Source organism: Mugil cephalus, chromosome 1, assembly GCF_022458985.1.
Source record: "Mugil cephalus isolate CIBA_MC_2020 chromosome 1, CIBA_Mcephalus_1.1, whole genome shotgun sequence".
Lineage (NCBI taxonomy): Eukaryota > Metazoa > Chordata > Actinopteri > Mugiliformes > Mugilidae > Mugil > Mugil cephalus.
The window spans coordinates 4237564-4381742 of NC_061770.1; the positions used below are offsets into that span (position 1 = coordinate 4237564).

The following is a 144179-nucleotide window of genomic DNA, read 5'->3' on the forward strand; positions in this document are numbered from 1 at the left end:
ACTCAAAATATTTTTATTTTTGTGACTTTTGATGTTAAGTCTTTGTCTCTGTCATAGAATAACCCTAAAGCTAAGCCCACAGGACCAAATGATCTGAACAAATATCAGAACAAACACGGTGACTTAACATATTTGATGATCTGTCTTATCTTTGGATTTCTTCATTCTCAGTGAACATATACACCCATCGGCAGGAGAAGTAAATAACATTGACCATCTTATGACAATTCAGCTGGGAAACTTTTTGTCCTGGCATTCATGAGGATGTTACTTAGACATGTATCATCCACCTAGACCAGACCAGACACCTTCACCCCATAGCAATGACACTCCTTGATGGCAGCAGCCATCCCCAGCAGGATGCAGTCTGACACAGACACACACAAAGGGTTTAAGAACAACCTGGACCTGGCCTTCAAATTCACTAGATCTCAAACTGATCATGTATCTGTGGGATGATCCACAGAGGCCCCTCCACTGAAGTTTTGTGCAATTTATGAACACATGATATAATATAAAACTATAAAAGCAATAACAATACATTTCTATTAACAGAGTAAAGCCTGGTATTTACTTCTATGTCACATTATTTGCAGCCAACACTATTGTCAAAAAGTGCTGTCAACACATCTGTTCAAATACAAGTTGTCCTTGTGGCCTGAAATATTTTATTCAGTAAAACTCCTGTGATTATTGTTTTAGATTTAGTTAATCCACTGATATAAAAAAAAAACCCTAACTTTTATAATCATTTTTAATTCACATTTTAATCTTTAACTGACACATGCTAAAAAGTTATTGAGTAATTTGCAGTGTGGAACAAAAAGCAAACAGGTATTTACATTTAATGAGCTAAAAAGATGGAAAAAAAAGACTTGAATTAAGATGAATAAAGGTGTAAATTATGAAAAAACAACTCTGAATTCTTACATGTTAAGTTCCTATAATAGTACCACATTGCCTGTAACTCCCAGTCAATGGTCTGTAAAAGGCCTCCAGGTAGAAAAATATTCACTTTTCTAACAAAACAAGAGGAGGTCTGGAGATAGTTTCAGCAAAAACACACCAAACACATGGCCAGTGACAGAGGTAGAGGCAGTAGTCATGTCCGTTTACTGTCATTGCATACACTTTGACATTAACAGGGAAATGAAAACACAAAACAGAAGATGAACAGAAAAAAAAAGAACCCTAGCAAATCGGTCTTTACTTCACCCGAGTTATAATACAGGCGGAGAGCTTCTGAATCACGTAAGCAGCTGCACATTATTTTAACATTAGATACAGTTATTAGCCTTATAAACCCAACTTCACTCCACAGTTGGCACATGAAGATACATACAGCAACACAATATTAATAAAAAATAAAAGTGAAACCTGAACAAGTTCCTGCTTCTAATTTGTCCTCAAATCCAAATCACAAGCCCTAAATCATGTCCTACTGTTTAGGTGTCTGATTTAAACAAATCCAACAAATCCCAACAGAAAGAAAAAGTCCCCATCAGATGCATAATTTCCTTTTGAACCTCTTTCAAATAAACTATATTTGAAAATTGATTATTTTTGTACTTAAAAATGAGACATTAGATGAAAAAACACCACCATCACATACGATGTGAAGAGACCTTTTTTACAAATCCATGAATAACCAGTAATGATTACAGTAGTACCCAGATCCTGGTTTCTTTCTGGTTATTATTTTTCACACACTGGCCCCGTTTACATGGATATTAGTATTCAACTTGTAATCAGAATCAAAACGCTTCAATCTGAACAGAAGGGATTTCTAATCAGACTGAGAGGGTTGGTGAAAACCTATTAGAATCCATTCAAAATCAGCTCCTAATAACCATGTTCTGATCATTTCTCTCTGGTTGGAGTAAATACATTCATTAGGAAGGACAGAAATATGGAGGTAGCAAAACAACCAGTTCAAACAAGTGTTTGAAAATATGAAGGAAGATGGAATCAGCAACGATGAAAACATGGCCCTATCTTAGTCATCCTCTCCTACTGAATCAATACAGAGTTGTCAATTATGTCTTTTTATATTTATGTAGCATCCAGATAGAGACTTCCATCGGGTTGAAGAAATATTGTCCATGTAAACGTAGCCAGTGTGACTTACAGCAACTCAAAATGCTGTTGATTATTTGACCAAATCCAAATCATACTCGTACATAATTACAGCCACTTGAAGTTGACTTTGGTACCTCAGTTTGCTTTCACCTGAGAAATTTGACTTTTTATAAATAATTGGGCAATGCATGACACATTCCTTTCGTTTTGTGAAAGCGCAGGTTTGCTGTTCGTGTTAGTGGAATCGACCATTCAAGTCTAAACTCTAGAGGCTGAACCTCGTGTCTAGATTCCGTCAGAGTGATCCATTCAGCCTGATCACGTCTCCGCAACTAAACAAGACGACAAACAAGCCTAAATATCTTTCATAAAAAAATACGACGACAGAAATGAAAACAAGCAGAAACGTGGAGCATTCTCAGATTGATCTAATCATCAGTGCTACGGCGTGGAGCGAGGGGAGGAGTTTTTTATTAAGGTGGCACTTCATATTGGCCTTGTTCCAGTGTAGAAACTTCTGTTGGACTGACGCAGGAATCACTGAATCGATACTTTTACTGATTTCTTAGACATTGCTGCATTATTGGCAGAAACACTGGCTGAAAACCAGCTGAAGTGTTCCCCTACTCTGCTTTTTTTTACGCCCCTCCACAGCATGATGTTCTCTACAACAAACAACCTCTGGCTTTACCGTTGCTTTGTTTCTGAAAGGCAGCAGCTCCGTCAAACACACACTGATGTTGTTGTCAGGTATTACTGCTGTGCAGAAGTGGGAAATATCTACGAGTAAAAAGCTGGGATGCTGCTGGGTTTTCCTACATGTACTGTAAGAACAGTGAGGTCCTTTTCATCTAGAGCTAAAGGTTGTTTTCTGGACAAGACCAAGTTTATGAAATTCCTCCTTCTCCTCCTCCTCCTCTTCTTCTTCTTCCCTGGTTTGGTTTGTGGCGGCAGTCGCACAGCTGCAGTCACAGCCTCCCTGAGAGGATCCTGGAGGGCGTCACACGCCGGCGCAGCATCTGTTCTGGAAGAGCTGGTCGACAACTGAGGAGTCAGCAAGTGTGGAGATGTCGCCCAGGTCTTTGTCGCCACAGGCGATTTTACGAAGCACCCGACGCATGATCTTACCTGCATGGAAAAAAAAGGGAGAGATAGAATTCGCTCTGAATTCATTTCAAATGCCGACGTCCAGGACTGAAACATGAAGGGAACAGCTGTAGTCCCCAGCCTCCAAATGTTAATGTTGAAATACTCCATCTGAACAGCCTGTGTTGCATGAATGATTCATCTTGTTTTTTTTTGGTGACATGTTACCAGATCTGGTCTTGGGTAGTCCCGGTGCATTCTGGATGTGGTCGGGTGTAGCGATGGCCCCGATCTTCTCCCTCACTGTGAACACCAAACATTAACCATGTCAGAGTAATACTGTCACTGACAATGAGGTTCTTTCAGGAGGTCATGAGCGATGTTCATATGTGACAAGGACACGACCTCTGGTGAGACTAAACTCATTTTCTTTAACTGCTTTTTCATCTCTGCTAAGTTCGTCCTAGCCAACAAGGATCGAGTGAATTGAAACTGTGATCACCAACCTTGTTTTTTCAGTTCTCCCTCCAGCTCTCTGTTGTACGACACTCCATCAATCAGAGTTACGAAGCAGTAGAGGCTTTCTCCTTTGACGGGATGAGGTCGGCTCACCACTGCAGCCTCCGACACGGCCTCGTGCTCCACTAGAGCGGACTCTACCTCTGCTGTACTTAACAAGTGACCTGGAGGGGAAAAGTGACGGAGTAAAGTACGAGAGGAGAGCGTTTCCTCTCATTAGGAATTCAGAGTGAGCACTTAATAACCACTCCTTGTGCTGCTTTCAAATTTGAAAAAATATTTAAAATCATTAGATGGTTAATTGTTAAAAAATTGAGTTAAACAGTTAAACATTTAAAACACTTAGTTCATGGGGTTAATTCATAAATGCTGCCATCTACTGGCTGGAAATAATTACTACCATCAGACGCATGGCAGATTTACGCTACAGTCAAGTGCACTCAGGAAAGGAAGTCTGTGGAGTTTGTATCACTGCTGGGTTTGTTACACTTCGGCCTTGGAGACTATTTGTCTGTAAGTAACACTGCTTAATTGTGGTACACTTAATTTAATGAGGAAATGTCATTTTATCTGTTTAAGTAACAATGTGCTCTGCTAGCATTTGAAGCAGTAGCTGCTGTTCATTCACAGTCCACTCACAGCTAATTCTAATTCTGTGGTGCGGATGGTTCCTGTGGTAGAATGTCTGAATTGTATTGCAGATTTATGTATATGCTGTTTACTATCTCTATATATTCTGCAATGTTTCAGTTTTACAAACAAGGAAATGAAGATGCGTTGTAATGGCAGTAAACTCCTTAAAGCACTTCTGACCCCTATTGGTCTTGAAGTGGCAGTGCAAGTGTCTATGGGTGATTGGTGAGCTTGAATCAGCAGTTGATTTGTCTCAAGTCGTACCTGAGACATTCAGCATGTCGTCTATCCTCCCTGTAATCCAGTAGTAGCCATCCTTGTCTCTACGGCAACCTGGAAAAAAAGATTGTTACAAACTCAGCAAAAAGTATGCTTCTCAAGTGATGTCGTTTTGTTCTGGCAGCCCTCGTTTGGGAGTTCTTGCAGCTTGTTCGCGTTACAGCACAAATGCCAGGGGCTAGTCTGTGAGCTTCCAGATGTTAATACACGCAGTGTGACATAGGCTGCAGTGGGAGGACACTTCTCACCGTCTCCTGTCACATAGTATCCGGGGAACTTCTTGAAGTAGGTGGTCTCGAACCTCTGATGGTTCCTGTACACCGTCCTCATCACGCCGGGCCACGGCTGTTTGAACACCTGCGTGGAGGGGGAAGCAGAGAGAGGTCAGAATGCAAGACAGGCAGCGACGGTTGATTTCATTTCCTGCAAATGATCTTCAGGTTCCTGACCAGATATCCTTCATTCGGCCCCTCCAGCTCCTCGCCGGACTCATTCAGAATGGCCGGCACCACTCCAAAGAACGGGAAGGTCTGGAGGACAGAAGAGGACAGAGGTTTGTGGATTCTTCTAGATTTTCAACAGGACTGTCTTTCTTACAATCAAAAAACTATGAAGCACAACCATTTGAATAATAACTGCAACAAGATCAAATGGGCTGAAACAATAAGGAAATCCCTAAATCTGCCTGGAACACATTGATGCTTTCCTTGATCCACAACCATGGCAACTGGAAATGACTGGAGAAACCCTGAAGGTTAGTCATTTTGAAAAAGATGCACGCTTTGGAAAAATGAGCCGATGACTGCAGCACAAATAATATTCTCAACAGAGAATATCCACCGTGTTTCCAACCTCAACATGCAGCTTGGTCACAGGTCAAGTAAAAGAAGAAGCACTTTTTCCTCAAAGTTAATATTATAATTAATATATATTATTTATTGGTTCGTGAACCAAAAGATTTAATGTGGACTAAGAAAATAACTGATAGATTAATTGATAAATCAAATCGAAAATAACAACATTTTGTAGACTCTTACTTGATTCACTAGCTCTGATAATCACCTTGCAGCTCACTTTTCACGGTTTTCAAAATATTCTGTGATTCTCTGCAGCTTTGGTGTCTTTTCAGTTTTATATCACACATATTTTAGCTTTTCCCATTTCAGTTCACTTGTTGAAGTAACACCATTTACCACTGAACTGTCTCTCGTGTGTCTCCTGTGTGAGTCGTGCCGTGTAAGTGAATTTGTCTCCTCATGTTGATGCACTGTGGATTAAAAAGCCCTTTATACACAATGTCGGTTTTGTTTTTCTCTTGCTTACTTACAGCAGATCCAGGTTTCATGGGTGTAGCAGCAGGAAGAGGAGTCAACACATGTCCTCCCTGAAAGACAAGAAAAGACAAGAGTGAGCTTAATTACACATCTCCACCAGGGGGCAGTATAAATGTTATTTTGCAGTATTGGGAATACTTCATTAAATTACATTAGTTATAAAAGACATATTTAACATTTATAAATATGAATGAATCTCAGTGAACATCTGAGACTGTGAGAGCTATCACTAACAGTTTCTGTCTGCCAGAAAGTGTCCACGATAGGACATCTCTGCTCTCCCACAACGTTGTAGTACCACAGCCAGGCCTCGGGGTTGATGGGTTCACCCACGGTCCCCAAAATCTTCAGAGATTCTCGTTTGTACCTGCAGACAAAGACAGAACAGCACAGGGGGATTCGTTCTGGACTAATAACACGATGGTGGGAGAAAGCACATTTATACACATTTGAAAATGAGTGTTTAACATGGTTTTGGTGAATGGACAAATTAAATATAAATATAAACTAAAGCATTTCATCAATAAAAGTTCCCCATATAATATCATAAAACATGAATTATTAGGCATAAACTAAATAAACAACTAACTCATTACAACCCAGTTCATTCCATTTACGATAATGTGCAGAATTAAATACGCAGACATCGACTCACTTGTGCACCGGCTCGTTGCCGTGCTTCATCAGCATTCTGATGGCGGTCGGAGCCGTGTAGAACTTGGTGACATGATATTTGTCCACAATCTCCCACATCCGGCTCACGTCTGGGTAAGTGGGCAGGCCCTCAAACTGAGACACAGAGGATTAAAGAGGGATGGAGAACTGGGGTCGTATCATTTAAAACAGATTAATTATCATTAGAATATTGAGATTTAAAAATAAAAAGGCTGAAATTCAAATCAGTTTATAATTTGGCAGTAAAATATGAAAACTGTTTGTCACATTTGTCCTAAAATTTTCTGATATGGTCTATGACATGACATGAAAAACCGGTTCTTTTTACCTGAGTTTATTATTTATTTACTAATCAAAGGCTTGGTTCTGTTTGTGGTGCTAAAAACATTTCATGTTTAGTGGCAGAAACATTTGAACTATTGTAACTAGAATTAACGCCGATCATTCAACTTGCAGTTCACACAAGCAGTGTATGAATTCTTGAGTTGTGGCCAAAGAAGGGTTTTGTTCTTTAAAAACACCAGAACTGTGCTTGTCATCTTGACATTGCTGGTTTTTGGATGTTCCATGCTAGGTACTATAAATATAGGTGACATAATGGATGGCCTGAAATTTCCATACTGGTTACAGGTCTCTGGGGGGGAGACTCCACCTGCAGGCAGCTACAATAGACTATTCATCAGGCTAGTTGGCGGAAGCTTGTAAAAACAGGAAGTTTAATCGCTCCCTCAGGCTCGAACTGCACTCACCAGGACGCTGGTGGCCCCGTTAGCCAGCGGGCCGTAGGTGATGTAGGAGTGTCCCGTGATCCAGCCGATGTCTGCCGTGCACCAATACACGTCATCAGGCTGGTGGTCAAACACCAGCTTGAAGGTGGTGGCGGTGTAGAGCATGTAGCCGCTGACTGTGTGAAGAACGCCCTGCACACGAGGCGAGAAGCATTATATGATGCATTATATATGTGGTGAAGGCTTTAAAAGAATTGAATGAAAGGACAAAAGCTTGAAGAAAACCCCTGAAAGTGTTAGTGGGATGTCCCGTGTGAAAATGAAATGAAACACAAGAAATTAACATTCAACAGTCTTCAAAGTTCAAGTTATTTTTAAACCACTCTGAAAAAGATGATGAGAATCGTGTAAATGCTCTATGTGGTGTCCATCTCAGCCTTGTACAGTTGTGTACAGAGGATTGGACATGTTATGAAGCCACAACTAAAATGAATACGGCAAAATATTAACTTCCAAAATTTTATTTGAATGACATTTCAGAGAGTGAAAACTGTTAGCTTAAGTCTTTATATCTTTCCTGCTCCACTATCAGCTTTCAGTTCTATTCTTGTGTCTGCGTCAAAGAGGATGTTGAGTGTTCAGGTTTGCAGAGTTGGGATCTCATTAAGCTCAAGGTCTAAAATAATCAATTTGAGGCCTAAGAAAGTTCTGAGACGGGTGCCCAAACATTTGCACATGCTAATATTAAGTTCATCAATAAGATTTATGCACATTTGATGCAGATCTCTTCACTTAAATTATTTAACATGTATTTGCACTGGCCAACTCTTCGCAAACAAATGGAAGAACTGCTGCTGATAAAAGCTGGTCTGGAAACCGCACCTTGAGGATTTGTGTCATAACATTAACCCTAAACTTGCTTATGTGCAAAAACATACACAGCTCATCTGATGATTGAACCATAATAAAAGACTCTTCATTAGAAATTACATAACTGCTTTACAATGTATTTTTTTCATTCTGTCACAAATATAAAAAGAAAATTATGACAAACAAAGCTGCTGTGAGGCACTGCTCATTATCACAAGAAGAAAATTTCCCAGTTCAACACCACATACATGAACAACTTCTGATGACACACTGCTACAAAGCTACACTGTTACTGATAGAAGAAGTTGTTAGTGACACATATTTTTATTTTACGTTATCAGAAGATCATTTCTTTTGACCGACCTAATAACAGCCTGAGCTCTCACCTTCTCTCTGAGTATCTCAGTTTGTCAACGTTTTTTCTATACCTTTGGTTTTCCAGTTGAGCCGCTGGTGTAGAGGATGAAGAGCGGATCTTCAGAGCCGCACCACTCTGGTTCGCACTCGTCCGAGGCTCCACTGATCAGAGTGTGCCAACACAAATCCACGTCCGGGTTCCACGGAACCTGGCGTGAAATTAAAACAGAACCGTACGTACAAAAACATGCAAAGAAATGATCACAAGGTCCAAAAGTTATCAAAAAAATCTTCGCCGGTCAGTCAGAATAACAAATGTATCTAAGATCTAAAACACAAAACAAAAGGAGTTAGTTTGACAAACATGGCAAATCTGAGTGAATTAAGCAATAAAGAGTTGTTAGCTGAGTTCCAAACATGAGTGCTTTGTTGTAACTGTCTAATGTAAAGCAAGACTTATGATGAATGTAGCATGAAGTCAAATGTATTTACAGTTTAAGGGAAACGGTAAAATTATCCTTGAACCAAAGATAAGGTTAAGATAAGCAGAATGATTGATGTTGAGAAAGAGAAAGATGTGGTCATAAAATAAGTCATTACTCAGGAAAAAGGTATCCAATTACTTAAAGCGGTCCAGATTGCTCAACAATGATGAATGACTCTTTTAGATCCATTTCATTTGCCTTTATGTGCCACAGATAATCAATCAGAGGCTCCTGTGAGACAGTAAATCCACCGTGGTCTTAAGAAATACATAACGCTGTTCTCCTGGTTAGACAGGATGGTGGGGATTTGCGTTCAGTTCAGATACAGTTACAGTTCAGATTTTTTCAGTAACCTAAAATAATCATTTTAATTAACCACAATGAAAAATAAACAGCTGACTGGTACGTTGCTTGTCTGAAGCTGAAGTGTATGTGCAGCAGGAGGGAAAAAGCTGAATGGCGTAGCATGAGCCAGATAAGATGTTGATAAGAAGACACACAGAGCTCTACCTCTGCTCCCTGAGATAAAGTCAATTTGAACGTAAGACAGAATTGTGGGGGTGGGGAGGGGGTTGTATCTGAAACTGGAATCAATCTGATTCTAGGTCAAACTGATCTGGAGTCACTATGTTTACATGGACATTATGTCTTCAGCCTCCCTCAATTAATAATACTAAAAAATATCTGGTCAAAGATGCCTGAAAGAAACGAGGCCCTCAGAACAGGTGACGTTGTTAAAAGCAAAGAGAACCACACAAACAGATCCCCAACTCTTCCTGACTAGGTAACGGAGAGAAGTGTTACAGCTGTTACATTAGTGAGAAAACACGACACCGACAGTGAAGACAAGTGATTTTAGTCCAAAATCTAAACATGCTCAACTCCATCAGGAGGAAAGATAAACAACTAAACATGACGAGTGGTACAAAGAGAAAACAGTGTTAATTTGAATTCCACATTCAGGGAGAATTTACATTTTATTCCAATGAATTTAAACAGCAAAGAAAAACCTTTCTTGAATTTATGGAGCTCTGCTAATTTTACACATCAGGCAATTTTAAAATGAGGTTCAACATATAACCTCTTCCACACGTGTAAATGTAAATATTTGTTTCTGTTTCAGATTTTAAATACAGCAAAAAATGAAAGGTTTTCATTGTCAAAGTCGTAACTGAACTGTCAAAACTCACTGGAATAAAAAACTGCTGCCGTTGGGCAAAAAAATAAATCAGGAAAATCAAATGGATACATTGATTACAATCAGAGATATCAATTGGAAATGTTAAATGAAAGGAAACAGAAAAGATGCATCTAAAAATGAACTTTAAGATTTGGATATTTATTTTTATTTTTTTCTCCTCAGCAGAGATATGTAAATTCTGCTTTCAAGTGAAATTCCCCTTCAAAATAAAGCCAAAATGAAGATGTTATGGGGGTTTTAGTGGAGGGAGGTGGGGATGAAAATACCTGCGGGACATGACGGATTTTCTTTACTCTCTCTGTCTGTTTCTCCTGCTGGACGGGAGGGAAGAAAGGCGCAAGACGAGGAGGACGAGGAGGAGGAGGAAGGAGACGTTAATGATGGAAAGTGGTTATTTTAAAAACCAAAGAACACAAAGTTAAAAAAAAACAGGGTCCCAAGAATGAAACCAATATATAAATGACAGTGACAGAAATTTCAGGAGAATGTTTAGGACTGATTATGTAAAAAAGAAGGAAAAACCTATGAGAAAGAACAGATTCCCCCTTAGACCATTGTTCTTATTACTGCTCTGGCCTCTTACAGATTAATACATAAATGGGAAAACTTTCAACCAATTTTCAGGACAATGCTTTAACGACAATGTGCGTTTTATAATAAAAAGACATGTATTTCTTTGTGTGGACTGGTAGATTTCATGTTTGTATTTTTATTATCGGAGCCATGTGATTCAGCTGAACACCAGTGTTTTATTGCTTTCAATGACCCGATTCATAAAAGGCTCCAAAACGTATTCCACAGCTGTGTCTGTGTTTGGACAATGTAACAGTGAGACAACACTGACACCTTCACATCCAACTGAAAACAAACCATTTCCATTTAAATGTTGTTACACGGAAGGAAGGATGATCTAATGCAAATGAACTCAATGGGACACACCATGAGGGGACTGCATGACAACATGACAGCAAATCAAACTGCTTCCCTCTGCTCTCATCTGTGACAGTCATGTTTTCAGTTTGTATCACTTACCTGCAGATCGGGACATGATCGTTTGGCAGGAGGAGACTGAGAGCCCAGAATCTCCTCCGGTTCTTTGGACAAGTGCTTCAGCATGATGCACTTCTCCACAGGGAATCCTCTGCACACACACGGAGATATAGACTCAGTGCTATCGGATTCATTTCAGTGTAACAGAAATGTGGTGAATCAGTGGAGTAATACGAAACTGTCTGCACTGTGGTTTTCAGTGAGACCCTCCATCACCTCTACACAGCTGGGCAATCACCCCGAGGTACAGGAGCGAATGTCGGACCAACAAATTGAGAAATGTACATGTTTGTAACCGACTCCTCTAATCCACCATCAGAGTGCTTTAGCTGATTGGAACAATCTAAATATTTCTGAACTCTCTGAGTTTGTGGCATCACTTTTCTTTCTCTGCAGCTGTTGCATTCATTTCAGAAACTTAAAACACTGTGATAACAGTAGAATTCTCCAGCGTTTGAAAAGTGTGTGAGTTTCTCAAACTATTCAACCTTTTAATAAGCAGTCGCACACTTGTTCTAAAATGTTTTAAAGTAGACACCAGGTATTTCCTATCAAATAATAAATTACACTATGATAAGTTACCATTTACAAAGTTTACTTAATAAAATAAATAATTGATGCTAAAGTTATGGTAGAGGTTGTTGTAAGACACGTTGCTACAAATATATTACTTCAATAAAATCTAAATGTGTGTGTTTGTCTAACTTACTGGACACTGCCTTACTGCTGCTTGTAAACCAGAGTGTGTGTGTGTGTGTGTGTGCTGTTGAACAGCTATCTTTCTGAGGACCAGTTCTTAGTTCTATACTATCAGAGTGAGGACATTAGTGCAAAGGGAGGACATTTTGGACAGTCCCCACTTCATTACAAGGCTGTCTGAGGGACTCGGTTTTAGGGTGAAGGTTACATTAGGTTATGGTTACGGTTCGGGTTAGGATAGGGCTTAGGGACTTAGTTAAAATGGTTAGGGCAAGGGGCTAGAGAGTGCATCATGTCAATGAATGTCCTCACAAAGATAGCTATGCAAAAATGTGTGCATGTGTTTAGGTGTTTGAGTGCCCAGACAGCTTACTTGTCTCTGCATTTCTGCAGTGCTTCATCAGCTAAGAGCTTCAGGTTGATCAGCTTATCTCCTCGATAGAAGCCATCTGAACCAATGAGAGATGAAAACAGATACACACAAACAAAGACATAAGATTCACACAGCAGTTGCACCAGTTTGGGGAAAAGAACACATGCTTGTTTGTTCAGGCCAACATCACGCAGACTGTAAATTTGTACAAGTGTAGTAGCTAGAAGGCTAACGTTAGCATATTCCAAGAACGTTCATTCACTATTAGTGTGTCAGTTGTGTCAATGGTTGTTTTAATCTTCAACTGCAGGACAGAGAGAACAGTGTGATGACTGTGGATTTTACTTCCATCTCTTCCCTCCCATTTATCATTTGTGGAAATGAAATCCGCCGATTCTCTAACCACCTGTCTCTGTTTTAGTGTCACATTCTCTCTCTACAGTTTGAATAGTGTTTCAAATGTGAGGCCTTCACACAGACAGATCGATGGTAGTATCTGGCCCCTAATTCATTTCTATTTCAACATGCCCTGATGCAGCTTGGAGGAAAACATTAATGCAGAAGTGAAAGATAATCAGTTTTTTATTGATAAACTCAGCATTTTATAATGAAACAGGGGACGGTTACACTTAAGACTATTTTGCTTGAATCTGTTGGAGTAAAAATATAACACAAAAGTTATTATTTAGTATTTGTATTTGTGCAGGTCGTGCCACTTGAGGGCAGTGAAAAGGGAGAAGTAACTTTTGAATTGACCTGGCAATACTTTTATTTGTCTCGTCACACACAGAACATTCACAGAGTGATATAATCATTCCTTTAGAGGCATTTTATGAGTGCAAGTCCAATTTTCACTCTGATGTAACTCCCGAGGCTCTTTAGCACCTAAATGCTTCAATGTGTTTGTCAAATAGTCTCTAACCGTGGTCCTCTCCCCACACTGTCATTTCATACATTATTACTGTAAAATATTGATTATAGTCTGTTTAAAGAAAACAATATTGACATTTGACACAACTTCCACCTACATCTCACTATAAATTTCTACAAAGCAGCCATTGTTCATTCATTTTAGAGCAAAGCGTCAACCCCTGCAACTTCCAAGTATTTAACAAAAAGCTCTATCTATGAAAGTAAAACCCTGCAGAGGTTTTAGCTGTTTTACATCTTTCTGAGTACTTTCTTTACAAGGGATTAAAACACTAATTACACAGTGAGTCAACATAAAAAGGCCACTGGGCTAAACACTCTATGATCCGCTTAGAAGACCTCTATGAAGCAGAAAAATGTGTGAAACACAGGTCATTAACCCCCTGGATTAACACGTTTATATCCCCAGACTCTAATCCAGCTAATAAGACTTTGATTACTGGCCCCGACTCAGCGCCTCATCTCAGCCAGCAGCAGCTTCATCTCCTTCTTTCAACCATTAGAGGCCAGAGTCGGGCTTGAGCGCCCTGCAACAACTAAGATCAACTCTGCTGACGTTTCTTTGAGCATGGCACAAACACATTGCTCATAGTGCACACTGCTGATGTGTGAGATTTGATGATTCACAGATAGAACTGAGTTCCATTGTGATTAATGTTTTAAGATACATAAATACACATAACTTATCATATGCATAGATTAGTATTAATATGTAAAGACTGGTCCGTTGGAGATGCATTCAGAAGCCTGGCAGATGTTTATGATGACTACACATGCTCTCAGAGTGGACTTCAATCAATATCATGCGCTTTTATATCTCAAAACCACAAACCTGTAGAGCTTTAAGACTACTTCTATTCTTAACTTTAAGTTCCAAGTAATAATAAATTCCCTTTGAACTCTTTCGTGTATTTAGAATGATTCCATTCTTCTGTAAACGTGTTTGAATGAGTTTTCTTGGACTGAGGCTGACCTGCAGTGATGAGCAGAGTACACTGGGAGTCCAGGATCCTCTCACACAGAGACTCCGCAGAGAACCCTGCAAACTGGAAGCAGCAGCAGCAAACAGCGTTAACACTGATCACTTTCCTTCAGACTGACCGTAATGCACCACATTTCTATCTCACCACTATGGAGTGAACAGCCCCGATGCGGATGCAGGCCAGCATGGCAACGACCAGTTCAACCACCATGGGCATGTAGATGGACACACGGTCGCCCTTCTTCACTCCTGCAGACGAGATATTTTTGATTTTATCCAGACATTCAACTTTAGCATCTTATTGGTGTTCAGTATTTCCTCTTAAATGTGCTCTATAACAGAAACACCGATAAATTAACTCATTTATCATCTACTTTGTATGTACATTTCCAGGTTCATGTGTAAATGAGGGATTTTGTAACGCACCCTGAGATTTGAGGACGTTGGCGAACTGGCAGACTTTCTGCAGCAGCTCTCTGTAGGTCACCGTCAGCTCATCACCGGGATCATTTCCTTCCCTGAAACAAACGTCAAACACACAGAAAAATGCATGAGCGACACCTTGTTTTCTACCAACATGTTTTCTGGGTGTCTTCAGAGGTAAAAGCAAACTAAACTACTGCACATGACCGGAAACCTCATGGATTATTATTTAAGTGTAATATCAGTCGAGAATTGAATATGTGCTTTAACGTACAGTAAAACAGTCGTTAGAATCCAACTCTTGCTTCAGACACCTTTTGATTGCTAGAACTTCAGTTCAATTGTGAAACTCCATCTCAACTTTCCCCTTTTTCACAACAAAGAATCACCCTGGGCGTTTCAGGAACTGTGCACTTGCAAAAGCGTCATTTAAGGTCACGTATCACCACACGCAGAGAGAGAAATAGAACAAGTTAAGACCTACGAAGTATTAACTCGGGAACGGAGGACAGAGGAGAATGAGCTGTGACTGCTCTGCCTCTTCAGATTATCAAATACAGCCGCGTTAATTTGTGAGCGTCGCCCAGCTCGTCTCTTGGCATCAACGTCTAATAACCCAAAAGCGTGAGTTGTAAACAGGGAGGAGAAAGATAGACTGATAAGGACGCTGGAGTCTGCCACTGTGTCCTAATTCTAAAGTCTAGAGTTGGCACCAACAATATATAGTAGTTATTAGATAAAAAAAGCCCATCGCATTTGGCCAAAGACATCATCCCCAAATCAATGAGGACATTTAAACACACAAGCAGAGTGTGTCTCCAGTGGGTTGGTCTTTGCTGTCCATCCAAACCGTGTATTATGATGCAACACGAGAAACTGAAGAGACTAAATGATGAACGAGCTGAAACCTGGAAGAATTTGACTTAAAAATGCTTAAAGGAAAACAAAAGGAGAAAAGCTCGTGTAAATTAGGGCTTCATCTGGAATGATGTAACAGAGAGATTTAAGTAGCAGGAATAATCAAGCTCAATAATCTAGTTCACTCGTTTTCCGTTCACTGACTTATTAGTTAAGAGCAGCTTGAGCAGATAACAAGTTTAGGGAAATTGTGACATTTATTCTCTGACATTTTATAGATCAAACAAATAAATAAATGAATAAAGACAAATTTTTTTAATAATCACAATATTTGATCACTAATTTAACTAATAATTAATCAACTTGCTGCTGATTAGTTGCAGACCTATAGTCAAGTACATTTAGTACATAGTTCATTTGAAAACATTATGCAATATGTGCTAACACTCATCACTTAAACAGCAGACCTGAGCTGTCATTGCTAACAAACTTAGCACTGACAGAATTTCCAAAGTATTCGACTTTTTTTGCAGGTGTGTGGAGCTTTACATTTCCCGTGTGGTAACATGACACAGGCAGGCGTTTTTCTGATTGAGTTTAACCTTCAGTGCTCAAACAGTGCATCTGATTAAACACAAAGAAAGTCTTCATGAGGGGAGGACGATCTGCACGTCAGTGTAACGAATAAAGTGGGAGAGCAGTGCGTAGCGAAGAACCGGGACACAACACAGGAACAAGTGCACCTGAGGGAAGGAGGACGCTTTCAGACAGGAGACCGATGACCCACGTCACATAAGAGACGTGAAGCCGATGACACAGCAAGTATGAGTGCGTGAAGACAGAGCTGTGACGGCGACAAACGTGGAGCAATTGAGAAAAAAACCAAAAGGAAGAGGGAGGGGAGGACAGAAAAGAAAAACGTTCATTGCACCATGAGGGGAAAACTGCAAGTAAAACTACTGCATGCAAAACTGAGTTACGTACGCAGTCACCAGAGACCAGCTCAGAGTGATAACAATGCTCTGTAAAGACAGGCCGACACACGTCCTCAATGCTCCCTGACTTTGACCTGAACGGAGGATGATTATGTTGCATTCGTTTTCAGAGCAAACAGTCAAACTGAAGGCACATTACAATAGTTACAGAAATACACAGAAATATTGGAAGACGACGTGAGGAGAATATCAGGAAACTGGATTTTGTCAGTTAACGAGAAGAGAAATGAGTCACAGTCACATGTGTAAGGAACAAATCAAATGTGTGGGTTTCAGCACTCTGTTTATTGTCTAACCTGTTGGGCAGAAAGAGAACAGCAACACAAGGAAGGACTTTAGATTCAAAGATTCAAGATTGCAAAATATCTGTTTCAGCAGCAGTGAGCATGGATTGCATTACAGCTGGAGCAGCAGCCAACGGTGCCGCCTCAGTGTGCGTCTATTCAAGCAGAGTTTCTCAACAGAGCGCGCTGTGTCTGTAAATGCGTGTTTTCCAGTATTGTGTGTGAGCTGCTGGCAGGAGGAGAGCCTGCATAGCTGTAAAGTCCCTGTGACCCATTTGGCACTGGCAGCAAATGGGAGTTGCATTCATGAAATAACTAACTCTATACAAGAGGCCTGACCTTGATGATCACCTCCAACACGATATCCGAGCTGTGCTGTCCCGCCAAGGCACAGATAGCAGGTTAATCTTTCCAGTTTATAGCTCCGAACTGGCTGCTGAAGTGACAGACAGTAAATAATTAAGGCAATTACTTTGATGTTTTATCAGTTTGGTTCAGGCTTCCACCAAGTCCAACCTATTGTAGTCTCCTGTTTTAAGTATGATAAATCCATGTGCCTGTAACGTCAAAGCTTCTTCTTGTTCTGTTTTAAGGCAGTTGGCTGGTGGCAAAGCTTCCAAAAATCAAAGGAGAGGAACCAAAATTATAAGTGCTATTTCTCGGCATCAGTATCAGCCGATACTAAACCTCAGATATCGGTATCAGAAGTGAATAAAGTGGATCGGTGCATCCCTTAAGAAAACTTGACCGGAGCTACAGAGACTCACCGACAGCCCGACACCATCCAGTGACTGACTGACGGTCCTCAGGTAAACAGACATCCAGATCTGTACACAGAATGGTAGCTGAGGCCAACGTTGTTTCCAACCACCAGATTTTCTGGTAGTGTTGTCATACAGGAGATGAGAACATAGAAAGATCTAAATGAACACATTGTAGAACTACCAGCTTTAGATGTTGGCTCATTGTTTGTTTATTTAGTTTTTAAATCCAGCACTGCAGACCACAGTTTAACGTTGTGTTGGAATAAACCAGTGACCTTCTGTGCTATGAGACCGAAGATGAGGTCACACCCATACAGTCTGCAAATTAATCAGCTCTGATAACAAACAAACACGCTCATTTGTCGCGATGGCAATTCTGAAGCAACTACCGTATTTGTCAGTAAATTCAGTACAGCCGCCAACGACTGACTTCACAACTGACCAAATACGTTTCATAAGTGATAGAGAGCAGTTACATAAATACCTGTCCTTTAAAGGAGATATTTATGAGCCTTTCAGAAGTTTTACTCTTTTGATGAATTCATGCATTTATTGTGCATCTTTGGCGCATGTCTACTGTCTGTCTTCTTACGTGTACTTTTCTTTGTCATATATGAAATGATTTTAAACTGTCAAACTTTTATGAACAGTTCTATCAAACTAGTTTTGTGTTTCGTCCTTGTTGCAGACTGTTAGTCATGCTGCTAAAACAAGCTGGAAGCAAACTTTCCAACAAAGGTCAGCTGACATGTTTCTCTGCCCTGCTATCCTAAGTGGAAACATTAACACCAATAATGGCTCAACCACACACACACACGCACACACAGCCAAGTATAAAGACACAACAATATATCTTTTTTCAAAACTGAGTTTAAATGTCAGTCTAACTGACACTCATGGATGCGTGACGAGATCGGATGAAAACAAACTTCACAGCACGGAGCGAGAGGGAGTTCCTTCAAAATAAAAGACTGGAGCAGATGTCACTTTTCCTCCGCTAAACGTATGAGCAGAGGGCAGAGCTGCCAGTATGTATTTACTCAGTCTCAGAGGAACAAGTTCCAACCCTGCCAACAGTACTGATGATGACAGCAATTTTACACAAAATAAATAAAGAAATTGTAACCCGTGATTTTCCCACAATGGGGTAAATTTGTTCCTGTTTGACCCATCCATGTGTGCACTGGGTGCAGTGGGCTGCTGTGCCTGGGGAGCGATTTGGAGGTTAGGTGCTTGCTCAGGGCACCGCGGTCATGGACAGGGGACGAACCTGGGACCCTTCAGCCCCTAAGCTGCACCTCTAACCACTAAAGGGAAACACATCTGAAACAGCTGGCTGTGTGACTGGCATGTCAGCAGAGGACTTTTTACATCATTAGAAAGCTTTTTGGAGTACCATCAAATCGGAAACATAACAACAGTTGCCGGTCATTCCAGATAATCCAGCCCCCACGTAACGGCTGACTAGACAAAGACAATTTGTTTAACCTGCAATGCCTGTTTTAGAGTAGAGCTGAAAGGATTAATGAATCAGGAAAATGTTTAGCGACTAGTTAAACATTAACAATAACTAAATAACTAAATTCATTGGCTTATGGCTCTGTCTGGTGCAATCACCCCTTGTGGACAATTAACTGTATATGTTTAGGCTTAAGAAGGCTGGCTAATGAACACACGCTCAAGGAAGCAGGGCTGTACATAAACCTGCAACTGAACTTTTCAAAGATTTTCCTGCAGGTAAAATTCACTTAAGCCACATCTACAATCAGAGCGACGGAGGGACATTCTGCTGTCGTTGTTACATTCAATCACGTTTCCATTTTGCCATGAATAACTCGTTTTAAAATTTCTGCGTCGTCTAACTGCATTCCTCTCTTCTATCGACTGCCTCCAGTCACTGATGTGTCCTCATATGAATGGCTTAGGAAGAAGAAAAGAAGACGATGAAGAGAAGTGATGCGGACTGAGAGGAGGGCACTTCAGGACAAAAGTGGAGTTTTAAAGGGATAGGGATGGGGTAGGGATAAAGAAAAGACGGCCAGGAAAATATGGAGCAGTAGCAATAACTGACTGGTGCATTCATTACACAATATCATGAATAACATTACAAATATATCTGTTGGAGCTACAGTCGACATCTACACTTGAATATTTTACATAAAAAAAAACTATGATTAAGATATCTCTTTGACAAGAAGATGTGTCAAACTAATACGTGCCAGCCACCTGGGTGTTATATTGAACTGATTGTGACAGTCATCAGGGTATGATGGCTGACAGCCAGCAACCTGTGAAAGCACCCACCTGTTTATCTGCATGCAACCAAAGCCTGCTTGATCTGACTTTCTGGTCCACTGCCTACAGATTCTGCACTTTCACATGCACGTATCTGCTCACAGAAATTAGTCTTATGAGGAAATAATAGTTTGTTCTATATCATTTAGTTGCTGTGACCTCTAGTGAGAAGATATCATTTCAACTGCTTCTCTGTTCATTTTAGCACACTCCACTTTCTGTTGTTGCTAAACTGAAGAATCACTGGCTTGTTGCAAATTAATTACAGTATGAGGGAAAAATTAAAAAACAAGGTGAGAAATGGAGACAGAGGGAAAAGAAGGAATGAGGGAAAGCATATGAGGAAGACGGAAAGACAAAGGAGAGAGGACGACTGCAGCTCCATTCATAGGAGCTGCTGGTATTCAGTCCTGTTATTGTTCACAGAGGCAACCCCCCTCACAAAGAGCCAACGCACACACACACACACACACACACACACACACACACACACTGGGGTTTCCATCACTTCAGAAAGCATTCCCTTTCTGAATACTCATCCCAACACTAATCACTGCTGGCCTAAAGCAGAGGTTTTTAACACCTCAGTGACCTCTTTAAAAACACGCTCTTTTGTTCTGCAGAACTCCCTCTGTCGTGTATAAAAGGACAGAAACATGCAAAAGAAACTCTTAAAATGTCCAAATAGACATCTAGTGTACATACATGTGAATAAACAGGACCTTTTATATCTGAAACACTGAACCAGGAACTACTTTATGTTTCCATTCAAAATGATAAACTATGAAAAGAATTGTTGATCATTTTTAGTCAACTGACTAAATGACTGTAGCACTAACTACTGCTACGGTTTGCCACAGGACTGAGGATGATTATTGTAGCACTCTGGAAACAGTTCATACACACACACACACACATACACACACATATACAGTATGTAAACACAAAAGGGACCTCATACTAACCAGAAGAAAGCAACTTTCTCTCCCAGTTTCTTCTCATGGATGTTGTGGTCGAGGAGGTTGTAGCAGATGTTAGTGGAAGCTCCCTCCATGCACTTGACAAAGATTTCTCCTTTAGTCACATCAAAGTTGTAGCTGAGGAACTGACCCGTGTGTTTGGTCTTCCAGAAGAAGTCTTTAGCGATGTCCCCCCAGAACTCTGCAGCACAGGGAGAAAGAAGTATAAGACATCATCTTATGAAATGATGAATTCATCAATGAGGCCAAAACTCTGCCATTTGGCTTGATCAATGGAATTTCTCAAAATCAACAGAGAAGTAAAATCTCTCTCTTGTACATGTTGCAGGCTGGGACTTGGAGAAAAGGGCCCCACATGAATTGACACAGTGTGACATAAAATGATTCATCTTTGGTAAAGACACACCCTTTTTTTCCCCAAACTTGATTCTTGTTGGAAGTTGGGTTGTATCTGGTGAAACTCTGGCTACAGTACATCCAACTGGCACAAAGCAGAAAGAAATATGAGGAGGATCCAAAGTCCAGCTACACTAAACCATTTTATTCTATTTTTGCCTGTATTAGAAAGCTAAAGTAAGACATGCCAAATGTCCTTAGCCTGTTTGTTTTGGTAAGTAATCTATGAATATTTAAACCTTTAAATCTCAAACAAGTTTTATTTAGTCATTACACCAATCTTAAAATGTTCCTTTTATATTTGAAACCAGCAAATATTTTAGGAATTATGCTTCAATAATGTAGTTATTGGTCATTTTATATTAATCAATTAATGTTTTAAGTTTGATTAACTGAGGAAATCTGTGTTTTATTTCAACCACCAAATATCCACAACCCGAACATATTTAAACAAAGGTGCTCACAGCTCAAATAGTTGCACATCCTGTGAAAGGACCAAACAGCTCTCCTTGAGAAAGAAAAAGACAGGAGAAGAAGAAGAAGCAGCCAACTGTCAACAATGGGACCAAAACAATTCAAGAAAGAGAAGCCCGGTGAAAGCGCCGCTAACGAACTGAGCAAACTTCAAATCAGTCCATCTAATCTCCCAGCTGTACCACTCACACACACACACGTCCTGACTTCAGTGAAAATGTGTCCAAGTACTGAGTCACAGATGAGGAAGTAAAGACAGAGCGAATATTAAACAACCTTTTTCAAGATCAAATTGCACTGCAGCTTAATTGAACCGTTAATGATGTGATTTCACTACAAGGTGCTTTGTTTTTCTCTCTTCTTAAAATCTAGCTTTCCTTTTGTGAGTTTTCATTTATGTCCTCTATCTATCTATCTATCTATCTATCTATCTATCTATCTATCTGAATGTAAATCAATAACCAGCTCTGGATGTGATAAAGGTTCTTAGCAAACTCCAGCCCAGAGCCAAATAAATCAGAGACAGAGACCGCTTCCATCTGCAGAAGACACTTGTTTGATAGTCTTTGATAGTCTTATTTTAGTCTTTAGTATCTTACACACCCTCCACGCTACACCGGGAAATAACACTCATTGCCAGACAGCAGTTCACTACCAGGTTTTATTACGGTTGTGTTTATTGTACCTTTTTGTGCGATTTTATTTTTTAAATTGTTATCCAAGCTATTTCATTCCAGCAATGACAGGACAACACGGTTGAGCGTGAAAAATCTGACCAACATATGACACATACGGATGGACGCTACATTATGTACTTACTACACGTCTGCAGAGTTGATTTTAAATCTAATGCCTTATATTTAATTTTCGTGAGGCAGGTGACTTACCATCTGGGTTCTCTATGGATTTCACGTAGAGCTCCTTGTATTTCTCAAAGCTGGAGATATGAGCCTCCTTCTTTAAGCCATCGGAGCTGTGGAAGACGTTTTCCTTCGGGGCTTTGTCGGGGATCATCATGAAACGCTTGTTTGACTCCGGTTAGTTGATAAGAACCACAGCAGCAGAGCGCCCCGTACTCACACGCTTCCTCCGTCAACTTAGTCGGTGATCGGGAAATCGAGGGTACGGCCAGATGTTTGCATAGATAACCGATATCGGCGCTACAGGACGGCCACAGGCGATGCACAGACCCCCTTCAGGTGCAGAAATAAGCAGTAAAATGAAACAATGTGAGCTAAGTGCTACCTAGGCTAGCAGCAAAGTTCATTCAGACTTCCTTGTTTTGCAGGATTATGTTGTTGTCGTTTTTTTGCTGAAATATTTCATGCAAAAGACGATTTTAGATCCAATTGATGCAGGTGCGTTTGTAGTCTAAAGCACGGATTAGTTCTGGTGCAGCTCCGGGTGAGTGTCTTCGCTCCGGGTGGAAAAAAACTCCTGCACGGACACGGTGAGGGGTTATCCAGCTAAGCTAGCAGGCTAAGCTAGCTGACTTGAGGAAAAGAGGAAAAGCAGCTCAGCAGAGGCCTTCTATTTAGGTTTTACCTCTATACTCTTAATTACTCTTTAATTTTCACATTAAACGCGTCCTTCCAGTCAGCAGGATGCCTCTCATGCTGTCCGTGAAGCTGGAGGTGTTTTTTTGTCCCAACGTTGACAGTTGGCTGTTTCTTCTCCTCCTGTCTTTCTTTCTCAAGGAGAGCGAGTGTGTGGCTCTGAACTCTGGTTGGTCCCGAGGACCAGCCAATCAGGTCTCGAGGTGCCTTCACTAACTGCTCAAAAGATCCGAAATCATGGTACTAACAGTGGTAAATTAGACGTTTGCTGCATTCAAGTGATCTCGTCAGAAACCCAGTTGACACCCGCCCACCCAACTCTCCGTTACCTGATCGAGCTACGGCCTATCACTCAAAGCGTGAACGCCCTTAATTATGCAGAATTTTAAACCTAAAAAAAAATAAATAAAATAAAAAAATAAGTTCGAAAAAAATCACCCACTGTACAGTTGTCGTGGACAATGAAATGAACTATTGAAACCAAAAGCGTTTTTGTACCAAACTGTAAACATGTTCAATATTGCTGTAAAATTGGGCTTTTTAACATGGGGGTCTATGTGCATTTGCTCCCCTTTGGAGCCAGCCTCAAGCGGCCATTCGACGAACTGCAGGGTTTTTTTTGCACTTCCGCACGGGCTTCATCGCTCAGACCATTGGCTCAGACCCTGACGTTGCCGCATGTTCACACCCTGAAGTTGCCGCCTGGTCAGAGTTTAAAAAAAAAAAAAAACTAGAAAAAAAGTATCTGGTGGAAAAGGAAACCTTTTTGTGACCCACAGGTGATAATAAAAATTCGTGTATAGGCCTACATATCATATTAAATTGAAAATGTATGTGAATAGTGAATGAATTAGAATTTGATTTACGTTTTCACCTTGTCAGCTACTGTTTGCAGCGTCGAAAGATATTGCTATCATGTGGTGACTTATAACAGGAACCAATTCAAATCACATCGAAAAGGACTGAAGCGGTGACGCTCGGTTTCCCAACACTGCCTCCGTGTGGGCAAAAGTAAGTATTACACGAATAGTAGAAATGAAAAGGCGAGATCCTAACAGACTCAGTATTCAAAGAGGTCAGAAAACAGTCTCTATTTCCTCAGGAGACTAAAGTTGTTTAGTGTCTGACTTCTGTCGCCGTGTTCTTTTCTACACTGTGGTGCGCTGGGAGGCAGCAGTAACAAGACGGGAACCTTGCAGTCGGATAAACGGATACAGAAGGTGGGCTCCGTGGTTGGGGCAGAGCTGGTGTCCCTGACATTGGTGGCAGAGGCAAAGACCTTGAACAAACTCCCTCCTTTGCTACTGTCTTATCTCTGCATAACAGCCCCTTATTGTTCTCCATTATGCCTCACAAGTTCACTGTATCTTTTCACTTTGCTCTGTCCTGGTCAGCTGCTTCTGTATCAGCCCTTTGCAAGTAATACTTATAGGGGGTCGATGCATTATGCTGTCTCATTATCTATGACTCTGTTTTCTATTCTGATTACATGGATGCTAGCAATGCTGATGCACACACGATCTAAAATATAGACTTCTAATCTTCTAATTATTGAGCTCCCTTGCATTTTTAAATTGGACTTTCAGACAGTGATGCAAAATCAAGCCAGATATCTCCGACAGCTGCACCATTTAGTTAGTTTGCAGCATTCTGATAATTCCCCTCTTCATATTGTGTTACTTGCACGTGACGTGGAAGCTTCCATCTTTTTGAATTTTCTTAAGATGAACTTGAAGTCTGGCATCACAGCTCTGGACTGCTGGGGGGGGTCAAATGTCAACCACGGGCCTGAATGGAGGGGCGTCATCATGTGACTCATAAGGCTGCTTTGTTCACTGTGATCAGGCCGCTCCCATATGCTCAGCTATTTCACATACTTGAAACATAGAACGGCAGATTCAGTGAAAACACTGTTCTTCCTTGGCCGTTTAAAAAAAAGCCAATTGTAAAGCCAGACTCCTTAAATCAGCAGCATTTCTGACAAACACTCAACCTGCTTCGTTCTCTGAAAACTCTTTTTAGTTGTGGTCAATTTCTTGTGCTTTAAAAAGAAAAAAGTCACACAAGCAGAGAGAAACAGGAAAACCGGGACGTGGAAATACTGTTTTATTGTCTGTAAGAAACTTGAAGAAAATCGAGTTCAGCAGAGTATAACAAACACATCAAATAGAGAGAGAGTGAGGCGGCGCTCGGCCCACAGTGTACACACCGATTGTTGAGAAAGGTCAGAGGTCAGACAAGCACCACCGTTTAAAGCCGTTCCTTCTCTTTGCTCAGACATTTTCTGCAAACACACACATCTGACGTCAGGCCAGAGACGTTGCGTTTGCGCCTTCTTAATTCATGTTTCCTTGGAGATGATTTAAAACGCTCGAGCAAGCGCAAACTAATTCCGGTGTGTGTGTGTGTGTGTGTGTGAGACTGGGAAGGAGAAACAAAAAGATCTTGTACCAGAGTTTAACATGAAACAGACGCACACAGTCCTTCTCACTAACACTTAACAACAACACACTTCACCACTACCATGAAACCAGACAGGAGTCGGCACACCGCTACAAACACTTTCAAACGCCGTCAAGACGACGGAGTAAAACTGCAAAAGAACCAGGCGATTGTCAAAAAAAAAAAAAAAGTCTCCAGCAGGAAGATAAACATTGAACAGATCAGGACCCGACGGCAGATTGGAGTCGGTCCGTACCGCGACTCGACCGCTACAGAGGGCGTCAGTGGAGGGAGGTGGTTCCGTTGGCACTGGGTTCAGCACAGAGGCCACTATGTAAAGAGAGAGAGAGAGAGCACCTGTTCCCTCTTTAACATTGCATAACAAAAAGCACTTCTTCACTAAGGCTCGTCAGAACCAAACTCAGGGAGTCGCTGGTCTGTCTACAGCTTCGTGTATTTGAGAAGGCTCACGGTAGAGAGGGAAAGAAAGACGGGGAGGCGGGGACTGACTGTCTGTTTGTTAGTCCTCATTTGGCATTATTGGCATCATTGCTACAGCTTCTCTCTCCCAGGACAGATTGGTCACTAGAAGAAATCTGAACTGGCTTATTTTACAGTAGGAGTGGCAGTGGAGTAAGAAACCATTTTAGCTTTAGGCTAAATGTTAAACACTTGGCGTCACCTTGTTTGTCACTTAAAACAACTATATGGACATAAACTGAGAGGTTCTAAGCATTTGTGTGGGTAGCTCCTCCTGAGGAAAGTTTAGTGTCAGTGGAATATTTTTTTTTATTCATTATTATTGTCAAATCTGTGGTTATAAATGTTAAATAGGTGAACTGAAATGTTTATTGTAAAACAGACCAAAGGTAATCCTGACAACTACGAGGCTTCAGTCTCAGTTGGGCTGCATGAAGCTTCAGCAAACTACGATATACCTCACAGCTCGAGTTTAATGTGAGCAATGAAATCAAATAAACTGATTTAATCTTTGTCTGCATTCACAGCCAGATTTACTTGTCTTATTCCAAGGGCTTTTCAACATCAGTACTCAACTTGTCTGTGTACTTTTGCTGCTACCGTGCGTAAAACGGTGAACACCCAAAACAGACGTGCAACACGTCAATTTACAGCTGACTCAGTCCAGTCATCAAATCAGTCAGTGCTTCAACCTCATCATCTGCGGAGCACAAACATGAAACAAAACATGAACTGGAACGTCACCGCGAGGCTCATAAAGACACTCAAAGCACTCGTAGGAGTGACATACATTCTGAAAGAAGAAACGATTCCTACGGGGGAAAATAAGAGGCGCGGTCTTACTGGAGGCAACTAAATACAAAAGGAACATGAGGACCAGGCACCCACTGGATTAGTGCAACATTCAGTCCCACGGCAGTGTTCGATAAAGGCTCGGGAGCTCCGTCCAACTGAGTCATGAAGCTACACTTAAATATTCAGCCATCGGAAGAGGAACATGCTCATGTTTAATTTAAGTCTGTTTTCCGTGCACATCGGTCACCATTCAGATTAGTTTGCTTCTGATGGAAGACGGGCGTCCTGCTGCACCCCGACACACCTGAGCTCCTGTCCACAATACCTCCAATGTTGTTTATTTCCAGAACACATTAAAATTATGACTGTAACAGTACAAACATTTGCCCCAAACAGCACATTAAAGTACAAAAAAAAAACTAAAGAATAAGGCCATCATGTTCTCCAATTACAGGGTCGGCGTGGAACACACACCAGTGTGTCGTTTCAAATTAGGGACAAATATGTGGAGATATTACGTTTGGACGTAATGCAGGGGAGCAACGGGTCTCAAATTAGATCCACAGATAATATTAAATGTTGGTCAGTCAGGGCGTGGATATAGAACGGGGAAGCATAAGACATTTGTCTTTCAGAGGAGTTTTCCTTCAGCGTGGCATTTTTGATCCATGTGACAGATCAGCTTTGGGTATTTAAAAAAAAAAATTTAAAAAATAATAGGACACTAGTATTGAAAGGGAGAGGTTTCACTGATCCGCAGCAGCTGAGAGATGTAGAAGGTGTCGACTGCAGCCGGCTACGTGAAGCCAACACAGCGATCAGCCGCAGTCGGAGCTCACAGTGTTTATCAAGCGGCTGGTCTGAAGCTGCTGAAAGTCCACTGGTATAAAAGCAGTGCTTAAGCCTTAAATCAGACGTCCAAAGAGACAAAAACCTTATCGGCTAGTTGGGATTTTTTTTGCACTTCTTCTTTTTTTTTTTTTTTTAACCAAACATCGGAAGAATGCTGCCACCCGCTTTAAACGCTTCATCTCATGTCGACCTGAAGATTAGGCCACTTCTCCTGGAATGAACAATTGCACGTTTAGGAAGCCTGAAATGTGAAGGTTTGGTGGGACAATGTGTGCGGAGGAGAAGAAAAGACGTCCGATCTGCTACAAGAACCGCAACCTTTCAAAAAAAAAAAATATATATATATATATATTCAAAACTCTATTGTGGCTGGAAAAACATGTTTCTGCACACAAGTAAAATCTTTCCGACAGAGTGATCGTTTAGTTTAAAGCGTGAGAAAAAACTAAATTATATAAAAAGGTGTGGGCATGAATGACAAGTGCCCAGGAACATGTCAAAATAAACGACAAGGTAAACAAGACAAATAAAAGGAAAAAAATGGAGTGAGGGGGAAAATGTGACAGAACAGTAGCATTAATTTACAAAAGCAGGACAAAGTCAAGATGGTGTCCCTGGTTGGACAGGAAGTCACAGGTGGAAAAAGGCCAAGGAGAGACCCGACCGCTGCCTCGTCCCAGACTAAACCCTGAGCCCTTCAGCGTCACAATGAACGACCCATTAATTGTTTTCTTCATTTGCATTAGTTTCAAAACTTGGCGACCAAATCCGACTACATCTTAAACACAATTTATTTAGCACGACTAAAACGAGCAAAAATAAGTCACCGATTTGTTTCAAAGTGATGAAAAAGTACGTGTTCTAGTTGGTAAGATGTGTTTTTCTTCTTCCTGCTGTTCCTCAGTTCTGTCTCTAAATGAATAAAATTCAGTGCGAGCATTAGAGGCACAGAGCGGCTACAGCGCCATTAAACTAAAATCCAACCTGGATTAGTTTGGGACAACGAACAGCCGGGTCTCCAGAGGAGGTTCTTCACGTTTGTTTCAAATCGATTTTTTTTACACTTACAACCACACACACACACACACACACACACACACACACACACACACGTATACACACCCACACACACCCACAGAGAACATGTTTTTCACACTAAAGTCCGTTACAGAAACCAGATATGTACTGCTCCATCTGGTTTAGAGGGAGGAGGACTGGGGATGCGCTGATTATTGATAAAAGATGGTTCGGTAAAGGAGGAGCTGCACGGTGGTTGAAGGTTACAGGAAGAAGGAGTCCAGCAGGGCGGGGGTTCGATTCGGGAGGGGACACAAGTCGAGAATAGGCTTGGCGTCGGATATAAAACCAAACTGTCTTGGCTTGAGGAAAGATTTGGAAGTGGGTTGGTAGACCAGGGCATCTAAGTGAAAAGTTGCTTGCAGTCTTGAATATTTAAAACTCCTCTGGCTCCTCTGCATCTGGTATCACAAAACCCTCCTGAAGAGATGGAGATATGAAACAGTGCATCAGCAGGTGTGTCTATGTGGAGGCAGTGTGGTTTGATTTAAAACACAGTGTAGGCACACAAAGGACCAGTTCTACATAGACAACTTAGCGGCATCTTACTTTACATATCATACTTCATGGTCTGGGCACCAGTTTAGTTTGATACCCAAGGACTCAGTTTATAGATACCTGGAGAGACTTTTAATATTCCCAAACAATAAATACAATTATACATTAGGTTTTAATCATTTTCAAAAACATGCCGCATTACAGCACTGTCATGTTTTTATTTCAAACTCTGTTTATTCACATATTTTGTCAAAAATACACTCATCTGCCAGTTCATTAGGTACACCAGTGAAAATGAACCAACTGATACAACAGTCCTGCACTAATTCAACTTCCTAACTGTTGTAATGTTCACTTTATGTTGAAATAACATCAGAAAGCTGTCAGTTCAACAAGGTGATCATGAACAAAGTGTTATTTATCAAGGCCACTGGCTAAAATAGGGTGGTCAAAATAATAGAAACATGAATGAACACCACAGCACCATTCTATTGCGCTACAACCCACAGCCTCCAAAATGAAAACACACTTGAATCAACAGCTCTCAGACATTTTAAACAAATGCTGAACATCATAACCTTCATGAAGCTAAGATTTAGTCCAGGACTGTTATGATAGAATGTATTCATTTTCACTATTATAGGCAATGAACTGGAAATTGAGGATATAAATTCACAAGAATCAGGACTTGAACAATCACACATGTTAACGGCCATGTCCGCATATTCCAGTGACGTGTCTGAGCCTCAGTTAGAGAGCTGCATGCCATTCCTCCGCAGGAATTCACAAAGACATCAGCAGCTGTTAACGGATGAACAAATGGGCTTTAATCTGCTATTGAACTGAGAGAATATCACGCAGTCTGTTCACTGGGGAGGCATTTATAGAACAAAGTTGCCCTTTAACTGTATTTTCCATTTGTTCCCACTGAGATTTAAAAAAAATAAATAAATAAAAGCCATATATTTTTTTAAAAAATAGGTCATTTTCTTCAGGAGACACCACAGAGAAGGACAGAGAAGAAGATGGATGGCGGAATAGTTTGAAACTACCACTCAGTTAACATCCACTTCTAATCTGACAATATCTGCCTTCTACTTGGGAACTCTGGATGAACACCAGCTCCTCTAAACTCCACTGAACACGGATAATGAAACTCACGTCTGTGGCGTAGAGGATGTCTATGATCCTCTGCAGTGTGGGGTCGCCCTCTCCTTCCTTCTCCTGGCAAATCAGCTCAATGTTTCGCAGCTTACCAAAGTAAAAGTCTCTCTCCTTCTCCATGTCCTGAATGGTAGACTTCAGGATCTCCACCTGCGCATGGAAAAAAATAAGGTTATTTTCTACGGACAAACCAAGATGTACTAATTTGTTCACTCTTCTAAATGCGATTGTAAAAATACTTTTCCACCGCGGTGTTCTGACCTCATTCAGGAGCTCGGCCCTCTCCTCATCACCTCCTCCCATCGGTTTCCTTGAGCTGACAGGAGCCAACTTGGGCGCTACCTTGGCAACGGGGGGCCTCTGGGGAGCTGAAGAAATTCATAAGACAAAACAACTCGTGAGTGAAAACCTCACCGTTCACAGCAACATAACCAGATTTTCAGACACCCAACGGAGATCCGTTGCAAGCAGAGCTCTGACTTTGACTGATGGCCTTCTTGGGTGGTTTGTTGAGGGCTGATGTAGCAGGTGGTGGCGGCATGGCGTCGTGGCCCTGCCTTGCCTCAACTGGATCATAATCCTTTCCATCGTAGTTGGCATCAAAGAACTTCTTAAACCACTGGACGAACTCAAAGTTGTCTTGAAACTTCCCCTTCACCAGTTTGTCTACTGGAATGATCTGGAAGCAAAAGAGAAGACTGTTAGTCCAGGTGAAGGTCTGGTAGCTTGTGGTTTCTAATAGTCGTCTACCATCTCCACTGAAGAAAACTCTGATCCTCAACTGCTAAACGTTACACTTTCGTCACCAGCTGATCTCTGGATGTGTCCGTCAGCAGTTTAACGTGGTTTAGTGGCCTTTAATGGAGATTTATTACAGCCTGCTGCAGCAGAAACCAACACGATTAGACCACTGAACCAAAACAATGAGGCTGTAGCTGGAAAACTAAACATGAAGCTGGAACACACTTCACTTGATAAGTCTCAGCTTTCACTCTGTCAGACTGTACATTTCCGTTAACACTGAATCCAATAAAAACAGCGTGGTGACAAACTAAGGTGACATCTGGGCAAGCCTTTTAGCTTGTTGTTTTGGTTTGACAGCCTGCTCTCATCAACTCTATCATCTTTCATGACGCTTTCCACCAAGAGAGCATTAGCATTAGCGGGACCCAATTTTAGCCACAAAATAACAGAATAAGTTGCGTTTCATTCAATACAGTATCACAGTAGCACCACAAGCACTACACTCTCCAAAACCAACCGTTCTTAAACTTTGTCAACATAAACTGAACATTAGTCATGAAGAGGGAAATAGTGCATGATAATAGTGTTACCAGGGTGTCAGATGAGTGTTAAGTGCTATGTCAGCGACCTGGCAGAATTATTTACTATAAAAGAAATGAAACGGTGTCAGACAGACGTCATGAAGGAAAGATTACATCTACCAATCTAAGACATTCAAATTAGTACTACACACAATAAAAAACCTCCATACCCGAGATGAATTTTCAGTTCATAATACATTTAATAGTAATATATATACTGATCAGCCATAACATCATGACCATGTACAGTTGAATTGTCATTGAATCTCTTCAACATCAACAGGGTCATGGGCGGCCAAGGGTCACTCAAGAATGCTGGGTAATGAAGTCTGGCCTGTGTAGTCAGATCCAACAGATGAGCGACTGTAGCTCCGATGTTGATGCTGGTTCTGATAGAAAGGTCAGACACAAATCGCAGTTTCTTGCATATGGTGCTGATGGAAATGGCATTCCCTGATGACAGTGACCTCTTTCAGCAGGACAATGTGTCCTACCACAAAGCAAAAATGGTACAGGAAATGTTTGAGGAGATGTTGTACCAGATACCACATCACATCTCCAGTTGTCTAGTGGACTCTGTGCTTCGATGGTGAAGGGCTGTTTTGGCAGCGAAAGGGGACCAACACAGTATTAGGTCATAATGTTACGCTTGATCGGCGTACACAGCTTTCCTATGGAAACTGTGATACTGACATACAATAGATGGCCGCTACTGAGGTACAAGGATAAAATTACAAACTAACAATGTACCGATTGTGTAGCTGGTCCAGCCGAGAAAAAGACGTATACATACAGTACAATACAAGACACAAGAAGAAACAGAACAGCAGAAAAAGACAAACGGGCTCAGCAGTGAATCAGTTACTCAGCAGTGGAAGAAAATGACATTGACACAAAGCATGAATGAGGCTAAAGTTCATGGTGCAGACACAGAGCTTGGGATTATAACCCTGAACAGCCATGAATACACTGATGTGTGCTCTAGGTGTACAATGGCATGGAGCATATGCAGTGCCAAAAAGGCACTACTTTATGCCTTCAAACAAATGGATGGCAGGAAGGAAGTTGACCCATGAATAAATGATGGCAGCTTCGTCAATAGTCATTCAAGCAGCGGCATGTCAAGTCAGGAAACACAAAGCTCTGCAGTATGTGTCCCGCCTTTTATGATCTTTGTTGGCTTTACATCAAGACGTTAAGGAAGAATTCAAACTAAAGCGTCATGAAGCATTCGGGGGAACACTGCTCTGCTACTTTTCACAAGACAGCTAAAAACAATGTTTTGAAACATATGGTCGTGTTACTTGATTCTGTTGCACAGCATTTTAAAATGAAGGTCTGCCCGTTCTCCAGTGTCTCATTACAGCTTAAAAGATTGTGCAGTTAAAAAGTGCAAAGAAAACATAATGACTCATAATCTACAGAGGCAACTCGGGCGGCTGGGAGGGGATGACATGCATTTCAGGCAGCATATCAAGCAGCAGTGAGGAGCAACTGCTAAAGTCACTCGTAAACCATTTTATGATTCACTGTTTTAAGGTCCAGCTGCTGCGCTTAAAGGTTAAATTGTTTTATTTCCTGTTCATGTTGCAGCAGGTTTGTTACATTGCAATTCTGCCTACACTGACTTGTAGTTGTTGTTTTTTTGGTGCAGTTTAGACTATTTTTCATGCAGTCATGAAGAGTCGGTCTCTTCAGGGTCAGAGCAAGAGGGGACAGTGTATCTGCAGTGTTTCCCCCACTACAGGAAGGAGTGGGCGCAAATCGCCAGTAATCAGACATGATTCATGTTTCCTATTTTGCAGTAAGTGAGTCGAGTTGTACAAACCTCAGCTGCTATTAATTTAACCCAAACACTTCCTGCACCTGCTCCATGTTAAAAGCTTTTCACTAGTCGACCAAAGGAAGGCTTTTATTGCGAAGTAACTTCAGGAAATGAGAGTTCAAGAAAACTAATGCAACATCTTATAGGACATGTGTGGACATAGCTGTATGCAGATTCCTTAGTTTCTACTTTACATCCTGAGTATATTGCGGTTTGTTTTATTTCATTGATAACTGCAGCTGAGTTATTCTTTGAAGGGTTTTCCTGCAGTAATTTTCATGCCAGGATATTCTTGCTAGCAAATAAATAAAATATACATTTCTTTTCATACAATTTGTTTTGCTCGAGTACAAATTACTTCCAAAATTTAAGTATGAAGAGGAAAAGTTGCAGACAGTTTGCATCATGGTGAATTTCAGACCTAACCCCATGTTGTCAAAGTGAACATCTCCTTTTAAAGAGCAGTTCCTGTTGTACTGAAAACCACAGTCTAATCTCTGTAACTCATGACATGACGAAAGTGCCATTGCTAGTTTAACATATTGCATATGAGGCTTGCATGTCACAATAAAACACTATTAAAAAACAGATATTTTGTCAGCTGAAGATTTGGTTTTAATGTTTCAAGTGAAACACCTTGTCCTCCAATATCAGAAACTCCTCCATACCTATATTCCCAGACTGCTTACACAGAGGCTGCACTGTGTAATTTGAAGCTGACATGTGTTAGGTAAGTACATATTCTTGCTTACTTTGTCGACTCCCATCTTTTTGAAGGCAACCTGCAGAAGCTTGAAGTTATGGATGTATTCGTGCTCCAGCTTGGCACCAAATTTAACTTTCTTCAGAGGCACAGAGTTGGGGAACAGCATATCCATGAACTGGCAGTAGGCAGCACCTGTACAAGAACAAATACTTGAAGCTTCCCCAAGTCTAATCAGCAGTACACATATGCACAGAGTATTCTCAAATTAAAAAAAAAAAAAAAAAAAAAAAAAAAACGAGGTAGGAGAACATCAAGTGCCGATTAATATCCAGCTGACTCAACAAGGGATTAGTGTAAATTGTGCCAGTTGTCTCAACACGCCTTTTAATCAGACACTAAAACTTACGGTTTAGATATAAACACAACAAACAATAAATCTACAGTCTCAAAACACATGCACGGACAGGCTGATGGTAGGAAACAAAGAAGAGTTTAGTGATAATATATGATAATATATATAACAAAAATTACTGGCAAAATCACTCATTATCCACAAAACCAGGACATGTTTCTACTTAAAGACTCAGACTTTCCACATTTGTGAAGAGTCAAATTATTAACTTTAATCAAAACATTATTTTGAATTATTGACCCATATACAAAATTATGGTTCAGTGTATCACTCTTTCATTGCCAATCTATTCTGCATCCTTGTTCCACAACGTCAGCAAAATCACACACTTGTGCAAAGTATCACACTGACACCAGTCTAATCTTTAAACATGCATGCCCACCACTTATAACTGAAATATGACAAGCATCCATTAATGAAATATCTGTCACTCACAAGGTGATTAAATAAAAGCTAAAACCCATTTCTTACCTGAACACAACATTTCTATCTTGGTGAGGTTCATCTGTAGAGATTCATTGATCCAGACCAGCATGTCATGACGACTTAAGTTGTCACTGGTCACTGAGGTGGAGTACACGTTCACAGCCATCGTTGATCAGCTGCTGTCAGGGATAAGATGGAGAGCTTACGTCTTTGTTAAGATGTCAACAGTGCAACGTGGAAAAAAACATTTACATGAAGACTGGTTCATCTGTCAAAAGGAAAACATAGAGCAGACAAAGCCAAAACCTATCAGACACAGAACTGGAGGCTTGTGAGGATTCATTTGCATCCTTGCAGCTCTGACATTAGTGCGAAGCATTTTTCACTTTGAACTGGTTTGTATCAATCCAGAAATGATTCGTATGGAGGAAAATTCTCACATAAAGAAAGACCATAAAAGGATTCATTACACTCCTGCTGTGACTATTGCTTTTCTATTTAAATTCACTTACCACATATTTAATTTAAGCACCTTAAATGACAGCATGACAAATACGTCAAGTCCTAGAATATTCACTTCAAAGGAACAGAAAATAAAGAGATAATATTCACTTCTGAAAAACCAATCACAATCAATCAATGACAGAAGTAAGGTTTTAATGCCTACACTGGGGTCATTATTTATGAAATGAACACTATCTTTAACAGAAAACCTCATCATCAGTCCCAGGTGTAGCTCTCCTCCAGGTCAAAGCAAGTCAGATATTTTTACTCCAGTTGAAAGTAATAAGTAGGAGAATAATAGTTCTCCTAGTATTGTCATCTACTTTATTTAGATGTGCAAAAAAACTTATTTGCCTGTTTTTGAACCCCTTCAATCGCATTTAACTGCTACTACTAAATTACAAGAGCCCAGATGTTGTCAGTTGGTCAACTGACATTTTTGCCATTGAACATTAACTGTTTCTCCAATGTGATCATTTTTACAGTCAATATCTTTAACGGATAAACATGTTCTATTATTTTATATATCTGAGTTTTATGATGTTGACTGAAAAAACATCTAAGTCAAATCAGTAAAAATCAGAAATAAGAATCCTTCATGGAAACTGTTTTGAAGTAATGACATCAGCTTTTACTCAGAAGGGGCGTTTATATTTTTTCTCAATTACATCAAGTGCAATATGATCAATAAATCAGTTTTACTATTAATATTAGTATAGATCTACTCATTTTTAACGTTCTCAGTTTCTCCCTTTATAGAACTAGTTCTCGCCGGACGGTAAAGCTAGGCTATGATGAATGATAACGGAGATAACGGGTTAGTTTTACAGTCATGTCGGGGTTGTGGATAAAGCTAGGTTGGGATTAATATGAATGGAAAGAGATGTCGACGCTGTAATATCGGATAGTATAACAATAACAGCTAAATGCCGGCAGTCAGGGCCCCGCTTAGAAACTTGGACGCTAACGTGTTAGCGTCAGTTAGCAGCTTAGCATTATACACGTTAGCTTAGCTAAGCCGTTATCCAGCTACCTACCGGAATACATCAAATAGAAAATAACCGTGAAATCACTTGTTTTTTTGTCAATTTAACCGTAGCAAATATTAGCTTCATTACTATGGTTGGCTATAGACTACTGGGAGCCGGTTATCTCACCGACTTGAGACCGTCTTCCCCGCCCTGAACTCACTAAGACCACCACGTTAGCTTAAGTTAGCTAGCTCTAGCCGCGACTCCATCCTTCAGAGCGAAAGCGCCCATATTTCAGCTCCACAACTGTACTAGTGAACTACAGTTAACGTGACGCCTAATATCGATGTTTAATTTGGGGGTGAAACCACAACATCCCGGCCGTCTTCCTGCTAGCCACCAGCTAACATCTTAGCTGAGGGAACTTGGCTGCCTCTTCGACCAGCCGGCAAATAAACCATACCGTCCACACGCGCCCTTAAACCCACCTTGAGTCGATTGGCTTTCACAGTTCTCGGGCACGGTGATTATGATAATTTTCTCGGCTGTAACCCTGTGTCATAAAATGCCAATCTGAGCTCGTTTCGACGTTATTGCCACTTCTGCTTTTCTTCTCTTCTTCTTGGCAGTTCACGCTCACTCTACCGGCAGCGGAAGGAACGGGTTGATGGCGTCACGACGCACCGGGTAACGCCTAAACGTGACGAGGGCGCGCGCATAGATATAACAAGACATTTAGTCCTACTATGGATCATACTATTATAGAGTACATACTACATGTTTTATATTACAAAACCACAGATGCTCAAAGACATTTAGCCCTACTATGGGTCATACTAAAAAATACTCCCTTTAACTCTTAAATAAAATGTATTTATTCATTTACGCTTTAAGAAATGGATTTATAAGTGATAATTACATAATTTATTAGTACGCAAATCCTGTGTAATCATTTAAATATGAAATGCTCATGGTAATGGCTGTTTTTATTATATTTTTAAGGTAGAAGTTTCCATTTTATTGTCAGACTCCTTCAACCGTCACCACACCGTAGTGGAGGAGTTTGAGTGCCCTAATGACACTAGGGGCTATGCTGTCCAGAGCATTTTGCCCCTGGTAGGGTCTCCAAAGGCAGATTGATCCTGGATGGAGAGTAAGACAAAAAACAGTTCTGAAGACCCTGAATGAAATACAAAAACAAGAGTCCATTTACCCACCCTGGAGCCAGGCCTGAGCTAGAGACATAGGCCCACGGCCCGCAGGATGAGCATGAAAGGTCCGATGCAATGTGGATCAGGTATATTAATGGAATGATAAATGTTAGAAAACTATCAATATCTAATTTGGATTTTCTATTAAACAAATTTCAGTTGGTCACCTTAAATCATAATTAATGAAATCCATTGGAGGGTACCACAAATTAAAAGATGTGTCATGTTGGAGGAGTTTCCACAACATGGCAATCCAGAAAATGAAAATATCAAAACTGAAATAATTAAGCATACAACGCTGTTTTTAAGTCCTGCTGTTGGACAAATGTGAATGAAAGAGGTCTTGTCTGGGCTCATTCTCAGATTTATTTTATTACTGTGAAATGATTTTCATTCAGACAGTTGATCAAAAATATACACTGTTTTGTGTTCAAACATTGATACAAGTAAAAGCTTAGTTTGACATGTTCTTGAGTCTGCTGTTATGCACAAAAATGTTACCCATTTAAAAACCTGTATTCATGATACACCATCAATATCAGTATTGGTATTCTACAAAAAAAAAAAAAAAAATCATTTGGACAAGAAGCATTAAAAAAAATCACTCTTAAAATTTTGATATGGTTACTGCTACATTCAATCATTTGTCAGTTCTGAGCAGTTACAGGTTAAAGTAATACATTGAGGCCATAATACCAACCATAATGGGAGCCAAAGTCTTGGGTTGGATCTTCTACAGCGTTACGATATGGAAAAATTAAACACGGTTAATAGGGAACTGACTGTGTTTTATGTATTGCCTCATCCTTAGAGATAAAGGACACATTTAGGAAAAGTAGTAAAAACACTGAAGACATTAACAATGTCTCTTTTCTCATCAAGTGTCCCTGCAAGTCCTGACAGTGAGCCAGCATGCACAATAACAAGACCTTATAACACAAGGAGATGAATTCATGTAGTCATCATGTGGACATTTATACATTTCTTTCAGCGAAATGTGAAAATGTCCCAAAAGGTATAAAAATACACACACTGCAATAGAAGATCTATCAAAGTCCACAGTTCAAAGTAAAACAAAAATGACTCAGCAGGTATCAGCATGGTTCAGTATGGCTTTGTCATTATAAGGACAAGAAAAATAACATCAACTGATCTTTGGGTCTATCATAGTTTTGCTGCTGTCAAAGTGGCAGTGCAAACACACCTGTACACACAGGCCACGCAGCACACACAATGCAGCAGTAATAATCCACATAATTCAAAGAGTTCTCCTGAAAACACATAATTGACCATAGAAATATACAATAGATGAAACAAGAATAAACAAGACATTTTCTTCTTCTGATATACATAGACTTATTAATGAAGTACACTGGAAAACACTGGAAAAGGAATGTAAAGTAAACCAAGCTGTTTTTCACAGTAAAGCAGCTAGACTCCTTATGCAATTTCATATGTTTTAAATAAAATGTAGCTGTGGTGTATGAGGTATTTAAGTGTTGCCAAGGCAAAATAGTCCTTCTGGGGAAGTTGTTATGACAGCAGCGAACACTAAGAAACAACTATTGTGAGGGTAACAGTGAATTACCATTTAGGACACTGCCACTATATTTTAATTGATGTTTAGTCTTCTAGGCCAACGTGTCACTAGCTAGTATCACAGTCATTTGGGGAAAAGGACAGTCTGAAAGTGTCTTAAAAACATCATGTATTAAGAAGGAAAAACAAAGGAAAATGTGGTGTTAAAACCCACAAATACTATATATGTATACACAAAACATGACCAGTGTCCCCTACCGCAACTGCTGCAGTTCTGGGGAAGCAGGGGGGGACGGGGAGGGGGAAGGATTGGATATAGATGTGTTGAATGTGGTCACAGGAGTCAGCTCCTCACAAGCAAAATAGTCCTTCAGAGGAGCAAAGAGGTGACGGATGACCGGCACACTCCACGCCTTCCCCAGCACCTTCTGCCTCTGCTGCCGGTTCATGTTCCTCACGTCGGTGTAATGTTTGGGGAAACCAAATATTCTGGGGAAGACAGACAAAACAAAACATTTAAAGACATCAAATGAAGCTCTAGGGCACTGCAGAACACAGATAAATAACTAAATCATGACAAAACTTAATAAAAATAAGTAGAAGAACTTTATCTCAATTTAAGAAGGGAGACTCATTTCAAAGGACATTTAGCATCTGCAATTTCAATGGAAAATACCGTCTGCATCCTGAAGCAGTCTATATATTTTTTGTTTTGTTCTGTCCAGCAGGTTTTTATTTTTTAATTTTTTATCATAAGAACACATTCACACAATCCAGTAAAACAGTACATTAATAGTGTAGAGTAACAGAGAATATGTTTTCCTGATCCAACCTCAAATATGCATTTTTTTATGACTTAGTGCTCTTGTTTCCGGTCTGGTTTGTCCACTTTTAAAATACTACAGTCATCATATAATTTTTAACCTGATATATTGCAGTGATTTTAATGTTTTTTCTCCATCGGTTCTTACCTGTCCAGGGACTGCGGGTGGAAATTAGCAAATGTTGCTATAACCTGGCTCAAGACAACTGTTCTTGTCTTACAAGATTAACATTTTTGTGCGTTGTCCCCGTTTTAAAAGAATAAATTCCTATTCCCATCCTACATGCAGACTATGGTACACACTAGGGGTTGCACCGACTACTTGACTTCACTGCTGTGCCACGATGCTTTAAGCAGGATGTCAACTAGTCACTGATCACATGACAAAAACAACATGGTCGCCTCCTTAAAGACAAGTGATGAGTCCAGTGTGGGAATAAAAAAAAAAAACAGCCCATTCTACTGTGACTGTCCTGAAATACAACAAATGTACTACTACAATGCACACTCATCTGAAAAGACATCCACTAATGTTAACAGAAGAATGGTCTAAAATCCTCTCAATGACGGTCAATTAATAAGTTCACCTGCTTTAATACAAAGAGAGGAGAGAAGGCGGCAACACGTTAACAGTTTGTTGGTGAATTTCATTGTCCGAAGTCATTAGACATTTAGCTGCAGCGCATGGAGAAGGATTTGGAGATATGCAGGTTAAGCATTACTTTCTATTGTGTTTTTATGTGCGACATCATCAACTAGTTGATGTCGACTCGACCCGACCCCTATTACACACATATTAACACACGCACTCTCCACATAAGTTTGTTGAAACCTACCTTTCTAGCTCAGTGATCCACAGAATGTCCTCTTTGCCGTTATGGAGGACAGGCAGCAGAGACACATTTTTGCCCTGCTTCAGGGAGTTTGGATTAGTGGTGATTGTCCTCACCTTCGTCATCTGGAGCAAAAAACAAACAATAAAAATACAGTGATTATTTGTACGTTAACGTGCGTATTTACCATCACATTAATTATGTGAATAGAGGGATCGTAGAGAAAATGAAATGCACGGACCCTGGCTTCTCTACCAATCTCTAAACAGTCCTGGAGGTTCAGCTTGTCGCTCTGGGAGGCTATGATGGGCCTGAGACGAGAACAGCAAACCAAGTATATTCAGAAAACAAAAAGCAACAATGTGCTTTCATTAATTATCAAATAACAAAGAGGGAAATAAGAGAGAAAACAGGCAAACAACAAAATAACGGTGTAGACTTAAGCAAAGGAAACACACACAAACCATTTTTTCATTCATCTTTCAAGGCAGACTTTAATCCTTTCTTTGGTAACTGCCACTAATGTATGAGAGCAGTGAAGAAAGTCTTACCTGCTCATCCCTGGGATGTTTCCCCAGAAGTACCGAGCTCTGTGCGCTGGGCTCACTTTGACTGCATCCACTAGCACAGGGTTACACTGTTCAAGGACCATGTATCAGCACAAGTTAGTGTTGAAAAATAATGGAATAAATGGGTGGCTAAACAAGTGACACGATAAGAGAAAGGAGAGCAACAAGGAAATAGAGGCTTAGAGCAAAGATGAGGGAAGACAAGAAAAAGAAGAAATGAACTGTGTGAACCTCGAGAAAGCGGCAGATGTTGACTCTGTCATGTGTGTTCATGAAGACCACGTTCTCAAACAGCCAGAAGAACGGCCGGGGGTCTTCCTCTTTGGGTTTCAGCAGATGAAGGATGCGGTAGAACTCAAAGAACAGCCGGCCAGTGCCCTCTATTACAGCAAATAATTACAGCATGTTTACACATGATTATTTCCACCATCGTCATTTAAAGGCATACATAAAAAGTCAAAACACAAAGATCAAACTGAATGGTTACTCCTGTCTCCTCTGACAAATGTTTCAGGGTTCTTGGGAAGACACTGAACCGTCAAACATATAATTGCTCCAGATGTTTAGGGACAGTGTCTTGCGTGGCTTTGTGTGCATGTGTCATGTGGTGATGAGTGAATAAAGGGCAAATAAAACACTTTGTATAAAATGGCTGCAATAAAAACACATTGGGCCAAAGAACTAAAGAACATTTAAAACATAAAGACACAGAGAACTGTTGAAGGTGTAACTTAGAATATTTGATGAACTTTGAAACAATAAAATCTAATTATTAAACAAGGTGACGATAAGTTAGCCAGAAGCTGCAACCAACACAGCTACGTACCATAGATGCCTTTCCTCAGCGGGTTGACAATGGAGAGGTCATTACAGGGGCTGCCCCCAATCAGCAAATCAAATGGACCCCACTCCAGAATCTGAATAATCAAATACAGACAATGAGCTGCTTTAATTCAGCTCTGCTACCACAGTCCTGAAGTAGACCGCTTTATTTTTTCAAAGTTTTAATGTGATGAAGGAAACTAATACTTGTTTATCTGTGATTGACCGGACGTCACCAACTTGGATGATCTTCGTTTCATGGTTGACCATCACCACAGCAAGCGAGTCCTCACAAACCTCAGAGGCAACATATTTCTCAACTTTGAAGCCAAGATCCTTCAGCACCAGGTAGCCTGTAGAAACACACACACGGACACAAAAGTCAGAGGAACATATTTTTAAATTGACAGACAACGTAATTCAAGAGCACAATTGCTGCGACTGTGTTTGCAAACTCACCTGTCGCTATGCCATCAAACAATGAGAGCACTCGAATTGGTCTGCGCAGGTTGGCAGGGATTGAAGGGTAGACGCGATGGGGCTCCTTCAATGAAATAAAACCATGTGGAAAGTGAATCAGTGTGGCTGTTAAGTCTATGAGATCAAAACGTGTTGAATGTGTTTATCCATATCTATTACACAATAAAAGCATCTAGACTTTCTGAGCACACAAGTCCTGGAGCCTTTGTTTCAGATACAGTATGAGCTGAACTGACGGTAACTTTTATATAGAGCAGATGTTCCTAATAATACAGGTTACAGTATTCTAGGTATTAAGAGTCTAGTCTCATTTGTTTTATACATCATTTCATATTATCAATATGTTTTCTTGTACTTTCTTAAATATAATGCCATAACCACAAATAAATGTAATACCAGTAATCCCAAAGGGCCTATCTGAAAAACCAAGGCTGTGTTTACATGTAGCTAAACATTCCTAATTTTTCTCCGGTTGTCCTTGGCATCGTTTCAAGAATTTCTCCATAAATATCGATCAATTGCAAAACCACATCTAGTTGTTGAAAGGCTGTAGTACATATCCAGGCCTATGTGTGGCGCTGTTTCTGCTACAGAACTCAGCCAAAATAAAGAGGAACCCTGCACGCTGCCTGCAAGGGTCAATATCTGATACAGCACCATCACAAGCCTGTAGTCCACCGTTAATGTTGTTGTTATGAGGCATCAGGGGCTGGAGGGGCGAGACGATGCCATCACTGTTCGTATCAGGCGTTCACACATTTGAAAAAAAGAATCCGCACAGGCTGCGGATTTTTCTTTTTCTCCCTGGGACCTGGATTCATCAAGGTGCGGTTCCAGTAATAGAAAGATCCAGATCTATCATGTTTATATTTTGGTGGATATACATTTTAAAGCAACTAAAAAAAAATAAAAAAACACTCTGGTCTGCCCCTCACTCACAAATTCCATGGCACTGTTGTTGGCGAACAACTCCTGAACGCGAGTGCTCCAGTCGTCCCTGGGAACTAAAGCCCCGTGAGCCTGATGAGGTTTACACAAGTAGCAGATCCACGGGTCAACCACGGTCAGTGCTTCAAACGTCCCTGGACCAACAAGGATGTTCAGACAGTCTGCACAGAACGATCTGCAGGTGGAGAGGAGCACAAGATTTAACTAGAAAATTCTTGATCTACACTTTTTACCTATTTAAGATTTCAAGATTGAAGTGTGGAGAAAGAAAAGAACAGACCAACCTGCAGCAGCTATCATTACCACACAGTATGACCTCCATCCCGTAGCAGCAGATTGTACAGTAGGACTGATAACCATCCTCGTCGTAACGATACAGGGTTTCTTTGAAGTTATCCTACAGTGACACAGACACCATCACAGGCATTGTTCAACGAAATGTTATCAGGACAATTACACTCAAAGGACCACAATAATGAATACCTCTACCAGTTACAAGGCAATGTTGGATTATACACTGTTTTTTTAAAAAATTTGTTTCTACAACTGTCATGATCCCACTGGACCGCTTTATGGCACAGTTGGCATGGCCCTCCTTGCTTTGGTTTCACTTTTGAGGAGCAGTTCCACGTCTGTCTTTATACAGTCTATGTATCAAACCATAGTTATATTATTTATCTTCCATGTAAAAAGTTAAAGGGGACATAGCGTAACCATTTCTACAAGTTGATATGTTTCTTTCAAGACTTAATGGAATCCACAAATCTACAAAAATTTGATTTTTTTTTATGGAACGTGTTAAACAGGCTCATATTCACTGTGCCAAAAGCCCTTTCCACAGCAGCCTGTATTGATGTCCCAAAAAAGTCGTCTCTGAATGTTTGGTGATCTTAATGCTACACCGAGCCACTGTTCGCTAACCTGCCAGGTGCGAACAGCAGCTAACTGGAAAATTATGTAAAATTAAACATATATAGAATGTTTTAAATGTTAAAACTCAGTTATGTTTGAAAGGATATTACAAATGTCCAAATAATTCTTAAATTGAGGTTTCATCTGGCTAGACCCGAGGAGAATTTACATAATTTTACATCATATCAGGTTTGTGTTTATTTATAGATATATCTATCGATTTTTGATATTTGGATTTTATTTGGATCTGATATTAGATGTCAAACTGTTATCTATGAGAATGCATATCCCCATTGTTGAAGGAATCTGTTAATTATGAAATAATTAAATTAGTTATGGTCGCCATAATTAAATCAAAACATTTTGAGACTTAACAGTGGGACCTGACTTGGAAAAGGTTGGGAATCACTGATCCGATGATCTACGTCACACAGGGTTCAAATTTACACTGAAGGAGATTTTCAATCTCAGCCTCCACTCATAGTACTCACACCACTCAAAACAAACAGACAAACTGAATTTTTATCACATTTTCTGAGTTGGCAGACATGCCACACAATAAATGTGGAAAAAGTGAGAACTGAATGCTACGTCCTCTTTAAGCTAGATTCTCTGATTAAAATGATTTCAGTCACGTTTAAGAATTGTTGTCCATGTAGTCACTTTTCTAAGAGTCAGAATCAGAATATGTTAGTTTATTTTTATATGTGTTCATAAGCATTTGTTATAACAATGAGAAGCTGGTAAGTCCTTACTTTACACTTCAAGCAGAGACGTCCTTTAAAGAGTGGGTGGAATATCTCAGTTTCTTCAGTTCCGCAACACAAACAGAAGCCTGCAGACGTAACAGCAAGACAGGAAGTCAGGAAAAACTAGGTACAAAATACTGCTTCAGTATGTTCTCCATGGTTTGTATTGTCATTAACATACTCAAACTTAAGAATCAATTAAAGAGATGAATTGGTTTATTAGAAATTCTTGAAATATTGCACACATTTAAACAGAGATGTTTATTACAAAAATATCTAAACATTCACCTTCAATGTCCAGATTCATGTCCATGATCCTACGAATGGTCATCTCTACAAGAAACAAAAGCCACATGGTTAAATAATAAATGGTCAAGTCTACACACAGATGGAATAAAACGTTGCTGCTGGAAGCCAACTACAACTACTATCAACACTATAGATATTTACATAGAGATCCTGTTTCATACCTCTCAGTTTCTGGTCAGGCTGTACGTACACACTGCCTGTTGGGTTGTCTTTACTGTAAGCTTTAGTGTAGCCCCTCTTCTTGCCTGGAACAACATTTGGCGACTCAGTCTCAGTGTTGATGCGTCGCTTTATGCTCACAGAGTGGGATGAGACACGAATAGATGAGGATTTCTTGAAGATGTTCTTCCTCACCTTCATCCCGTTTCGTTTTGTCACCACTGGGTAGAGGACAAATGTACACATGACAAACACATATTCACACAACAGTAAAGAACAGATTATAAAGCTGTAGAATCAGTACCATCTCCTGTAGTACATCCATCCTTATTACCGTATTTCCTCTAATAGTTGCCAGGGCCTTTATGTATTCAGCAGCCCAGCCATTACTGGAGGCAGGCTTTTGTTAGAGGGAGGCCATTATTTCAAATAAGTATGTACTGGTATATGTGCTCAAAGCTTTCCTACCATTTACTCTGCTATTTTTGTTTTTACTTTAGCAGGTACACCCCACATGCAACAGCAGCCAGGCAGGATTAACAAACGCTCAAGTGTGGTGGTGAGAATGGACGAGCGAATAAATGACACCATTGTGTCAGTTTGAACACACAAGAAACTTTCACGGCAAGTTAAACGGCCCTAGCGTGTCAATATTAAAGCATTTCGCAGCTTCCTCTATATTTCAAAACCTTCACCTTGAAATTCAAGTCAAATTCTGTTGCGTCATGCTGCTAAAGCTCTCAGTCTGTCATCTGTGGTACCTGTGGCTGAGACATAAACAAACACTAGCGCATCCTCAATGACTAAAATATATTTTCTTTGACTCAGCCTGTGTTTGAAGCCGGCCTTTATTTGTTTGTGTAAACCATGCCCTCCAGCCATTATAAAAAACCCAGGTATTAATTGAATAGTGGCAACTTTTAGAGGAATTACGGTAAGCCCTATTCATATTTGCAAAGTAAAAATGACACCACAAATGACCTACCCTATACCATGGAAATGGGCCACACGAAACAAAGACATATGAGTAATTTCTAAATCACATGATGTCCCCAGTAAAACTAAACCTGTGCGAATTTCACAGGTTCGCACTTAGTGTGGCTGTCTTTTGACATGGAAACACAATTATTATGCAGTGTCATGCTCTTACAGAAGGCACAGGAAGTTTCTTCTGTGGATGATGTGAGTGGAAGTAATTTACAGCGTGACTAATAGGACACGTGTCTTGCCTTTTGACTTGATCCGTCTGCGGTGCCGAGGTAGTTTGGGCTTTTGTTTAACCTCTACCACATCTAATGGGGACAAGACACAGTGTCGCATCGGTTATTATCATCAATAATATTTGGAACCACTGATGGAAACACTGTTGGTACTTGCTCAGTCTTACCAGAGGAGTTGTCTGTGTCGCCCGAGTCCTCCATAGTACTGGAGCATTTCACAGGAACATATACGCGTCTGGCAGCAATAGTGTCTTCCTCCTCAGAGGAGCTCTCTTGACGCTTCACTTGGACCTTCTTGTGACCATAAGCTGCCTGAACAGGCAGTTTCCTCCTGCGGTCTATTGAAGTTTTCTTTGTGTCACGAGTAATCTTTGAGCTGCTGACCATCTTGTGACAGGAGCACAAACGAAGATAACTTTAACCCCCTTTCACCTTCTAACATTTGCTAACGAACTAAAGTTAATAGGAATGCCATTAGTTATACAGTCAGTCAAGATAATCTATCCAGTAAGTTGCTGAGACATGTTTAGAATACACTGCAGATAAAATATTGAGCACTTTAAAAGTAATGGTGGCACTGACCAAATACCTGTTGCTGTACATGTCTGATAAGCCTGTAAAATTCTCATTAGTGTCCAACCTCATCACATGCATTGTCATGAAATCTGGATCTGATGATGTTGGTAAACTGGTGAGCTTTCTGAATAGCTTGAGGTTATAACACTCACCTTAGCAAACACATGTGTCCTGTGCAGAGACCTTGGCAGGGCCAGGATAGTCAGGAAGAGTCTATGCAGAGTAGTGTACTTCTTTGTTTTGTGCAGCAACTGGGGGAGGGAGGAGGGTGGTGCTTTCATTCCACTGGTAGGAAAACTCAATTGACAGCTCGAATGAGGTGAAATTTTAACTGTCAGTTTTTAATATCCAAAGTTAGCCAAGATGATTTCTGAAATGGTTATTGTTGCTTGATAACAATGTCAGCTGCTTTGTGTACTCTCATTGGTTATTGTGAAAATACTGATGTTATCGTCTAGATTTTAAATGCTAAATATCAAAATGACCCAAATGACTCTGCAGTGGATGAATCTGGGCCGAACCTCAATACAAAATGAGGCAGATGGCAAACTTGGTTACATCATTTTACCTTTGTCAAGCAATGAGTTTCTCCTTCCATTCTCCTAGGTTCGTCCTTTAAAGTCTGAATGAAAGTGACATAGTCACGTGCCAGCTGCTGTGATCGTGAAGAATTGCCAAAGCACAGGCCCAGCTGATACCCCAAATCTGACACGACATGCCTGGGCAACTTATTATCCTGAAGAAGCAACATGGAGATTGGTGTGAATTAACAATTTAATAATTCAACTATACTCAAATATTAAACTACAAACCAGATGAAATCTCACTTAAAATAACAGAAGCACTCTTACACTGATATTTTCAGGATGTTTCAGCAGTTTGCCAATATTCCTCAGTGCCACATCTCCAAACTGTCCAGGAATGCTCGTCACTAGACTCTGCAGCGCCGCTTTATAAAAAGACTGTGCATCCTTCTGGAAGTGAGCCCTGTCCGCTTCCCCCAGATCCACAACAGGGGTGGCCCACAGGAAGTTTTTTGCTTGTACACCCACATTGACCTCTGCCATGGGGAGTAGGTCCTTCTCACTGTAGAGCAGGTGCACATATCGCCACATGAGAAAGCGCTCAATGGTGGCTGGCTGGAAGATGCTGGCTGCATAGGAGCTAACCAGCATCGAGGTCAGCTGGAGCTCCACAGCCATGTCCGCAGTATCGCTCTGGTGTAATTCTTGGAGAGCTCTGAGGGGCTCCAACGTGTCTGAGAGGAACAGGAAATGCAGCTTGACTTTAGGATCCATCAGCTGGGTTCTGATCTGGTCGGCACCCACTGTTCGTTTAAAATAATCCACCAAATCCCTCCAGCAGCTGACCATCTTCTGCACAGTGCGGATAAATGCTAGGCACTGTGCTGAGATGGGATGGGATGGGTTGTAAGATTCTGCATCAGAAAATAGCTCTGACAAACTAATGGAAGGGCAGGCGGAGTAGTGATGATAGACGTCTCTAATCAGGTCGACCACGTGGCTAAAGGAAGCCAGGACTCCAGCCTGGCAGGTTCTCCCTGTCATCCCATGGAGCCCGCAGAGTGATATAAATCTAGGGTTGAAACTCTGGAGGGAGGACACGAACACCCGACTCACCTCTGGGTGTGGAGCGTTACAATAAAAGAGGGAAAGGTTGGACCAAGTAAGACCAGTCGCTTTGAGCGTTTCAATCAGAAGACGTGCATCAGAAATTGCTGGGTGCATTCTCCTGACAGTGTCCGTGTGTGAGATTTTTTCATCAGTGGTATCAAAACTCATCTTCAGAGTGCACAGCAGCCTCACTGCACTAATGCCTGAGCTCTGGTCAACATAGCCAATCAGAACAACACTTGTACTTTGTCCTCCGTCCAGTTCCACCCCAACATACAGATAGAGGCAGTAAGGTGTATCAGAACAGGCCTGGATGATTTCTTTTGGTTGGACTGCATCCACATAATCAGAGCAGTATTTCTGGATAAAGTGCACCAAATTATCATTGCTGTCAAACCTATTTCCTTGACTTCCCCTGTCTGCCTCTGCTTTCAGTGCATCAGACTTCACTACTTTTGACTGACCCTGATCACTCACATCTTTCAAAGTTGAATGCACTTCTTCTAAATTGTGCCCTATTATCACTTCCACCACATCGTCATCATCGTCATCTGATATCACCAATATCGCATCTGCATTCTTGTCCAAATTGTCCCTTGGTTTTTCGTCATCCGATGCCTTGCCATTCATGGTCCCAATAATCTCTTGTTTCTGTTCTGGGGGCTGGGAAGAGTCTGCAATGACAATGAGACATGGGAATGACTACATTTGGAAAACATTTTTTTCCTATCTTTTCAGTTGCCTTGCTTTGTGTTGATATAAAGCCAGTACAACTGAAAGTTCCTCAGAGTCAAAAACAAGTGGCTTAAACAAGGAACCTAACGCAGGAAACACGCCTGAAGATAGAGATTCTCAGTCAGGAAGGATACAGCTGCCACCAGATTGCCAGAAAGTGCAGATGCAGTCCTTCAGCAGTTGGATCCCCTCTACAGAAATACAGACAAACCAACAGCTTGGAAGACAAACCAAGACCTGGGCGTCCAAGGGTTTCTTCAGCAAGAAATGACCGCATCCTGATCCACATGTGCAGGGAAAACTGCTCAATGACATCACAGGAGCTCCAACAGCAGTGGTCAAATCAAACTGGTGTCCAGGGTTCCACCCACACTGTACGTGGTCAGCTTTTAGACCATGTCCTACACGTCCTACAAGGCTGTCAAGAAGCCCCTGATCAATGAGAGACCAGCACCGTTGGGCCCAAGCACATAAGAACTGGACAGTCAGGAATTGGAAGAAGATTCTGTGGTCAGATGAGTCCAGTTTCCAGCTTCATCTTCCTTCTGCTAATGTGAGAGTACGCAGAAGACCAGGGATTGGTGTTGGCAATTTCACTGTCTGATGACACATTGATCTCTGCCAAATATTGTGCCATTCTCCAAACCCACATGCAAATTTGTCTGCACCTGCACTGTTCCGTCAAGGTCGAAACTTGATGTTTCAAAAAGATAGTGCTCCTTCCCACACATCCAGGACCAATAGGACTTGGCTGCAGGAGCTCAGTATCCAGGTCTTAGTGTGGCCAGCTCAATCCCCAGACATGAGTCCCACTGAAAATCTGTGGTGGATTATCAAAAGGTCTGTTTCACAGCGCAAACCACAGAATTTAGAAGAATTAAAAGTAGTAATTCAAGAAGAATGGGACAAGATTACACCTCAACAGTGTGAAAGGCTCATGGAGAACATATCAGCCAGGATTAGAGCTCTACTGCTGCTAATGGCAGGAGAACTAAATATTTATTTAATGAGGCGATGGTTTGTTTTTTGTTCAGTTTTGAACATGTGTTTTGTTGACTTTGATAATGACAATGTTGAAAACTGACATTGAAACTGTCAAGAACTTAGTTTGTCTGTATATTGCTTGATTATTCTTGTCCCACAACTTTTCTTGCCAGTTTTGTAAATATTTTGATACCATTTCTAGTTATTCCAAGCAAAACAAGCTCGGCATGTTTACATAGTAGTAGCAAATCTCGAGACGAAGACCTACCTAAATAACGATATGAAAGCCCAGCCCGAACTCAACACAAGAACACACAAAATGTACATTGTACCCGTGTTGTCATTGGCCATCTGTTTAAATCACACGTACCTCTGCATACTTGGTCCACGTTGGTGAAATTTGTCTGTAAAGATTCATTGAGCAAACCCAGCACCTCATAGCGTTTTAATGAATCCGGTGCATTTGGGGGTACATTCACTGCCATCTCCTGAAAGGACGGATGTGCACAAGAACCACATACATATGCTTTATACTTTTTGTGTAAGCATGTGGAGCAGTCTTTTTACAAAATCTTAATTATGTTTAATTCATATTTACAATATAAAATAAGGTACAGCAAGCATTTAGTGCACAGAGAAACATGAGGGAAGTATTTAAATTACGTTGCACAAAGTTACTTGGACTTCTGTCTTGACGCCAAAAACAGTACTTCAGAACGTTTTTACTAATTATTATCATTAATATTATTATTACTTATTATTAACATTACCATTTCAATGAAAACATTAAAAAAAAACAATAGCTTAAGTGAAAACGTTTGAGCAACTGCGAAGTTATTTCCCTCGTGTTTGTGTGAGTGTTTCTCTGAATGTTTATTTTTCACTGTGTGCAAACAACTGCGAGTGCGTCCGAACCAGGAAGACGACACTTTCTCCAAACCAATCACATATTAGGATGGTGGACTTTCTGACCAATGGCATCAAGAAGCAGCACTAGCGGTCGTACCTGGCAACTGACACCAGGTCAGATCAAGAATTGGTGCCATTGAGGTGTGAACCACAGGGAATCTGAGTTCAGATCAGCTGGTTTTGAACTGTGATTTACAACTTTACTGATTAATAGAGGAGGGATTATGGAATTTTCAATTTAGGAAAGTCATATCAAGATAAGTTAATTTTAACAATGCGTCGACAGTAACGGCATACACAATAAATCGCCCAAACTATGCTTACGTTTGTTCAACAACTTTTAATCAATTCTAAAAACACGAAGCAAACGTCCCGATCCCATTCGCACTTAATATCTTATTAAAACAATACTAAAGTTTAACCAAATACAAACAAAAGCTGGCTAGCGTAGCCTAAATTTGTCCTACATAACTAAGTGACTATATTTCTGGAATGAATTCAGCAAAATGAGTAGTACATGATACAAGTGTTTGGCTAATACACTAACGTTAGCCAGTGCGGCTACATAATGGCTGAGCTAAAACGTGAGCAAGCGCAACTTCACAACAACACAATCGACTACTAACGCGACTACTAATTTAACTGGTGTCCGGTTGTGTTTTCGATTGTTAGACATGTCTTGAGTGACTCGGCTCCTGTATATGCAATGTGGGTTGAATATAAAGCCTCTACTCACCATCTGTTCCCTCCGTGTGGTATTTAAACTACCAGTGTTGCAAGTTCCGAGTTGGAATTTTCAACTGGAACGCACCAACAGTCAATGGTTTCATCCACCGACCCCCTAGACCCCCTGAACCAGATCCCACCCTCTTCCGCCTCGGACGGCGCCAAGTGCTCATTCCGGTGCATTAACATGGCCCATCATTGGCCATGTCATAGAAAACGGCAACACGTGTGAATAAGTTGTTCGTGTGTGTTCAAGAAACTAATTGAGATAAAATCTAACGTCGAATAAATGCTAAAGCGACATTTCTTTTGCCAACAATCAGTGACAATAAACAGCTACGGCGGCCATCGTTAGCAAGCGAGTTAGCTTCTGTTGCTAACTTTAGCCACGCTATTCTGTTTAGCGACTGATGGACATTGGTACCATTATGCTCGATTTAAACAATTAGTGCTTTTTTAAAGTTACACTTAAAGTACCATACAAAGACAAGACCTCGAATCAACAACCCAAAACGTCTCGCTTTTAGGCTACTTCACTTCATACATCACGTGCGACACGTTCAAAATTAACGCTAGTTAAAACTAATAAAAGAAGTGCAGACGACCGGGGTAGGTGATAATCACAACGAAGACTGTATTGAATTACAACAAACTAGGCTTGTGTTTTACAGGTGAGACATGTTTGAATTCAATACAATATTCAATCTGTAAAAGTCCCACGCAAAGTGCTTCTCTTGGCTCAGTGATTTCAGCTTTAACAAAGATATGAGGAAATTTCTCATACATGGGATAAATAAACAATGTCATATGTCTTATAACCAGACTAGCTTTAAATCAATAGATGTACTGAGTAACATAAGCCAATTTCCAATACTATTTTCTCCATTACTAAAGGGAGTACACTCTAAAAAAAAGAAATCACTTGGCTCAATAAAGAAAATCAACGCAACAATTTCCATTAGTCTTTTTGAGTTCCGACAACTTCTCATGAAATTACTTTTAACCAACTATTGAGTTACGGGAATCATCTTTTCTTCTGCAATCAGCAGTGTTTTTAATTATGATCTGCTAAATATTTGCTAACATAAACGATAATTTAAAAGTTCATACTCATAAAAATTAACTTGTTCCAAACAGTTTCTTTACATTATTTAAAGGAACTCTTTTGGTGTTATATTCTTAATTATCAAAATTATGAACATAGTTTTTTTAAGTTGACCTGCCTTTTAAAATTAAGTTGTTCCAGTTGTTCCAATTAGATGTTTTCACTACTAATGCATCCGTTTTATTGGGTACATTATTAATTCGCTCACTGGTGGTTAACTACCTCAGTAGTCACTTGGGGCAGCCTCCCTGTGGCCTCCCTGACCACCACCAAACATCACTTACTCACAGTCATACACCATTGCAGTACACACTGGGAGCAAGGTGGGTTAAGTGTCTTGCCAAAGGACACAGCGGACAGATTAGGAACAGGGCGGAATCAAACTGTCAACCTCTCTGATGCTGGACGACCGCTCTGAGCTACTGCTGTCCATTAGCTCAGCTAAGAGTTTTTGATCACTCACCAAAGATGAAGAAACATGTATCCTGAACAACACCGATGGAAAGCACATTTCAAAGTGAGTATAATTTCATTAATGAATAATTATACTGGTGTTTTTGGGAACATTCTCAGTTGTGTTATGACTGAGTGGACTAGGCTACGTTATCCATCTTGGCTGATTCATAATAAAAAAAACACTGGAGATTGTAGAAGACGAGATAATTCCCCTATCTCGATATAGTCTGTTGGTTAAAAGTAACTTTGTGAGAAATTGTCGGAACTAATGGAAATTGTTGCGCTGATTTTCTTTGCTGAGCTGAAAAGATTTCTTTTTTAGTGTGCACTGAGACGTAGGGGAATTAAAATACTGAGTCATCAGGTCAATTTTGTCAAGTTATCGAGTCCTATTAATAATTATACATCCTGTTAATATTCCTTAGGCAGAACAAATATTCTTTGCATATTTCCTGTTGAAAAAATTACATAACCTAGAAAATTCTGATTGGTTTACTGGCAACAGCACTGAAAGAATTCATTAATTTCCAAGCAATCTAAAGCCAAAGATAATTAATAAATATTAATACACTATTATTTTGTATCATGGCTATGAATACCAAACTGTTTCAGGTGAGTTCATGCATTTTTACACACGTAAATTTGAGTACATCAGAAATTAAGGCCTATTAAAATCTGGAGTGTCTTTTCCTGATAGTAATGTCCTGAACCATACAGTAAAGTTTACACTACCACTGAAAGAATGAATTGACTAGTGCCATGTAATTAGAGCTTTGACAGATGCTGAGACAAACAACTGATTACATGAGCTACGTAAATTTGCTTTTGTTTTCATACAGAACAATTTTGTTTGTTTAGTGGATTAACAAGAATGAAAACAATTTATTATTAGTTTTCAGCAGTATTAATTTTTACAAGCAAAAGTGGATGCACACAGACTCATCAGCCTTTCACACAAGAAACATGGCATGTCTTTATTTTAAAATTTTTTATTGAGTACAAATTATATAAGTAGGCTGCTATAGGAAGTATACAAACATAGAAAAATATCAATGTTTTCCTCTAACAATCAAATAAAATATAAAAATAGCACTGAATCTGTTCTTTTGAGACGCTTTTGCACGTGAGATTCTTAAAAAGCAAACAGGAAAAAAAATGAATGTGATTCTGATAAAGCACAAAAAGGTTATAGTAGAAAACAAAACTGAGAAATGATCATTCACACGAAAGCCTACAAATATATGCTCAAATGGTTCACATCTAAATAACACAGAATGTCAAAAACTATTGATTAGTACGGTCTATACTATACTTAAACATTACAAATTACAAGCAAGCTTTATACTGTGTTAATATATACTATATTATAAATCCAATATAAAATGTCTTAAAAGAGCAGTTACTAAAAGTTCTTTTTTTTTTCGTACTGTTTTCAAGCAAAACATTCAACAAGATCAGCAGTATGAATGAAGCATGTAAACAATTACTTTTTGATTTTTTAAATGACTTGAGAATCCAGCTTGAAAAGTACAAGAAAATGGTTCCTGATCGCACTTTCAGGGTCATTTTAAGCACCAAAGAGAAGTATCACATCCCTAAAAAAAACCCTAACTAACTGGACATTTAAACATGATAGTAAAAAATATATATTCATGAAGGCTTGTGCATTTGTGTGTTAAAAAAATAATGTAGTTCTTGGTCAGACACTTGTAAACCTTTCTATCAATACAGTACGCAAAACATCAAGTGGAAAAATAAAAAAAGGTTCCAGTGATAAAATACAAGCATATTTACAGGGCACATGGGAGTGGACAGCTGCAGTTTAGATTCACAAAACAGGTCCTTTGAGAGAAGTGATGTACAGTGGCCCCTTTATCTGAGGTAATGCCCATTTAGTCTGATTTGGTGACAGCCAACAGCATTTAAAAGTCTTCTTATTATCAAAGGTATTTAAAGGACTATGCTTTTGTAAAAGTTTGGTAAAGAGCAAAAATAAACTGTTCAGCATTTACGACACTGTCTGGTGAACTTGCCTAAGCATGCAGTGTTAAGAAATGGTACCGACCACTAGAAGATTGGCTGGTGAACATTTAGCACCGGAAGTCACACTGGAAAAACAGACACTGAACACCAACCACACACTTTAGAGTCGGTCAGTAGTAGGTAGGTCAAGTAGTCAGTGCTAGTTCACAAAAATAATGTGTTCACCAATGTTTTCCAACCATCATTTTCTTGCTCTTCTCGAACAGAAATAAAGGTTTCTTGCACTCCGTCCTGAATTTGAATCAGGACCAGTGACACATGAAGACACAGATTACAATAAACTGTGGCGGCTGTATTTCTGAGAAAGTATCTGAAACATGTACAGTTAGACGAATGTCATCTCTTTCATTTTTCAGCTGTCTGGAATGGCTGGTGAAGGTTTGCATTGGTTTGTTTCAAGTATTTGTACGTAGCTATTAGGGAGAAATTCAATAAAAGTTTTAAGACTAAATATACAAAAACACTTTAAGATCTTCTTTGATAAAAACTTTTTTCTCTTTTTTTAAACTAAGCTATGTTGCCCACATAAAAGCAACAACAGATGACAAGTAAAAAAAATATATATATTTTTTTACAAATGACAGTAAAAAAACAAAAACTACCGTATAAAGTCAAAATCCTGTCTCCTTTCCTGGTTAGCTTCTAGTCCGCTAGCTTCCACTGATCAGAGCATTTTCCAACAGAATGATCCTTACATTGGTCTTTTGGAAATCAAACCTGATCCTAAGGTTTTCAGATTAAAATCATAATAGGTAACAACTTAAGGGTGCTCTAATAAAATTTAACAGATTAGTTTTAACAGACAGAACTACTATGAGCTGTCAGACACTAGTGAATTAGTTAACACCAGGATAAGCTTGACTTTTAATGTGTGGTACAGTTTTAGATCTGTATGATCTTAAAACCTGGACAACTAAAGACCAACTTGAGACCAATGAAAGCAGCCCTTTTACGGAAAATACATTTCAGGCTATTGGATCATCTGTTAACAGAAAAGCGACCATCGTCTGACTTTGGTTCAAGTGAGCTTGTAAGTGTTTTTGATTCATATTAACAGCCTGTATCAGCCAAGTAATCGCTGTCTGAATGACTTGGCAATTTAAAGCCATTTAAAAAGTTGTTTCCTGCAACTACTAAGTGTTGTGTCACTTAAAAATCTTCTGAAGGCATTTTTAAAATAAACCAAAATCGTATTAAAACCCTTGTCCAGTTCTAGTGTTAAACAATAAAGCAAAACCACCTGAACCACCTGAAAGGCGACTTACCCTATTGGCCTCCATAAAGAATGATATAATCAGCGATCGTTCTCCTGACTTCTGACCTTCCCCTGTTTCTGACTCTTTCTAGGGTAGCGATAAAACACAGCCACGGTGCTCACTCCTGCTGCATCTGTCTATCCGTGTTAGTGTGTGTCGTGTGGCTACAAACTACTTTCTAGCTACTTTCACCGTTTCCCTTCTACACTGATTTTTCGTGAAACTGGCTATTTGTCTGTCGGAGCACCTGACAAGAGAGGATGTGTGAGTTTTTAAGTGTTAAGTTTAGCCAAGGGGTGGTGTCTATTCACAAGCGAAGTAGTCTTTGAGTGGTGCGAACAGATGCCTGATGACTGGGACGCTCCAGGACCGGCCCAGGAGTTTCTGTCTGGCACCGCGACCCATGTTGGACACATCTGTGTAGTGGACAGGAAAACCGAAAATCCTGCACAGGGCCAAAAGCAAAACAACATTAAAATCTAACATAAAACCTGAAGAGGCCTGATGTAAATCTGCGTGTGTTGGTTCCAGCTCACCTCTCCAGCTCAGTGCACCACAGTATGTCCTCCTTCCCGTTCATCAAAACAGGAAAGTGCTGGTCCTTTCCCTGTTTAATGGAATTGGAGCGAGTAGTGATGGTGCGCACTTTACCAAACTACAAGACAACAAACGCACAGTCAGACATATGCGAACAAACAGACATTCGGCAAATCTGCAAGTGAAAACCTTTAACCAGCAATTTATAACAGGGCATCCTTAAAACCGCGCGTGTGCGTTTCTGCTGAGTTTCCTGAGCTCATTTCTTTGCCACCAAATGAATTGTGTAGATAACCAACCTTTGCCACTCTGCCGTGCTCCAGACAGTCCTGCAGCTCCAGCTTGTCCATCCCTGAGGCACACAGAGGCCTGAAACAGCAAGGAGTCGTTACGTTTATATATCTCTCTATATATCTGCTAACAGGCTGATGAGAATTTGATCCTTTCTGTAGATTCCAGCAGATTTTAGGCTGCGATGCTACTGTTGTTCACTCTGAGCGGATCGTGATGTAAAGGTTGAAATGTTTGTTTTTTTCTTACCTGTTCATGCCCGGCAAGTTCCCCCAGAAATATCTGGCTCGATGAGCAGCAGAGACCTCGATAGCGTCAATCATCACAGGGTTACACTGTAAAAAAAAAAAAAAAAAAAAAAAACACAACGTTTACTCCCAGGTTCACAGTACTCTTACTAGTTAAACCTTTCTCACTCATTTCCCTGTATTTTTTAAATTCATTCTCACAGGTACATTTAAGAGATACACAGATACATTTAAGTTACCACCACCATTTTTTAAATAACTGTTTTAATCTATGAATATTTGCACACTCGCCTCCAGGAATCGGGAGATGTCCCTCTTGTCGTTGACACCCATGGCGACCACGTTCTCGAACATCCAGAAAAACGGCCGGTCCTCTCCCTCTTTGGGCCTGGCCTCGCTCAGCAGTCGGTAAAACTCGAAGAACAGCCTCCCGGTGCCTTCTATAGCAAAACCACAAGACAACAAGGAAAATGACATCAGCCTGGGTCTGTGCTCCAGTACTGGGTATCCCTATATTTGAAGGTGACTATTTTGTGTTACAAAAATAAAAGAGTGGGAAAGCCACCGAAAAGTCCTTCAGGTAACCAGAGTAACCACCTAGTTGTTTAATTCATCCCTTCCATTCACTCCCCAGACAGTTAGTTATCATAAGGTTATTAAATGAATGGAAATTCAACTTTTTCCACATGACAGGCGCTTACCATAGAGGCCTTTTCTCGCTGGATTCACAATTGAGAGATCATTGCAGGGACTTCCTCCGATCACCAGGTCAAAGGGACCCCACTCCAAAATCTGAGTGAGACAACAGCACCGCCATGCCATGTGTTAGACGGAGGGCTCTTACTTGAGAAACTGTTAGATTTTAGTATGGGGAGTCAAGCCTTGCTGTGCTAATCTACAATGACTGTTGAGTATATGCAAAATTTAAGGTTCTGGTTCCCTGTAATAATTGTTAGATATAAGAAAATATTAAAACATTATCCTATTTAAGAGGTTTGAAACAGTGACTGAAGGAAATATTCAATATACATTAGTTTCAACAGTAGATCTGATTGGTGATTGACTGGCTAATACTTGTTCCCGCTCTTAACACCATTCATTTAAACTGCAACATACACACGGCTATTAATTCAACACACCGTCCAACCTTTCCCATCTGCTCGCCCTTTGTCCCCCTTTCACCCTTTCAAATACAAACTCCTCCTCTGCCACACTAGAGTCCTTTCAGAGGCCGAAGACAATACAGGAGCGGGGGAATGAAAGCAATGAAGATAGAGAAAGAAAAAAAGAAAGAGGAAAGAGGGAGACAGAAAGAGTTGGAGGTGGTCTTATTAATCTCTTACATACGGGCTGATAGAGAAAAGTAGGATCAGACGCACACACACAGACACACACACACACCGTGACAAACCGGTAAAAGGGTTCCTGAGGGGATTTACAGAGGCTGAAGCTGCTTTGTCCTCCGGCCTGAACTACATCACTGCAGCTGGCGGCCTCTGTTTGGTGTGTTTGTGTGAGTGTGTCGGTGATAACCATGAATAGAAGCTATAATTGTGTAAATGCAGAGGTGTAATCGCCATTAAAAATCACTACCAGTTTCTGTCTGCAAACAGAACTAATGCAGTTAGTAACTCTGAGTGCTATGGTTTACCAACAGCAGCTAAGTGGATGCAAAACAGCAACCTCTTCAAGGGTCATTAATGCTGCGTGTTAACTAAGCAGATCGCCTGCAGGGGATAGAGAGATTCAGCTGTCTTTGGCGCAAGTAAGCAATTAAAAATACCTTGTTCACACCTGACATTTACAATCCTGCTTACAAGACCCAGTCTGTATCTGTGTGCAATTAAAACACCAACATCATTAAGGGTACCTTAAAATGTCATGACAGCGGTTGTCTTTAATGAATTCCTACTGCTGTATCTGTACCACAAATGTCTGTTGTATGTGCCTCATGATATGAAGACTGAAGTGACACAAAGTTTAGAACTAGCACACATGCAAACTTACCAGGCATAACATTATGACCACCTTACTGATATAGTTTATGGATCCTTTGTGCCTCCAGAAATGTGAACCTGTGAGTAAACACTGTTTTTCATCAGAGAATGGACATGCGCCTTCTCAGGGTGTCTTGTGGTGGCAACACAATGTTGTTAGTCCACACATGTTGAATTTGGAGGCCAGGTTAACACCTTGTGCCGCTCTTTGTGTTTTCCTGAGTTGGTCCTAAATGTTTTATGTGTGTGTGTGTGTGTGTCAGGCTGCATCCTGCTGGGGATGGCTGCTGCCATCAAGGAGAGTCACTGAGTGCGTTTACATGCACAGCTTAATTGAACTATGCTCAAAATTCCAGTTTACATGCAACGGAGAAAATCCAAAAACTGCCAAGAACATGTCCTCCCCCTCCACACTAGGTGGCAATATGTGTCTTTTCAGTGGGCTAATACAGCCCCCTTTCCAGTTGACCTATTACGTCATACAATAAACAAGAGTCGTTCATGCGGCAGACCGGCGATTCAAACAACAACTACATGGCTAATAGTCTAGCTTTTTAAATCTCGTACGTAATGTGCGCAGTAATTATGGTGCAGATAAGATGCGCACTATTCCTCAGGTCATTCTTCTACCGACTCTGTTTACCTTCTTCTTCTGCTTTCTTGGATGTTTTTGTTCCGGGGTCACGCGCCAATGCTGCGGTTGTGGAGCATGCACACATGCGTTGTCTAGTTTAACTCTGCACTTAACTTGTCCAGTTAGAGTTGGATTAAGGCAATAATGCATTTTTTTCACATTCATGTAAATATTCTGAGTGTGGTGGGGGTGCCTGGTCTGGTCTAGTTTTGGCGGGTGCTACTAAGTCATCCACAATGTATTTTGACACAATGGTCAATATTATTTACATCTCCTGTCAGTGGTTTTAATGTTGTGGTTGATCGATGTATATTATTATTTATTTATTTATTCATCTATAATAATGTCAGTTGTTAGCCACAACCCACAGAAGAGAATGTGTTCGCATGAATAATCCACATTAGACGAATGCGATACCCAAGACAAATGTCTTTCTTACATTTTTCTTGGTGATGTTCCGGACATCATGGACGTACTGGATCTTTCCTTCATGTCTGACTACACCCACTGAGATCGAGTCCTCGCACACCTCTGACGCCACGTACTGGTCCACCTTAAAGCCCAGGTCCCTCAGAACCAGGTAGCCTTTGAATAGAAACACACAGGAATCAACAACAGTGCTACCATTTCTTTTTAAAATCTTCCTATCACACACACACACACACACACACACACACACACACTGATCCTCACCGGTGGCAATGCCGTCAAACAGGGAGAGGACTCTGATTGGTCGTCTCTGCTCTGCAGGGACTGCTGGGTAAATCTTAGGCGTCTCCTGCAAGATGAGCAGAGGAAATAGTAACAAATCACATTCAGGCATGTTGAATGTTGAAGCCTACTCAACCTCAAAAACAAAGTTAGACTGCCATTAAAATTAAAATGTGTAGGTGCTTTTATTTAGTCAACATCCCGTAATGTGCCAATGGCAAAATCTTTTCTTTTTGGCCAATCAACACATTAAATTCATGCATTGCATTTTCCATTTGTGACACTAGCAGCAGTGCCCACTTGCAGCACATTGTCTCATAAGTTGCAGTTAAAGTTTAAGAAATATAACAAATTTATAATTTGTGCAGCATCTTCTTAAATGTAACATGACCCCAAAGATTTATCCTGTAGCGTAACGCCAGGCTGGGATCTTTCATATTAATTCATAAACGAGGAATCCCCAGTGATGTACGTTTCAAAGCCATTAAAGTGACTCACAAACTCCTGTCCGTTGTCACTGGCGAAGAACTCCTGCAGCTTGAGGCTCCAGTCGTGCCGCCGTTTAAGGACGCCGTACTGCAGCAGCGGCTGGCACATGTAGCATCGCCACGGGTCTAGATACCGAGCGTTGTTAGACGCCCCCGGGTCGACCAGGATGTCCAGACAGTCCACGCAAAAACACCTGGAGGGAAACAATGGAGCGGAGGTGAGTGGAGAGGTGCAGCAGAGAAAGAGGAGTTTGTGCATTGTGTGTAACGGTTCTTTATGCGTGCCTGACCTGCAGCAGTTGGCGTTGCCGCAGAGCAAAACCTCCCGGCCCCCGCAGCACACGGTGCAGTACGACTGGTAGCCGTCATCGTCGTACATGTAGGATATCTCCAGGTACACGTCCTAAACAAACAAACAACCAGAGCACTTCATAACACAACTCTACATGAGGGACTTCAGACAAATCATTAGATCTGCTCTCTGTCTTCCTTTCATCAACTTCCCATTCTATCACACACATTTTAGAAATTCCTGAGGCGTCTGCTTCTAAATCAACACTGGCCTGGCCTGGCCGAGACCCAACCTCTCACTGACTGATATAATGTTAAGTATTAAATATCTGGTACACTGAGAGCTACTGTCAAAGCAGACCTGATCTATTCCACTGTTCCAAGAAACTCAGCTCAGAGTTCAAGACTAAAGCCTCACACATCTCTCTGTTGACATGAACTATGGTCAAAGTCCCATTCTCCAGCCTTCACTAAGTGTCCTCTCAGGCTGCCCGCTCCTGCATCCTGCTCCGATCATAATGTTGTAAACTAATCACTCCTTTCCAGTTTATCACAGTTTCTTCATTTGTTGATCTTAGCAGGCAGCGTCTGTAATTTTTTTTTCCTGGGAAAATCCCCAGCTGCTCATGATGAACTGGTATCTGGAGAGCGGTTCCCAGCTTGTAAAGTTAGACAACAGAAATCTGAACTGATATAAAGTTCAGTTAAAAAGTGTTTATAAAGGTATTTTATCCCTTTTATCTTGTTTTAAATGTATCTCTAAACTCTATCCTGTTTAATATTTTTAATCCTATGTATCCTTTTTTTTAAATGTATAATTTTTACCTTTTTATCAAGGGTTTACAAAGTTATTTTATCCTTTTTATTCTGATCTAAGTGTGTATTTAATGGTATAATGTCATTTTTAATGCTGAAGTGCAAATATGATGGTTAAGATGGAAATGGCTACATTTAAGATTAACAGGTTTGGACATCTTGCAGCTGTTAAACCCTCTGAAGACAATAAAAAAACAAACATCACAGATGTCTAATCTGACAGAGGGCCTTCATCTCACTTCACCTCACATTCCTCCCACTCCTCCCACTCTTCCCAGGAATCTCAAACCGCTAAAAATGTGAACACACACAAGTCAATCTGTTTTATTCGGCTTTATGACTTTTATCAAATCCTGGCTTTATTCCAATCATATACTCAACGGCTCATCTGGTACAGGTCTATGTTAAGTGTGCGTTGGGTTATTTCAGTATTCTGGACTGAACAGGTTTATACATAAATATGAGTTACAGCTTCACTGGAACCTGTGAAGACGTCGGTTACAACATCTCGTTTTTGCTATGAGTGTGTGGCTTTGTTAGACATTTATTAAGTTATAAGTGCATGTCAGATGTCCCTTGGCTCTACCTTGCACGTTTGGCACAAGCCTCCTTCAAACAGCGGGTGGTAGGTTGCTGCTCTGCTTTTTCCGCAAGAGAGACAGAATTCTGCCAAAACACAGGAACAGTTCAAAAGGTAGAGGTTAACTCACGGGGTTAATACTTCAAAGATTAATCATTCACTCATCAGCACAACAACAGAGTCTTTACCTTCTATACTTCTTTTATTCTTCAGAACTTCATTCACCATTTGTTCTGAGGGAGGAAGGGTGACAGGGTTAAGAACAAGAGAAGGGCGTTGCAAAAAGTAAATATCAAAATCAATGTTAAGTTAATTTAAAACACAACGAACACTGTGTGCATATCCCTGCAAAATGAATGAATGAAAAAAAATATGAAAAAAAAGTTTTAACGCAAGTTTGAAGTAGCATTAGGCCGTACAAATGATAAAATGTATTCAGGGCAAAAACACTAAGAAAACATCTCATTCATTAATTGACCTCTACCTCTGCTGTAGGACTCCTCAGGTGCGGCTTTGCTCTTACACAGGCTGACTTTGGGTCGCTTTGCACTGGGAAAATACTCGGGCAGGGACACATCGAGGACCTGGTGGTCCAGAGGGTTGCTGTCTGCAGAGACAAACACACTCATACTCATGACTTCTTCCTTTCAGTGTCAGTAGAAAGCGTGGGGCGGCGCTTGTGATGAACAGCGCCGCTCGGGCTGCCTTGCTCACCGGCGCTCTGTCGAGGTTTCAGTCCCTCCTCTCCTTTGGGCTGGAAGCCACCGTTGGCCCAGTCCAGCATGGGTTTGACCTGGTCCTCTGGGTTGTCTGACTCGCAGGGAGGAAACGTCTTTTCTGCTCGGACGCTGGCCATCTGAGACAATGTTACACAATGTGGGAGAAAGGGCCAGTGATGGTGAGGAGGTGAAAGCAGATGAACAATTTGTCATACAAAGGGGGAAAAAAAAACACGTAACGGGTGATTTGATTCTGTTGCTCACTGAGGTACAGGTCATTTTAAACTTCAACAAATCTGTCATGTAGAAAATTATATCTATATCTGTCAAATAAATTGCTAAAAGGAAGTAGTGCAAAATGTAAATACTCAGGGTATCTTGGATATCTCAAAATTAAAGTGTTTCCCTCTGGCAACATGTGACATCTCGCATTTCTTTGTGAAAACTGAGATTAAAATGCTCCTTGTAATCTCTGAAAAGATGCTGGATGCTTTCACCAGATGCTTGAAGCCAGATTTATGGTTCAGCATCATATCAGAGCTTTAGCTTCGTAGCCTGATGCAGGCCCTGAATTACATGTCTCTGTCCCCGTGTCTCGGCGTCTCGACAAACAGAACGCTGACCCTACTTCAGCCCCAAAACACCATCTACTGAAAAAGCCTCTTTCTACACTGCAGTGATTTAACTGCTGGTCAACATTTTCTAGCTTAAACCTCTTAGTTCCAACCACCATTGTTTAGAGATCCCCAGTGAAACTAAACGCTAGCTGTCTACCAGCATTTTAGAGGTGTAATTACAGAACGATGCCGACACACCAGTGCAAAACCCTGAATTATGAACGCTGTGTGTCTCAAATATATCCCTGAATCAGGCAAGCAGTGAGACATACATGACAGGGTAAATCTAATTCATCTGTACTGCTGTAAGTCAGACAGACCACTGAGGTCATCCGCTCCACCCTGAATCCTACCTCCAGTGCTTGGAAGATGGCCCTGCGGTAGGAAGCCAGCTTAGTGTACGAAGCCTGGCTGAAGAACTTGGGGAAGGCAGTGATGGAGTCCAGCTTGTCTGCCGAAACCTGGAGAGAAACACGTGGAATCACACACAGTCTGAGATGCGATTTCCCCCTCCCTTGCTCAGTCCGCCCGTTTATTTTCCTTCCCCTCCTCACCTCAGAGAACTTGCCGTCTCCAAACCACTGCAGCCACCTCATGCCATGGCTGGCCTGCCGTTTGCCGGTGGCTCGCCACGTCACCACGATGCCCGGCCACCAGGAAAAGCCCTTGATTTTCCCCCAAACTAGGTCGCCGATTCCAAACCCCTTGTTGTCCTAGACAAAGACACAGGAGGAAAGAAAGAGTGATGACTAATAGCCCGTGGAAGACCTCAGCTATTAGTGATCCCGACATAAAAAGAAGAAGAAGTCTCAGCGAATAAAAGAGGAGGACACAGGGTCAGAAATCTGAACTGATATCTGTGTGTTGTCACAGTTGAACAAAAAACACTAGAAGAACAGATATGAGTGAGAAAAAGAAATGAAAACAAAAGTCTGGCTTTAATAGTTCACAGATGCCAAAAAAAAGAAGAGGTGTAAAATGCAGGAAACACGAACTCTGTGGATTAAAAAAAAAGCATTTAAATGTAAATGAAGAGAGGTGACGAGGGCAAACTGTACATACAGCATTCTCAAATTTAAAGATTTTGGTAAGTGTTTTGTAAAAGAAAGAAAAGAGAGAAGTGCACAGGCACTTCTAGTGGCAGTTTTAAAACAAATACTTAAAGTAGGCGTCATCCTGCATGGATCAAGCGTTTCCTTTACTTTTGCTGTTTACTTTGTACTTTTTTTCTGAGCACAATACATCAGCACTGATAATAGCATAACTCACGGCTTCTTTGTGTTTTTTTTGTTTTTTTTTCTCGAACGTTGATGTTTTATGAGCAGCTGGGATTTCTATGCTTGCAGACAAATCCCATCAGAGCCCAGGCTATGTGATCCTTAAGACAGAAAAAAACCCATCGGGCTTTGTAATGGAGGCACCAACGGATGCTACGCGCCACCGAGCTCAGCCAGGACCGGGTGAAAACGCACCGAGGCACTTCATCGCACACAAAAGCACAAGTCCCGTCAGACGTGCGCATGCAGAGGTAAACACAGCCGTGCAGGGACATGCAGAGGAGGACACGCGTTCCTGCAGATCTCTACCTCCAGACGCACATGCACACGCAGACACACACACACACACACACACGGAGGGGCTTCTGTGCACACTGGTGCTCTACATGAATTAAAAGTATTGATACAGAGCATACACAAACAGACTGTGTGTGTTTTTCTGTTTTTGTGCCCTGTGAGTGTCCACCTGCACCAACACAAGGCCAGGTGGAGGAGGTTCAGAGACGGGAGTTACCCTCTGCCTCTTTGTACTGCTGCCAAACACTTCCCCATTTTAAAATATTCTGTCTCTCCTACATCGAGCTGTCTGCCACTTTTTTTTTTTTCCTTATGAGGGTTCATTGAGAGTCTGCATGTTCAACACCAGACTTTTGCTTGAATTTGTCTTTGACGGAGCTCAAACCTACGAAAGCTGCACTGCTTCTCACAGTTCGGAGACATGCTTGTCGGGTCAGTATGTGGTCCTAAATTGGCCGGAGATGTGAGTGTAATCGTCTGTTTGCCAACCTGCTGTACCCTGCCGCTCTGCCTCTGCCTGCTGGGACTGCCTTCAGACCCTCAGCCCTCTACAGGATAAGTGGCAACAGATGATGGGCCGACAGGTAATGACGGGTCGTGTAAAAAGTGAAGGAGTCTGTGTCTGTAAGAATATATCAAACTACTACAAGTCAAACAAAAAGAAAAATATACTGAGTGTCAGGACGTGAACCCTTTGACCTTTTCTGTTGATCTTCCTGACGTTTCTGTTTGACTTTTCATCTACGTCTTTCCTGTTTTACTTTGAAAAGCTATTCATCCCCATCTTCCTGTTAGTCTTGCGTGTCTGCTCCGCACTCATTAGTTTCACATATGTCTCGCGTCACCCTCAGTTCCTTGGTTTACTTAGTCCTGCCTCTTGGCTCAAGTTCCTTAGTGCTTTGAATGGTTTGTTTTCAATCTTCTTCTGGATTCCTTGTTTCCTTCTGAGTGGATTTCACTCTTTTGTTGCATTATCCTTATTTGGATTCTACTGGATCATATCATGTTTTATTATTCACGGGACTGTCTTTTTGTTGTTCCACTCTCTCTTGTCACGTGTTTCCTGCGTCCTTCCCCTTTTCTGAACAGAATTGCAACATTAAGAACCATTGTTTTGGTGAAGATTAGATGGAATGCGGTAAAGATGACATTTGCTGTTGCACTGTTGCTTCTGTGAGGACCAGACACACAGAAAATAACTACTTTTTTATCGTTTCCTAATGCTACCGGTAGATGAGTGCCTCGTTTGATGGTTACCTTAGAGCCTTGAGTTCAGATAATAAAGTGTGTCTTTTCTCAGGTAGTCTGGTTCAGTGGAGTCAGTCAACACCTTCGAGTGCCATGTTTGTTTTCATTCACTTCTCTGAATGCCTTCCAAGTCGTCTACCTGCCCCTATGAGTGAATGAGCTCTCCCTTCCATACTTTCTGCTCTGTGAACTGACTTGTCTTAACACCGTCTTACGTTGTACTCTTGCTGGGTTTCGGAGCTGGACGAGGTGCTGGTGCTCTGAGCCGAGTCTTTGGAATCTTGCTCCATCAGCTCCAGACAGGGGGCCTCCGGGACCGCGGCAGGTGCGACCACAGCCACCCGAGGGCCACTGGCACACTGACAGGGGAGACGGAAGACTTGATTAGACTCAGAAAAGAGCAAAAGAGAGCGAAGTATATCTAACTTTAGCAGGAAACCCAACACCAACAATTATCCTGTAACACACACACACACACACACACACACACACACACACACACACACACACACACACACAGACGGATGAATCACCGTAGAGCTGTCATTTCACTTTTAACTTTGGGTTGAATGAGTTTCCCGCAGTTGGAAAGACGATGCTGTTTACATGAAGAAAAGACAGATATAAAACAAATGTGAGGCAGTGCAGCCTCACTGCCTCACACTTTATAATAAATGAAACATCTTCAGGTTTTGGGGTGACACTCAGATCTTCTGAAAACTTCCCCTACAGTACCAGGGACTTTCCTCTTAAATCCCAGGTGAAGTGTAAAACAAGAAAGACATACAGTTATGTCCTAGATTTTTCTGCAGAACAATTCCAAGCAATTCTTATTATATGTCTCAGAATGTTTTCTACAGAGTGGATACTGGCCAACGAGATGAAAACACACAATAAATGTGGAAGGAGAAGGTCGACATGAAGGATGACAAATTATGGGGGAAACTGTGAAAAGTGCTGAAACAAGAGGAACTTTTTTATCATAACTTTCAGCAGATTTAGTTGTTTTTAGAAACTTATAACTTGCAGGCGTCTTTAAAAAGACATCAGGAAGTGGGGAACTAAAAACAAACTTCAATTGACTGAACTGTCGGTTACATTTTTCCAGCGCATTGCAAATCCGTGAACCAAAGTTGGGTCAAAACAACACGCAGCTCTGTTTGTGTTTGTCTTGGCCGGAGGCATCTCCCTGACATGTGCTGAATGAGACTCAAACACGGAAGCACAAACGGGGAGCAAAACTGGCCGATTGAAAACGTGTGCTGCTGCATCCGAGCAGCCAAATGGAAAACGCTGCGCGGTTTCATGTTTTTGAAACTCAGGACGGGGCCAATTAAAAGCCGGTTTCAGGTGAATCACGTGCGTTTGTGTGGCGTTGAACTCTGCGTGTTTACCTGCAGCATGCTGTGCTCCTGTTTGCGGTTCTGTCTGCGAGGTTTGCTGTGCGTGTGCGGCGTGAGGCCGGCCTGGAAGATGGTTCTGGGTGGAGGTCTCTGCCTCAGGCACAACTGAGACGCCCCTGAAGACTTTTCCTGGAAGTACACACACACACGCACCCTTAGTTTCCACTTCTACAGAAAATGATTCATTAACAAACTTTCACGAGGGTGTCAGTGTGTCAGTATTTATACCTCGCTGTAGGAGTCCCAGGTACTTTCCTCCTCCTCTGACCTCTTCCTGTTCCTCTTCCTGCTCCCCCTTGGACCATCTGAGAAGAGAGAGAGAGAGAGAGAGAGAGAGAGAGAGAGAGAGAGATCGACAGAAGATTAGTCAGATGACGGAGGTATAATTTCAAGAGAGAATGTCAGTCTGTTGTTTTGTCTACATGTCTGTACTGCAGCGTTCTGGATGTGAAATGAAAGAGTGACTGGTTCCGTTTACATGGACCCGACACGTGTTTACATGTCCCAAAACATTCACAGAACTGTGTACAGGAAGAAACTTAATATTTTTTACAACAATTTCTTTTGCATGGAGCCACATGTCCAAAAGATTCCAACTTTGTTCATTTTGGTTTTCTTTTGTAGCCTCAATGTTTCTATTCCCCCTGGAAACTTGCCACTTTAAACCATGTCACCCCAAACATGTTCGGGCCAAACCAGCATATCAGATCAAATGTTTAACATGGTTATTCACAGGTTTCTTATTGAACAGATTATCAGAGATTCACACCACCCCATCACTCTGATTAGATGAAATGTGTTGTCATTGAAGCATTATTATTCAGATTATTAGTGGAAATAAAGTACAAAATTATATTAATCACTTTATTTCAAATCCACCAGTGCTAAGATGCTGATCAGAGACCCAGAACATAAGAGATGAGGAAATCAAAGATTTATTTCCCGTCTTGAACAAAAAAACTAAACCTCCACTCTTACTCCATGTACTGGGAAATAGGTTAACAATTAATTTAAAAATATATTAGTTTACTTAACTTAAAGTCAAATAATAAACTTGGATACAATCTTGTCTATGTGTGTGTAATTAAACACTGTGGACACTAAAGTCACTAAAAGCAATCATTTCCTGACGTCAGTGTCCTAGAGGGCAGCGTTACCACTGGAAATAACACTGAGCACTGTCTAAATGCTCCTGATGTCAGGTAGTGTATGTTGTTCCCGTGAGTAGGCACTTCTAATCCTCATTTTCAAATACAATATGTTTCGTTCTTGGGGCAAATAAAAATGTGCGACTGTCTACACCCTGGACCAGTGTGCACCGTGGACGTGTCGGTTACCTTGAGGCGAGGCGGCGTCTCCATTCTGTTTGGGGCTGAAGGGGGAGGGCGGTTCGGCCGCCGTCAAAGGGCTGTTCTCATTGGTCAGCTCCACGCCGCTGTCGTTCTCAGACAGACCCTCGGCTGGGGGCGTGCCTCCGTTCACCACCGCCTGAGAGCAGACACAGAACAGCTTCATAAAGATCACAACTTTGAAATTTTACCATGAGATGCAAGAGGAAGCTGTTTCAGATTCACACACTTGGAGGGGGGGGTTGTCATTTAACATTGGGAAACTTTGAATCAACTCTATCAGACAATTCCCACTAGTTCAACTGCTAGTCTCTTTCTGTGTGCGTGCCCCTTAAAGGTAAATATTGAGTTCCTAAGATCAACAACTGTCACAGAAGACATCACTGTCAAAGTACATGCAACTCCCAGGATGAATGTCCGTGCGAGACATGTAAGTGAGCTGATTTTACACTCAAAAATCTGCCCAACTGACTTCACTTTAATGATAAATCATTGTGGAACCGTGCAGGGCCTCTACTCCATAGTGACAGTCTCCAAGACTCGACTTCAAATACGTTCACATCTAGATGCATCCCCCAGCGTTCTGAGGCAACAACACGTCTCCACACCTTCACACAACTGGGAGCTACGGCTGTGCATTTGATGTGTCTCCGGCTGACAGAGAGCTGACACCAAAGCTCGACATTCCCTAAGCCTCAGATAACTTTCAGGATGCACTACGTCCGAAATGCTCCTGACAAGTAAACACCAGGCCCTGTGGCTGCACGCGTACCAGGCCTGCTATTAAACTGTCACATGAGTCTACACCGACAAACTATTAGCGACATACATAGCTCTGAACCAGCCACGGAGACAATGTGGTGCATTCGGGACTTGTTCCATCACAGAGTGCTGAGCATCATAAATCGTCTAATCCTCAAAGCGCAGCAGGGGATTACTGCCAGAATTATTTTGACACATTTCCAAGTGTGTCACTTTACAAAACCTTCTTGGATGACCTCCAGTATCGACACTTTTCCTTAATATGCACAGTTTAATGCATGCTGTGTATGGATCACCGCCATTATCATCACAGCAACACTCATATTTTAACTTGAGACATTCTAACAAAGCTGCGCCTCATGAACAGGTTTTAAAATGGTCTCAAAACAGAGCGCGATTAGCGGCACAAGCACTTTGAAGCTACTGCCTTAACAAACGGAACTGAAACAACACGTGAACAAGACAAATCACTTTAAACCTAAAGCTACCGAACGCTAATATCTTTCACAACAATGAGCCAAACCCCTTCTTCCCTCTGGCTGTTGTTTTTACGGGGTTCACACATTCTTACGCTGATCACTGCCACGATTACAAAATCAAACACTAACCCGAAAAACCAATCGACCCATCGTACTGAGACAGAATTATAACGGCACAGGCTTTCAGATGCATGCATGCCTGCATCTCCCACCGTGTGACTCAACAAAAACATCTTGTGCTGAAACCGTACAAGAACAACAGATGACGGATCTGTGAGGCATTACCTGCCGGCGGTAGCGAGTCATTAGAGCAAGCCGTTTGTTTGCCAGTGGGATCAGTGAGGTAAGGAGGGATCAGTCCACGGCCTGGAGGAGGACGCGGTAGTTTTCATTGCTCTTTTTCTTTGCATCATTTCATCTGTCACGTCGCAGCCAGTTAGAGGAGTTTCAGTAGAAACGTCACTCGACTGAGCCCTGTTTGGACTTGACTTTGAAGGATCTCACTTAAAGAACGGATTCCACCTAATCCTCGCTGTGCATGCTCAGATTGCAGGAACACAAAGGGTGCACAGATACAAATGTATTTAGACAACACCTAGAGAGATTTACGCATGTGGACAAGAGTAAAAGTGTATTTGTATGTTACAGCAGGAAAATCTAGAGGCTTGCAATTAGCTGGTTTGTAGTATTCAATGCAGCTCCTTGGCTGCAGAGCTATGAAACGTCAGAATAAGGACACGACCAGAGTAAAAGGCCTCAGGTAACCACCTCAATCAGAAGGGGTTAGCCCGATAACACTGAGAGGAGTGGTGAAAACCTTTGAACATCCTAGTATCTGTAAACATCATGTAATGTGGTGAGTTTGAAAAGATGAACAAAGTCCTAAGCACTGAACATGTTGCTCCATCTGGACGGTCTCCCTCTACAGAACGTTGTCATTAAAGTGGAGAAAATGAAATGTACATTCTGATCGTACATACCGTATCTTATCAGTTCACTTTGTTTGGCGTCCGTGTAAATGAGGTTGAAGGAATACTCTACATAGAATCGTAACGGGTGCGTGATAAGACACCTGCTAAAAGTTGTTTCTGTGAAATTCAGGAAAGCACAAATACGAGTAGTCTTGTCAGTTTACTGTCCATCTTTCAAATTTAGATCTCAAACAAATTAAAATTTCCTGGTATATTTGGCACTTTAAGGGCAAATAACACTCAGAAACTATTTGTTACAGATGTTTTCAACCTTCCATAACCTCACATAATTAATAGAATCTGTGAATAAATAAGGTACACTGTGCAATCAATAACCTTGTGGATCATTCAAGTCTGTCCAAGTCTAACTTTTAATGGCACTTTGTGCTAAGCTCAGCTAAGTTACAGTAAGTGGACACAGACAGGAAATTAACAGAAATCCAAACGCAACAAATATACGAATATTAGATATGTCCACTCCAACATAAAGAGAAAGCAGGATTTCACATTGTTGCATGTGGAGGCTTTACAAATAATGCTTGAGTGCAAGACAGTCAGTGTTTATAGCTAACATTACCACCTGGCACTGGAACCATTTGGCATTTATCTTCTCATTACCCAACACATAAATTTGCCAGCAGTGTGAACTTCATGTAATCTGACAGAGAAAGTGTGGGGGGAGACAGAAAAGCAGCAGAGTGAGGCAGCAGCTGGGAGACAGATGGAAAACCTTTTTTTTTTTCAAGGCAAATCACAGCGACGCATATCCGAGGCTGTTTGTGATTGTTAAATGTCGTAAAACGGGGAACGCATGTGGCGTCTGTTTGCGATGCCAAATTTCCCCTGTAACAGATGAACTCTGTGAACTTGTGTGCTCAAGATCGTTGCGAGTGAGAGCTCTGATAATGTAAGGAGCGCTAAAGAGAGCGAGGCGCGTTACGAACGTTCAAGAGATTAAACTGTAAGTTGAGGTGGACGTTTTGAGGCGTGCATTTTTTCAATTTTATTGTATTTTTACTGTTATTGACACTTAAGAGACTAGAAAACACTATTTAAGGTCCCTTACATTTTTGTTGCAAAGAAAAAAAGTGTATTTACAACAGATCTCTGCCTCCGCCTCCACTGACAGAGCAGGCATGCCTCTACTGAAATCCCTTGTTGATTTTGGCCACAAAAGTAAATCAATCTGCTCTAAGAATGTCAGAAACTTGTAAAAAAAAACTGTCCCTTATATTTAAACAGAAACAAATGTGAGGACTTCCAATGAATTTTTGTGTAACTGACTCAGTAAAATACACAGAAATTACATTTTTTGATTCCGTGATATTATATACAGTATAACTCACAGCGCAAAGGTTAATAAAAATGGACAAATATTAAGTCCTTTTGTCATTTTTTTTCAGTGATGAAGGACAGACAGCAGTGGAGGGCGGAGGTTTAGAGTGAAACGTGAGTGATTGAGGTGAAACATGTGATAAGGAAAGGAGCCAAGGAGAGATGACAGAGGACCAGCTGCTGTGAGAGCCCTCACGGATGTTTATGCAGCATTGCAACTACTGTGTGAAACAATGATATGTTCTGACTGCCCGGACGGACACAGACGAGTGCTGCCGCGGGTTTAAAAGTGCAAAAAGAAAGCTTGAAGCGGGGGCAGATGGAGAGAACATTGCTCCTTTATTTAAAGCTCCTTTTTGCAGAATCTATACATGATGACTTTGGGAACTACCCTGAAGGCATGTTTAAATATTCAACTATTACCTGCGCACCATCATTTATAATACAAATACACGCTTTAACCACAAAACTACGAGTCAGTTCCAATCCATACGAACTGTGCATGGATTATTTGCTTAAATGACCCATGAAAAACTAGTTAAGCATGATAAATGCTGACCTCCATTTCCCCTGACACTTAACGGCCCTGAATGAAGGGTCGCAGCTGGAAGGAGCCTGAATGCCTGCAGCACAGCTGTATTTTATACGGCCTGTGCTGCCACCGAGCTCTCCTCCTTCGCAAAGGAAAGCATTAAAACATAAAATATGACGTGAGGAGACTGACTGGACTAGACCTACCTCGGGGTTCATTTACTGTAGGTAGCAGTACATATAATTTTCATGTTATTTCACACACTGAAGCCTGGCAGCTGGAGTAAGTAGGTGTTTTCAGGACGGCTACTGCACACTAGCAAACGCATTCAAACTAATTAAATTACCTTATAGCAACGGTGTCGAGTTCATTCTAGTTCAGGGGCCACATACAGCTCCATTTGATCTCAAAGGGGTGGGGCAGTAACAGAATAGCTTAATAAGGCATAAAAACAAACTACGGATTCTTACTTTGTTTTAGTGGAAATAAGAACAGTATGAAAATATTCAATTACGGTGCACTTTCTTTTTCTACGTTCTCTCCATCTTCCCCTCCTCCTCTTCCATCTACCCCTTCTTCTTCTTCTTCTTCCTTATTTCTGATTTTCTCCTTTTCACATTCCCTCCTCATCCTCCTCTTCGTCCTCCTTCTATTTCTTCTTGTCTTCCTTCCCCATCTACTTCTCACCTTCTCATCTTCCTCATTCTCCCCCTTTTTCTTCTGGCTTTAGCTTTTGGATTCTTATTTCTTCTATTATTGGGTTAAATAATTATCTTTGCATCTGTTGTGCTATTGAGCAAGAATGACATACCAGGAATGTGTCACACTTCAAATCTGCAGAGCAGCTATCTATCCTTGACTAATAGCTACAGCTAAAACAAAGTGTTTTTACCAACGGCCTGCTAAGATTGTTATTATAAGTGAGTCATGTACCAGAAGCCGCATTCTGAAAAAATGGCGGAGTGGTGAGTCTTTGTGGAAAGAGCCAAGACTGGAGTAATGTTGTTACGTCAGTGGAGAGCAGAACTGCTTACTGTTAATAGTTTGTGTTTGCACCTTTCTGAGGCATGGCTTCCACAAAGCTTTCACCTTGTACCTTAGAGGAACAAGGACACAATGTGGCTGGAGCTAGTAGCGCACTGTATGAACCCCGCGCCTTGCTGATCACCACGTTTGCAGGAAGCATTTTGACCGACTGTTATGACTACTGCCAGTCAAACAGGTGAAAAACTGCGCTCACGGAAGAGCTGCAGGCAAGGTAGAGGAAAAATTATCCTGCTGATCTGGCGTCACCGCACCTGAAATCATGGCAGGACAACATTAAACACAATTACACAGCAAGCACAGTATTTACTACCGCAGGAAAAAATGCTGATGCTGATGGGTAGCTGTGACTCCGTTTCTGGGCATACCCTTCTTGCTCAATTATTGAATAAGCAGCAACTGAACGTAGGTTATCACAAAAACTGGAAGACAGCCTGACTTCTCACAAAATTTTGTGGCGAAAAAATATTGTTCTTGAGTCACTCTCTGATTGCACTCTGACAGTGACCTCTTGGACCAGTCGTTTGGGCGTTCTTTATGCCGTGATGGACAGAGGAGTAACAGTTGTCATTCACGTCAACTGAGCGGAATTTGTTGAATTTATGTAGAAAAAAATGCCTCTGGTTGCTATCTAATGACTATCCAATGGTGTGCAGATGTATTTTTGTTCTCTGTATCGGTTGAAACCCATCCCATTATGAAATCCAAATAGAGTGTCGCCAGACTCATTTCTTATCAGACTATAAGGGTGCGATCATCAGGAGCAAAGTGAGCTACAAACAGAAATCTGCCTCTAGCAATGTTTTGACTAAGGGCCAAGACACGTTACGACTAATCAAGCTAGTGATAGTCGGAATGTGAAACATTAGGTAAAAGTCACACATTCTTGTGTGCTTTTAGAACAAGGCGTCTCTCTTTGTGTAGTCACAGCAACAACTGAGAGAGGATCAGAGCGACAGTCCCGCCTGTGATCTGAACAAAAAGGCCGGAGTTAAAGGATAAACGCGACTGTCTCTGTTTATTGACTCTCGGGGCTCACTGGCATCCGCAGGTTTTTACTCAAACCATAAGTCATCCTGCCCTGAGCTACCCAAACAGACAGACAGCAAGACAGATGAGCTCTCCTCCAGGCATTTCCATCTGTCTGCAGCTGCTATAATCTCTCCCTGCTTCAACGAAATCTCATGTTATCCCCCTCCTTCTGACACAATGTTAATTCCTACCTCTAATACCACCATCAACATAAAGCGCAACAGCAGAAACAGAAGGTAGAACTGGAACCGTTTTGAATCTCTGAAGATTCCATAGCGGGCAGAGAAGATTGAAGGACAAGTTTGTCGTGTTTGGATATCGCGCTCTCCCCCTTTTGTATCCTGCTTTCTGTAATTAATCACACCACAGGTGAAATAAACATCACATGACATGTTAATTAATCAGATAATCATCTGATATTGGATAACGGTAGTTTCTGCCGGGAAGACATAAAAAGCCTGTTTGCTCCATTGCTCTTTCTAATGAATTCATTTCCATTTCAGCTCATTTTATTTAAAACTTCACTCCCCTTCTCTCCCTCCTTCCTCTTCTTCCGTCCAGACTTGCCTTAGTAAAACTAGAGTAAATGTTGAACCTCCCCAAAATAAATTGGGAGAAAGAAAATATAACCGGGAGCATTTTTAGAGAGGAAAGCAAAACTTGCCCAATGTCATTTTTTGGCCGTAAACGTCCACCACAGCCACAATTTTAAGGCTCATCTCCCTTGTCCTGTCTTGTCTCCGGTGTTGCCGGTGACTCTGGGCATCACTGAAATTCTTCAAAAGTGCAGTTTGAAAAGTTAATTTGATCATTCCACCTCCTTTAGTTTCAGACTGGAACGGAAAATGGGAGTTGATGTCAGGTGGGTAGCTGTGCACGGTATCATTTTCATCATTATCCTCCATTAACCTGCATTCCTGGACATCGATCACGCTTCTAAAATAGTTCAAGCGATTCTTCTTTATTCTTTCTTTTCTAGCAGAAATATTACGCCTATTAACATTGTCGCTGTCACGTGTTTATTATGACGGCAATTATTCCTAAAAGAGTAATTTAAGAGATCAAGCAATCAAAATCTGATGTATGGTGTCCTCCGTGTGAGCCAAAGCGGTGTGTGAAGTCTCACTGAGTAGATTTCACCAACCTTTGTCACACACACACATTCCACAGAGAGTTTTAGTCCACCCCCGGGCCCTCTGACGGCCCTGCCCAAACATCTGATCAGAAAACAGAGGTCAGGCACATTTGCAAGCAGAAGCTTGTTGAATCTGCTGAGAGTTAAGCAGAGTCAGACACTGCCAAGATGACGGCAGTCAGAGACACCGCCACAACGAGCTTCAGTTCAGGAAACCTTACTGTGACGTTGGCCTGATGTGTTAACACTGAGCGTGACGCATGACACAATTTCTGGTCAGTGGTTTTCACACAATTTCACTGCTGTATGGGGATCAGTGAGACACCAAGACATGCAACAAAGCACCAAAAAAGGCAAGAAAGAAGAACAAAGGCGTTTATCAACATGCATTCTTGTACTTCAGTACGGATCCACTTCAACCAGTCATACCCCAATCAGCCACACCATTATGACCACCGACAGGAAAAGTAAATAATATTGACCATCTTGTGACAATTCAGTGTTCTGCTGGGAAACTTTTAGATTAGTATGTTGTATGTATGTATGTATGTATGTATGTTTCTTAGACATGTAGCACCCACCTAGACCAGACCAGACACCCCCACCCCATAGCAATGACACTTCTTGATGGCAGCAGACATCCCCAGCAGGATGCAGCCTGACAGACACACACAAAACAGTTTAGGAACAACTAAAAAAGGTGTTGACCTGGTCTCCAGATTCACTAGATCCCAAACTGATCAAGTATCTGTGGTCCCTCCCCTCAACCCAGATCTACACAATATTAGGAAGGTGGTCACATCAAGGACGCATCTGGATGTGTGAGACTCGGGACAGCCATGTATCCCAGAATGCATTGCAGAAATGACTAAAGAAACGGCTAAAAAAAATATGTATGTTTTCTGATAAATAACATCCATTGCAATTGTGACCTTTTTGTGATACCTTTAAGTGGGTTTTAGGTAGTAGCGGTGGTAGTAAACAGATTCGTTTACCAGAAACCTCCACAGGGCACCTCTAACCTGTACCAAAGTTTATTCCTAACGACATTGTCAAAGGGAAGTCCTGCAGGATGCATTAGTCAAAGAGGAAACAGGCCTCAGCACAGGGCCAGAGTGCCGCTGGATGAACATCACTGTGATCAGGGACTGTAAACAAATCACAACATGAGTACATGACTCTGCCCCTGTGACATAACTCTACTGAAAACTATTTACACTCATCACATCACTTTTCCTGCAAACCTGAGAGCGTATGTTGCGTCAATACAGAAGAGGGTTTGGAGATGTGATGAAGAGGAGAGGAACCCAACGGGCAAAGAGAAAGTGGAGATGAGGATGGAGCAAAACAGAGAGAAGAAAAGAAAGAAAAGCAGATGGCGGAGGGAAGGAAGTGTCCCTTTCAGACAGAGTGATATATGAGAGTGAAAAAGAGGAAGAAGTATTAACGGACGGCAGGAGCACCATTAAGTGTGTGTGTGTGTGTGTGTGTGTGTGTGTGTGTGTGTGTGTGTGTGTGTGTGTGTGTGTGTGTGTGTGTGTGTGTGTGTGAGTGAGCGCATGTGAAAAGCCCCAGTAAGTAAAGAAAGTGTAAGAGTGTGTGGCTGCATGTGAAACACTGGGTAAAATTGTGTGTGTGGATTGTGAAAGCAGACGGGTGAACTGGAATGGGATGTGTGCGTGTGTGTGTGTGTGTCTTTCTCCTCTAAATACTTGAATTGAATCCATTTTCTGAGCATATAAAGACGCTAGTGTGTTGCGCTAATCTCCTCCATCCTTCGGCGAATCCTTGCTTTCTTGCCTCCTTCCTTCCTCCCCTTTCTTTGCTTCTTCTTTCTTCCCACTATCCTCCCTCGCTTCCTCTTCTTCTTCCCTCTCTCCCTTGCTGCCTGCATCCCTCGACCCCGGCCCGTATTTTCTTGTTTTTGGCCTTGCTGTTTGTGTGTATGGCACATGCGCACACCCACACGGCCAACATGCATTCTCAATTTGACTCATATAACATGCTGGCACTCTTGTCTGGGCATCTGCCTTGGCATTGATGCACACAGCTGGCTCAGAGGGAGCTTCAGGGAGTGGCTCTGTGTGTGTGTGTGGGAGTGTGTGTGTGTGTGTGTGTGTGTGTGTGTGTGTGTGTGTTTGGCTAGGTCTTGTGAAAGCTGTGTGTTTGTGAGACTTACTGTGGCGGTCTTGTTGTTGCTCTCTTCCATGATAGCAGCAGCGTATTGGTTGGAAGGCATCGCTGTCGCGGTCGACTGGTCCAGTGTCTGTCCTGTCTCCTTTTCAAACCTGGACGTGGGACACAAAACCAAGAGACAATCAGAAGGTGACCAGAACGCGGACCGACATAAACATAACTCCTAGTTCTTAAACAGTTACTTAAATGTGCATAATTTGCTGATCCACTACAAGCAGCTATAGTAACAGAATATAATTTCAGCTGCACAGAACTATGTGAGAAGTAATCCTTGGAAACAAGGATGTTTTCTGTGGAAGCCACAAACTCATTGGTGCATGGCGGACATGACATGAGATAAATCAAAAGTTTTAACTTGAACCATCACATGTGCTTGCTTCACCAGTTCATTTTTAAATACTAGGTGACGGAGCAACGCCAGAAAATGCTTGAGCATCACGTCAGTGTAGACCCGCCAACAACGCAGCTGGCCGCCATTAAATTTCGTAACATTCATAGTGTCAACGTAGCATCAGGAGCGCCTTTGCGCTGATCTTTGAGTTGTAGCAAAAGCCTTTGCTACAACTCAAACATCAGCGCAAGACCCTGATTGATCCCCACCTCCGAGGATCCATCACCTGTTGGATTATCATGCGTTCTCATCAGAATCCATCCCCCTCAACGGAAAAATACAGTTTGGTTAAATAACAACGTGTGCCATTTATACTAAGGTCACTTAACATGTGTATCGCATTAAAGAACAGAGATGCATCTTTGTGTGTAAAGTCTCCCCTAAAGTCTATGCTTTATAAGTGAATGAATGAGGTTTATAGTCCTGCTTCACTTTTGGGTCTCTGTTTCCACGTTAAGATATCAAAATCATTTGATACCACTCAAAGATATCATTTCACGTGAATTAGACTCAGAGTGACACTAAGGAAACGTCATGACAGTCAAAAGCTACCTACACAGTTACAACTCAGATAATCATGAAGTCTGACTAATAACAGTTTTAGTCAGAAAGAAGCACCCAAGGCATAACTTCTAGCGCTGTGTTACAACGCAGTTTGAACAATTTTAATCTTTTCTTCAGGCGTGAACAAGAAATGTTCTCCTTAATGTAAACATTTGGCGCAAAATGCTTCTTTGTGGTTACTTGACAGAGAGAAGGGTGGCAAAAAGAGAAGCAGAAACATATAGGAAGAAAAAAGAAGTCTTCCCAGTTCTCCCTGAGTGAAGCAGATCTGACATGTCCATACAAACCTGAGGTAAACAGATGCACAGGCCTGTCAGTGTGTGTGTGTGTGTGTGGGTTTCAGTGCATATGTTTGCACAACTGTTATATGCACTGCATAGTATGGCATTCTTCTGAGCCTTCATGCTGGTGCATCTGAATGTGTATTTTAAGGCGTTCAGGAACACAATATCTGTGAGTGTGTGCTTAGGTTTAAATTTCAAGGAAGTGTAGAGCAGTTGCTTCATGAAACAAGCCCGTGCAGATAGACCTGCAGACGTCAGACGCACAATAACTATTCACACTATAACACTATAAATGCCATTAATAAACGAAGAAGCAATTTTTCACGGAAAAGGAAAGTGGCCGGAAAAATAGAAACACTTTTCCTTTGAATTGATTCAGTCTGTTTTCCACAGTTTTTAACCACAGCCATGTATGGTTTAATTTTTAACAGTTCCCACTGTGTACACATATACGTCCATATATGTCCTTTACAAATAACACAATAGTCATCTGCACATAACTCTTGATTCTTGACAGAAAATGTGTATAATGGATAATAAAAAATAATCATTAGCTGCAGCCTTTAGCACTTATAACTCAGATCCTTTTCCAGACTTTTCATTCACTAGCAGGCCCTTAATGATGCTTGGTCACCAGCCAAAGCTGTTGCCAGGTTAGATAAATTCATCTGACGCATAATCTTAGCAGCACTGGCATTGCTTATGAAAACACAAGATAATATAAAATCTGAATGCAACTAAAGAAATAAAGCCTTTGTCTGTGGCTTTGAGGAGATGTTTGGGCCAGTTCTGTTTATTGTTAAAAGCCTGAGAAAAACTTTTTAGGATATTTGGTTTCTAAATGACATCAGGAGGTGTTAACATTCATTCACTCTGTCTGTGTGGTGTATGAATTTGACTACGCTCTTGACACACGGGCCGCAGACAAAAGAGCCACATGAATTAGGCTCGTACCACGTGCATCCTGCTCATGCGTTGACTTACATTAATGAGAATCAGCCTTACTTAGAAGGAATTTGCCGGTCACTTTGCTCAACGGTACAAGACAAAGCACTTAAATAAGCATGAACGAATAAGAAAACTGTACAACATAAATTAGACTTCCAGAATAAAAGACTTCAGAGAAAGAGTAAAGAACAGAAGCATTTACACAATGAACTTGAACAGTATAGTGTACACAGTTAATGAAGAGTTATTGCAAGTTCTTCAGAGCGACAGCCCGGGGGAAGAAACTGTTTTTGTGCCGGGTGGTTACTGTGTTCAATCGGAGGTTCAACCTTGACCAAAACCACCGAACACCAACTCTCCCTTCTTCGAAATTTAGCTTTTCGCCCTTTGACTCTGAAACCGCAGAGCGTCTGTAGTGCAAGTGAAGTGCGTCTCATCCTAGTAGTATTTATTCAGCACTAGTTTGTGTTTCCACTGGCAGTTTTTCCCTGCTGAGACACTCTGGAACGATAAGTCCTGTTCACTGCACCGGTAAAACAAAATACTGGCAGCAAAATTACAAAGCATGGACAAAAACACAGGATCTGACCCAACACGTGCAAGTCAAACTGCTTGCCTTGCATTAGCTTTGGCTAAAACAATTGACTGCACCTGGATCTTTCCCACGAATCATACTTTGTGAGACGATAAACAAGTGTCATCCAGTAAATCTCTCCGCGTACACATGATGTGTGAAAAGTCTGTTAGGCTTGAAAATCGAACGATTTTATGTTTTGAGAATTGTCTTTTTGTCCCGGAAGTAAGGAGAGTAACCACAGCGTGGCAGTTTGAACAGATTTATGAGCGACACACAACCACTGGTGTAGCGAGGCTTGTGAGGAGGCAGTTTCCTTCTGACTAACACAAACCATGTCTGACATCAATGCATATTACTCTGCGAGGGACCCTCCCACCCGCCCGCTCCTCCTCACCGGGCCAAGGAAAGGTGAATCAGTTCATCATTCAAACAGTACGCCGATGCGTCACTGAACCCCCTCCCTTTTGACCTTTCACGTAGCAGACAATGAGCATCTCGACCTGCTACCTGCTCCGCGCCGAAAGGCTGTTTGTTAGACCGTGACAGAAATCAAAAGTGTTTATGTGCTCATCCGAACGGCCACAGGCTCAGAACGGAGCTAGTCAGAGCCTTGTAATCCAACATGTGGAGAAGTGTGTGTGTGTGTACGTGTGTGTGTGTGTGTGTGTGTGTGTGTGTGTGTGTGTGTGTGTGTGTGTGTGTAAAAGTGAACTGGCCCCTTAACTGTCTGTTTCTGCTAAAAGCTTCAGACCTGGATTAGTTTCTCCTGGAGACACGTGTAATTAAGCGTTCAGTGGCTCGTCGGTGGCTCTTGTAACTCCTGTCGTCACACTTTTGGGGCAACAGCAAAGCAAAAAAAAAAAAAAAAAAAGTGCAGACTCCTCTGCTTTATTTGGAATAAGCCTTGTAAAGTCCTCTCAGGGGGCACAAGCCAGGAAAAAGGGAGGCAAGTTCACAGTTGTAGAGCACGAGCTCTGACTTTATTGCTCCATTTAACTTTTATAAATCATTAGAGTTTGCCTCTCACCGTGTGTGGGCCTCTTGTTTCTGACTGTCTCTTCATTGTATGACAAATGAAATACAAACGTGCCATAAACCACATGTCACATCACATCAATCGTACCGTGGTGTCTATCTATAGATAATGTGTATCTGTAAACATGTTTAGATAATATCTATGGATATGACGGAGATCATCGAGCTGAACTGGTGTTTACACGACCTTTGCATCTTTATTTAATGCATTCAACCACAAACTGACGTACCCACGTTTATCTGCAACATTTATTATATCAACGTTACCAGCCCATTGCGTCCGTCCACACCTGGCTATGTTAACATTAGCCCACAGTCGTCCACTTCATGTGCACTTTTTTGTTTTCGCCTCTACGTCCTGTTTGTAACTGTGTCCTTGCAGAAGCTTATTTCAGCTTCAGAAACAAGAGCGAATGAAGGAAGTGCGAATGAATCAGGAGAGAGCTGAGGAAAGATGGAGGGCAGAGTGAGGGGCCCCTGAAAAGGGGCCACAGAGGACAGAAAGAGAAAGGGGGGGAGGGGGGGACTTCACATCAAAGTTGTATCTGGTGGCTAGAGATTAGGGACCGCATTGCAAGAAGGGATTGTTCACTCACCAAAGTGTGTGTGTGTGTGTGCGTGCGTGTTAAAGGGGGGTCAGCTCCTCAGGGTCTCTCTCTGGGGGCTGCATTCCTCATCTGTCATGTACTTTACGGCCCCTCTGAGTCCTACAGTTTACACATTGTCTACTTTGCTACCTATTGTACCAACTGAACTCTGAAGGATCCTACAGTACACCACGCACTCTGCAGCCGGGGCTCTCATGAACTGTTACAAGCTCCCACATTGAATTGCAAAACATAAACATAAACATAGCTGGATTACATGTTATTTTGTAACAAAGTAATGCATCTGATTGCCATTACCGTGTTCAAAACTTCAAACCGAACCCTTCATTACTTTGAAAGTTTAGCCACTCAACTACTGGATGCTCAAGAGACGCAAGCAACAACCCAGAGGAAGCGACTAGAGAGCAGAATGACACAGATATGGTGATATGTGGCAGAGAAAGAGCTCGTACCGGCCTTGTTTATTTAGCTGAGAGTTGAATAGTTTCACACATTGCTACAAGCTACTGACTGCAGTTTTTTTTTCTGCCAGAGAAATCACTGACTTTGTGTTACCGTACATACGATACGGTCTAAAGATGCTGAGGCAATGAACGTATACAGTTTTTTTTTGTTTTTTTTTTTAATTTGGGGATGGAGAGCACAGCAGATACACTCAAGGTTTCTTTTTCTCTGGATAACTCTCACCAGGAGAGAACTAGGGTCACTGCCTTGAGGTTACATACCTCCGTCATGACTCAAGTCACAGTTTACATCAGACCTGACTGAGTAATCGGTTTTCAGTCAAAATCCTAATTTGTAACCATGCAACTGGAAGACTGTATAGGCTGCAACGCAGAATATACATGCAGCACATCTCACACAGTTTCTATTATTATGCATCTCATTCATATTATTTCTAGGTTTAAATTCTCGTCCAAGCATCAGTGTGAAAACTGTTTTTAGCAACTTCCATCAGAAATCAAGAGTTATGAATTTGAGTTTGTAATTACTTACTTTACATACACATAAAATATATGAGTATTTGACAACAGGGATCGCATGGTATCAAAAAATTCATCTTTTTTTGCACTATTTAGCTTCCATATCACATCACCTTTCAGACTAGTTTACTAGATTCCGCCGGCAATGACTGCATATTTAATGGAATAAATGCCTATTTGCATATTCAAATATAAAAACCCACTAATTGAGTCACTTTGTGACATGGTGACAGTCAGTGCGTTTAAATGCAGAGCTTAATCGAGCTATGCTCAAAATTCGACTTTCTCACTACAGTCCTTGTCCCAGTTTACATGCAGCGCAAGAAAATTGAATAACTGTTCTACTCCTCCACACTAGGTGGCGATACGTGTCTTTTCAGTGGGATAATACCACGTTAATACGGCCCGATTTCCAGTTGACCTATTATGTTGTATAATAAACATGAGTCGTTCATGCGGCAGACCGGCATTTCAAACAACAACCAGATGGATAATAGTACATTTTTAAATCTCGTACATAATGTTTGCGCTACTTCTGGTGCACATAAGTTGCGCAATATCCTTCAAACAGTTCTTCTAGCAGCTCCGTTTAACTTCTTCTTCTTCTGCAACCAGCTTTCTTGGATGTTTTTGTTCTGAGGTATACATGCTGGAGAAAATCGAATTCCAATCACATTATCTGGGAGTCTCAATCGGATGATGAGAACTCCGATTTTAATCAGAGTAACGTATTTACATGCACTTAAGTTCTCCTGTTATAGTCGCGTGCATGTAAATGCACTGAATGAGAATCACCTGAAGCCGAATATCTGCTAAACAAACAAGCCTGTGGTGGACTAACAGAGGAGCAGGAGGTCTCCTGTTTCAGCTGTCATGCAGGGAGACAAAGTTGTATCTGTTCAGGGTTTTTTTTTTTTTGGAGAAGGCTGTTTGAAGGGTTCAGAGAGAGATGCTAGTCCAAAACTCACAGCCACACTGGCCCTGGAGTGCTCGTCTTTTATTGCTGCAAAAACACTCAGCCTCAGCTTCTCCGGTTTTACTGCTCCGTTTTTGTCATACACGAGCAAACCACGTGTCTAAGCGGTGCTGTGAAGCTGACAGCAATGTCTAGTCAGTCCAAGTGAAAGTTTGCTCAAAATGGAATCAATTTCCCCGCTGTCGAAAACACTGAAGCATAAAAAACACTTTGACCTGTTTCCAATGGAGAGTCAACTAAGAATGTTCCTCCTGTTTATCCTGGCCCTGAAGTGGCCGCTCTCACTTGCAGAGAAAGTGATAAGAGATGAAATTCAGCTTTTCACAGTAAACTGTGATTGTAAAGGTTCCCATTTTCAGTTTGCACAATTTACCCATTTAAGGTCAGACAGTAGTTACAAATCCCAAATCATGGTTCTGTTATAACTGCTTTGAATTCAGCTGCTCTAACAAGCAATGGTTACATAATTTTTCTTAACTAACAATGAAAATAGCCATACAGCCAAGTGAAGAGCGTGCATTAAAACTATTTCACAATACATTAGGAGACAGCCCTTTCACAAAAGAACATCTAAGGGTTGAATTTCACCACAGCTATTTCACATTACACTACACAGCAAATTGTGGATGAACCAGCTCAGATATCTGGTGTTTAAAAGGAGACGGTTATGTCTTAAAAACTATTTGGCTTTAAACATACTGACAACATTTAGCTGTAAAGGTGTGAACCGGTTTATTGTTCACTGTAAACACTAATGACAAAAAGGACTTAGTCACTAGCAGACTGTGGTAAAACTCATCTAACCAATTATTGATTAATGTCTTGAGATTACGAAACTTTCCATTGTTCTGACATGTCTTCAATAACGATGACACCAAGCTGTCGTGTCAGATGTTTTAATTTGATCCTTTTTCTGCTTTTATAATATAAATCCAGAGGCGCTTGAGTGAAAACAGATGTGTCGGTCACATGTGTAAACATTAATCCTGTACCAAAAATGTACAAACTTGATTGTGACCGGAGAATGTTTTTAATAAATGAAGCTCAATTTGAACCCAAGTGTATGAATCACCAAATTTGTGTCGGGCAGTTTTGTTTGCTGTCACGTTCCACATATTTGAATGTTCAGCTGACATGCACCAACTGAGATGTATTCCTATGCAATTATCACATAATTGTTAGCAAATTTCATAGTACTTTGGAGGATCTGGCATGTAAATTGTCAGGATTTTTTTCAGAAACCGAGGAGCCTTTGGATAAAGTGTTCCTTTCATGTTTTCCTTTTTTAAGCCCAGAAGTGACGACTCATCACCTCTGCTACTGCACACCTGTCAATACAGAGCATGATAGATGTTGAGGTGGGAGCCCAGACTGATAGCTGGGTGCATGTGTATGCTCAGAAATATTAGTCTGGCACAGGATCAGTAACTGTCATCACCTCATTTAAAATGAGTGACTCATTTGGCACACGGTGTTCCAGAAAAACACACTGTTTCTTTTCCAGAACTTATACCATCTTATATACCGAGAGGAGAACGTATCCTGTCAAGGAAACTTTTCCACGCACAATATTCGTTGCTATGTCTGACATAATTAGCCCTTATCCTAACTGCAACGTTTTCTTGATCTTTGTCTCCAACAAAGAAATATTTGTTATTCGACCATATTTGTGAATGTGAGTCAGCAAATATTTCAATTCATTATTTCAGTCTATTACTGAAGCAAACAGGCAGACTACTCACTGGCCTCAGGCTCTAAACTCTTATTCCTCCACCGTGAAGTAGATATTTTGGGCTTTGGGGTTGTAGGACCTGACAAAAAAAAGGCATTTTCACTTCATTTTTTTAATTTCAACTTCGGGGCGAGTTATTACATATATTTTGTGGTGTTTTAACATGATTTATTCATTTCCACTGACACTGATTGCAGTGATACCCATCTATGACATCAACAATGTCTCAGACTTGCTTCGTTTAAAGTAGTATTTGAGCGCATATCAGTGTGGGAGGTCTGTCTGGTCCTGCTGGCGGATTATACAGTTAAAACACATGAGTGATTGCAAAGCCATCCCCCGAATCCTTCACCACCTGGTAAATGCTTCCTCTCTCTGCTAACTACCTACAGCGTGGCTTCTCTCCCCTGCACGAACCCTTGACATGCAGAACACGAATATGTGGGTGAACTCTCCCTTTTGTCCGGAGACCTATTTGTTCCTACCTGCCTAACAACCACAGCTAAACTCATGAATCAACACGTGACACGAGGGCAATAATCCTACAAGGAAGTTCAGCCGGTAAAACCCCACCTGTACATGTTCAAACACCGGCTCCGGAGTAAACCACCGCAACGGCAGCAGCAACGACAAAGACCTGATAAAATCCTGCCGTGCAAACACTCCTCAGCCCTCCCCAGTTCGAAATCTAACATCACAGTTAACTGATCTCTGCCAATTCGTTGTAAACAAGAGCTCATCCTCAACACCAGAGGAGACAAGTCACTTTGACGCACCGTCATGGAAAGGCTGCAAGCGGAGATCATTATTAAAAGTGCGCGCTGCTGGAGCGCGCAAGAAGCGCGTTCCTTGTCAATATAACGACACGGGGTTTAAAGATAATAGAGGTTTTCGTTCTAACTTGTTTTTGCACCACGATACCTCGCCAGGTTCAGCTACGACATCTGCGCGGAGCTCGGTTCGCCGCCATGCACATGGGTAACAGAGCGAGCGACCTGCAAACTTCACACAAGTGCACGACGAAACCAAGAGAAAACGCACCACTGAGTGTGGCGAAGGCCGGCTCCACGAGCAGAGACGCGGCTGAAAAGCGGTGGGATTTAAAACAAAGCGTGTGCAAAGTGAAACTTCTTTTTTTGGCAGTAACCGCAATAATTCCTGGAGAAAGAAAAAAAACGCCCTCCCGGTGAAATACTTACATAACCATCCACGCTTCTCAGCTCATCCACGGCAGGGAAAAAAAGTATATGAAGGCAGAGCGGTCGCTTTCTGTTCAGGTGAAAGTGTGGAAAATGTGTTTGGAGTAGTTTTTAGTTAAAACAGCCTTAACTTGAGCGCAGTCGGTCCGTTCCTCTCACTGGAGCTGCTTAGTCTGTCGAAGCATGCTGCACATCAGCCCTATCTCTCTCTCTCTCTCTCTCCCCCTCTCTCTCCCCCTCCGCTCGTGTCCCACACACAGTCAACCTCCCCGTGGGTCGGCCTACAGTCGACCTGCAGAAAGACGAGAGCACATTGGTCGCTCAGAGCCATCGAGACTTTCCCAGGTGAGAATGTCAACTCCCATTTTCTGTCTCTATGCGAGCAGGAACTACCCCCCCACCCCACCCCCCACCCCCACTCCACCGTCCCACACAAACACATACACACTGCTGCCTCCATGTTCCGCAGAGTTCAGCAGATCTCACCCCTTTCCCTTTCTCTCTGTACTCTTAGCCAACCTCGTCTCACCTTATCTTTTTACACTTTACCTTTTCACCCGGTTACCACACGCCACACGTGGCTGGCTTGTTTATAGCACATTTTGTATTAATTGTTTTTACTCAATGCTCTGTTTTATTAACTGACTTGCGAAAGATTACAATAGACTTTTTCGTTCATTTAAAATGGGAAATGTTTAAGAATTGCAATCAATTTTCTTTTTTCAGGGCCTCAAAAGTGGCCACATGCATCCAGCTGCCCTAGGCAAAATTACAGTGTGGCGCCCCCACTCCTGTCAATGAGCTATTGCATAAAATAAACTGATGACACCTCAGTATATTATATATCTAGCATTGTTCTATAGCACACATGGGCAAATACTACTCCATACTTACATGCAACAAAACACCAAAAAATAAAAACAGTATTAACCCTTTAACATTCAGCTGGGTGGTATATAGGACAGCAGTAGCTTTTTGAACCAGTCGGAGCTCTGTACATCAGTTGTGTTTGAGTACATGCTGCATGCAATGTTATTTTCTTCTGATTTCATTGATGAAAGCAATTATAGGATTCAACCAGCACAGCCAACACAACCAACGCATTTTTTTCAAAACAAAAAAATTCAATCAAACCCAACAACTTCTTATTTTTTGACTGCATGCAAACTTTGATTGCTCAATAACAACACAACATAAAGTGATTCTGACTTTTATGATAGGATTGTCAGAGTCTTGGCTTTCAAAAGAAACCAAGACCATAGATGAGTCCCAAAATGTTCATGAACAACATTCAATTCATTTTGGGTAACGCCTATTTAAAACATTGGGTAATGTTTTAAATAGGCGTTTTTTTGTTGTTGTTGTTGTTTACAAAAAGGCTGTAATGAGAAGAGGTTAAAAAACAAGTGGCACAATTCAAATTAAATCCAGTTTCACTTTATTCCACACTTATTTCACATCCCCGGGGATGAATAAAGTATTTTTCTTTTCTTTTCTTTTCTTTTCTTTTCTTTTCTTTTCTTTTCTTTTCTTTTCTTTTCTTTTCTTTTCTCTAATGACTAATATAAAGTGATATGTTAGCTAGAGTTGATTGTATTATCCAGGCTGACTGCAGTCTATCATGTTGAACTTGCTGATCCCTTTTAATTTAACGTGTGCATCCTGACAAATACCTACAGCCATTAAAGGGCAGTAGCATTAAATCTCAGTAAAGTACCAAGAATGCTGTTAACCAAGTAAAAGTAGTTCACACTTTCCACCAGCACTTTAATGACTGCAAAATAATGCATTTGCCAATTTTAACTGGTTTCAACATTAAAATATTGCTCACACAATACTGTCCTTTAATGTATTGTTTGTAACAGAATGAAATCTGAATAACATAATATTTCCACTGAAGTGCAGTTTTTGAATGTAGCATCTTCCTGTTGTTAAATTGTAATACACAGACACTGGAAGACTGTACAACAAATAAAACATGTAGTTACAGCTTTAGTTAGCTGTAGTTATAGCTTTTGCATTAAAAACATAACTGTGTGGCTTTTGCAGGTCAGCTCTGTCTTGATTGCTCCAGTCTTGTAACACATACAGTGTAAGTGACTACAGTTAAAAATAAATAACAAAAATGAGTAAAAGTTGTTAAAAATATATCTGATCGACAAAATTTTAATTTGTCGCCGTTTAAACTAAGTTTGTAATAGAATCAAGTAATTTTTCCCTTTATTACTTCTTCTCCACTTCCTTTTGGAAGGCAGATGCTTGGTACGCATGCGCTCTGATGAACCCGGAACTGGACTCAGCGGGGCCGAGGACTGGACTGTTTTTATCAGAGAAACTACTGATAAATGAAGATGCAGCTACACTTCATCAAAGATGTTTTGCCGGATTCGGTCAGCGCCGACTTTCACAATCTGAACAAATTCAACGAGCAGGTACATGGAGCGGGTTGTACCGCGACACTTTAGGGCTAAACGAAGCTGCATCGCTTTGGCTAACTTGCGTGTAAACGAGATTTATGAAGAGCTGCCAGAGGTTTTGTGGGATTTGTGGATTTGTGTATGCGAGTTAAACGATGAGTGGTTATGAATACGAAGCGTTTAGTTTGTCGTCAGTGAGTTCATCAGCTGACAGTGACGTAACATGTAAGCCATTCAGTGGTGAAGAGTAACTAATAAAGTACACAACTAGAGTATAATTCTACACTTGTACTTGAGTATTTACAGTTTCAGCTACTTTATACATGAGCTACACTACATTTAAGACTGAAATGGGGAACTCAGTTTAGTTGACCTGGCAGCTATGGTTGCTAGTTGCTTTTTTGATTATTATTTTACTTTAAAACACGTCTTTAAGTTTAAATCAGGGGATTCCATTTTCTCTGGACACACTGAAAACAAACTGGAAATGTGTACTGAGTTACTCTGAGTTTCCTTAAAATGGCATTCCCATCCTGGGTGTCCTACAGTATCATAATATCTAGATTTGTGTCCCACTGGGAGAAGGATTTCTGGAGTCAGCCTGCTACCTTAAGAAAACAGAGGAATAAATTAATGACACAAATGATTAAACATGATCCGTCCTCTCCGCTCCCTCTTATGTGAATGTTTTATTTTTTACTAGACTCAGACTATTTCACCTTTTCCATTGATTTGGTTTGTATGTATTTTTGCATTTATGTTCCATCAGATATTACAGATTAGTTAGAGACACCATATTAGAGGACATGTATGCCCTTTAAAAGTGTTTGTGCTTTGTGAGTTAATTTAGTTCTGTTTGAAATCGTCAGACTGTGATAGACCAGTGGGTTTTAGATGAAACTCTGCTTGACGTGCAGTTCTGATGAAAATGTTTCTTTTTTCCATTTTTTTTCCAGCAATTTCTTCGTCTGATTGAAATTCTGTTCCAGTTCCTCCTGGAGCCTAAAGAGGTGACCACGCTCACACAGGCACAAACACACATGCACATACACACACAATTTTGATGTTAATGGGACTTTGGACTCAGTGATTAGCTTTGATAACTGAACCGAGTCAAAACATCGTCTGCTCTATTGTGTGTGTGTGCAAATGAATGCATGCGTTTTTGTGTGTGTGTGTGTGTGTGTGTGTGTGTGTGTGTGTGTGTGTGTGTGTGTGTGTGTGTGTGTGTAGACGGAGCGGTTCATGCAGCAGCTCGCTGAGTTTGCAGGGGAACACGGGATGAGTGCCGGGCCTCTGAGAAACTTGATAAAGAGCGTCCTCCTGGTACCGCAAGGTGGGAGAACTTCATTTAGTTTGAGATGGATGAACAGCATAAATCTAGTTTATCCCAGGCGATAGACTGAGATGTTTCCTTTTGCCTGTGTTGTCTGGTTTGTTTTTCCACCTAACCCAGAGGATATTACCATAACTTGTACCATAACTTTTGAGGTTCGCTAAAAACACAAAGGCAAACTTGACTCGAAACTAATTTTAAAGTTAAATGAAACTTCCTCAACCAAATCAGTAGATATAATAGGCAGATGCACTTTTTGTTTTGAGAAGATTGAGATTGAGAAGTTGCCTTCAGTCAGAGCCAAGGTGGCTGATTTTTCCTGTACCTGCAGCCTGCAGATTTATGACCAGCATACATCAACCGGAGATGATTTTCCTACCTGTCTCTCTGCAAATTTGCTCCTTCAATGCTGCACAATATTGTTCTGCTCTGAACTGATTGTCTAAGTTTGTCAGATTGTAAGGAGTTAATAGGAATATGTTTTGGTTTTATTGTTCAGCGGCTGAGTTCATCCATTGATACCGAAACGCTGAAGGTAATCTGAGCATGTCATGCTTTCACTGCAATCACGGTTTTATGAAGCAATATGCTACAAGTGACAGTGGAAACAAAGGCCTGAAAACAAGATCATTTCAAATTCTGCTATTGTGCAGTCTTTCATTCACAGAAGAAGAAGATAAGATGATGTGTCGTGTTGAACAATCCAACAGTTGTTGACCAGACACAATTCATCTTGTGGTACCTCTGTAGCAGCCCCGATGTATGGTTACATTTACTGCACACGAGCTATGCTCCAGTTTATGCAGGTAGCCACTAAGTACATTGTAAGAAGCTCAAGCAAAACAAGGCACTAAAAAAACTCTTGACACTGAGAACTGATATTTGTTGTTGCTGTTTTGGATTACAGGAAAACGTTTCTTGCAGTCGAACTCCAGTGCAGCAGTTCATTTGATATCTTTAGGTATCTAAAGATATCATATCTCTATTGATATCTTTGTGAATAGAAATATGAGAAGCTGCTAAACCTAATAAGGCATCGTAACGTCTTCTCTGTATAGCCGAACGCAAACATTTTAATTTCCCACGACGCTCAAAACTTGACAATCGTGAAAGTTCAGAAAGGTTCCGGAAGGTTTTCATCACTGTGACAGCGGTTCCTCTGTTTTCTCCTTCAGGAGCCCTGAAGAAAAACCTGTCAGCCGAGCAGATCAAAGAAGACCTGCTGACGTTAGGTAGGCTGAACCCTTCATGCCCGAGTCGATAGCCAACGGTCAATACGGTCAATTTTGAAGCAGGGGTTAAGTATGGCTGCTGGGTAGTGTTCTCCTGTGACACACCATCGGCATGTCTAATCTTCAATGTACACATTTTACTCTTGAAATCAAACCTGCTTCATGTGTTGGTTCCTCAGGACTGAGCGAGGACAAGGCGACTCACTTTTCACAGCAGGTATCTTGACACAATTTAACTGGTTAATAGACGTGGTGTCTTTATTGCAAGATTGGAATTAGAAAATAGAAGAGACTTTAGGGGGCATTTCAACACCCTTTTAAAAACCCAGTTAACATCATTCATAGATCTGTCTGTGAGAGATTCTGACAATCCAACAGACCCTTTTCTGTGCACAGGTTGTGTCTGACATTTCACTTGTCTTTTGCAGTGGCGGGAGCACCATGCAGCTCTGTCCAGACGTGCCCTTGGACAAACTCTGATGGTCAACCAGCTTCTTGACATGGAGTGGAAGTTTGGAGGTAAAATGAAGGTCACATGGACACACAAGGGGAGCTGCAGCCGTCTCTTCTCTCTAACTTACAGTCCATATTCATGAACCTGGAGTCTGCTCTCTAACACAGCCATTAGCATAGTTTGTGTTCTAATGCTTTGTTTAGGTTTTTGTCCCATTACTAGGCCTCATTATTTATTCATACAACCTAATGAATCCCAAAGACTCGCTGTTGCTAATAGAAATGCTAACAGCCCAGACAGCGGGCTCATTAGCATTATGTTAAGCTATTATAGCGATAGTAGTGATGAGTGGACAGGGTGTGTCTGCATGTGCTGCACTCCAGTGTGCTTTACTTGACTGCGCTGTTTATTGACGTGCAAAAGAGACCGTGTCTCTACTTGTTGCCAGTGAGTCAGCGGCATCCGGTCCGGCATCTGCGGATACCAGCAAGGATACTACGGCTTTGTGGGCCGACATTCAGAGAGTATCAATTTCCCAATACTGAACATGTACACACAATTCATTAAGAAGGGGTGATCATGAACTCAGATGACATGACACAGAAATGAAGTGGACGCTAAAAAAAAAGTCAAGATATAAGTGTTAGATGAGATATATATTGTTTAAATACCCCAAAACATTAATGACAACGCCTCCATGGAAATAGTTTCAGATTGAAGATGGAAACCAGTTAATAATTCTGCCTCATGTCAGACAAAAACACAACCTTCAAGAATAGATTTTTAACTGGTTAGAAAGTATCATGATCTGCTTCCTGCTCCCCACAGTGACTGTTGGCACCAGTGAACTTCAGAAAGTCAGCAACATCTTCCTGCAGGTATGAAATCACTGCAAGGTCCCACAGCCACTCGTCTCTGCTCAGTTTTTTTAAACACATACTCTGTCCTCTTGTAGCTGAAACTGGTGGTCAGGAAGGGCAATTCAACTGAAGACGTCTACATGGGTAAGTGACACACAAACACCACTGATGACATATTAATGACGTCTCCTGAGTTTGCTAGTGGGGCGTAGTCAGACTCAGTACTCAGTATATGACCTAATATGGTATTGAATTGTTTGTATTGAGAGACAGCGAGACAAGAAAAGCAGTTGTGCTGTAAACAAATTCAACTCTGTCAACTCTTCTTTCCATCACTGCATGAAGCCCTACACTCCTTTGCAGGAACATAATAAGATCCCAAGGACAAGCTGTCCTCATAAAAAAAATTTGGACTGAAATCTAAATAAATGCCGTGTTTATTTACCTAAACTCTGTTTCAAAAATACACGGCTTCACTCTCAGTCTGTGGAGAGAAAATCCAGCTCCGTCCTGTGATCAGTCTGACTGGATAGACACTATCACTCAGTGCGTTTATATGCACGTGACAAAAACGAATTATTGCCTTAATCGGACTACAACAGGAGAACTTAAGTGCATGTAAATACGTTACTCTGATTAAAATCTGTGTTCTCATTGTCCGTTTGAGACACCCAGATGATGCGATTGGAATTTGATTTTCTCCAGCATGTATACGGTAACCGCAGTCAATCAATCGGATAATGCGTGTGCGCATGCTCCAAAACCGCTGCGCTGGCGTGTGCCCCCGGAACAAAAACGTACAAGAAAGCCTGTCGCAGAAGAAGAAGAAGGTAAACAGAGCCAGTAGAAGAACCGTCTGAGGGATAGTGCAGATCTTACCTGCATCAGAAGTAGCACGAACATTACTATGATATGATAATTACTATGATAATAGTACATTACAAATGTACTATTATCCGTCTGGTTGTTGTTTGAAATGCTGGTCTGCCGCATGAACGACTCTTGTTTATTATATTAAGTAATAGGTCAACTGGAAAGCGAGCTGTATTGACGCGGTATTAACCCACTGAAAAGACAGGTATCGCCACCTAGTGTGGAGGAGGAGAACAGTTATTCGATTTTCTTGCGCTGCATGTAAACTGGGACAAGGACTGTAGTGAGAAAGTCGAATTTTGAGCATAGCTCGATTAAGCTCTTGCGTGTAAACGCACTGACTGCGAACTGTAATTTACCTGCTATTGCTCCTGTTGATTACGTCTGTGAAAGCTTTTAAAATGTTTTTCTGAATGCCGAAGGCAAAATTGCTGACGGCACTGAGACGACAGAAGGGGTGTTTTCTTTAGAGGCAACATCAAGAGATATGTGGGTTGGGTGGGAAACAAATCAAATAAACTGACAGTTTATGAGGAGATCAGTACTAGATGATGTTTTAATATTTTTATCTGTTGGAGTCACAAAAGCAAAAGTGAAATGCGGTTGTTTGTACAAAGGTTTCCCTGCCAGTATGTTAGGGCCAGAGTCATGGACCAATGGCTGTTAAGAAACTGTTGATGATATGTTTCAAACTCATTTATACTACGTCTGCTGCAGCTGATAAATAGTATATTTCATTGTCATGAGGGGGAGTTTAGGTTTTAATGTTTGACGGATGATTTTGTCCTTTTTTGTCCTTTTTTTTCTACGTATGTCACTGATTTTAATAACAAGAAAACTTCTGTGTTTGTGGTTCCAGACTAACTTTTTTCATTGACAATAGAACGATGTGCGTGGTGGAGCCACGTTTTCAAAGTTCCTGTCAACACTGATTCTGGCTGCGTTCATCTTTTCAAAAACTTTTTAACAACTTGTTGTTGTCCTACCACCTCCTTTCTGTCCCTCCCTGGAAAGTCATCATGTCTCATGATGTCATCATGAATGGATTTATTCCAAATTAAGTGTTTCCATGGTAATCAGGAGTTAATATGTGTTGTGTTGTGTTGTGTTGTGTTAATGTGTTGTGTTTCCCTACTTCCCCTTGCTCTCGGTTTGTGTCTAGACCTGATGCGTCGAGGCACAGATCCTAGTCTAGGTCGTCCATGTTCATCCAAATCACACAGTGTCTTGAGTCACTCTCTTGTTCTCTCATTCTTTACTCCATATTTAATGAGAATGAAGCATTCCCCCAATACAGTTAAATTATTTTTTTTTCTCACACTTTAAAAAGTTCTTTGTTTTGTTTTCTTTTGGCACCAAGAGTTGCATAGTGGAACTATTAGCGGACAGTTGCTGTGTTTCCATTCCCCATTGAAAATGTTCAAAACCTAAATATCGCAATAAAAATCTGGTAATGGAAAGACGTTCGTTTCAAAAAACCTCTCAGATATCCCTAAAAAACCTTTTACACTCTCATGAGGTGGTTTTTCCAGGCGTATCGATATAAAAGTTTATCGCAAAAGTGCAATGGAACCACATTTTTTTCCTCATTTCCCCGTCACCAGCGTCACTAGAGATGACTCGGGGTCATGTGACCAGGTCATTTGAAGTCCATCTTACTCAAAGTGAAGTCTTGACGTGAATCTATGAAGAGAATTATGGGACTTTACGGGAGTTATCGCTCATTCGCAAACACCTTTCAGTGGAAACACGTACAAAGCGTAATTGTTCTTGAAATTTCAGAAACATCGCTTTTATTTTGCGAACAACTGTATTGGAAACGCACCTAGTGGTGTAATTCCACGGATGCTACTGTTTTCATTCCACTGAGAAATCTTTGAGTGGATAAATGTACACATCTAAATAATATGGCAGGCAGGCCATAGTGTAGTTTGGTAAGTAGGGAATCATTGGAGACACAGTCACTATAGTTATGTGCATACAAAGGAAGAACTCTAGCTGGACTGATTTAAAGATAAGCATATGTGCCCATGAACACTTCCTGTCTCAACTACTCCGAAGCAAACTGTAAATGTCACTCTTCAGCTACCCTTTGAATTATTATTTTTTTTAACAACCAGACAAGAGAAATGCATTAATTTGTTTGAAGACAGACAAGTGTGAACAGAAGTGTCTAGAGCCGTCAGTTTTATTTCATTGTTAATGTCTGTCTTTTTTTGATCTGTTTCCTGTTTTTCGTCTTTCCTAGAACTGACGCTGCCTCAGTTTTACAACTTCCTACATGAGATGGAGAGAGCCAAGGCCAGCATGGAGTGTTTCAGCTGAGTTTGTGTGTATGTGTGTGTGTGTGTGTGTGTGTGTGTGTGTGTGTGTGTGTGTGTGTGTGTGTGTGTGTGTGTGTGCGTGCGTGCGTGCGCGTGTGCGTGTGCGTGCGTGTGTGTGCTCCTGTGATGCTCTAGCTGCTGAGGAGTGTGTTAAATCTAATTAATTAATTTCCTGACTGAAGCTAAACACAAAAACAGATGTTATTATTTACCGCAAAACTTTTATATTCTTAAATATGCCAATAAACACAAACAAAAAGACGTATCTCACTCACCCGTCTTTGATTTCTGAGTGTTGCGTTGTGTTGTTGAGCATGGGAGGTGTCTTTTGAGAGCTGGGATGTCAGTGGCACCTGACATTTCAACGTTGCATTTTCATTGTCTGTGATTAAGATGGAAATTCAGCCCTATTCTCACGGGATTAGTTTTACCTGAGGACATCTTATGATTCAAATATCCCCCCCCCCCCATCAAGGAAACCAATATATAAAAAAGAGCGTTGGTTAACCTCACCCAGACCTGTTTGATCAAGTTCAGTCCTGTTATTTCTTGGTATGGTACAAAGAGGACATTTGAACATATGCAGACATGTACTGGACTGATGCCACCAACAGTACTGTGTAATAAAGAAAAATATTGGTTATTAGTATTAAAAGATGAAATAAGGGGCGATGAAAGCACTGATAGCAGAAAATACCACACACTACTAAACCCTGAGGCAAATTGCTTGAACGTCTCCATTATACATGTTTCTGCTGGTCCTGATTGTTGCTTGTTTCTATTCTTTTACTAAATACAATCATTTCTTCAGGAAGTTATTGACTCCTTAGAATACGTCATTTGGCTTTCTTCATGAGGCGTGTTTCAACAATTCGTTGAGCCATGTTGTGATAAACAAATGACATTTATGACTATGCTGCCACCACTCTTTAGTGGAGCTAAGCACAAAGCCCGCCCAGTCTTTGCCGGAGCATGATCAACTCATGATTCCAGGCTAACCAACACCACAAGCTTTCATGACAGTCCACCCACCAGATATCTGGTTTCATTACTTGATACTCTAATCCACTGCGATTTTAATTCCACCGCCAAATGATAAAAACTTTACATTTTCGTGTATGAAGAATCCTAAAATCTTTTTTAAAAATAGTTGTCAATGATATGATATGTGCAGCAATACATTTATGTGTACATTATATAAAGAAATATTTAATGGTGATGTTGTCGATGTTGCCGTGCCAACAAACACATCTATGAAAATCACTTTTGCTAAAACTTCATTTGATTGGACCATTTCCATCTATGACTCAAGAAAAGTCCAGGAAAGGAGGGTGCTTTTTTGTTTGTTTATTGTGCAGAACTTCAAGTACATTTTTAGATCTTAAAGATTTCTCATGTGTCTCCCCTGAACAGTTTTTAATGGGACAGTCTTGTAGGGATTGATTCGACTCTACTATTCCACTAACCTGTAATATGTCAAAATCACGAGAAACATCAGACTCCTCGTGGTGCACTATTACCAGTGTGTGTGACCTCAGACTTCTCCTCATCTGCAAGTCTCCTCCTCAGGAAGTCTTACATCCTGCCATATATGACATTTACAAACATCACATCCTTCCTTCATTTAGTTGTTTTCTATCCAGACAGAGGCTGACAAGTAGAATCCTATTTTAAAGCAGCATTAACACCAACTAATGGGAGCAGGGAAGACCCGGTCTGAACTGAAACATCTAACATCTGTTAGCTGTTGATGATACACATCAACTACAGCTAACACGCAGACAAAAAATCCTTTGCAACTGCTGTAATCTTGTTCTTTTTTTTTTCTTTTTTTTACATCTGTCTCTGATGATGTAATTAGTTCTTATCTGCACGCTCCAATGTTTCCTCATTCTGCTCACATTTTCTCCTTATCTTAACCTCTCCATGCAGCGCCTTTGGTGAGCGCTCCCTGGCTGATTTTCTTTTTTCCTGTAATGCTGCGCTTTCACTTGCAGGAATGTTGTGGGAATCGTCTGCACTCAGATCTTGGCATTCCTTTCGGCTCAGTTTAAAATATTGTTGAAATACTTAACACTTCTTTTGTATGATGTGGAGCATCCTTTCTGCAGATCTGCGTGTCCCCGTACTCCATACTCTAGCAAATGGTGCCGCTTTGATTGATGGGTTAGACATGAAAGATAAACTAAAACAAAATATAATTCTGTTCTCATAAGAAAATAAATGCCTAAGCGTCCCTGTTGAAACAACGGCTTTCTAACAGTACCTATGTGCACTGGTATTTGGAGCTTTTCCCTCCATTTTTACTGTAGCCCCACTTCAAGCATGATGCTGTGACCCCCATGCTTTACCATGGCTATTGTTCTCTTTTGCTGATGTACCGCATTGGCTTTTGTTACAGTTTTGGAAAAGAAAAAGGACAACCACTTTCCCGCATGTTTTTGGCAGACTGGATATTTGTTTTTGCAATGTTTAGTCAGATTTTGATGTGGTTTTCATCTAAAATCAGCTTGTTTAGAGATGAAGAATACTAGAAATAATTGTCACATGTAGGAAACAAACAGTACTTGCCAAAAAGAGCCCCATCTTGACTTTTTGACTTTTTTTATATCCATGGTGGTTTTTTGATTAGTCATCAGCGGTAAGTTGAACATATGGAACATGTGGTTTCACATTTCCACATCTGGCTATAAATAAACACAGTGTCATGCTGTCTTCCTGAAACACACCGCACCCCACCCTTGAATGCCACTTTTTAGTGTAGTAGTGTAGCTCTCCGCATCTGCCTAGTGTTTTGTGATTCCTCTGTTAGCATATGTCATAATGCACCAGCGTAATTGGAAATCTATAGCCTCTGTTGATTTCCAGCAAGTAAATTTCTCCCCTAAAATCAGATTTAGCTAAAACATGTTCCCAGTTTTTTCTTCAAAGATGAAGATGTTGAGAACTTGAAATTGTCATGCTGAGTCAGGTGTTGTCCTTACCCAACACTGAGCTAATCTTTTAATCCTCCCCCCTTATCTTTGCTCGCAACACATTACTGCAGCAGAACATGGAAAAAAAAACAAAGGCATTTCATTCCCTGTATACAGGTTTTGCTCATTACCCGTAACTCCCACCTACAGGGTTCAGTAAACCAAGGATAAACTCAGCCCGATCAACTCTTCCACTCTTCAAATGTGCAAAAAGTTTCAAAAAGAACCTGCTTCTCAAACATATGAGCTTCATATTTTCAGTAGTAATGAATCATTCAACAGTGCACATAGGAAGCAACTAAACTCGCAGTTTCTCTCCAGTCCCCCTCCTTGGGTTTCCTCTCTGTTGTGTAATTCTCACCTTCACCTTCACATTCTTTCACTTTCTCCTCTAGTCTCCCTCCCATTGTGTGACCTGGCATGTTGTTGCATGCAGAAGAGTACGGAAAATATCATGCGCTTCTCTCTAAAGCTGTTTTGTTGTTTAATTTAACTTTTTTTTTGTTTGTTTGTTTGTTTAAGGAAAGAGTTTGAAGGGCGTGTTATACATTTGCCTTTGTGAACTTTCTCCAGACTTGTATCACCTTTGTCTGAAATAAAAGAAGTGCTCGGTAGGCAGAGTGGGTTGTCCACAAACCGAAGGGTTAGTGCTTTGATCCCCGGAATGTGCCACATGCCCAAGTGTCCTTGACCAAGACACTGAACCCCCTGTTACAACCAGTGCATGGTGTGTGAATGGGACGATGTGTCTGTGACTGTAAAAGGGCTTTGAGTACCAATAGGTAGAAAAGCACAGTGAATCAGCATTGTTCACTATTCAACTGGGTTAGAATATTGAAGTTGGGGAATGTAAATGTTTTAATACAGATGTTAAGACTAAAAAGGGATATGCTGAATACATTTAGCTGCATACATATGTCTCTTTATTTGGATCCCCATTAGTCACTACCAAGGGTATCAGAAATGATTCGAATTAAAGATTGTTCTATGACATTACCTATTTCTTCAAACTCCTTTTAAAAACAATTTTTAAAAACAATTTTACTTGTTAAATGTGTAATAGCTGGTGGCAAACTGTTCCATATTCTCTTTCCTCTGTACATAACAGTGCTCTGTCTTGCATTAGTTTTTGCTGAAGCAGAGGATACCCACCTGTCACTCAAAGCAGCCACACCCCTAATTATACCCTATTTTAATCCTTGATATAATGTAAACAGATGGATTATTGAAAAATTCACTCCCAATACAGTTGTTATGAATAATAGAGAAATTAGCTCTAGAGAGGCTTTAAACAACTCCTTATTTCTGTTGTACACCTCCTCATCGTAGGTTACCTTCTGTTCTGGTTTTGTTATATTGCTTTCATTTGTTTGCCACAACCACATTGTCCAATCCTTCCCCACTGTGCTTGCACAGTTTTCCAGTTGACAGGATTTATTCCAATACAAAATGAAGCTTCCCTTACCATCCTGAATCAACTTCTATGTCTTTGTCATGTCTTTGTTCCGAAACTCTCATAGTTCCACCTGGGGACGTAACATCACCCCAAACCAAAAAATCCTCAGTAGTTGGAGATCTCTTACATTTCTATATATTCCCTTTTTTGCAAATGGCCACGTTTTTTTCAGTTGGTGTTAGGTATAGCAAATTACTGAAGGAAAATATGTATATGTTTGGTCCACAGTATGGAAGTATTAGAGTTTTAGGGCCACCCATCAGGAAAAAAAAAAGAAGAAAAAAAATAGAGGAGGTAGAGGTTTTTTCATCATACACTTTAAGAAAAAAGTAGAAAGTAGACCTTTAAACATCCATGGAAGAGTATTGGGGCTTAATTAATAATTTATATTAACAATCTAAAATTGTATTGTGATTATTTGGTCAGTTATATTGCTGATATATTATGTTTGACTGTTGCATGTCATCAGTGGCCTGGATATTGTCACACATTGTTGCCTTGTCTGCTGAGGGAGGGACGTAAACTCAGAGGCTCAGGAGCGTGTCCCTATCCGCCCATAGAGTCCTGAAGCTGGGCACAAAAGCACTGTGGCCCTAATACTCTTCTGTACCACAGTAGCTCTCCTGCTAATGATTTTTCAGCCATTCTGAAATATCTCATCTAAAAAAAAAAATCACAAGTAATATTTAAACGTCCTGCTTTAACAGCTGTTATCGTTAAAGTGACCATGTGTGTGCCCCTTGTTAATTTCTGTTTCTCTGGGTCTATGTGCGTTTTCCCAGACATTTCAAGTAGGTCTGATTAGAAATGGAAGACCCTGAAAGCACAGAGAGATGGCTTGAGTCCGTGTGTGTGTTTTACTGTCGGACCTACAGTGGGAAGAGGAAGTTTATGGAAACTTACTCCAATAGCTCACAGCTGTCAAACAATATGAGTTTGTTCTTGCACGTGTGTGTGTGTGTGTGTTCATTGTCTGTACTGTTGTATTTATTGTGCCCTCAAGCTGAGCTTGCTCAGGCTGCACATTCCTACAATTTATGAATGTACTGTATACTGTTAATGGGCATGTTCCTATGTTCAGCCATCTGTTATTTTTGCACCTGAGAGACATGGGAGTGTGAGTATTGGACATACAGCAGATTAATCAGCTGGAAATCTCTACTACTCTTTCACGACATATATTTTTGCACATATATATAGATATGTATACACACACAAACTAAACGCTTGGTTATTGGGTCGCACTGACACAGGACAGACACTGAAAATAAAGAAAGATGTGCCTCCTGCTGTTGGTAAAAGCTGTTAGAGGGCAGAGTTTGGGGGTCAAGTTTTAAAGTTTTGCCACAAGCTAAACCGAGGACTGTGTGTGGGCATGTTTTACAGGCTGAAGGAGTAAAACAGAAGCAGTCATAGAAAGTCATCGGCCATTAGACCACAGGTTTTAAAACACTTTAATAGTTTCTTAAATCCAGGCACACAGAGCCTTGGGGTGCCCCCACCCACCCCACCAAGGAAGGAAAATTCCTTGTAAAAGATCTTTTCATCATGTTTATCACCCTTCCGTCAAACACAGAAATGTTGGGAATGTGGAGAATGGATTTGAGCTGAAATGTTTGTTTTTCAAATGTAGGATCTTGCTTTTTTGACAGTATTTTAGTCACTATATTAGAATGAAGGGTTGCATCACATTAAAACGTAGTCATTTCGTAGCGCCTAAGACCTCTGTACCCAATGTTTAACCTAGATATTTCTTGATATACAGCGGGTAAAATAAGTATTGAACACATCAGAATTTTTCATAGTAAGCATATTTCTAAAGGTGCTATTGACATGAAATTTTGGTAACAACCCAAGTAATCCATACATAGAAAGAAACCACAACAATAAGTTCAGAAAATAAGTTATGTGTAATGATGTAAAATAACAGAGGGGAAAAGTATTGAACACACGCAGAAAGGGAGGTGGAAAAAGGCATGGAAAGCCAAGACACCAGCTGAAATCTATCAGTGATCAGAAAGCCAGGCTTCATTTTTTATTGTTTATTTATTTATTTTTGAAAACTACACCTGAAAGAGTGGCTGCATGTCACCAGTGGCTCCAAGAAGAATAACCTTTTTAGGTCATTAGTGTGTTAATGGTTGTCTTTGTCTGACTTGTTATTTTCTCTGTGCTTTGAACCAATCAAAATGGTTTTTGGCCATTTTTGTCTTTTTGTGGTGTTTTTTATTTGTTTTTTCTCTGGACTTTTTGTTTTTTGGCTTTTGTTGGTTGTTGGCGGTGGAGTGGCCGTTGTTTCCGGTGGTGTGTTCCTGCTATTGGCTGTTAGCGCCGCTATCACTCAGTGCGTTTACATGCACGTGAAAAAAAACGAATTATTGCCTTAATCGGACTATAAAAGGAGAACTTAAGTGCATGTAAACACGTTACTCCGATTAAAATCAGAGTTCTCATTATCCGATTGAGACACCCAGATAATGCGATGGAATCTGAGTTTTCAATCAGATAATGCATGTGCGCAGGCTCCACGACCACTGCGCTGGCGTGTGACCCCGGAACAAAAACGTCCAAGAAAGTCAGTCGCAGAAGAAGAGAAACGGAGCCGTCTGAGGGATAACGCGGATCTTACCTGCACCAGAAGTAGTGCGAACATTACGTACGTGGTTAAAAATGTACTATTATCCGTCTGGTTGTTGTTTGAAATGCTGGTCTGCCGCATGAAGAACTCTTGTTTATTATATCATGTAGTAGGTCAACCCGGAAATTGGGCCGTATTAACGTGGTATTATCCCGCTGAAAAGACACGTATCGCCACCTAGTGTGGAGGAGGAGAACAGTTATTCGATTTTCTTGCGCTGCATGTAAACTGGGACAAGGACTGTAGTGAGAAAGTCGAATTTTGAGCATAGCTCGATTAAACTCTGCATGTAAACGCACTGACTGTCCCCTGAGCCGCCCGGAGTGAGGCCTAAGTGCTTTGGATGCCAGGCTGGAGTTGGCGGTGGAGGAGCGGAGAAGGAGTTTCGGGTCGGCAGTGCTGTCTGTCCTTAACGGGATCGTGAGGTATTTGGCAGCAGGATTGATGGACTGTGTGCGCTTGATGGGACCCAGAGAGAGTGTGTCATGAGAAGAGCTTTGAAGATCTGGTTCATAGGACCACAGTACATCTGTGCCCGGATTCAGACTCTACGGGCAGACGTGCTCCGTTTGAATTTACATCCCTCCCTCACAAGTACAAGTACAAGGAGACGCCATTGGACACGATCCACGTCGCTGTTGCTATGCAACTGGTCAAACGGCCGAACACCACGGACACTGTTTTTGCCAAACTTGTATATAGACCTAATGCTAATCCTGTACTGTTTTGATTACATTGTTAATTTTTATTTAATTTGATCTCATTTTATTTTATCTTTCTTGTGTTTACTTTTATATGCAACAAAGTTACGGTGACAAAGTAACTTCCCTCCTGGATCATTAAAGTTCATCTAAGTCTAAGTCTATAAAATGGTGAGTCATTATCAAGGTGTCACACAAGCAAGCTGGAGTTAGCAGGTACAATTGAAAAGAAAATGAAGAAAACAATAAGCAACGCACTCAACAGCCATGGCCTGTATGCACGCTCACCACGCAAGTCTCCATTTCTGAAGAAAAAGCACGTTGAAGCTCGTTTTAAAATTTTCTACACAACATTTGGACACGCCTGTAAAATACTGGGAGAATATTGTCTGGTCAGATGAGAGCAAAATTGAACTCCTTGGATGCCATAACACACACCATGTTGGGAGGACAAAATGCACTGCACATCACCCCAAAAACACCACACCGACAGTTGGTGAGGGGCTTTTTTTCTTCATACTGGCAAACTTCATATAATTGAAGGGAGGATGAATGGAAACATGTACCAAGACATTCTTGAGGAAAAATCTGCGGCCATCTACCAGAATGATGAAGATGAAACAAGGGTGGACATATCAGCAAGACAATGACCCCAAACACAGCCAAGGAAACCCTCAACTGGCTTCAGAGAAAGAAAATAAAGCTGCTAGAATGGCCCAGCCAATCACCTGACTTGAATCCAATAGAAAATCTATGGTAAGAACTAAAAATCAGAGTTCACAGAAGAGACCCATGGAACCTTCAAGATTTAAAGACTGTTTGTGTGGAAGGATGGGCCAAAAAAAAAAAAAAAAAATTGTTATGTGTTCAATATTTATTTTACCCGCTGTATAAACCACCAAATCCAGACAGGTGACTTTCGTTGGAAGAATTTCCCACAGTGGTTGCCATGGGCGCCTGTCTGCATTCTGTTTGTTCATTTCCATGTTCCAAATCTTTTTTTTTTTTTCTTTCTTCTTCACACTCTCCTTGCAACCTACAGCCAAAGTAGGCCAGTAAACTGTAAATGGTTTTATTATCTGTGACCTGAAAGTCTGTTTCCCACATCCAGAAACCAGGAACAGGGGTCTAATCTTTACAAACATCATGAAAAATAAACATGAAGCCTCACGGGCTGTTTTACACGAGCGAGCGTGACAAACTCGGAGGAAGTGTGTTGGGATTCAACTTTGGAGACAAACCAGTAGACAGGTTTTTTTAATGTGTGGACTGACCACAAATGCATGAATATGTGCTGCTGAATACTTCTTCAGACTATCATTGCTCTGGCATGCTAGCGCTGCAGCGAACCCCACCCCCCGCCCCCACTGACACAATTTTGTTTTTATTTGTTTTTGCAAGATTATTATTAACAAGCTTAACAGTCTTTACAGACTTACATGATTACTATTTTAACTAAAACCACCTACTTTAATGTAATGGCTTTTAGTTTTGGTACAAATTAAGTTGGGTTTCATATCTTTTTGATGCATACACAAGTATAAGTTCAGCTTTTGAAATAATATGTTACACGGACAAAGCCTTAAGTTAGCTTATTTAAAATGAGTACAATCAGTACAAAAAACAAATATTTCAAATGAATACAGGAATACAGATACAATAAAGACATGCTACCAAAACGCAAATGCTACAGCCTAAGTAAGATCCCCATTGTGGTTGAAAATGATGACGTACCTATACACAGTCAGTCCTTTATACCCGCACAAACGAAACAAACAAGCAAACAAACAAAACAACGACCACATAATGTGAGAGTATGTGGTCACACTAGGCTATAAATTCAATTTTATTTCCATTTATGCAGGATGAATAGGCCATGTATACTTTTATGTTGTTGCTTCCTGCTTTGGGTTTGGGTCATTATTTTGAATATCCTGTTCGCTAGCTATAAATACAGAGTTAAGTGTATGTGGATGTATCTCTGGAACACTAGCATACTATTAGGTAAAGTCCAAGGTGAACCACTATCAAAATACTGGTCAGGTATAATAATAGTTAGTGGATTTTCATATGTTAGGGTTTGTTTAGTTTCATTTTGTGATTAAAAATGTAAAAATGACTGGAGGAATGAGGAAAGAGTTGTAGAGAAAGAGTAGAACATGTAAAAAGGAAGCCCATAGTCCCTGTCTTCATGCTATAGTCTTAATCTAAGATAACTATATTTTTATTTTAATTTGTGTTTACATTTTGGCTTCATCATTTTGTTAAGCAATATTAGCTAAGCTATCTGAAAATGCTCATTCAAACTGAAACCCAGAGATGCTGCATTAAGGAAAGTAATTCAAACTAGAAGAGACACACTGACACGCTGCTTTATCAAGGAACGCTGCTTTATCAAAGTCTAAGGAACAAGGTTATCTGAGAGCTAATGTTAACTGCATCTCATTTTTACATCAACATACTCAATGAGGCAAAAGTCAACAATAAATTGATGTGGGAAGACATAAACAATCTCACAAGGAGGAACCCAAACCCCTCAGAAAACCATGAAGATAATCACGCCGCTGCATCTGATTTTAATAAACTTTTCTCTGAGTCTGTTCATGAGCTTGGGAAAACATTTTCAACAAGGAAACTGTATGTTTCTCTATTAGAAACAGCAGGCCAGATTTTTAACCTGGTGGAAGCAAATTTTGTATTTTACCGTATTGTTTTGAATAGTTTTGTTATGTATGTGTATTTTGTGAGCTGTATCAAATGGTGACATTTATGTTTGACCTGTACACGTCCGCTGTCCTTCAGTTTTTAAATAAAGTGATGAAAATGATTATGATAGGAGGTTATTGATGAAGGTAAATAACTGGAACACTTTGCTATACACCAGATTCAATTACACTGGTTCATACTCATCAAGAGATGCTCTCATTGGCCAGTTCATTCCATGCACTAGTGATATATGCATTAAAATACAACAGCCCTGTGCTCAATATTACCTTCACGACTGTTATAATGTTCAGTTCATGTATAAACAGTGTAAGAAAGGCGGTTATTCAACTGTATGATGATTTTGGAGGATTCCTTTAAATGAATGAATCCGCAATTGTATGTACAATATAAGAGAAGCAGCCACACAAAGTTGATATATAATATATATAATATATAAATATGTGCAAATTATAATACAGACATCAGACATGTGGGGTTCAAAGGTGTATAAATCCAACTGCTGTTATAAAGCTGCTTGTGAATGAGTGTTCACAAATGTACTGTATAAGAAAATTACTGGTAGTAAATGTTTCATACGTTTTTGATGTTTCAATGTCAATATTATTGCTTTTAAAAAAAAAATAAAAATATGACTATTATTTACTTTCATTTAAGATGTACACTGGTTTACCTCTACAGACCAACTGAGGATCAGGAGCAGAAATTAAGCACATAAGAGCAAAAGGGAGTTCAACCCGATCTGCATAACATTCATGGAGGAATCATGGAGGACATCTGGTAAGTGGATGATTCACATGCTTCAGTTTTGTTATTGCAGACTATACTAGAGGGGTGGGTTTGTAACATTTTATATGGCGTGTTATTTCTCATAAAGTAGGGGGCTGTTTGATGCCAGGGAGCTGTAGAGAAGCACACGTTTTTCCTTTGCAATACGGTGGGTGAAAGTACCTGATTTAGACCACCCTCTGCTGTAAAGGAGGGGAAGTGCACCTGCCTGCATAGAGAAAGAGGAAGGAAATGGCAATGTAAAGTCCATGCAAGCTGTGGCGGAGTGCAATGTGTGTCCTCTACATGTGTGCGTTCTGTTGATAAGCATAGCCTTGTCTCAACTACTGTTCCCTGTGAATTTACTGAGAAAGTGGTTTCTCTCGTTGCCGACTGTAATTAATGTCTTCCTGTTCCTCTTACACAAGCAGACACTGCAGGGACACTGTCACACAAATACACACGGACCACCGACTTACTGTGGATGTATACACACATTACAGATGCTGTGAGTGTTGCATGCGTGTGGTCTTTCCAGCTGTTGGCCAGGCCAGACACAGAAGTTGTTATCTCAGCCCTGGAGGAAGGGAATCTAACTTAAATGAATGTGGAGGAAGATGCACAAATAGAGACAATTTAACAACTTTTGCTCAAAAGCACTTCTAGATAAATGTTGTGGGCGGTAGAAACACGTAAAAGATTTCCCACTTGTTTTGCTAAGATGCTGTGGTTGTTTTGTTTTTGACTCGTGCTCTGTACTGCTTCTCTTTTCTAACTTTAACCCTTCATTTGCAACAAGAAAGGTTAATATTATTCCAGCTGGCTATGCTGCATGTTACAAGGAGATGTTTAGGATTAATGGGGTGTTATTTAAGAGTGCAAAGGATAATAAGTAAGCGTGTTAAGATCATGCAGTGCACTCTTTCATTTGCAGCACATTGCATTCCATGCGTCCCTCCGCTGAACGTGTAGACATTATGTATATATTTTTATTCTTCAGTTTAATTGCATGAAAACAAATCCACTTGTCAAACTAGTCCATGCTCATGTCAGTCAATTTATTTATAATGTAACATGTAATGGGTTTGCCCATTATATGCCAAGATTTAGTAAGGAAATTACCATATTTATAGATTCATGTTTGCAAAAACAAATAAAGTAAGAAGAAATTATGAGCACACCCATCTTTGAATTACATGCTGCACCGATTACACGCTGTTACATGCTATTATACTGCTTATTTGATTTCTGTTAAGAGCTTAAAAATCATGACTAAGAGCACTTCTTTGCAAATACATCATTTGTTGAGTTCTGCTGTTTATGTTGCACACACACACACACACACACACCCTTTTAGAGGTACCTATACCCCACCCTTTTTGTTGCTGGGCTCCTGTTACTTAGCTACCAGTTGCCACGGTTGCTCGGGCTGATGGGGTTACCTTGGCAACCATACCCATCCCATTGTGTGGCGATTCAGCCTCGGTGGGCCTGTCCCGAGGATACACACACAAGCACACACACAAAGGCGCACGGGATAATATTATCCCAAGGTAGTCTCCTCCTCCTCCCCCCTTCCCCCTTCAGTGCCACATGCCTCCCAACACACACTCCCACCCCCTATCAGCACACAGCAGTAGAACCTGGTGGGGAGGACGGGGTTGAGCCTTTAGACAGATGTACATACATTCCCAGTCACCGCTTCATTTTTTCCCCTTTTTTTTTAACCATGAAACCCACAACGACTCCACAGCTCAGCCCTCTCTCCACCTGTGGAGAACAGTGATGTGTGTGTGTGAGAATGAGGGAATAATACCTCATTAATAAATCAACCTGTTTCTACCCCACCCATAGTGTTTCTTTCAAACTGTTGCCTCTCCCTCGCTCTTTCCTTTTAATTCCCTAAACCTCGTAAATCCCTTTGCTTGTTAAAAAACTGTTATTAGTAACCTAAAGCGATCAGTATCTGCAAGAAATACCACTGTGGTCCAGTGTGAGCGAGTGTCTCTGACTGAATGTATTCCACCATGCCTGTGTCTGTGTCATGCTGTCATCTGGGGTGTTAATGTATTCACAGGCAGCTCGCTAACATAAACACTGACACTCTTTTAGTCAGCACCACATACTGTTTTATACAAACTCCGAATGAATAATCAGAAAATTACCTGTTCATTTTCATTTAAATGTAAACACCCGCTACAGAGGGAGCCACAGGGAAAGGGATTAGACAACGGTGTCTAAGAAGCTCTGGATCTAGACCTTAAAAAACAAGAACAAAAACAATGCTTTTTGAACACGTGATTTGGGATAAACGATGCTTAAATAAAAGCTCAGCTGTTTTTCGATTGAGACGCATCCTGCGCCTTTCCACTAGAGGGAGCTGTTGATTTGTTAGAATGACGTTGGATCAGAGACTTGACTGAAAAATTAAAAAAAAAAACCCTACATGTTAAAAATTCATTAGAACTTTAATACATTTGCAAAAGCTAGATATGCATTTTAAATTTAATAACAACTGAAAATAGAGCCAGAATGAAGCATGTGGACAAACCGCAGCAGAAGAGAGTGGCAGATGTTCTGCGCACGTTCATTTCTATAATGTCAATAAATTGTTCCAAAACTCTTTACTGAACCCACAGCCCTCTTTAACAACAACAACAACAACAATAATACATTTGTCAGTATGCGCATGAATGTAATAACAGTGGTGAATTTAAATGGCATTGATATCATGACATAGAATAGTACTGGTATGTGATAGCAACATATAATAGCAATAAATATAGGACAATCTCATTCTCATCTTCCATAAACCCCTTGTCCTCTAGAGGTTCATGGGGGGCTGGAGCAAGGTAGGTCTGATTTTCATGATGCTTCTTTTAACTGTATTATTCAGAAATTCTGAATTATTTTATTTATTATTATTATTATTTTGTCTGTAAAATTACAAAACAAAAACACTGTGGTGGCATTTATTATTTCCTTAAAGCCCAACTCTGACTTCTTAAATGTGTCTGTTTTATCTCACTTAGAGTTTAGCTCAGAGTATTACATTTAGTATATGTTAAGCAGGAAATAAATCACATTACTTAGTTTATTTTTAATTTAAATATAATAGAAGTAAATAACGTGAAGATGAACCTATTAGCCTTGCTGATACAAGTTTTCTGCCTTGAGATATACGCAACTTTACGACAGATTTTTAACATTTGTATTTATCACAGCTCACCACTGAAACACCCTCTAACCGCCATTTAGGGTGTGTTCATCTTAATTGCCAAATCATATTATTTAGTAAACTACTAGTAGTGGAATAACCAGTATTTTCAATATTTTCTGACTGCTGTGCTGTGACTCCTAATGCTGTGTGTGCTGTATGTTAATTCCGTTGCGTGTGTTTGTAGAGCTCCTGTATGTTGCATGTGTGTTGACAGGCAGACAGTGAATCGTTGCAGGTCACGCTTCACCAGTGGGCTGCATTCATGAACGTAAAGCGGCTTTACATACGGCAGCTCATTAATGTACGTGTTTGCATGTGTGTGGGAGGGAGTGTGCAATGTACGCGCATGGAGATCTGTGTGTGTGTGTGTGTGTGTGTGTGTGTGTGAGAGAGAGAGAGAGAGAGAGAAAATCTCTGCAGAATGAGCTCAGTTTTTAGTTTTGGACAAAACTTGACTTAGGACTTGACTTAAATATGTGTTACAGTGTGTGTTTCGGTCAAATGTCTGTGTTTTTAAAACACTATTTTTAAAACACTATTGACAAATGTTAGCATATAAGGAGGAAGTTCTAAGTGGTGGCTGTTGTATGTTTTTTTGCATGGGCGCTGCCATCTTGCCGTACTGTGGCCCGTGACGTCGTGGGGTTGGTGATTCTGATAGCAGTAGACAGTGGAAGGGAGAGCTTGAGAGAGACGGACAGTGAAAGATAGATAGTGGAAGACAGAATGTTTTAACCAGATACACGTTGTTTTGTATCTGATTTTAACGTGTGGTTCCAGCTACCTTAGCTTTCCTGCCACAAACGAGGCGTTGCAGTGTTTCTGTTCAGGCACCTTTCACTGAAAGAACGTCCACCATAACGTGTACACTGATTAAATGATGCAGCAGATGGACTCCGAAACAGTCACATTGGTGTACAATAGCCACACTGACACCAGGCAGTGTTTTCAGCGTGTTCTTCTCTTCAAACCATCGCCTTCACCACTTCTTCCACTCTTGGTGATACCACTGCTCGGTTTCCACGCCGTATCAGTTCAAAACCATAACCAAAAGGATTTATACCGGGCTCAAGATCTGTCTCCATTTCATCCTCGTCCATTTTCAACTGGGTTCAGAGGGATCCAACCGACTCTGTGATGTTTTTGATTAGGTCGTTTCAAAATGGCGACTCCCTGTCCAGGTGGACATGATGAAAAATACACTTCTTAAATCTTTGATTTTACCAACTTTTAAATATATGGCTTAAGTAAAGGTGTTACTTCGGATATTTGCAGAAGGACCAATACATGTACGTTTCATTTCCCCTTCAACACTACCAACTTAAATTGCCACCAAAGAAAAAAAAAAACATAATACAACAAACAAACGCTGGAAGCTCCATTTACAAAAAATAGAAAAGTTTCCACAAAACACCTCCAAGTAGAAAAAATTCCAGAGAGGATTACAGAGTTTATGATGGTGGATGACCAGCCCATTTCTGGAGCAGAAACACCTGGAGCCAAGTTACCATCTACCATCTCTCGCTACATTAGCTTTGACAGCCCCATCCATTGGACTTAATACAGTCACACAGTGGTCACGTGATCTAAGAGAATACAAAGATAGAAGATAAGAGCAGACTTTATGAATCTCCAGGGGAGGAAGCTTCCTTAATTTAAGTTCGGACTGAGACTTGGATTGGCTGATACTGAATACTAAAAGATTTCTATTGGACAGGGAAAAAAAACTGATCAGGGCAGACACTGAGGGTCACACTTCAACACTGAGCTTGAACATAAATCATTCTCCAGGATGAAGAAACAAGCTTTACATACGGTCCTTATGTGTGTAACTGATGAAGAACCCTCTTTGGGTATGCTGCATGTTAGCTTGTGTCTGTGTCCCCGGGAGGTAGTGTATCATAGAGAGAAATACACTTATTTAATGTGGTATAACCAGGACCTCATCATCTATGCCACATTATAAAGCCACATACTGCAGCACTCTGTTTTACAAGCTGAGCACACAGAAGCAAGTTACATTGAAAATGTACTGTTTTGCGAGTCATTTTGTTGTCAGTAAATCAACTCAGTGGCACTCAGATGACGTGAATGACTATGTCACTGTTATGCTTCAGTCCAACGCAGGATCAAGCTTACCAACAATTTCATTATCCTGAACCATCTTTTCAGGAGCATAACATGTTCCCAATGGAGCGACTGCTAACAGCTTTCCTCAGGCGGACTTCCAGGCTATAAATGTACTCTATTTGGCAAAAATCTCAAAGTCAAAATTCAGCCCAACCGGATCTCACACTGTCAGCTTTAGATGAGTTTACCATATACACTTGAACAGGACACAAGGTTGTTCTCAGAAACTGATTTATAGCGCTGTTTTTATTTAACTAAACTGAAAACCCTAAACGGTTTCAATCTCTCTTTGCTTTGATATTTAGCTGCCACTTCTCCTTTAGCTGCTACTCCTCATATTTATTCAAGCTTTTCAAACATTAGACACATACTTATACAATTTAAAGTGACTCATAGACTGCATTACTAAACTCCACTCCTCTGTCCATCTGTCTCTCCAGTCTGCCCAAAATGTAAATCAGCAGAAGGCATTTTGAGACACCTTTTCTGGTCAAACTACACGCGTTTTGCTCAGTTATCTCAGGTGCATCTCTAAAATGCATGACTATGTCATATACTGCTGTACTGGACCTTTCAACTCTAACCCACACCCAACTAAAGATGGTATAATATTGCACGGTCATTGCGAAAAGGCCCATTATAATATCCCTTCTTTTAAGAGCTGTCTGGGCGAAGTGACTAACTCACTGCATGTGGAGAGGATTCGACATAGTATTTCTTTAACCTCTGTAAAACAGCCTTTGACAAAATGTCAACGCATACTCTATTAGTGCAACTAACTTGTATTTTCTATGAGCAGGTTCATGTGTTTGTTACATTTATCTTTTTTTTTCCGTTGAGGATGGGTGGGTGCCGCTGTATTTGTGTCTTTATTATACAGAAAATATGAGAAAATAAATAAATAAAATATTGGAAAAAAAATATTTCAAACTTTTCATTTCGATGCTGGAGCAGCCAAGGGCAAAATTATGTTTTCTTCAAAGGGGACAGGAGAGATGGTTTCAGGAGAGATGTTATCAAGAGATGTGTGGGTTGGGTAAAAAAAAAAACAACAAAAAAAAATCTGACAGGGAGCGACATCAGATCAACTTTCCCCCCAGAAAAAAACTGTGGGTGTGGGAAGTGCGGGCTAGATTCCAGGCTAATTTGAAAGCAGCATTAGCTCACAATTGAATGGCCTTCAAGTAGATTGCATAAAACCCTTGGTTGTATTTTACTGTCATTCCACTGTAACGTACTGTGGTTGTGCAGGTAGAAACTAGTTCAGACACTGCTCTAGATTTTATAATAGGAGGGTACAATACTTAGAACTGTTTTATGTGATTGTTAATTCATATTGTGAAAGAGGCCTTAAGGCTTTGTGCTAGGTAATGAGTTCTTCTGACTGTCTTGTCGGGCAATCTTCTTGCTGATTACATTAAAGATTTAGAGCTTTTAATTCAGCCAAATGATTGCACCTCTTGAGTTTATAATGGAAACATAACTAAACGTACACCTGAACAGGGACTTGGACTCTGTACCCTCAGATTAAAAGTCTGATGCTCTACTGACTGAGCTATCCCTGTAGAAAAGCCTCAGGGGTGCTCATGCTGGAGCACTTTATCACCAGGTGAACTTTTAATAAGTCTGCACGTTAGATGACCGGGGATCAACATGGCTCTCTTCATCTTTAGATTTTAGAAACAAATTCACACTCAGTTTTCACCAGTTCCACCTCTAAATGAGTTATGACCTGTTGCCATTGTCGTTTCATGACACCCTGAAACTGTAAATTTTATGTAATCTACTTTTTACCCATATTTTCTCGTATAAGATCATCTAAATGAGCCTGACTCGCTCAGACATCCAGCGTTTAATCTGGGTGCGTGTACGTATTTGTATCTTCACTTGTAATTTTTAAGCCATGACACATTTAAAAATAGATTGTACTCTTGGATATGCCACTCGGTATTTGAAAGGTGCTCTTTGTGTGTGCGGATTGTGTGTTTACCGTACACACTCTTTCATTTGAGAAAACCCAAAGTACGACGTAAAATAATACACGTTACAACTACATTTCTGCTGCAAATTCCTCAGAGGCTGAATCCTCTCGGAGGATTCAGTTTTTGTTTTCTGGAACGTGTGTGTGGGCTGTACAGGTGATTGCAGCCTAAGCCGTGGAGCACAAATAAAGAAAACTACATCTACAGGGCTTATCTGAACATAACCAGATGGTTGTGGTTTCTCTATTCTCTGAGGGAAGAGGCATAGCTGATTTCATGTTGAGAGGGAAGTGTGACGCATGGAGGATTGTACATGCAACACCAGTTTGAAGCATCTATGTTGTCAGTCAGGATCTATTGAATCCGAAAAGATTAGTAAAAAGAATTGATTAGTTGTTAAGATTTTGTGTATGGATTTGACTCAAATGTGGTGATTTCCTGTGTGTCTTTTTGGTTTTATATGAATTGATAACCAGGTTTTAGAGTCACTCAGAGAGCAGTAGTAATTTGAAGGCCTGGGGTTCTAAGAGATAATTAGCATTTTATCATCAGTGTTGACATTTCAGTGACTTAAAACCTAAAAAACTGTCAGTTTTAGCCAATATTTTTTTTATGTAATTGTGTAAATGCTGGCTCGGTCTCTCCTACAACATCATTTTATGTTGCTTTCATTAACCCCTTTAAAAACTTTCCTCCAACATCTTTACATCATAATTTGATCTTCAAAAGTAATTCGGTCTAGTAACACTGTTAGCTGTAGTTTGGTACTGACTGGTGATGATATTTAATAATTCAGCATGTTTGGAATGTCATTTATTTTAAATTTGTTTCCTTCACTTATCAAGTAAAATGGTCAAGCGCTTTGTTACCGACTAATTAACAGCACTCGTCCACACTCCGTGCTGAAGTGTGTCATGTTAATTAAAATGCATTCATCTCAATGTATTTTACATATATTACCATACAGTGGGACCCTGTGACCCCTCTCTCAGCAAAGCATATCCTGAAAACATCAATCAAACCTAGCACCACCTGGTCCATTAACTTTGACATACTAGTGCAGGAATGAGCATTTAGTTCATATGTGTATGTCTGTTTTTTAGATTTGGCCTCCTATAATCTCCAACTGCTTCAGTGATCTGATGGGAATTTAAACTGTGAATTTAAAAGACAAACGATCAGTATGGAGATAAAACACATTAGACACGAAAGAAACCAGTCTATGAAAGTGGTGCAGTGATGCAGGTCAAGAAGCAAAGTGCAAAATAAAAAAAGACATCAAGCGATTGATGTCCTCCTTCTGTCGGGGAATACCTAGAAGACTTTGTCTATTATTGACTATAATTCCAAATGTAATGAAAAGTATAGCTATAACAGAACATTATCTGGGACGATGCTCTGTTTTATCTAAAGTTTTGTCATATTGTTTTTTCATTTTTATATTTCAGGTAAGTTTTATTTAATAACATCTAGTACGTCACTGTAATCCCCTGTGGAGGGGATGTGCAACATTTCTGATTCACTGAGCTGACAGTATGGCAGATCAGTTCCTGTTTACTCACAGTGACCTCTCACCTCCATTTTCAGATCAGTAATGTCGCATTAAGGCACGTAAGGATCGCTGTGTATTTCTATATCTGTACACATATAGTTTGGACACACTTGAACTGAACGAGAAGGTGTGTCCAAACGTTTGACTGGTAGTGTATGTGTGTGGTTCTTCATCATGTATTTGCATATTATATCTGTGTGTACACATGTGAAGTGAATAGATCTCGATCAAGAGAGACTTTCCAAGTGGTCAGTAACAGGTGAGAGGGAGATGCCGTGGCTTTGCTTAGTATAGAAAACCCCAGAGTCTAGACACAGGAGGTGGTGTTAATGAGAAGAAGAGAGGGCTGGAGACTGAGATGGGACGAGGAGTGAACTCTGATGAGCACATCCTGAATACGGGATGTGAAGGCTGGAGATAAACGAGGTGAAGAAGGGTCACAGTTTGGAGTTGAAATGACAGTTGACGGCATCAGAGGTGAACATGTTTAAAGTTTGACAGCAATGACATGGCTAGCTGTGGCAGTCATGAGCCTGTGGCAAAATCCAAATGGATCGGCAGTCAGGGTTTCTATCAGTTTCAAGGAAACTACACTGATGTCCATTCATTTTATAAAAACCTTTACAAAGCCCAGTGATGATCATTTTAAACCCTAAGCCTAAACTAAAGCTTAAATGTCTCCTTAATTGTCTGTGAAGACTCTCAGTCATTCAGGTCATTGTCCTTTTGACTAAATAATTTAAATTAATTACAGTATAATTCATCTACCAGAGTGAAGAAAGACATAACACTGATTAGCCATTAAAACCTCTGACCAAACATTTTCTCACATTTGCATTGTTCTCCTCATGTGGATGTTATTTTGACACGTACCACAACCTTAATATTGTTTGCCGACCAAACAAACTCTTGACAAAAAACAGCTCTCATCAACAACACCAGTGGCACTGACCCGACCTCTAAAGTCCCCAGATCTCAATCCGATTGAGCATCTGTGCATTTTGCTGGAATAAGCTGGATCCTCAGTGGTCCCACCTCTCAACCTGCAGGACCTGAAAGATCCGCTGCCAACGTCCCAGTGCCAGATGCAGCAGGACACCTCTGGACGTCCTGTGTCCATGCCCCTAGAGGTCAGAGCTGGATTAGTGGCAAAGGCTCTGATCCCTAAATGAAATATTCATTTGAGAATAACAGGTATTCTTTAGAAAATGTAAAACTAAATGACATCCATTTGTTCCATAATTAATTTTATAAGTTATGTTTAAGCAGTTTTCTCCTGTGGTAGGTCTACTATTATTGCTTTAGCATTTAGACAGTGGAGGAGTATTGTGAGTGTTTTCGTCATTTCTTCTAGTTTATAATCACAGTTTTAGCTTTATTTAAGATTAGAATCAACAGGAATACACACAGAGAGACTGGTAGACATATAATGAAAAGAGACCATGTGAAATTGGCCAAGTTGTAACAATGACGGGAGAAAAAAAGCTTTGATACCAAGTTAAACTGTTCTGTTCTGATATCAGTGATGACAACAAAAGCTAGTTCTGCCCATACACTTGTAATATTTTCATGTTCTTCTTGGTTCACTCACAAACATTTGGGGCGGGGGGGTATACAAGAGGGTTACCTCGGCAACCGGAGCCTGGAACGTCCACTAGCAACCAACTGTCAGCTACCGAGAGATGGATGATGAGCAAATCGTTTTATTAGTGGATGGGGCTTTAGGTTCAGTTTTAGGTTCGGAGATAATGAAATAACTGTAGTGTAGTGACGTCCTCACAGGTAAAATAGGCCCCACACTGTACGTGGGGACATTAACCAGCAGCATGACAGCTTTGTTTAGCTCTTCTTATGCATCTATGTATATGTGTGCGCTTGTATATGCATTTACTTGTGACTTAATGAGCGTGTTTTGGTTGGGGGAGCCCGACCATGTTCGACACAGCCTTTTGCCTTCGTTCTTTGTGCGTGTGTGTGCATGTGTTTGTGTGTGTGTGTGTGTGTGCGTTTGTGGAGCGGTACGTCTGCGTGCTTGTACATCCATGTTGATTCCTATATCTGCATACATTACTCCACCACTCTGTGCAGCCTGTGTGCCTTGATCTGTTGGGTAGTTTTGTCCGACTGCCTAGCCACATGTGTGTTTGTGTGTGTGTGTGTGTGTGTGTGTGTGTGTGTGTGTGTGTGTGTGTGTGTCCCAGCCAGGAGTCAGCAGCAGACCTCGTCCTCGACACCCACTCACACTCCCTCCAGCTGACTGGCACCATGGCAACCAAAAGATCCAGCCAGCCGAGCAGGCGAGGTAGCTAAGGCCTGTGTGTGTGTGTTCTCATGTCCGTATTTGTGTGTTAAGGTGGGTCTCACTGATTTGTTTCTTCAGTCACTCCGTGTGTGTATGTGTATATGGGGGACATTTACATATTTGTGTGTAAAATCTCTTTCTGTCATTCCCATACGTGCTTATGTGCGTGAGAGGGAACCCATATGCATTTGTGTGCGTGGTGAATGTTCATTTAGGCATGCAGTGGTATGGCCGTGTGTGTGTGTGTGTGTGTGTGTGTGTCTGGAGGCGTGTATGTGGATGGGGGAGTCGTTTGGCCGTTGGTCGGTCAGAATGAGGATTTTTTTTTTTTTTTCATGGATGCATCATGTAAGCATTAGGAAATGGAGGCAATTTACTCCTCACCTCCCACCACTATGGGCAGCACAGTTATTTTTAATCCAGATACAAAAAAAAAAAAGTTAGTGCAATGTTGTAGTTTGTCGATAATCTAGAGATTCAAGATTCAAACTCTGGAACTAAAATGAATAGTTCACCATTCTGGTATTTATTTATTAATATCTTTAGATAATGAGTTTATGAGCTAAATAAGAAAATGTAAGCCATTTGCAGATATAAAGCTAGCACTGAATTAGCCGGCCTTCACATACACACTGGAAGCAGGGGAGACAGCTCGCTGTTCAGGTGCAGCAAAATCATCAGTGTAGGTTTCGTCCCAGTTTGGGACAGTTCCTTCAGCAGCTGCAGGGCCTCCACAAACCGACAGTGAAGATTTCACCACTTGTATTTGGTGTGTGTGACAAACTGGAAAAGAGAAAGAGGAAGAAAAAGAAAAAGAGGACAGTTTCATAGAGAAGGAACTCTAAGAGGCCCAACTCTGGACGGCCTCGGACACGACTAACATACCCACACAGAGGGCATAAAATCTGCCTGGACATTAAAAAAATAATCCCCACACTGTAATGTTAAGGGATTTGCCTTTGTTTGTGTGTAACAGGTTCTACATCCCACCTTCACATGAGAAGCAAAACCGTAAGAACTAGGACAGTGACGACTCGTGCATTGATTGCGTAAATACACTGATTTGTGTGGAATATGTCGACACAATTCGTCCCTAGGTTCGGTGCCGACCGCAACCAGATGACCAAAAGACATAAGGCCTGAATGTCAACCATGGGACTTCTTTAAACAGAGACACAAAGTTGCACGCACAGTAAAAATGAAAAACCCAGCACTGTAGCACAGCCGCTCCAAAAAGATCCGCCGGCTTTTCAACTTGGGTTAGTATTTAAAATATTACAGTTTATTCTGAGTATTGTGTATTAATGACATAATATACTAAGCAACATATTTACCTAACTGGGACTACACTGAATAAACACTGGGTTAATGTTTGAAAGGGTTTCTTTATGTATAAATCTGTTGTTAAGATTATGGTTGTGTCAAAAGAAAATAATCAGTCTAATCTTAATAAAACCAGTATATAAGATCATTAGATCAACACTGAAGTTAAGTGAACATGCTTCATCAATGTCAATTCATTTGACTACATATTTCTATGCATGTATATAGAATCTGAGTAGAGTATTAATTATTCCATCTATCTTTTGTGCGAACTGAACATTTTTAAATGTAGAAAACATGACTATATAAGTGTCCACTGTTATTGTGCTATTTATCTTTATTTGAATAAATGAACAGAGTCAGTAAGGAGCTTATAACCCACTGGTCACAGGCTTCACAGGTACAAGCTGCTGCATTAGTTAACATTTTCTAACTTTGTCCCACAGGACACTTTGCTGCTGAGCTGTAGAGGTGTTCTGAAATCTTTAAACTCATTAACGCCGTCCTTGTTAAAGTGGTTGCACTGAGTATAATTCCCTTCAAACAACAGTTGGTTTCCCACCAGCTGCCTTCGACAGGGCCCAGACACTGGCCTCCCGGACAACGGCACGCAGAAACGACAGAAAGGGGGAGCGGGAGAAGAAACTAGAATGTTTTGAAACACACTTTCACTTCCCATGGTGGAAGGTTATTTTCATCCTCTTTGGTTGAGTTTTTCTTTTTTTCTCTCCATTGCCTTATTCCTACGGGGAAAGCCAGGGGCCTTCAGATAACACACACGGGCACAAACATAACGGCCCAGTTTGGACAACACACACACAAAGTTCATTTTTTCTCTATCTTAGAAAATGTCTGTGCATTTTGAGAATACAGTCCTTGATTTGGATGAAACCATGAAGCCCTTTTATTAATATCAAGACATTTTATAATGTTTCTCAACATAACCCCATGCTCACAGCGAATTAATTCATGTTGTACTAGATGAGACTAGATTATGAATTCACTAGTAGCGTTCTTTCATCACATTAATAATGAAAATGAAATACAAAAATGCCTTGTCATCAATTGTCCTTATTATTTATTTGAGATATTTTCTAATGTTAAACTCTGTGATGAGATTGTATTTAAAAAAGCGGATGGGATGTAATCAAAATGTTTTATTTTGAAGTATTTCAAATCAGATGGATTAAAAGAATTTTACTTTTTCAGTGTGCAGCTTTAGATCGGTTTCAAATTCAAACATCATCACACAGTTGTACAGACAAATGGATGTTTTCTGCAGGGAGCCCTTTAAAAACAACAGTTGTTGCTTTAATTGTGAGCTACAGTATGTTGTGTAGCTCCTGTGCGGAGCAAACAGGCCTGACCTCGGACCACCTGGACGGTGAAAGCTGAGCAGCAGGAGAGAGTCATGGGGCTGTTTAGCCTTTATGTCCCAGAAGAGGTGAACTGATGAAGCACAAGCAGCAAATAGCACCAGTGCTCTTTTATTTGAACAGCGCTGTAATACTGTACTGACAAAACTGGAGTTCAGTTGGTGACTATGAGGAATGTGGTTTCATGTGTGTGATCAGTTTTTAGGCAGCTTGTATTGTCTGCAGTTAACTGTTTTCTGTTAGTCTGTAGTCTGTTGTTCTCTTTGTCTCACAGCTCTTCTCTGGAGACCACCAGAAGACTGTTGTCTTGATCTGTGTGTATGTGTGTAAGAGAGAGAATGTGTTGACACCACATGTTCTCTGAGGAGCCGCTAAAACAGCTCTCACACTCACTGTTCGCCAACACGGAAACAGTGAACACAGAAAGACACACATCAGAGACTCAACCCATCAGAAAAACAAGCATATGCATGTTTGTTTCTTTATGAAGACATTTTGGGACATAATGCATTCCCCTGCATCTTAACACTTCATAGTCACAAGTAATTATCTGCCCCTAACCCTAACCCTAACATAATTCTACTCTGAACCCTCAAACTGGAGGCCAGGTGCATGAAGCCTCGCCTTTGTTTTTTCCTTGACACTGTGTCAAGGAAACTTTTCTTTGTTTTGAACGTAGTGTTCACTGTTTGTCGTTATTTTTGGTGCCTTCCTGTTCCCGTGTGTACTCCATGGATTCTGTATCTTTTTTGGTGTAGAATCAAGTTGGTAGTATAGACCCCTTCATGGCCGGCGTGACTGTGACGTCACAATGTTAACTGGAGGCAAAAAAGAGGGAAGCTTGAGACGAACACTGTCACTTTCTACCACGAAAATGTTGTCTCTAAAACGCTAATGAAGTTTTGTCACATATCAGCCACTGCCAGTCGCAGACAACTTTGGTTTGACTTTGGCGATTAAAAGAAAGGATTGGATAGAGATAATCAACGTGCACACTTCATATCAGTTTCAATTGATATGTAATGCATCATCAGTTTCTGCCTGGATAACGTTATGGGTTAGAAGAAATCATGACTGAAATTATGTTAAGTTAATCCTTATTTAGGGGATTCTTATTACACATTAATGCTAATGCTAACCGCCCGGTAACACAAAGTTAGTTGTGTGTTTCAAGGGAGTCCAAGCAAAAATTGCATTTACCATGTTACCCTCCACAGTGGTTCCACTTACTTCTTGTAATATCATTGTTGGAGAGGCTTCAGTTGATAAAGACATCCCCTCTGTGTATGCATTTCCTCATTCATTCGTGCCAAAAAAAAGTCCATTGAAATATGCTAACCACTGTTTACAGGCTAAAGTGTTTGAGACTGTTTGCTTCCAGTTAAGCCCCACCCTTCAAATAAGTCAAGGTAAGTCATGTTTATAAACCATGAAGAGGTCCAACTACCACCTCGACAAGCATCCATATTGCAGAATTTATAAATTACTGCCTGACAGACTTAATTTTTCACAGCAAACTTCTTCGGCACTTCAGCAATACTTCTTTAAACGTCCTCAAATGCATCACCTCAGTGTTGCGTTCAACTTTGTAGCTGTCCACTTTACCCATATCGCTACAACAGATTAAGATTACATTGTCATTTCTCTTCTTGTGCGTGCGCTGTTAAACAATCCTGAATGGGACTGTATGGAAAAATGTCATAAATTTGTTAAATAGTTTGACTGGGGATGCAGCTTTCATTCCCTGGTGACAATTCAAACTACAATTATGGCTCCCATCCAATTGGATGAAGGCCTAGGCCTGTTATCCTAAAATAACTGACTGGGAGTGTTACTTTATTAGGACGTATCTCAGAGCACTAATGTTGATGAGTCAAAGTAACTCACTTTACTGTATGTAGCTCAGTCTGTCTGTATCAGACAACAGTTATTCTGAATTACTCTAAAGCTTCAGCGCTCTGTTGTTGTGAAGTGAAATAAACACTGTTGACATTTTGTATCTCTTCCAGGAGCCAGTGTTGGTGTCAGTTCACTATACAAATCTGAGCTCACAAAGTGGAGCTATTAAACTCCATCATCACACTGCAATAAACATGCATACACCCACAGCTATACAGATGTATACCGTTATATGAATGCACATACAAAAACAAATTCCTGCAATCCTCCCACATACACTACACTGCGGATGTTCACTGACCTAACTGCGACTGACTGATAATGGAGGTGAGTTTAGCTCAGGTGGTGGAGCATGAAGAATGACTTGGCCAATAATTATAGGGTCGGTGGCTTGGTCTTTGGGTCTTCGTGTTCACATGTTTTTGAGCAGGGCTGGATCTGCTCTCAAATGTATGTTTATGGGGGGGAAAAAAAAGTAAAACGTTTTATGCAGTCACAAGTCACAAATTTTCATTTGAAATGTATCATCATTCTTCAACTTTCTCATTGTCATTAATAACTTGACTTGCACCTGCGTGAAACAGAGCATTTACAGACTTCCATGTAAAATACAAAAAATGAGAGGCATGCACAGTAAATGATATGCTAAAGCCACCACGCACCTAAACCAACCTCCATCTATTTGGAGAACATCCAGCCCCTCATTCAGTGGTTAAAATCGCTTTCATTGCTTTTTTTCAATAGAGCCTCAGCTGACTCACTGAGGCTGTTTAACTGTTTAATGACATGACAGGGAAAATAATTCATTTCTGATACTGTTATACCTGGCCTTTGGTCCATATACTTTCCATCCAGATGGGACAAGCAAATCTTTCTTCTATGTGGTTGAGAGGACACTCAAAAATCATAGCACTGACTACATTGACATGGCCAATATTTCTTCAGCCTGATTAAAATAATTCCAATGCCAATTTACTTACATGGACGAACTAATCTGATAAGATTAGGTGCTAATAGTTCCTTACTGACCAATTATGTGTTCTTATGGAGCTGGTTACGTGACAAATTTTTAGGAGTGTCAATGTAAATGTTTACCTTACTGACTATACTATGTATATATATATATATAATTATTATTATTATTTTTTTTTTTTTTTCAGCTAAGCTCTACCTGTGTTGTCTAAGTCATGGATGAGCTGGGTCATCCTCATCCTCTGACCACAATAATTGGCAAATAATAATACAGTGTCTCAGTCAGTACTGAGACTGTAAAGAAAAATGTTTACACAGGTCAGACTTAACATTATAGTCACAGACAGGTGAAGTGAATAACACTGAGTATCTCTTTTTTGCAGGAAAGAGGGGCAGACATAAGTATCTGAGCGAGTTTGATGAGGGACAAATTGGCATCTCCACAGCTGTAGATCTCGTGAGGTGTTCCTGGTCTGCAGTGGTCAGTATCTATCAAAAGTGGTCCAAGGAAGGAACAGTAGTGAACTGGCGACAGGGTCATGGGCAGCCAAGGCTCACTGAAGCATGCGGGTAGTGAATGCTGGCCCATGTGGTACCTTAGCTCAGACTGCTGATGCTGGTTTTGATAGAAAGGTCAGAATAAATACACAGTGCTTTGCAGTTTGTTGCATATGGTGCTGAATAGTCATAGACCGGTCAGACTGAATGCAGCAACAATAAGCACATGAGCATCAGAACTGGGCCACAGAGCAAAGGAAGAAGGTGGCCTAGTCTCATGTGCTGGACAAACAAGTCTGATCTATGGAGGCCCCACCTTACAGGACTTAAAGGATCTACTGCTAACATCTTGGTGCCAGAAAACACCGCACACCTCCAGGGGTCTAGTGGAGTTTATGCCTAGACAGGAAAGGGCTGTTTTGGCTGGAAAAGGGGACCAACACAATATTAGGAAGGTGATCCTAATGTTATGCCTCATCAGTTTATGGTGATCTTTTGGTATGTGTGTGTGTGTGTGTGTGTGTGTGTGTGTGTGTGTGTGTGTGTGTGTGCACTCTTGTGTTTGACCACAGCTATTCTTGATCAGTACTGATGTTAAGCAATAAAAATCTCAATCATCAGCATTTTAACTGCACGAGGCTTGTTATCAGCAAATGATCACATGGGACAGTTAGTCTTTCCTCACTGGGGTTGAGATTAAATTAGATTTTTATCATGGTGTTTTTATTAGGATGAGGAAAAGGAATTAACATGTTTTCTTTTTAAAACAAAATTTGTCAGCACTGGATGGTTTCAAATCCCGTTGGCCTGAGCTTAAAATGATTGCAATTCCCCATCTATGTAGGAGACTTGTGGCTGTGTAGCTGCTTTTCACCAAATATGTAATCACAAATGAACTCCACACATTAATAAATATAACGCCGAACAAAACAGCTCCAGTAGGAACATGATGTGAACGGTCACATGGAGCGGTGTTCCTCTTTAAGGCTGATAGAGGATGCTGTGCTGGGGGGAGTGTTTTCAGCTGCCTGGGTCGGTGCCAGCTTCCTTATTTTTGTATGTACTGTTGCTGTTTCTGCAGCGTGTTATGGGCTCTTTTGTGACGCTGCACGGCTGCTGGACGCCCCAGATAAGAATCAACTTGAAAAACTATTAAGGTGTAGGTCTGTGTTGGGTAATATATTGCCGCTGAAAAAGCTGGAAAACTCAAGTCAGATGAAAGCTACAAGATAAGCCAGATCATTTCACTGCAAAACATCCAACCTCGCTCCTCCTCAACTTAAACATTAACGTCAGTTTCCTCTGAATCTCAGAATCTGGTTCTGTAATTTAGCTCAAATGCCTGAACTCACTGTACTTAAAGAGGTCTTTGAGTTAGAATCTTGCATTAAATGTCTCAGTTACATCAAAGGTAAGTCAGTAAAATAAATGATCACATCGTGGCTTGCTAATTTGTTTATTGTGTTGTAAAACAGACAATGCAGGTTTATTTGTATATCACCTTTAATAACATGAAGCACTTAATATACGCCACTAAATGTCATAAAAGAAACATAAAAGTAAATAATACAATCAAATGGAAGATAAAGCCAAACCAAAACAGACACAGCGTGGTAAAGGGAAACGATTCAGTTCAGTTAGATGGAAGTAGCATTTCTCCTCAGAGTTTTTTTTTGGGGGGGGAGGTGTTTATATTGTAACTTTTTGGACAGTCTGCAGATGCGTCCCAGATCGCCTGAGAGGTTAGAAAACTGTTCATAACAGAGCAGCAGATATGAGATTAGCTGCAGCTTGAAACCATTCAGTGTACAGTTTTTCAAACCACTTTTCTGACAAACAGGAAGACAAGCCAAAGATGATCTGTGAATGGGCCTCATGCGGTCTGTCTTGGTCTCAGTGTGCATCTCTAAAAACCTACTAGAGATAAAAGCTACGGAGGCATAAGAATTTAAAACTCTTGTGTGATCTGCGTTCATGACCACACCAAGATGCTTGTGGGTTCGGGGGTTTTGACAACAGAGATTTGTTGAGAGTTTTTACTGTCTTAATAGGTAAGAAACATGCCAAGAATAAACCCACATTTGGAATTAGATTGATGAAACACATTAAATAGGTGGGGAATAGCAGAAAGAAAAAAAAACACACACACATAAAATGAAATACAAAGCAGTGCAGGGATATTTGACATGCCACATTGCCATCCCGTTGAGTTCATGCATCAAAGATTTTCCTGCTCAAAAAAAAAACAAAAAACTCGCCAACAAAAACAGCACTTCAACACAAACAAATTTAACCTGATTGATTTCTTCTTAAATATTCAGAACTGGTGCTGTTCTGTATGCTGCCCTGAAGCGGGGCAAAGAAATAGTGAATTCTTTTCATTCTTTTTTTCCCGTTCATTTACTTTTCTTTTTCGTGTAAACTTATTTCGCCCTGTTTTGACTTGATCCTCTCTTCAGCCTGTTACACCCCCTGTTGACTCGCACGGTTTGGCACCACAATGCGCAGCGCGTTTCGGTCATTTTTTTCTTTTTTTCTTTTTTTTTCTTTTCTGACACTTCCTGCTTTTGGAGGTTCGAGCTGCAGCGTGCGTGTCCCGTCAACTGAGGCCGGGCCGAGACTGTCAGCTGTGCCTCAGTGAGTATTTAGGAGTGCATCCGCGATATCGTACCGGCGTCGCACCTAATGGCTTGTTTGAGGAGAGAGGAAATGAAGCGTAGGGCTGCGCTTTAACGGTGCCACAGAGAGGACCGACGTTCAGGACTCAAACAGGTGTCTGGTGGTCTCCCGTCAGCCTGTCAGCCCGCTGGAGGAGCACAGATAGAAACAGGACACTAGATTCTGCGCTCATTCTTTCTTTCTTTCTGTTAAAAAGCTAAATTAGCTTCCATTCAAAGCCTTTGTAACCCCCCATTTTGAGCTTGATGGTGATGGAGACCCGACAACCGAACCAGAAAAAACATCTTTTAATATCGTCTTTTTATTTTATTTTCTGAAGGGAGAACGTTACCGAGTCCCCATTTCTTTCTTTCATTCTTTCTTTCTTTTCTCCGTCAGAGGAGGAAGAGGAGGTGGTTGAAGAGGGGAGGCGGTGACCGACACCCCCCACGGGACAGGCCGACAGACCCACGCTGCTAACAGGTGTGTCTGAGGAGAGCACTCCGCTCCAGTCTGCACCGTCCGGCCGGTCCGCCCCCTTCCCTCTTTGCCTCCCGGTCCCTTCCTCCGCTTCATTGTCGTTGCTGAAATTGCACCCAAACGCAGGAGTTATTTGTTTTGTCGTTTTGGCATCCCAGCGGTGAGCGCTTGATCTTTTCCTCTTTCCTGTCCAATGGTGCGTAAGAGCCGAGAGGAGTGAGGAAGAGCAGGTGGGCTCCAAACGGTTCATTTTTTTAGACGTTCATTGACCAAACGAATGGGACTTTGTGGCTAGGTCTTTCCTTGGAGACAATTTGAATGGTCGGGACTTGTCGTTTTAGAGATTAGAGAGACGTCTGAAGAGTGTGGTTGGATTCTTTTTTTTTTTTTTTTTTTTTTTTGTCACCAGATTTGTCGCTTTGGGCTGATTTCGCCCCCTGGTGAAAAGGCAGCGAGCCGCCGTTTGTCCCGTGGTTCTGGTCGTTAGCCCATCCCAACCGAATTTTAACGGACAACAACAAAGTGGGTCTTTTTTTTTTTTTGTCCTGCAGGACTCCCCTCCTTTCATCATGACAACGAGAAAAGCCAGCAGCGTGGGGGACGCGGTCACCACCTCCACTGCCAACAATCTCCAGAGCCAGCACAGGAGCCGGAGTCCCAGCGGCTACAGCGGCGGGGCTCCGGCGGAGGCGGCGGCCGGAGTGACGGAGATGTTCGGCGAATTTCAGGACTGGTGCCTGCGGACGTACGGGGACTCCGGCAAGACCAAGACCGTGACCCGGCGCAAGTACAACAAGATCCTCCAGACCCTGCTGCAAGGGGACGAGGAGAACAGCAACGGGGTGTTCCTGCACGACAAAAGCAACAACCACATCAACGCCAAATTTAAATTCTGGGTCAAGTCTAAGGGCTTCCAGGTCGGGACGCTGCAGGACGGGAAGAACGGCTCGTCGGACAGACCGGTGCTGTACGTCCCCATCAAGGCGACGGTTAGTGCATCTTCCTCTTTTCCTCTGAGCTCCGTGCGTGTGTTTGTCCCGTTTTCATGATGTGCGTGCGTGTCCGCCACTTCCAGGCTTCATTTGCCTCCAGGAATAAGACGCGTATGTTTGTGCGTGTGTGTGTCTGTGTGTGTGTGTGTGTGTGTGTGTGTGTGTGTGTGTGTGTGTACAGCCGGAAGCTGCATGCGAAATAACTTTCCTTGGCTCGGTGCCACGGCCACGGAAAACACCTGTTCCACGGAGCCGAGCCCATGAGTGGTTTTGTGCCGGTAGGCTGATCATTTCACCTGCAGAAAAAACACCCACAGAATTTGCTCACGTTCCTTTCTGAAAGTTGTGCTTCTGTTAGTAAGGGCTGGTCATTTAGATTAGTTTATTCTATAATTCATTCTTTTATAATGTACTGCAAGAAAAGTGATCACACAATATTTAAGACGTGATCCACCAAACATACTGTAAAAGCTGCCAGTAAAAAGATGCATTAGATCTGCATCAAAAAAACTGGGGTTGATTACATATTCCTGATAAGCAATAGATCAGGAGATTTGTTTCCAGCAACATTAAGATATATCAACAGTTTGTCAACATGACAGGATATATATTAGACTGCATGTTTAGGAGCAAGATATAGCCTACATTCATTAAAGGATGCTCTGAAGTATAATGACAGGAAGAGTCATATAAAGCACCTGGGCCATTAAAACATAGTACTTAGTGTGATCAGACTCTCCTTTGCCTGAGGTGCACTAGGTTGTTGAGATCTCTATTCATTCCCTCTGTTGATTTAGGCTGCCACAGCGTTTTCTGCCTCTTCATGTTGTCCAAGCCCGCCTTGATGCCGTGGAGTTGGACCATCTGTTGCACGGCCCCTTGTTCTTCTTGTCTAGGTAGTCGTTAATGATCTGGCTGGATGCTGGAGCTTGCTGTCCCGCAGCAGAATGAATTTGGACGTCACGTCTTTGATAAGAATATAAACAGCTAAAATTCCGCACAGCGTTAAAAACAGGCGTGAAATGAAGTGGACGGGAGGTTGTGAAGTAAACACGCCAGGCGTCTACAGCTATATTCATCATCCCTAGGTCCAGGTGTTGACTTGATATAACTTGCGAAACAGGTGCGATGCTTTTAGAGAAAGCTGCTTGTGACGCTGAGGTGAGAAAATGTAAGAAAACGTAAAAACTTCAAGTGTAGACACATTGGGATTGTTTCAGAAAAAGCGTTGTATAGGCTTCACAAACAGCATAAAAATAATTAAGAAATGAATCAACCATCAAGATAAATGTTAATTGTAACACTAGATTTGTCCTAACACACAAGAGCGTAAGAGTTACTGTCTGTGCTTACATTCACAAAATGTTGTGTCTTTTTGCCCGTATTCCGTTTTAGGAATGAAGGTTATGAGTCTGACGTACTGCAAGTACAGTATGTGGTAAAAGCTAACTTAGAACTGAGGTCTAAATTAAAAACTGCAGAGCCTCTTGAGTGGTTGTTAAAGCGGTTGATTTGGATTGAGCACATAGTAAGGCCCCGTCTGTTGTACTGACTCAAGTGCTGTGTGGAAGAACTTTATAGAACTGGGAGGATATTTCTGTTGTGTAGTTTCATAAAGCTGGTCTAAGCATTTAGTATTTGTATGTGTACATCACAGAGCTATTGTAAAATATTCAGGTCTGTTGACTGGTTATTTATTTTGTTAAAACTGTCCAGCTCTAAGCCTTTTATTTTATTTTGCCAATTGAGCTAAAATACTTAGTTTCTTTACTATGAAGAGGGGTCCACTGTTTTATAGACGTTCAAGTCATTTAGAAATAACTCAGAGGTCATTTTTCAGGTACATAGTCATATATTGGGTTGATTTAACAGTATATTGTACTCATTACAGTTGCACAGTGACCTTGTTTTCTAGGAAAACACAAGTAAGATAATAAAAGCCTTTATGAGTCACCGGGGGAGGATGTGTTATTTACAAAACACATGAAAAATTAAGCGTTTATAGGAAATCTCTGTTGAACGCAGATGTTACTCAGTGTTACGCTATTCAGATCGGATTGATGGAGACATCAGAGTGTGATTTGAATGTACTGACTGTTCGCCACGTCTTTTCCGCACGAATGGCAGTATGAACAATTACAGCTATCGATTTATCGATGCACGTTCATGCGCATGAGAGTACACGCAGCGTTTTCTTGCGACACATTCCTGCTGTTTGTCATGGATTTTTTTTTTTATATTTCTAAACATTTTCAATATTTTTCAGAGGTGGCTTGGTAAACAGTGTTCAGATATTTTACACCGAAGGACTCAGACCTTCTCTGCTTTACACTCATTGTGTGTTAATGTGTGTGGACAGTGAGGGGTGACCCTGACCTACATGCTAAGTAATTTTCAGAGGAGACGGCACTTGTTGACAGTGGAGTGCAGTGGACATGAATGAAAGGAAAGAGAGGGGCTAATACAAATGATTCAGTCCAGTCCACCTGTAATCTAACCACTAATTGAATGTAGTGCTGTAGTCTCAAACAGATTGTGGATTCAGCTCAGATGTTGCATCAGTGGACAGCTCTGTTTAAATCATTCTTGGCATCGTGTTGTTCAGATCGTTAAACAGACATGTAGCTGTAACGCAGGAGAGTGGAGGAGATGAAAGAAGGATTTGAGGTGCTGGTTGGCATGGTTACCGCTCAGCTAATTTCACCCTGTCCCGTATCGTTTCATATTCAGATTAAAATCTGGAGTATTGCTGGCAGGACTGTGAATCTTCACACAGAGTTTATCTTCAGTAATCCTCCCTCCTCACTCGCTCTCTGTCTCTCAGTGTTTCTGTTGAGTCTGTTCAGTATCTGAGGATTCGGCTGTTTAGACTAGGGTGAAAGAGAGAGAGAGAGAGAGAGAGGTCCCTCCTGTTTTCACGTGAACCTACTGTGTGTGTGAGTGACAAGTGTGGATGTCTGTGAACTATTCTAATCCTCAACATAACTAGGCTGATGGTAGAAAGAAGTGTTAGTCAAGTGTTAGTCATTTCCATGAAATAATATTTTTTCTAAAAATTTTAGACTTAAATATGAGAATACTTTTATAATTAACTTCACTAGTTATATTCAGAAATACACATTGTTTAATGTGTACCGTTTATTCTTTCATATCTACAGTGTTAAAATATATGATGTATTCCAGATAACAAAGTCTAAAGTCTTGGCAAGAAAGGTAGTTATGAATAAAAATAGAAATTGATGTTGATTTGAATGTTTGCACTGGTAAGACTATGGGACTGAACATTTTTCTGAGCAGGTTAAGTCCCAGATGTTGTTAGTTGCGTAGACTAGGGGGTTGTGTGTGATAAGATAAAAGTCAAGTCGATACATAATGACGTCATTAATAAAAACAGAGTAGAAAGTAATGCTTTGCAATGTTGAAATTTATATTCTTGAACTGAATACATATGCTGGGAACAGACAGCCCATGCTCCACATACTGTATACTACAGATTTATTCATTTTATTTTTATTATTTATTTTTATTTATTAGTACTCCACAGCTTGTTGTAAGATGTACTGTACTGCAGCTACAGTTCAATAACTTTGAATAATCTTCCTTCTCCCTGTTACTGCAAGTTTGAAGTTGGTGAAGTTATTAATTGACTGCTGTTAGTGTCAGCAATGCCTTTTTAGTTGAGTGTGTAATGCGATAGTATGTTGGTTGTATTTTAGGACTGATTTATATATTCTGCATGTCACAGTAGAATAGGCTTCATCTTTAGTGAAGTATTTCTACACACTTGATGGTAGTTTGCTCTAATGAACCATTGGGGTCCTCACCTGTCTTCTCTGAGGAATAGACAGCCCATCTAGATTATATTCCAAATAACAGAAAAAATGTAAGTGATTATGTAAAAATAATCCCTTTTCTCTCTCTGTAAAACTTGTTCTTAAAAGTTTTTGCACTTATTCAAATCTACATTTTTACCTAAAAACATCTCAAAACATTAGCAGGTATTTCACACAAGTTCTGAAAATAGACAGAAAGAACCCAATCAAACAAATGAGAAAATGATAACCCTTGTTTACAGTATCAGGTGCGACCCCCCCTTGTGCAGCAATAACAGCAACTAAATATTTCTGGTAACTGCTGATCTGTCGTCTGCAGCTTGGTGAAAACCTAAACCCATTCCTCAGAACAGAGCCACTTCAGTTCTAACATGTTTCCTCTCATGAACTACTTGTTTCAGGTCCTTCCATAACATTTCTGTTGGATAAAGGTCAAGACTTGGCCGTTCCAAAACATTCATTTTGTTCTTCATTCTTTTGTAGAACAGCTTGTGTGTTCTGGGTCGTGATTTTGCTCCGTGCCCCAGTTTCTCATAAGTTTCAGCTCATGGACAGAGTTCCTCACATTTTTTTTTTTTCTCAGAATTCACTGCTATAATTCAGCATTCATTGGTCCCCTGATGATGGACTAGCCCAGAAGCAGCAAAATGCAATAAAGGCCATGAGTTCAACCGCAGACTTAGCCTTGCCCATATTACTGTTGTTAATCTGAATCTTTCTAAAAACAAAACCTCACCAGCATATTACATCTCACAGAGACTGAAGTAAATGATCAAAAGAATAAATGTGTTTAGAGCCTCTTAGCTACACTGATTCAAGTGTGTTTTGTAACCACCTGCCTGTCTCCATGTCTGGATGCTATTAGCCTGCTATTTTGGTGAGCTGGATCGCCATCAGTGCCAGCACCCAGTCGCCTCATACTGGGATGATACATCTGATGTAAATATAGACGTTTAGTGAGGTGCGTTCAGATGTCTTTGCATCAGTAACAATTTGACAATCAGCATCAAAACAGGGCAGTGTTTAATAGGACTGGTTCATATATGTTATATATATTTATGTAATATATTGTTCCACTGCATCACGGTCGTCATTTAGATTCTTGATTTTGACCTTAAAAGCATAGAATGACCTGTAGGAAGAAAATGTACTGCTTCTGACTCTGAGTTGTATACATCAAACCCCAGATGCGTGTGCGAGCAAATTAATATCTGTCTTCACTTTCTCCAAAACCTCCGCAGAAGTGCATTAGAGCAAGACACCTAAACATACGCTGTAAAGTTTGTTGTTGTGCTCTGTGATTGTAAAGCCCCAAGTTAATTATATTGGGCTAAATAAATATTATTTATTGTACTTCACCTTAAGACCTTTATTGTTCTGTATGTTTCATGAACTGATCATATGAAAATATCTGACCAAGCGTGACTCAATCTCCCTCTCACTACTTCCTAATCTTGTCCGTGGCCATCCAAGACTATTAAGCATAAATCTTTGGAAACAAGTCTAATCCAAACCATCCTTGTCTCAACTATATGATTTCGTGTAAAAAGATTAAATAATTTCCCGAAACAACTGAGACTTTGTTTTGGCCCTATTTTTAGCAGTGGGTTCAACCACAATAGGATTCAACCACAATAGGTGCCTTAGTGAGTATTTCCAGGTGTGCAGTGTTTGCATTTATGCTAATGGTGGTACATGTCAGCCAGCGCAAAGCGTGGCTCATTAATGGCTTTTTAACCACCAGCAGAGCTGTTCAGGAGCACACTGAGCAACTTGACAGTCATGCTTTGGCTTTCCTGTTAGAACTTAACATAGAAAGCAAACTGTTTGGGCTCCATGTCTTTAGCAACTCAGGAAATAAACATCATATGACGCAAAGTGACAGCAGCATCTGATGTTTTTCCGAGCTGACGGTGTGTTTTAAATCTCAGTTTCCCTGTTCAGGCAGAACATCTTGTCTTGTTTGTGTGTCGTGTCCTATACCTGTTGAGTGAGGTGAGAGACACATGCCTGGTTGTGTCAAGCTACACGGGATCTTAATGCTCTGATTATGGCTCAAATCAGCATCCTGCTTTCTCTGTGTCTGCATCCTGCTGAGAGGGGTATGACCTGACTGCAGCAACAGCTGATCAGACCTCAATTGTGTTTACACACTGACACTGACACACAGATAGTGTATGTGTATGTACACACCCATGTGTGTGTGAGGTGAAGAGCTTAGAAAATGTTTAGTCCACAATATATATATACATTAAGGCTGGCAAATGCCTGGCTACTCCTGCAACCACTGTTCCATGTGAGAGACTGTTCTCAGCTGCAGCAACATTGTGCTCTCGTTGCACAATGTCAACAAGTTGGTTTGTCTTAGTAGCTGCTGAAAGAGGAGGAACAGGGTCACATTAATGTGGAGAAATGTTTGTTTAAAAAGAAGAGACAAAAAGTTGTTCACTTGCATAAGTTGTTTTGTTGAAACTGTGTTTAATGAAGACGTGAAGTGCACATATATTTCTTTCTTTCTTGAGTTAGCTTGCTCATACAAAATGAAACACGACTAAAAAAGATTAAAAATTAATGATATTTGATTGTGATTAATCGAAATTAATCTACAGCAACCCTGTGTGTATCTCTCTCTCTCTCTATATATATATATATATATACACACACACACACACACACATATATATATATATGTGTGTGTGTGTGTATATATATATATATATCACTATTTTTAGGAAAATACATAAGAACTTGGTATCACAAGGATGATGTCTAATATGAAAGATCAGAAACAATTTATTTCATTCAGGAACAAAATATCATATCAATATCTGTTCTGATGGAGGTGCTTATGTGATGACACATTTTACTCAAAAGCTTAGTGTTACATTTGGTTGTATGTGTTATCCCTGTAATAGGTTACCCCGCCTCTCATCTTGTCAGGGCCCTATATAGGCTCCAACTCACCCGTGAGTGTCTAGAGGACAAGTGGATTTAGAAGATGATAATCAGCTGTTCTTATGGAAACATTAAACTGTTCTAACTTGAATTATACATGGCAAATCTGGACAATTTGATAGACTTGGTCTTTATGGCATTTACTATTCCTTAATTAATGCTGTTTTTGACACATTATAGACGACAGAATGTATTTATCCATCAAGGCAGATTAATTCATAATGAATATAACTGTTATATCTCCTGTTCTCATTGTTATGGGCACCAGGTAATATATGTGGTTGTGTTTGGAGGTGGCTGCTGTTTAGATCACTCCTTATTTCCTTCTATTGGATCTTTTAACCAGCTCCTTATAAGGAGCAGCTTGCGACACCAGGTGTCACTGAGGTTAAATGTGCTCTGTGGTCTGAAGCCATTCACGGAAGAGCTTCCTGAGGAGGACTGCAGCGCAGAGACAAGTGTAAATTAAAAATGTTTGAACAAGGCAGCTTTAACATTTCAACACTGCAGTTTTATCAGAGTTCTAGTTCAGAGTTTATTAAATTGGAGGTAGCCGTAGCAACAGTACTTTGGCTTCATGTTGACGCAGTCTCCTGAAACAGGAATGGTACCAGACTGATGATTGTGGTGGCAAAGTGGTCTGTTGACTTGACTAATTAACATACTAAACGGGCCTAAAACTGTAGAAGCATAAGGAAGATCAGGTAACCTCTTGGAGACTCCTTGTAAATTGAATTGGCATTATATTAACTGGTATCCAGTTCTCCATAATACTGTACATTAAAAGCAGATCAAAAGCCTTGACATACCTATTGGTCCTTACTATATAATGAAATTAAAGCTACACAACCTTCATGTTGATGATTCTGATGAGTCAGGCGCCTCTGCTGTGTAGAGGGATGTTTTTGTATCCAGTTTTGGGCCTTTGCTACATATCATCATGCTCACTTTAGGTCTTCTGTTTCTTTGCACTGCTACGGAAAAAAAAGTGAACTCCTGGTGGGAAAAACTATCCTTCAATGAATTCAAGAGGGGACTTTTTAATTAGCTTAATTAGTAGTACAGCCTTCCATCTTGCTGCTGGGAGTCTTGGTTTGAGACTTGGCTGAGAAACTTGCCCCGAGGCACATGTACAGCCCTTATTAAGGTAATATACTGTGAATGCATACAGCTGTCAGACCCGTCTGTGTGTGTGCCCGATCAACATATCAGTGGAATCTCCACCGTGTCTATGATTAATATGTGTGTTTGAATTAACCTTGTAATGAAATAATGACAAGCTGTTATAAAATGTGACATTTGATCACAAACTTCACGGACACCTTACAAAGTGAATCAAGGATTCCCTTTGGGTTTTAATTGTACTGTCAATGTTCTGCAAAATCACTGGAAGTTCACAATTCACCGACACACAACATGCATATAACACACAACAACCTATGCTGCAGCAGAACTCATATAATACGTATGTTATGCTGAACAAGAAAATAAGTGCATTCCAACAAATGTCTCAAACGTCCATGTGAAGGACAGAAATATATGTCACCTTTTTATTTGACTCGCATCACACGTTTGCACGCGTTTGTGCGCATGTTCGGCACAGATCCTTCCCCAGCAATCTATGTAGGTCCTGTACCTTATGGTAGAACTATCTAAACTACATTTGACCAGGTTATTGTCAGTCACTAATTTAAATAACACCTTGAATTGAAGGCGTCATTTAGTCCATTTGGTGTCATGGTACTGATTGTGCATATCAACAGCATTTTTTTTCTCTCCCTCGATTAGACATCCCGTCTGATAGACATTCTATCCCACAGAATCTTAGTGAAGAGAAGCATCATACTATTGCAACTGCATAATCCATGTGACTAATACTAATAATAATTTTGTGCACAGGGGACGTGTGTTTAGTCTCATATGTGCAAGGCCAAATGGACACAGTACTATATATTTTGTGTTTGTTGTCTCATTTCTTCAGCCACTGCACATGTTCAGACTGGTGAAAAAACACGTGCCTAAAGCAAAAGCCCCATTTTCAATTAAATCTTCCAGCGTGAAGATTCAGACTGATGCTTTCTCCCACTGTGGGATGAATCTCATCTCATCTCAACGATTAAAACCTGAGCACTCCTTAACTTTTTTTCAGAGCTGCGATGCGACTCACCATCCAGTCATATGTGTTTTGTTTTTATTTGTGCTTCAACGCAGAGTGGCAGCTCTTGAAGGATTACATCCTATGTTGCATCATCTTTAAACGGGTGATAACATAGTGCTGTAAATGAGCATTTGAGCAACGCTTCAGCTGTGGCTGGTCACGTTTCACAGTTTAATAAATCTGTTGCCCGTAGTGTGAACACCACCTGCCTGAGTGGACTACACTGTTGTGAGCTGTTATTCTTGTGCTGGTGTGTGGTGGCATTGCTCTGTGTGATTTATCTGCTGCTCTGTTTTGTTTCTTTCTGTACTTGTTACATAGCTCTGTGCCCCACTGGCCTCGCAGTCGCAGTGGAACTGTGTTTGGGTTTTCAAATAATTTCCATTTTTTTAATTGTCCTGATCCACTCCACCTAAGGAGGGGTGGATACAAGTAGTTTTTTATGTTACTCTATGCTGGGGGCTGCTGTGGCTCAGTAAGTAGAGCCGATTGTCCACAAGCCACAGGGTTAGCCGCTCAGTCCCCAGAACATGTCACATGCTTAAGCATCCTTGAGACACTGAACTCCCAGTTGTTCCCAGTGTGTAAGAAAATGGGTAGATATGTTACGTGGAGTTACATTACTGAGGAGGACCAGGTCAGGCACAGTCCTGAAGCACCTGACGTATTCAAAGTAATTATTACTGTGTTGACATGGCCCCTAAAGACCAATTGTGTTTATACTGTCCCAGTGAGGAAATACATACAATACAGTGAGGAAGATAAACAGTATGTAATTTACTTTACTTTAAGCCCAATAAGGTCACTGCCTGTTTGTTATCAAACTGACGTGTAACACAGTGGTAGCAAAGCGTTACTCATTAATTGCTCTGTAAATGTACAATCCAATAATCAGATTTCTGCATCCCATGCATTCAGACTCAGTGTCCCATATAGTGTTCCACCCTGAGATGAGGATGACTCTGCTGCAGCCCTGATAACAGACGCTTTCTCACAATGTAAATATACTGTATGTTTGACTAAACATCAATGGTCATTGTAGTCATGTCATAGAGAAGGATGTCATGTGTGGTTTGTTTTTGTTTTTTGCCACAACTTACACTTCACTACTATTACTCTGCTACATGTGGAGTTTGAGACTCCAGCTAGAGAAGGAAATGCTGAGTGGTTTGTTGGGACTAATAATAGTTGCTATCTAGACACTAGTGTCAAGTACATGTGATGACTACTTCCCCCTCTCTGTGCTGTCTTCAGTTGGCTCAGACAATGGTTGGCTAGTTTTAGAGGAGAGTGTTATATATGGAGAGTTGCTCTGTGGTCACTGGCCTTTTTTTACATGGTGATCAGAACTATATGAAATATATACTGTATATGGCTCGTATTGTAAGAAAACAGTGTTTAGCCTTTGACCTAATGCCTGACCCGCAGGCTGAAATGCTTTAAAGGTGGTGACAAGCATAGTTGACTCTAAAACATCTTTTAAACAGGCAGATACAGACAGATATGTCGTTCACTTCTGACTGGTAACAGAAAACAACTAATATGATACAGACATACGGAATTTTACACGATTCGATTTGTTTGTCCACTGCTTTGTAGCTGACAGCTGGTTGCTAAGGGACTTTCCAGCCTCTGGTTGCCTAGGGAACCTTTCCCAACCCAAATGTTTTCCAGTATCGGTTGGTTAGTTCGACTGATGTTCTATAGCATAGTGATTTTGGTGCTAAGTGCTATAGTCAGGGATGTTTTTTTTTTGCTTTTTGGTTTGGGCAACTTGGTCCCATTTGTTGTTACCTCAACCGCAAAGTTGACATTCTAACCACAACTTTGATTACTGCTAATATGAGTGGATTTTAGTAGTCTGCAGATGTAGACAAAGGTGGTATATTCTCCAGATGAAACGGGCTAAAAAGGGACACTAGAATGACTGCGTTCAGACATTTTTCGTATAGAATAAAATATACAGTAACAATGAAAGTGCTGCACCTATTCTATTGTCTATCTCTGGTTGTGTACATAGTGTGCAGACCAGCTGATGAATCATATACAGGCAAAGAAATAAAGGAGCATCCTTGTATGACAGTGTGGTTAATTAGCTGTACTGGATTAAAAGATAAAATAAAGTGTAGGCTTACGTTGTTCAGTTACACTTTGTTAATGCTTATTCTAAAGCAGGCATTGTTTGTCTTTGTTGGCTGTAGCTGGGGGTACAGCCCATCTAGTGGTGGATAATAACTTTGCTTTAATGTCACTGCTGTACCCAAAACAAGTTTCCTCTCAGTGCTTTGCTAATGTTTAACATCTGCGTGTGTCTCTCTGTTAATTAGCTTTCCTCACATCTGATGTGTGAAAGTGTTCAGTTCTAGGATCTGCAGGCATATGGTGTTTGTTTTATTATTTTCTGTGACCTGGCCTCTAGTTACACTTGCTTGCTTGCAATGTTAAAGACGCACAAATGAATGCTGAATGTATCCCCCTGCTGCCCTCTTGATTAGTTTTGCTGGGTGAGAGCAATACCCAAACGGCTAAAATGCAAACTGTGATATCCTCTGATGAAGGCTGCTGTCTCATTCAGATGGACCTGATACACAGAGCTGTGTTGACTTGGAAATGACTCCAATAAACCAGGCTTGTCTGCGCTCTTATCAGCACTGTAGAGGGATGGCAATGGGTATGTTTAGGTAAACAGATGGATGAATAAAACCTCTGTGTGTGCATGTGTGTCTTCTCTGTCCTCTGTTACCAACTATACAGACAATTTGTCCCAATGAGAGGAGGAGTATAAGGAGGAGGAGGAGGAGGAGAAGGAGGAGGAGGGACAGAACAGTGGCTCAGCCTACACACACACACACCACACACACAGAGTGCTGTCCGGTGCATCTGGGGGTCTGAGAGTGTGTTGTGCGTCTGCTGAAGAAGGCGCAGCTTAATTGGGATGGCCCCTTCTATCAGGCCTCAGTGATCTCTGCTACCTCAAAGAGCCCCTTATTCTGTCATTATAAAAACCCTAAATTGACAGAAATTG

At 40.9% G+C, this 144179-nt stretch overlaps 6 protein-coding genes across 13 annotated transcripts in view; 2 read left to right on the plus strand and 4 right to left on the minus strand.

The window, feature by feature from the left end:
• Positions 1-1090: 1090 nt before the first annotated feature.
• acss2 (acyl-CoA synthetase short chain family member 2) lies at positions 1091-23454 on the minus strand. Of its 3 annotated transcripts, none has more exons than XM_047585004.1 (19): positions 22637-23454; positions 20865-21060; positions 14707-14798; positions 14426-14529; positions 14272-14344; positions 12369-12444; positions 11279-11387; positions 10513-10557; positions 8632-8769; positions 7355-7525; positions 6586-6719; positions 6165-6297; positions 5924-5980; positions 5046-5126; positions 4845-4953; positions 4582-4650; positions 3672-3848; positions 3394-3468; positions 1091-3207 (listed from the first exon to the last, which is right to left on the minus strand). In XM_047585004.1, the coding sequence occupies exons 1-19, from the start codon at positions 22764-22766 to the stop codon at positions 3080-3082; spliced, it is 2097 nt and encodes a 698-aa protein (XP_047440960.1). In that variant the 5' UTR covers positions 22767-23454; the 3' UTR covers positions 1091-3079. The 3 variants fall into 3 exon arrangements, with proteins under 3 accessions (XP_047440960.1, XP_047440952.1, XP_047440968.1); XM_047584996.1 differs by having other exon boundaries at positions 10513-10560; XM_047585012.1 differs by lacking the exon at positions 10513-10557.
• Positions 23455-25394: 1940 nt separating this feature from the next.
• LOC125005040 (microtubule-associated protein RP/EB family member 1-like) lies at positions 25395-37448 on the minus strand. Of its 2 annotated transcripts, none has more exons than XM_047579990.1 (7): positions 37271-37448; positions 35353-35483; positions 34516-34661; positions 31094-31292; positions 30875-30981; positions 30611-30763; positions 25395-29371 (listed from the first exon to the last, which is right to left on the minus strand). In XM_047579990.1, exons 2-7 carry the CDS (start codon positions 35471-35473, stop codon positions 29327-29329), a joined length of 771 nt encoding a protein of 256 aa, XP_047435946.1. In that variant the 5' UTR covers positions 35474-35483; positions 37271-37448; the 3' UTR covers positions 25395-29326. The 2 variants fall into 2 exon arrangements, with proteins under 2 accessions (XP_047435946.1, XP_047435938.1); XM_047579982.1 differs by having other exon boundaries at positions 35353-35486.
• Positions 37449-38357: 909 nt separating this feature from the next.
• LOC125005034 lies at positions 38358-53044 on the minus strand. Of its 2 annotated transcripts, XM_047579958.1 has the most exons (20): positions 52931-53044; positions 51656-51773; positions 48784-50240; positions 48501-48668; positions 48085-48183; positions 47524-47743; positions 47366-47428; positions 46139-46357; positions 45957-46001; positions 45675-45754; positions 44292-44404; positions 43999-44182; positions 43039-43123; positions 42787-42932; positions 42584-42674; positions 41989-42137; positions 41740-41825; positions 41430-41499; positions 41192-41313; positions 38358-40021 (listed from the first exon to the last, which is right to left on the minus strand). In XM_047579958.1, exons 1-20 carry the CDS (start codon positions 52931-52933, stop codon positions 39787-39789), a joined length of 3753 nt encoding a protein of 1250 aa, XP_047435914.1. In that variant the 5' UTR covers positions 52934-53044; the 3' UTR covers positions 38358-39786. The 2 variants fall into 2 exon arrangements, with proteins under 2 accessions (XP_047435914.1, XP_047435924.1); XM_047579968.1 differs by lacking the exon at positions 51656-51773 and having other exon boundaries at positions 52931-53031.
• Positions 53045-55463: 2419 nt separating this feature from the next.
• Positions 55464-90316, minus strand: LOC125012818 (DNA (cytosine-5)-methyltransferase 3B-like). 2 transcript variants are annotated; one of them, XM_047593002.1, is made up of 22 exons: positions 90067-90316; positions 80753-80861; positions 71272-71422; positions 70163-70239; positions 69926-70063; positions 68747-68890; positions 66264-66422; positions 66063-66170; positions 65088-65229; positions 64858-64980; positions 64562-64606; positions 64380-64459; positions 62977-63089; positions 62697-62880; positions 62181-62265; positions 61927-62072; positions 59558-59648; positions 59148-59296; positions 58858-58943; positions 58617-58686; positions 58317-58387; positions 55464-58225 (listed from the first exon to the last, which is right to left on the minus strand). In XM_047593002.1, exons 1-22 carry the CDS (start codon positions 90072-90074, stop codon positions 58084-58086), a joined length of 2421 nt encoding a protein of 806 aa, XP_047448958.1. In that variant the 5' UTR covers positions 90075-90316; the 3' UTR covers positions 55464-58083. The 2 variants fall into 2 exon arrangements, with proteins under 2 accessions (XP_047448958.1, XP_047448951.1); XM_047592995.1 differs by having other exon boundaries at positions 58317-58435; positions 90067-90314.
• Positions 90317-92330: 2014 nt separating this feature from the next.
• Positions 92331-99823, plus strand: commd7 (COMM domain containing 7). Its single transcript, XM_047593014.1, has 9 exons — positions 92331-92498; positions 93440-93493; positions 93717-93819; positions 94995-95051; positions 95231-95268; positions 95480-95570; positions 96334-96383; positions 96461-96509; positions 99487-99823. Exons 1-9 carry the CDS (start codon positions 92412-92414, stop codon positions 99561-99563), a joined length of 606 nt encoding a protein of 201 aa, XP_047448970.1. The 5' UTR covers positions 92331-92411; the 3' UTR covers positions 99564-99823.
• A 29682-nt stretch (positions 99824-129505) lies between these two features.
• The window catches only part of LOC124996669 (nucleolar protein 4-like), a 138911-nt gene continuing 124237 nt past the window's right edge, over positions 129506-144179 (plus strand). The window contains exons 1-2 of one of the 3 annotated variants that reach the window (XM_047569929.1): positions 129507-130715; positions 131768-132205. In XM_047569929.1, the coding sequence (XP_047425885.1) occupies positions 131786-132205 (420 nt within the window). In that variant the 5' untranslated portion in view covers positions 129507-130715; positions 131768-131785. Of the gene's footprint in view, positions 132206-144179 lie in introns of all 3 variants that reach the window. The other 2 variants (XM_047569936.1, XM_047569921.1) reach the window with 2 other exon arrangements.

Bases quoted from the DNA above. Each gene is read 5' to 3' on its own strand.
- acss2 (XM_047584996.1), bottom strand. From the start codon at position 22,766: ATGATGATCCCCGACAAAGCCCCGAAGGAAAACGTCTTCCACAGCTCC. The intron at 11,388-12,368 runs GTAAGCTGTCTG...GTGTGTGTGCAG, and splicing joins CTGCAGAAATGCAGAGACAA to AGGATTCCCTGTGGAGAAGT. The intron at 3,469-3,671 runs GTTGGTGATCAC...TGGTGTTCACAG, and splicing joins GGGAGAACTGAAAAAACAAG to TGAGGGAGAAGATCGGGGCC.
- LOC125005040 (XM_047579990.1), bottom strand. From the start codon at position 35,473: ATGGCTGTGAACGTGTACTCCACCTCAGTGACCAGTGACAACTTAAGT. The intron at 34,662-35,352 runs GTAAGAAATGGG...GTTCTTGTACAG, and splicing joins GATAGAAATGTTGTGTTCAG to GTGCTGCCTACTGCCAGTTC. The intron at 29,372-30,610 runs GTGAGTTTCATT...CCATCTCTTCAG, and splicing joins ACATCCTCTACGCCACAGAC to GAGGGTTTTGTGATACCAGA.
- LOC125005034 (XM_047579958.1), bottom strand. The intron at 44,183-44,291 runs GTTGGTCTGTTC...CTCCACCTGCAG, and splicing joins GGTAATGATAGCTGCTGCAG to ATCGTTCTGTGCAGACTGTC. The intron at 42,933-43,038 runs GTGAGTTTGCAA...GTGTTTCTACAG, and splicing joins GTTTGATGGCATAGCGACAG to GCTACCTGGTGCTGAAGGAT.
- LOC125012818 (XM_047592995.1), bottom strand. The intron at 62,073-62,180 runs GTGAGGATCAGT...TTCTATTCAAAG, and splicing joins GTTTGACGGCATTGCCACCG to GCTACCTGGTTCTGAGGGAC. The intron at 59,649-61,926 runs GTAAGAAAGACA...TGTCTCACTCAG, and splicing joins GGAACATCACCAAGAAAAAT to ATTTTGGAGTGGGGTCCCTT.
- commd7 (XM_047593014.1), top strand. From the start codon at position 92,412: ATGAAGATGCAGCTACACTTCATCAAAGATGTTTTGCCGGATTCGGTC. The intron at 95,571-96,333 runs GTAAAATGAAGG...TGCTCCCCACAG, and splicing joins CATGGAGTGGAAGTTTGGAG to TGACTGTTGGCACCAGTGAA. The intron at 96,384-96,460 runs GTATGAAATCAC...GTCCTCTTGTAG, and splicing joins TCAGCAACATCTTCCTGCAG to CTGAAACTGGTGGTCAGGAA.